The sequence below is a fragment of the Cibotium barometz genome, chromosome 4 (genome assembly GCF_041138505.1).
Source record: "Cibotium barometz isolate CiBa-2024 chromosome 4, ASM4113850v1, whole genome shotgun sequence".
NCBI lineage: Eukaryota > Viridiplantae > Streptophyta > Polypodiopsida > Cyatheales > Cibotiaceae > Cibotium > Cibotium barometz.
In genome coordinates, this window is record NC_141049.1 from 37,989,902 (window position 1) to 38,134,080 (window position 144,179).

At 43.0% G+C, this 144,179-nt stretch overlaps 4 protein-coding genes across 6 annotated transcripts in view; all 4 read right to left on the minus strand.

Moving 5' to 3' along the window:
- LOC147639224 (pentatricopeptide repeat-containing protein At2g27610-like) overlaps positions 1 to 1,024 on the minus strand; it is a 2,998-nt gene extending 1,974 nt beyond the window's left edge. Inside the window, exons 1-2 of the mRNA XM_086788550.1 lie at positions 849 to 1,024; positions 1 to 773 (exon numbers count right to left, since the gene is read on the minus strand). The exon at positions 1 to 773 is cut by the window's left edge and continues 1,974 nt beyond it. Of these exons, the coding sequence (XP_086644676.1) occupies positions 1 to 773; positions 849 to 929 (854 nt within the window). The 5' untranslated portion in view covers positions 930 to 1,024. The remainder of the gene's footprint in view (positions 774 to 848) is intronic.
- A 5,905-nt stretch (positions 1,025 to 6,929) lies between these two features.
- Positions 6,930 to 7,414, minus strand: LOC147639225 (uncharacterized). The gene has a single exon (XM_086788564.1). It carries the CDS (start codon positions 7,326 to 7,328, stop codon positions 7,050 to 7,052), a length of 279 nt encoding a protein of 92 aa, XP_086644690.1. The 5' UTR covers positions 7,329 to 7,414; the 3' UTR covers positions 6,930 to 7,049.
- Positions 7,415 to 7,541: 127 nt separating this feature from the next.
- Positions 7,542 to 12,712, minus strand: LOC147639226 (uncharacterized). The gene is made up of 4 exons (XM_086793749.1): positions 12,699 to 12,712; positions 12,480 to 12,594; positions 12,106 to 12,258; positions 7,542 to 7,664 (listed from the first exon to the last, which is right to left on the minus strand). Exons 1-4 carry the CDS (start codon positions 12,710 to 12,712, stop codon positions 7,542 to 7,544), a joined length of 405 nt encoding a protein of 134 aa, XP_086649875.1.
- A 26,282-nt stretch (positions 12,713 to 38,994) lies between these two features.
- LOC147639227 (uncharacterized) lies at positions 38,995 to 100,318 on the minus strand. Of its 3 annotated transcripts, none has more exons than XM_086788576.1 (9): positions 100,120 to 100,318; positions 81,055 to 81,197; positions 80,781 to 80,889; positions 63,947 to 64,087; positions 63,722 to 63,802; positions 45,754 to 45,864; positions 45,554 to 45,625; positions 40,091 to 40,153; positions 38,995 to 39,420 (listed from the first exon to the last, which is right to left on the minus strand). In XM_086788576.1, exons 1-9 carry the CDS (start codon positions 100,168 to 100,170, stop codon positions 39,325 to 39,327), a joined length of 867 nt encoding a protein of 288 aa, XP_086644702.1. In that variant the 5' UTR covers positions 100,171 to 100,318; the 3' UTR covers positions 38,995 to 39,324. The 3 variants fall into 3 exon arrangements, with proteins under 3 accessions (XP_086644702.1, XP_086644709.1, XP_086644715.1); XM_086788583.1 differs by lacking the exon at positions 100,120 to 100,318 and adding an exon at positions 99,148 to 99,857; XM_086788589.1 differs by lacking the exon at positions 45,754 to 45,864 and having other exon boundaries at positions 39,001 to 39,420; positions 100,120 to 100,310.
- Positions 100,319 to 144,179: the final 43,861 nt, after the last annotated feature.

Sequence of the window (144,179 nt, forward strand, 5' to 3'; positions counted from 1 at the left end):
TGCCCATGTTGGGCATATCCTGCGATTAGTGCATTCCAGGAGACTACATCCCGAACTGGAAGCTGGGCAAACACTTCTTGCGCTTTTGCAAGCGCACCACATTTGGCATACATATCCACCAACGCAGTGCCAAGCACAATATCTTTTTCCAATAAGCCCTGCCTGACAACCTCAGCATGTACCTCTTCGCCCTTCTCAACTGCTCCTATGTTGCCGCAGGCTTTCAAGATGCAAATAAAGGTGACTGTGTTTGGGGAGAGACCCTCCTCTCGCATCCGACCAAAGCAGTTCAGAGCCTCATCACCATGGCCGTGTTGGGCATATCCTCCAATTAGCGCATTCCAGGAGACTACATCACGACCTGGAAGCTCATCAAAGACTTCCTGAGCTTTTGCAAGTGCACCACATTTGGCATACATATTGAGTAGGGCATTGCCGACATAAATGTTCTTTTCAAGCAACCCCCTTTTGAGAATATCAACATGTATTCTGCTGCCTTTGCACAGGTCCTTTTGCTTGGCACAAGCCTTTAGTAAGGCCACAAGACCAGGATCCTCTTGAAACTGCTGGTAGTTGCTGTTGCTATCTCCTTGACGTGCTTTGTGGTGGATTTCCTTGGCCTTCGTCATCAGCTTATCCTTCCGCACACAGAATTCTCGTTGCAGTCCTCTTCTTCTGAGCTCCTCTTGGACCCAAGATGGATTGTCCCAGCCATCCATCCACAGCGACTCCTTTGTCATTTTGTGTTTGAAGTCTGGGGATCTTGGGCTTCTCTGTGATGCAGAAAAATACTCAGGAAAGCCAATCGGTTTTCGTGTACTCTCATGTAATTGTAAAACAGTGCTTACCTTGCTGTCCCGATTGTCCCACCATTGGGAGGGATCCCCGAAGTACTCCTTCCATAAGAAGTCCATGCCTCTACATGCCATATATGCGGAGGGAGTCCAAGCCTGAGGAGTTGTTCCTGTGAGCTCTGCAGAGGAGGAAAATGCAAATTTGTATTACCCTTATTCAAAAAAACTTACTTTTCTAAGGTTTTATTGTTTAATTTGCACCATGATACCCCTGGACCTAAATCGCCCATTTTAAGAGCCTCAAAGAACTCCACACCAGATGTTTTGCTACCCCTAGGCGATAAGTGTGGAGACACGTGTACCTAGATTGCCTATTACGAGCCCCAAAGAACTCCACACATGATGAAACCTTGCACCATGATACCCCTAGGTGTAAGTGTGGACCTAAATCGCCCATTTTAAGAGCCTCAAAGAACTCCACACCTGATGTTTTGCTACCCCTAGGCGATAAGTGTGGAGACACGTGTACCTAGATTGCCTATTACGAGCCCCAAAGAACTCCACACATGATGAAACCTTGCACGACATGGGACTCAACCTCTTAAGTATGCGGAACGTTGCCTGATCACAATGCCTCCCTTGAACATGCTCATGTGCTTGTAAGCTAAAGTGAAAACATATGCAAAAAAAAGTTGTACAAGCTTCAACCTCACAGTGGGTGAAAGAGCATGCATTGGGATCAAAGGAGGCTAAAGCTCAGTAGCTTCCCATGGCCAAGAGACCAAAGGAGGGAAAACAACCTCTTGATGCCACAAAAAATTATGGACATAAACAAACTACCAAAGCTCCAATTCCAAAGAAGTTGGAAGCTATACAAAGATATTGAACCATCAATATCCAAGGTTGTCATGGGGAAACAAGCGCAAACAAACAAAAAACCTACTATAGTGGTAAGTAGAAAGTCTGTTGTTGCCACATTGGCAAGGGCGATGACAAAGTGGCAATCTAAAGTGGATCTGACACTGATTCAGCCTCAAGTGCCTCATCCAAAAAAGAGGGTCTCATGCCATCTGTCCCACCAAAAGCTCAAGGGGCACAAAAAAAAAAAGCACACAAACTATCCTAATCTTGGTTAGAAAAGCTCAAATGGAGCATGCACAAGAATCGGTTCAAAGTGTTCACACACAACTAGAACTTGTGCTAGGATAAATGCAAGAATATGGACCCTCAACACCTTTTGAACCAATCCTTGAGCTTCTACACAAATGTACCCTCAAGAGAAACGACTAAGATACAATATCAGGGGAGGCTGGGCATGCTTTCAATGATGATGTTCCAAAACTGCAAACTTAGTTGAGATGGTGGCATACACACATGTCTCATTGGGGGGAGTTCATGAGAATGGTATGTATGGAATTGTTACAATTCTATGTGTCAATAATTTGGATTCTAATAAATTATTTCTTGTTTTGTTGGTTAGGGAATAGATGATTAGTATGCTATTCCAACAACTAATCTATCCGAGGCAATGCATGGATGGAAGTTGGTTGGTAAGAGTAAGTTAAAAAAAGAAAATTGGATTGTTTGAAGCATGTGTGGTTGATATGTCAATGGCTCTTCTACAGTTATCGAAGTGAGTGAACAACATATTGGTGGAGGTCCCACTTTCGAAGAACTAAAGAGAGTTTAATGCAAAGAATAAAAGGTACAAGAACATTGTCAATCAAATCAATAATTCCGCAGTGGAGTTGGGGGTTGCATTAGTTAGACTTCCCATCCATGGGGAGCTTGAGACAGTCAGAAAGAAAAGGAGCAAGGCAATGGTGGATGGGATTGATGCTTTGGATAGCCAGAGGCCTAAATGCATTCACGTGACAAAAAAAAATCAAGAAAAAAAGGCACCATGGGTCCAACTGCAATGGGGGCAGAAAATAACAGTAGTAGGTTGTAGAAGAGGTGGAGGCAAATGATGTGCTATGGGCAATAAGAAGATGCAAGCCATTCAGCAAGGCAAGGTGTAATTGACGTATTCCTAGAACAAATTCAAAATGCAACAAGCTTATTTCAGCTATTCCCATTGCCAAAAATTTGGGGGTTCCAGCACCTTGTTTTACAACAGGAAGGTGTGAAAGAACAACAATTTTGGTTTTGTGTAGATAATGTATGCCAGACATGATCTCCCATGTTTTATGTTATGGGGGAATGGACTGTCACACACTAGGTACTAGTTCGACTATGGAAGAGGTCTTTTTTAAAAGAAAGAGTGGATTAATTTTTAGGATGAAAAATGAGAAAACAAATGATGAAAGAATATCAAATGTGATTATATTAAAGAACAACCTCATACCACAGCTAACACTGTATCAAGGGAATGAAGGCTAAGAATTACTAGTCTCTCACATTGCAAGCTATAATAGAGAGTGTAGATGTGGGGGACAATGGTAAGAGCATAAGTTACAAACAAAGGGATCCTTGGAGAAGAATAAAACTTATGTGGTGAAGATTGCACGGTTCACTTGTGATGATTTTGTGCTTCATTCATCTTGATGTGCCAAATATATGCCTTGTAAGCATATCTACTACATTTTTTGAGTGCTTCATCAATTGAATCCAACAGAACATGCCTTCATGCATAACACCAATACACCTTTGCATTTCCTGAAGGGTGTGATAGAGAAGATGATGAATTAAACCAAAATATAGTGTCTTTCCATATGTAAACACACGTGTTCGTCTCTTGCTTTTGTTTCTAGGAAAGAGACTATGCGATCATGAATGGCTGATTTTAGGTTTTGGTGCATTTATTGATTTAACTACTTTTGGTTATAAGGCGTAACTTTTCATCCATTGTGCAATGCAAATAGATTTTCTAGTTTGTATTGTGGTGCATTTATCTATCATAGTTATTTAAGCGGAGACAATTTAATTGAAAGCTACATCAAGTTTTGTTTGATTAACCTTTTCAATCAAATGTCTAGGTTATCACACTTGTTTAATTATTTTTTCTTTAATAACTAGGTTAGCACACTTTGTACGATAAGAAGTGTATTGGAGAAAAGGGTTCTCAAACTTTCAGAAATATTTCAACTTCCATAATTGGCCTTATTCTTGAAGTGTTGTTGCTCAAAGGTGTTTTAAACGTCAAACTTCTACTATTATGATATGATAGTTTTGTGGCAAAACTATCTCGTCATGCTCTCTTGGGCAAGGTTGTTGTGTGTAAAAATGTACACACATTACCGTCTCTTGCTCGAAAGCTCATAGCTTGAAGCTCGAACTGTTGATGACCCTGCCCAAAAGTAGCGTGTAAAATAGAAAAGCATGAGAAAAATAAGGCAAGAGAGGGGAAGAAGCAAGCATGGGAAATTTGTAGTCTTAGGAGTGTGTTAGCTGAGAAAATAATGTATTATATATGCCCAATCATTAGCAAGTGATTAGAGTCAAATTAGACCAATTTTTATGTGCCTTCTCTCTCTACTATTGAAAATTTTATTTTTGATTTGTTTGAGAGCTAATCATCAACTCTAATCATCATATAAGACTCTATTTAGCTTCTACTGCATGTCTAGAGAATTGTACAACACATTTTCTTCTATTTTGATATCATATGAGTAATGGGCATGTGATAGTGTCTGGGTTCAACAAATCTTTTTATGGTATCAAAGCACAACTTGTACCTCCGTTGTGTTGAGAAATCGCATTTGTGAGAAAAAATTTACTTTTTGTGTGAGAAGAGTGAATTGAGAGGTTGAGTGATTCTTTTGGTGGTGAGAGAAGAGAGGTGAGATAAACCAATTTTTAGCTATGATCTAAGTCATTAATAGCATGATCTAAGTCATTAATTGCATGAGGAGTCTACAACTTGGAGATAAACCAATTTTTAGCTATGATCTAAGTCATTAATTGCATGAGGAGTCTACAACTTGGAGATGCAAATCTCATGGCTATGGAGAAGCTAGATAAGGAAAACTACCACACATGGCGGTACAAGATGAAGCTCTACTTGGAGTTGATGGATCTACGAGCATGGATCTACGAGCACTAGTTGAAGGAGAAGAAAACTAAGAACAAGAAGGTAATTTATCTTATTATCGTGACTCTTTCTTCTTCTAATATTTCGCATGGTGAAGGTAATGGTACGACACAAAAGTTATGGGATGGCCTCCTAAGGCTCAATCAAAGTGCTTAAAAAGCAAAAAAAATACAACTCAAGACAGAGCTTAACAATGTACAAAAGGAACAATCTCAGCATTATGGATTATGTTTCTAAAATAAAAAATTTGATTTATTCACTTACATTAATGAGTTATATAGTTGAAGAGGATGATAAGGTACATGCATGCGTACAAGGCTTTGACAAGCATGCAAAGACTACAAAGTGTTCGCTACTAGCATATAGACTAGTAGGAGGTTACCAGGAGTCTGCATACTATACAAATAGAGGGAGAAGTCAATCGAGAGGAAGAGGACAAAGAGGAAGAACTAGAAACCAAAGAGAAAGAGGAGTTCTAGGTGAAAACCAAAATGAATCTTGGTCACTAGGAAGAGCTAGAGATAGAGGATCTAAGATTAGAGGATGCAGAAGTTTTGGAGAATCACGAGGTGGCCGAGGAGCATCAAGAGGAAGAGGATATTGAGGTTATGCAAGAGGAAATGCTAGAGGATGGCAATATCAATAGATTTATGGTTGTGGTGATTATAAAATATGAAGAAGATGAGTGCATGGTGTCCTATGTACCACAACACAAAGGAAGAGCAAGGAGAATGGACACATAAATGTTGTAGAAGGTGAATACATTTTATATTCTCAATAGTAAAGTTATGAAGAGGTGGGTGGAAAGGTATGAAGAGGTGAGGAGAAATCGATATGAGGAGAGAAGAGCATTTGGGATGCGTTCGAGAGGCTTGCCATTTCCGTCGGAATTTAGAGCATTTGGGATGCATTCGAGAGGCTTGCCATTTCCGTCGGAATTTACATCACTTCCAAAATATTGTCCTATTGATTGGCTTTATGAAGAAATGGAAAAGGTCGATGAACATGGAGAGATGGTAACAGAAGAAGAATGAGAGTACGCAAGAGGATGCGAGCCTCATATGTAAGTGTGTCTCTACTTTATCTTTTTTTATTCAAGTAGAATCTCATGATATGGTTATTCAATATCATAAATATATTTCATTTGGTGTTGGTGGTAGTATAAATATTAAAAGACTAAGGTCATGTAAAAGGGTAGGAGAAGGGTGTGTGTGTGAATGGACTTATGGTCCACTAGCTCACCTATTTAAAGGTGGAGCTAGAAGGCATTTGTGTGAGAGCTAAGGCCAAGTTGTATTCATATGCAACTTAATAAACAAGATATGAGAGCTAAGGCCAAGTTGTATTCATATACAACTTAATAAACAAGATGTGTTCTTGTATTTTGTGGGTCTCTCTCCTCCACTTATCTTGATCTAACATAAGCACCATGTTTTCTCAACATGGTATCTAGATCTTGGGTAGATTAGGTCACATTTTGTGTGGTGTAGTCTAGGTTATCCACATCTCACTTCTTGTGGAGATGAACCCCCAGCCAGTGGAGGCCTTCTAGCAACCGTATCTTGGCGTATCTTGGCGTGCTCTCAACTAGGAAGTTGAAGACCATCCCCGGGTGCTCAGAATCGTATAGCTAATTGTTGGATTACACCTCTCTCAGCCGTGCCATTGCACTCTGAGCAGGTCAGCGCGCACGATTTCTGCAGCGCTGTTTGTCGTACAACAATGTGCAGCTTGTGGGCAATCTCAAGCACACAAGCTTAGGGCTTTTGAAGCCCTAAGTCTCAAGGGTCTACAGCCAAGAAATCAGCCTCAATGGCTGCTCGACGTTGTCGTGACGTGTGCGGTCTAGCCGGGAACACACTGGGTGTCTGGCTGTGAGAGTTACGTTGATTTGCATTCACTTGATTTGATTATTCAGAGAAAATAAATCCTGCCAAACCTCCTCCCTCCTCTCTCAAAGACGCATGTACAAGGGGAAAAAGGTATCTCTCTTGGCTAAACACCGAACCATCATGATCATTAAGTCTTCAATTAAAGCAAGAACATGGCCCAAATACCGTCAGCACCCATTACACATAGCTTCAAGAGCAGTCTTCCACAAACATGGGTTCCTTTTTAAAGACTCTGTAGACTAACAGCTGATTTGGGTTGTGGTCAAAACTTTACCATGAACACTTACAGTGTGTCATGATTCTTCAGGCATAGCACATCATCTATGAAGTCTACTTAGCCTCGGCATGGTAACGGTCCAATTCAGCATCCAGATCAGACCGAATCTTCTCTCTCTCTTCTTTTCCACGTCCTCTTCCACGACCTCGGCCACCTTGAATCATTTCTCCATTTCCACAAACTTGGACCTTCTGCAGCATTCCTCCACTGCCTTGGATCCCACCAATCACTCCTGGAACTCGCCCTCCTCTTCCAGCCAGTGAAGTTTCATATAAAGCATGTCCCGAAGGAGCTGGAATAGCCAAATTTGTTCCCATAATTTGAACCTTCATGGGCTTTCCATCTAATTGCACATTGTGGTATCTCTTCACAGCTGTTTCTGCATCTGCCCTCCTTGAATAGAGCACCTCTGCACTCCCCTCTGCTGCACACGCCCAAGAGCCCCCATACTTCACCTCTCAAACTTAGGCCCAGGTAGTTTCCATGAAGGCATAGAACCAGCCCAACCACTCCAATTATCAGAAAGGGAAAGTTTGAGATCACATTCAAAGAGTTTGGAACACAAGAAGACGATCCCACACGAGTCTTGCATCGTCAGGCTTGAGGTGATAATATGCAGAACCAAACGCTATTGCTATAACCCCGATGTAAAAGCACGCCCAGCCCGCCTGGGAACCGCCTTCCTCTCCTCGATTCGGCGCTCTTCCCCCGTGTATACCTGCAACAGCTGCGCACATCTGCTGCAGCGCCCACACAAATCACACAGGGTTCTCCTCATCAACGAGGCGGCCCCCTTCCCTGGTTACCTGCCGCCCCCCTCTAAGGCAATTCCCCCCCTCAGAATCACCAGCTGCGCCGACTCCATGCAATGTCTCACAACGTCCAGAAGATGCGCTGGCAGCTGCCTGAAGGTCCACGTAGCTGGCCAGATTTATCCCTTTTTTATTTTATTTTATTTATTTTTGAAGAAAAAGGCCACCATGTTCCTTTCACACCAAAGCAAAGGCAGCCTTGACTCTTTTTACCTTTTTCTGCCCATGCATCTGAGTTCATATGGGATGGTCTGTGAGCTTCTTTCACTACATGGACGTGCCACAGCACGACACCGACCCCCTCTAAACCTGCACATCCTCCGGTATGTGCCACCAAGTTGCTATATAGGCTAATCTTCATTCAAATTTATACTGATTTGCCTTCATCTTTATCAAATTTTGGCACGTTATCTTCAGCTTTTTCATCCTCTGAACCCACATTCTCATCAAGGCTTTCCTAACGGGTTGAATTTCCTGTATTGATCATCCTGCTCATAAGAAGCCTATTTTCTCTTATCTTTGATATGCCAAGTTTTGAACACCCTGGCTGCACTCTCCAGACTCCCACATTTCGTATACATATTGATAAGGGCAATCCCAACCACTGCATCTAACTCAAAGCCACTAGCCATCAAGCGAGCATGGACTAGCTTGCCTTGGGAAAGGGCAGCTATACTTGAACATGCATTCAAGGCACTGATAAGAGTAACATTATTGGGCATTTGCCTCTCCTGTTGCATTTTGTTCAAAAAGTCCTGCTTGTCCATGTCCATGTTGAGAATATCCTACAATCATAGTAGTCCATGGCACCACACCTTCTTGTCCTAAACTGTCAAACACTCTCTGAGCTTCCTCAAGAGACCCTGATCATTATAGCCAGCCATGAATACCTTCCACGAGACTGCATCCCATACCGACATTTTGTTAAACAAGCACTGCATTTCCACAAATGAACTGCACTTAGCATACATATTCAGGATAACATTGTTGACATAGAGATTTTCTCCAAGTCCCTGTTTAACAGCATCACCATGTATCCCTCGTCCCCTCTCTATCTCTCCCAAAATACCACAAGCTTTCATGCTGCAAACATATGTGACAGCATCAGGAGATGCAACACCCTTTAGTTGCATCTGTTCCAAACAATTCAGAACCTCTTCATTGAAGCCATATTGAGCATATCCTGCAATAAGTGCAGTCCAAGAAACAACATCTCGAACTGATAACTTATCAAAGACTTTCCATGACTCTGCAAATGAACCACACTTAGCGTACATATCACTCAGCATGTTTCCAACAGAAAGATCTCTTTCAAATCCCTGCTTCACAATCTCAGCATGTGACTCTGATCTTGAGCTACTCCTCACAAATTTCTCTCCTTTTCTAGGTCGTATCTCGTGTTTCCACGAACATAATGGTCCTTGAAAAGGCCCATTTACATGTAATGGTGGACCTGGCCGATTGCCCAACAAGCCTTTCTCACTGCTAGCTGGTATTTCACTTGTTCTCCATTCCCTCAGCCTGCCAATGCTCACTCCTTTGCACATCTCAGCATGATGTCCCGCCTCATTACATCTGTAGCATCTATGAGCTCCTATGTAAGTACCTGAGCTCTGTCCCCGGGATAGAGATGTTTCTGAATCTCTTGAAGATTGGTCATACTTAAAGTTTCTAAAACCAGCAACTAGACTAGCCTGTGTGCGAGGTCTGGACCCAGCAAATGTTGACTTGATATTATCCATGCTACCCAAAGCTTCACGGCTTGCCCTTGAATGGAAACCGCGTTCATCACCCTCCATTCCAATAACAGTTGCCAAACTTTCCCATCGATTAGGTGATTTTCTGGTTGAATCATTAGCCCAATAAACAGATGATTGTACGACTGCACTTTTACTTTTTGTCAGATTTTTCAGCCTATAAGGCAGCAAAGATGATGGCTGGCTATCATCTGGCTTCATAGACATAGATTTAGACAAAACACGATGTGAGCCTGAAGTGGGCTCATCAGGTGAAGGTTTGATATGATTTAAATAGTCTTTGCCTGCGTTATCAACATTCCTCTCCAATTCTGAGCCAGAATGTATAAGAGCTGTTTTGCCCACAGAGGCTCGCTTATCTCTTCCAGCAGTTAACACATCCTTCACAGATTTGTCCTGCACAGACACTAGCCAGCCAGGAGGCTTCTTCAGCATACAAGATGCTAGCACTGATTCACCTCCCTGTTTGACGATGTGATGCCCTGCCTTGTCAGCAGGTTTTACCTCACATGGGGCATTTGAAAGAATGGTCGAACCTTTGCTGATAATTATTTCCTCATAAGCCTGTAGTCCCCTCCCAGACACGTCCTTCTCTATTCCAGAACTTGATGTGTCTTTAACAAAAACACCTCCCACTGGCCCTGGCAAACAAGAAGGCCCTCTTTCCAATCCCTTTTGCACAATCTCACTGTGTATTTCTTGGCCCTTACCTAAGGTCCCATGAACATTCAATTCTACAGCATTCTGCATTGGCATTCCATTTAATCAGGATGACGCTTGGGAAATCCATATCCTTCTGATGTTTTGGGCTTTCTCTATGTCAAACCATTCATCCAGATCATCATTGCATACATTTAGCTCTGCTTTTCAAAGAGTTTCTTTCAGATATCTTGACAATCAGAGTACAAAGAAGTATCCACCTTTCCGGCATTCATGAGTTCTTGAGCATTCTATCTGTTTTGCAACTTGTAGGGAAGACCTCAAGTCAATACAAGCTCCTCACCTTCCTCAGCTATCAGAAAGGTCGAGTGTCGTAAGCCCTTGAAGTGGCAAGAATGGATCAAGTCATTGCAAGCTCCTCTCCTTCCTCAGCTGTCGAGAAGGATGAGTGTCACAAGCCCTTGTTGCCATTCTACAGTTCTAAGAGAGAACTACAAGTCTATACAAGCTCCTTGCCACCCCCTTCTCCTGAGGTGAACAAGTGTCATAAGCCCTTGTAATCCTTCTTCTTCCCTAATAGTTTTATTATGGAAGACTACAAGTCCTATAAGCTCCTGGCTCTCTCTTTTCGAGAAATGCATCAGTGTCATAGGCCCCTATAGCCTTCTTTGCTTTGTCTGCCATTATTTTTACCTCCTTTGCATCCTTGTCATGCTTTAGAAGTTCTCCAAGCAGCTAAGATATAGCTTCATTATAGTATATTTCCTTCATTTTTGTACCTGCCTTTCAGAAAGCCCTGATTGTGTATCTATTTGCTCTAATTTTCCTCAAGCATCATCTTGATTTGTATGTCATCTTGCATGTATCCATACATTCCAGATATCATATCGTTTTTCATCCAGCATTCAAATCAGATAACATTACCTTTGTTTTCCCACTTCACCCAGCCTTCTTTCGACTGCCTGTTGCTGTTGCATGTAGAGCACAAACGCCTGAAACATCTGCATGGTGTTGACGTCCGGACGAAATCCTTGCTGCTCCTGTTGATCACCCATGATTCCCCTTCTACTCTCACCCCAGCTGTTTCACGTCGGGTTCACCAAATATGTCGTGACGTGTGCGGTCTAGCCGGGAACACACTGGGTGTCTGGCTGTGAGAGTTACGTTGATTTGCATTCACTTGATTTGATTATTCAGAGAAAATAAATCCTGCCAAACCTCCTCCCTCCTCTCTCAAAGACGCATGTACAAGGGGAAAAAGGTATCTCTCTTGGCTAAACACCGAACCATCATGATCATCAAGTCTTCAATTAAAGCAAGAACATGGCCCAAATACCGTCAGCACCCATTACACATAGCTTCAAGAGCAGTCTTCCACAAACATGGGTTCCTTTTTAAAGACTCTGTAGACTAACAGCTGATTTGGGTTGTGGTCAAAACTTTACCATGAACACTTACAGTGTGTCATGATTCTTCAGGCATAGCACATCATCTATGAAGTCTGCTTAGCCTCGACATGGTAACGGTCCAATTCAGCATCCAGATCAGACCGAATCTTCTCTCTCTCTTCTTTTCCACGTCCTCTTCCACGACCTCGGCCACCTTGAATCATTTCTCCATTTCCACAAACTTGGACCTTCTGCAGCATTCCTCCACTGCCTTGGATCCCACCAATCACTCCTGGAACTCGCCCTCCTCTTCCAGCCAGTGAAGTTTCATATAAAGCATGTCCCGAAGGAGCTGGAATAGCCAAATTTGTTCCCATAATTTGAACCTTCATGGGCTTTCCATCTAATTGCACATTGTGGTATCTCTTCACAGCTGTTTCTGCATCTGCCCTCCTTGAATAGAGCACCTCTGCACTCCCCTCTGCTGCACACGCCCAAGAGCCCCCATACTTCACCTCTCAAACTTAGGCCCAGGTAGTTTCCATGAAGGCATAGCACCAGCCCAACCACTCCAATTATCAGAAAGGGAAAGTTTGAGATCACATTCAAAGAGTTTGGAACACAGGAAGACGATCCCACACGAGTCTTGCATCGTCAGGCTTGAGGTGATAATATGCAGAACCAAACGCTATTGCTATAACCTCGATGTAAAAGCACGCCCAGCCCGCCTGGGAACCGCCTTCCTCTCCTCGATTCGGCGCTCTTCCCCCGTGTATACCTGCAACAGCTGCGCACATCTGCTGCAGCGCCCACACAAATCACACAGGGTTCTCCTCATCAACGAGGCGGCCCCCTTCCCTGGTTACCTGCCGCCCCCCTCTAAGGCAATTCCCCCCCTCAGAATCACCAGCTGCGCCGACTCCATGCAATGTCTCACAACGTCCAGAAGATGCGCTGGCAGCTGCCTGAAGGTCCACGTAGCTGGCCAGATTTATCCCTTTTTTATTTTATTTTATTTATTTTTGAAGAAAAAGGCCACCATGTTCCTTTCACACCAAAGCAAAGGCAGCCTTGACTCTTTTTACCTTTTTCTGCCCATGCATCTGAGTTCATATGGGATGGTCTGTGAGCTTCTTTCACTACATGGACGTGCCACAGCACGACAACGTGCGCACTAGAAGCAAAAGACCAGGCTACTCCTGTTTTCTGCCATGAAAGCTTCTTCAAAAGCTTGATAATAGTGTTTGTAAACACTAATAGTGTTAATTAACACTAATGATGCAACTAATCCAACAAAGGGGAGCCATTTCAGAGTGTTTCTAAACACTAAGAGTATTCTTAAACACTAATGGTGAATCTAATCACCAATGCAAGTGTCATTAGATGCTAAAAATATGCTCTTAAGCACTAATAGTGTTGCTAAATACTAACGGTGATCTTAATCACCAAAGAAAGTGTTCTTTTACACTAATGAGGCTCATCTCCATCAGAATTAGTGGTTGGGCACAAACCCTAAGTGCTAAACCATAAGCTTCATCATCTTAATCTCTTTTTATGCAACATCCTTGGCTTGATTAAGGGTTGTTGCACTCTCATAAGCCATTCTCTTTCTACTTAAGCCAAAACATCACAAATTTTCTGGTTTTCTTCTTCATAAATCAGCCCATTACACTCTTGTAATCTCCCTTCAATACCCAATGTCAAAGGAAAACACCCAAATTAAGAAGTTCTCAGGAGAGGGCTTCCACACTTGGCAAGTTCTTGTCAATTACAAGATGATGTCCAAAGGTTTTGGCCATTCATCTCCGGCACTAAGGTTATTGATCAAACTAAGGCTGAAGATATTGAATATGATGAGAGGGCACAAGCCATCATCATGCTCCATCTTGATGAGGCTCTTATTCACCATGTGGACCAACTTCCAAACTGCAAAGGAGAAATGGGATGAGCTTGACAAGATCTATGGAGCTCGTGGGTAAGAATTCCAAGATCTCACTTAAAATTGAATTTTTCAGTTGGAACTCAAAGAGGGAGATGGCATTGGAGCCTTTATCTCTCATTTGAAGGGCCTTATGGCTCAACTTGCATCAGTGAATGCGAGAATGGATGAAGATGATGCAGTTAAAAGCAGTCAAGAAGGTGTACCCCACCTTAGTCACCACCCTGAAGAACATACCTAATCCCACCCTTGAAGGAGTCATTCAATCTCGTCTTGATGAAGAAAAGAGGCCAAAGGGAGGAGCTGAATCTTCAAGTGCAACCACTTCATTGAATATCGAACAAGCTTTGTCACATCAAGTGATCAAAGTAAGGTGTGTCCATTGCAAAAAGGTGGGTCATTTGGCAAATAATTGTTGGATCGAATATCCCAACAAGATGAAATGTAACAAGTGTAAACAGACGGGGCATATCACTTCTAAATGTCCTAACAAAGAGTCAGAGGCTAACTTTGCATCAGCCTCTAACTTCACTGAGAAATTGTTTTAAATCTCAATGTAACAACACCTATATTCCTAAACCTTGTACGCCTAATGTTATAAAGGCGACCTAAATATACCACCTATTCCAATTGTGTGAATGGACTTATGGTCCACTAGCTCACCTATTTAAAGGTGGAGCTAGAAGGCATTTGTGTGAGAGCTAAGGCCAAGTTGTATTCATAAGCAACTTAATAAACAAGATGTGTTCTTGTATTTTGTGGGTCTCTCTCCTCCACTTATCTTGATCTAGCATAAGCACCACGTTTTCTCAACAATAAAGTATATAATGCCATGTGGTCCAAAGGAAGGCATTTCATAGTCAATGGATAGGTACAATGAGAAATACCCAAGATTGTGGAGTTACGACAAACTTTGAGCAAGAAAGTGGAGTAATGCTTGATTATTGTGGCATGATTCAAAACATCCTAAAGGTTGGATTCAAGACATTCCAAATTTTTAAATTGGATATGAAGTGGTTCAAGGATGTGTGTGGAGGCGCTCAAGCAATTGTGATTGAAAAGGCATCCAAATGGATTTATGGCGTTCGATTCCACAAAATTTTGGCAAACCGAGAGGGACAAATTTGTGCTACCTCACCATTGTGAATGTAAGTAAATTCTAACCATAAGCTTTTATTATATCATCCTTATACATGTTTATTTTACACTCGATGTGTTTCTTCTCACGTAGATATAAATGACAAGAAATGGTGGTATGTCATACAAGTCGCTCATCATTCAAAGAGTATTTTTGAAGATAATAGGGATGTTGAAGAGCTCATGGATGAAGTGGTAGTGAAAACTAAACATGCGGAGGGTCAAGTACAAGATGAAGAATGCGAGATACCACCAACTAAGGTGTCCCTATCCAAGATAATGAGGAAGAAATAGGATCCGAACATAATGATGATGATGATGATGTTGAGTCCACTGCTAGTGGGATAGATCTTTTTTTTAATCTTGCAATGGGACATATGAATCTTGAGATAGACCAATAAATATGTATGGATTTGATGGAAGATACGATAGATGTTGAGCCAAGCTCACTCTAATTCTTTAAACAAATTCTCAAATTGCAAGTCTTGATTTAGTCCATATTTGATTGTATTATAATACATTTGGTGCTTCTTCTTTTGTGATATTGGGATCACATTTTGTGCTCTGTTTTTGTGATATTGGGATCACATTTTGTGCTTCTTCTTTTGTGATGTTAGGATATTTTGAGCCCTCGGGAATGCTCTCTAGATTGTATGGATATTTTTCCCAATATGCAGCTATACTCGTGGCTATACACGCGGTTATACATGCTGCTATAGCTATGCCTATAGCTGCATATTAGCCGCGCTCAGCTATAGCCGCGTACTAAAATTATGTACACCCGACCGGTGCACCTTCCCAGGTCCCCTCTCTCTACTCTCTCTTCTCTTCACATGGCTATGCTCCCCATCAATTGTAGTGTTTCTATCATATATTTTAATAAATAAAAGGCTTCATATACATAAGGCCATTGCATGAGACTTTTAACAATGTGTGGTGCTTGATTACTTGTCATTGAGGCTTAGGGGTTGATTGGTGTAATCACGAGGTCAATGGTATAGTTTAACTTGGGTAAATATTCACCCATTTCATCATGGTTTATCTTGGATATATATTCACCCAATTTATCTTGCATACTAACTAATAAGCCAATTTAATACTAAGATAATACCTTATCCTACCGTTTGATAGCCTTGCATTTGAAAATACCTTAGCCCACCGTTTGATAGCCTTGCATAGTCTTCCACTACTAGTCTGGTAGCCTTGCACCCTCACCGCCCATGCCAATGTTGTACATATGCATCTACCCTCCCCTCCACTACCATTCTAGGGGTCCCTCACCACCCACCCCCTCTTTCATATCCCACTAATCATCTTACGAAGGTAAATGGTGTAAACCTTTAATGACCACTACTCTATGACATTAATTAACTATTTCCTTATTCACAACAGAGATGTCTAAGAAGGGGAGGATGTGTTGAGGCTAGCAAACAACAAGCACTACAAAGTTATGAGGGCCGCAATAACTAAAGAGACACTATGAGACCCTTGTAAAGTATCATTAAGAATGTTCTATCTAGCATTTTGCATAGTGACTTTTTTCGTGACATTTTTTATGTCGCTTAGTGACATTATTTACGTGAATCCTTTATAATATAATACCATTTATTAGTGAATCCTTTATAAAATAATACCATTTAGTGAGTTGCTTTTAGAGACTCAAATTGTGTTGATAATCATGCATTATCTTATTACCACCATGATGTAGTTCTTCTCTCTCTCTCTCTCTCTCTCTCTCTCTCTCTCTCTCTCTCTCTCTCTCTCTCTCTCTCTTTGTGTGTGTGTGTGTGTGTGTGTGTGTGTGTGTGTGTGTGTGTGTATACCTCTCTCTCTCTCACACATGTACACACACATAGATTATATATCTCTCTCTCACACACACATAAAATATACAGTCTCTCTCTTTCTCACTCTCATCACACTATCATCTATGTATCATCATGTGCGGGATAGGATGTGCACGTATATGTGTGTATTTGCTATGTAGTCAGATGCTCTATACACTCAGCTCTCATTGACGATTCCTCTCCATGGAGGTTGGATTATCATTCTTATTAATTTTACATATTTAATTAGATATAAGATAAAAAAATTATTAAAGTATATATAAATATACTTTTTTCTTTTATACAAGTTTGTTAATACAAATGATAGAATGTACTTACACAATAAAATTAATCAAAAGGTATAAACGTAAGATCACACTAACTATGTGTGTATATAAAAACGATGATAAAGTATACATCTGTCCATGACTAAGTGGCCAAAATCGACAAAATACAAGTTATATTATAGCATGCTCATGTCATAGATACATGGCCATGTACAGAGATAATAATGGATGCATCATCATGACTATAAAAACTCTTCGGATCAGACTACAACCAAAATAGCCCCATCACTAATGTAATGGTCCTCCTTGTCTGAGATACAATACATGTAATCCTCCCTATCATCATCACATCCAATGTTGCGCTATCTATGACTTGTAAGGGAAGGTAATGATCCAGCCTCCTGTATGAATTATATACAAATCAAACACTTGTTATTTACTACGTATTTATTTAATTACCACATTACTAAGATCAAAGAAGAATCACATTATACATAATATTGCATTATTTGACCGCATACCTCTAGTGTATAGGCTCCACTCTCCATGCCGTGAGAGCTCTATATGTAGCCACTCGTACCTATGATGTGTCACATCTCAAATCATTAGCAGTCAGAGCATGATCATAATCTTTAGTCTGTAATTTTTTGAATAATATACTTGCTAATTTTTATAAATATGACCTTATTTTAGTACTAAATATATATAAAACGTAGGAATGAATATTGTACCTACAAATCCTGCAACCAAGGCACGTTTACCACCCTTACCAAGGTGGGTCTCCTTAGCCTCTCCTCCACCTTTCGATGCTGATGTGTTCACCTCTTTTTTCTCTTGACCTCATTTCTCATATGACTCCATGTGTTAGTACTAAGGTAAAGAGGCGATGTGCTCTTCTTCTTTCAAGCCTCCTTCCTACATTTTTCAATAGAAACAGAGTTAAACTAATATGTTAAGTAAAGAAAGTTTAAAAATGCAATTTAAGAAAAATAACTTTAAGTTAAACTAAGTAATATGAGTCACTTTAAGTTAAACTAAGTAATATGAGTCACTTTCATAATGCCATTTAATTTAGAAAAATAACTTTAAGTTAAACTAAGTAATATGAGTCACTTTCATAATGCCATTTAATTTAGATATAATGTGGTGTAATGAGAGAGCTCTCAGTCTTGTGATCTTAATTTGTGTTTGTGTGAGAGAGAAAGATGTATAGAAATAAATTATTATAATTTTTCTCCTCTTTAAACATCCAATATGTTGAAGTTGAGAGCTTATCTTAGCCTTGTCAAAAGCATGTGTTACTGGGTCTTGCCTCTTTAAGCTGCAAATGCAACTTCTATGCCTTTATTTATGGCAACCCTAACACTTCTCTATGTGCTAGGTCTTCTCAACATGTAAGATTATGCATGGTTGATTGGAATTTATGATGGTGTCACATTTTCTCTTGTATCTTGTTGAGTCGAAGCATGAAGGCATATATTTTTTAGGTGTAAGCTTGCCATGGTTGAGGCTTGTTTAATCATTTGGCTGGACAAATGTGGACTCATGCTAGTTACGGTTAGGGTTGGTGCTTGTTTACTCATTTGGGTAGATAAATGTGGGATCACGATGGTTAGGGTTAGGATTGAGTGGGAAAACCCTAATCCTACCATTTTTATATAGATACATCCCTTTAAAAATGGATGGACAACACTTGAACCAACCCATTTCTACTACTTATACAACTATGTGCTTTAAACTATAAAAAGCAGACCACCTATCCATGCTTCTACCCATGAGATCTCTCCCTCCTTTGCCCCTTTGACAAGGAGTGTTCCAGTTGACAGAGTGAGGATGCGATGGATGAGATGAGAGTAGGTTGCAAAACCAATTCAACATTTAAAAAATGTTATCGCATTAGCAAAGGCCAAAGGATTTAAATATTAAAAAAAGAAGTCACATCAGTAAAATGTGTTGCATGATAGTGGAGTAGTGGTGGTGTAATTATATCACTTTTTCTCACACATTTGAATGGCTTCCCCCTCCCTTCCTTATTATTTGAGTTTCTGTAGTTGCTTCCTCCACTATGTTTTTGCTGCTTCCTTCACTATGTTTCTGGTCTCTCTCTCCTCCCATCCTTTATTTTTTATTTTTTAATCTCTCTCTCTCTCTCTCTCTCTCTCTCTAAATGGGCTAGTGCATTTTGAATGGAAGGCTGAATGATTTGAATGGAAGGCTAAATCATTTGAATGGAAGCTAAAGTATTGTATGCATTTTAAATGGAATTCTATAGGCTGCTTCAAACTCAAACACTAGAGTCGCTAGGAGGATGCCACGATAAAAACCCTCCAGGAAATCTTCTTCGACATGGTCACAGCCAAGTGGGAAAGGTAATTATGCTAATTTCAGCCTTCGTGTATTATATGTTTTCTAATATCCAAATAATTGCAAGCTAGTATATGCATGAATTCATGTTGTTTGAAATTTAGACTTCTTATTGTATATATTATTTGTCAAATGTGTGTACATGTTTCATATTCTCTTTATTATATACAAATTATTCATTTATCTATTAGATACAGAGGGCAAATGTAAAGATGTGTGTGTATGTCATGCCATTGCTCAAATTTGTCCAAAACAACACTCTATTTTCTACTGAGATTACCTACAACTCATATAATCTTCACACATGCATTTGACAGGGTATGTAGCACATATATTAGTTGACATTTTGAGCTATACTCCATGCATGAGCTTATACACATCACAAGCTCCACTGCAGCTCCTAGCATATCTTTTTCAATCAAGGAGACCTTACTGCAATTTGTTTTTGCTCAAATCGATGTAATGGCTAGCTTCTCCACGCTTAATAGCACCACAATACATGTAATGTTCAAATGTTAAATTTAGCTCCAATCTCTCTATAGCATGCACACAGTCCATAGTACAACTCTACGTGACTTATGTTTCTAGCCATTGCTTCAAAGTAGTCTAGGCACTTCTTCAAGCTCTTCAAAGAAATATGGGCACTACGTTAAAAGAAGTATATGCACTACAAAGAAGTCTATGGAACATTGTGTCTAGTAGTCACTAGAAGTGAGTGCTTTCAAGCACCACATAGGTGTATGTCTACTATGTTGAAAGTAGTAAAAAGAGGAGACTTTGAGGATGCCTCCAAGGCACAAAAGTCTTAGGCTTGCTTTAAAGTGAAGAGGTAGTTTTAGGGGTTTTATTAAAGCACTAAAAGCAGTGTACAACCATCACTCAAATTGTTGAGAATGCTTTGAAAGTAGTAAAAATTAGTATCTTTGAGGATACCTCCAAGGAACAACAGTCTCTCTAGTTTGCTTTAAAATAAAGAAATAGTTTTAGGGCTTCTATTAGAGCATTAGAGGTAGTGTGACTCACTAAAAGTGTAGAGAGTGCTTTTGAGCACCACAAAGCCATAACTAGCTTACTTTAAAGTAAAGTGATAGTTTTAAGACTTCTCTTCAAGTGGTCCAAGAAAACTAGAAAATGCTCGTAAAATTGACTAAAAGTGTGAAAAGTTCTTTCAAGTACTACAAAACATCTTTACTTCTCTTTGAAATCAATGCAAGGCATTTCTTTGCAAACTAGGTCCAACAAATAGCAATCTCTAAATTGATTTAAGGTGAAGACATAAGTAGTACAAGAAGTGTCTAAAGTACTTGTGCAAACAACCAAGGACAAGTAAAAGACAAGATTTTTCTAAACTGTAAAATTCCTCTTTTGTGGATCCCCAAAAACTTTACAGCTTTTCAAACACTTACATCCTCTGAATCACGACCACCATAATTCATTAGCATCATGAAGGCCGATCTCTTCAAAAAAATCTCATCAATAGTTCTTGGCACCTTCACATGGATTGAAGTGTTGTGAATGTTGGATAAGATTATTGCCTCAACATCTATTGTTATGTCTTACAAGTCCTTGAAGGGAGAACACAAAAGTAGCTCTTGAAAGATTTTCTTTTGAGTATCCCCATTGTTTGCTCATTGAAACAATGTGCTGTAAACTTACATATGTTACATTTTTGCACATCTACTGTAGTGTTGTCATCATGAATCAAGCATTGCATATTTCTTGTTCTTTGTCTCGTGACTCCTTTTTTTTAGCACCCTAATATTCTCTACTACCTTATGACTTGCAATGATAGAGCCAAAGTTGCAAATGCATGTTACTACATGTGAAAATCTCCATAGCCTATGACAAGTAATGAGATCAAGAGAAACAAAATGTTAGTGCATATAGAAAGAACTCATATTAGAATAACTATTCAAAAAGGTATAAATACTGACTACTTTGCATTACTAATTAGTCTTTCTTGTGCAAGATAGAAATGCTACTAATGTTTTTTACATAAATGTGCGTGCACACACACAGAGGAAAGGGTCTATGAACCAAGAGAGAGAGAGAGAGAGAGAGAGAGAGAGAGAGAGAATACATGTGTGTAGATTAGAGAAGAGGGTGATGGAGAACTGCATGAGAAGCAAGAAGAAGATGCAAAAGTAGCTCTTGCAATAACCTATAGTACTTGGGGGAGAGAGAGAGAGAGAGAGAGAGAGAGAGAGAGAGAGCATGCACGCCTTTAGTAGTGTTAGCCCACTTTCTCCAAAGAGAGAAGGCAAGTCTAGATGATAGTTACAAGAGAGTGGGACGTTCTAATTTTGTTTTTTGAATTTAACTCCCACTTTCTCCAAAGAGAGAAAGCGGGTCTACATAATAGTTACAAGAGGGTAGGACAAGAGAGCAGTATGTTCTAATTTTGTTGTTGAAATTTAACTCCCACCTTATTTTAAATACTTTGAAGCACTAAAAAAACCAGTGTCCTCGTTGACACTACTTTTGAGACTATTCCATACTTCGTCACTCATACATAGATTTAGGCAAAAAGAGATCAGTCATTGCGTGATGGTTCTCTCTCACAAAAAGCAAGGGAAGAAAAAGCTAATCAAAGAGGGAAGCATAAAATCAAACCTACTCAAGCATGAATTCAAAAGTATACAAGCAAGCAAGAAGAGAGAAGAAGGAGAGGTTACAAGTAAACTATTGCATGTCCATTGCTTGTTATAAAAAACGGCTTATACAAATGACTGGTTTTCATACTAGGTCAACCAAACTTAAAAATGGTACGGCCTCTATTATACTAGTATTAAGCAACCATGTATATTAAGTCCATAGACTATCTGTTCTCATGCAGGTAAGATGGCAAAGCACACAGTGCCTTACAATGATAGGTCAGGTAGGTAAAACCATGTTAACCAATGGAATGCTCCCCTTTCTAATAGTGACCGCATCCTCATGCCACGCCCAAGTTGGTGATAAAGCTACTATAGATAAGTGGGAGAGAGAGAGAGAGGGAGGGAGGGAGGAATGATGGAATGCCAGGCACTACGTGGGCATTTGGCACTGCTTTGACCTTTTGGGAATCTCTACCTCGCTTAATTAGCACAGATGTAGGCCAATTTTGTGACTTTGAGGGACATGGAGAGAATGCTTAATGGAATCACCATTGATGAGTGCGAAGATCATCGTTTGGGTACGTGGGTCCAATAGCTTCAAAGACTGCGATTGGGATGCTCATGTTATTGGAGAAATGTGAGCTTGTTTGCTACATATGTGTGTGATGTTGCTAATTGTGAATGCATTGGAGTATGAGAGGTTGTGTGCTCACCTCTTCATTGTGCTTATGTTCTTGAAGAATAGGTATGAAGTGTTCAATAAGTTGTTTGGTGCTGTGCATGCATTGCAATGATCATTTTCTCTTTAGCAAAAAGCAAGCTCGGTTCTAGAGCATTAGCATTTTGTGCAGTGTGCATTTACACCCCAGAGCTTAGATAGCTTCTCGATGTTGAAGTTATTTATGTTCACACCTTTCACCTCTCTTTTCATAAAGATTGTTGAACGTTTTATTGTGAATTGGAATACATCAATGTATTGTTGTTCAGTCAATTGCAACTCTTAACAACCAATCTCCAAAGCTCATTATGTAATTGATGCATGCTCACTATGGACAACAACAAAAGCAAGAGTGGCTAGCAAGTTTGAACTTCGTTCGATGTTGGTTACTATGCGTACTTCGAGAAACAAAGCAGAAGAAAATTGCCACTATCCTATTAGAGAGAGAGTGAGAGAGAGCAGTGTGTTCGTGTGTGTTTCCAAGAGAGAGAGGAGTGTGTCCGTGCGTGTTTCCAAGAGAGAGGAGCATGTCTGTACATGTTTCCAAGAGAGAGAGAGAGAGAGAGACCTGTGTGAGTGAGAGAGTCTGTGTGTGGATATATGAGAGAAAGGGAGAGCAGGATGCCCACATGTGTGTGTGAGAGAGATGTGTATGTGTGTGAGAGATTCTAGGAGAGAGAGGGAGATGTGTATGTGTGTGAGAGATTCTAGGAGAGAGAGGGAGATGTGTATGTGTGTGAGAGATTCTAGGAGAGAGAGGGAGGAAGGGAGGGCCTCAGGACTAAGTGCCACAGGATCTTAAAGACCCTTGTCAGGTAACATCAATGGATGGCATTGATGATCAAAATCATGATGCCTTTTTTGGACTGTCCCCCAAATAAAGTAAACTAGGCCGAGTAAACTAGAAAGTAAACTAAGAATAAACTATGCCGAGTAAACTAGAAAGTAAACTAAGAAGTAAACTATGCCGAGTAAACTAGGAGTAGAAAACATATAATATAATGGCTTGAAACCTCATGGTTTTGTTGCTTGAAGGTATAGTGTAGTGTGGTAAGATGTTTTCAATGGTGACCCAAGGTCTCGAATTCAATTCCTCTTTTGCACAACCTCTTTCTCCAAAATTTTATAAGTCCCAAACCCAAATTCATCCTCATTCCATGATGTAAACTATGATTTGGTGAGTAAACTAGAAAGTAAATTATGTAGTAAACTAGAAGTAAACTACGATTTCCTAATAAACTCAGAAGTAAACTATGCCCATTTAGTAAACTAGGAAATAAACTATGATCACTTAGTAACCTAGTTTACTCGACCTAGTTTACTAGACCTAGTTTACCTTATCTGACATCCCAAAAAAGACGTTGGAATTTTTGATTAATGCCATCCATTAATGTCACTTGACAAGGGTCTTTAAGACCCCGTGTGGCACTTTGTCCTGAGGAGGGAGGGAGGGAGGGAGGGAGAAGCTTTTAAATGACAAGATAGGGACAACAATGCTAAAATGTTCAACCTTCACCAAATGCAGTCATTTAGTATAGCTTTAAGATTTTTCTTTTATCAGTTTATTGTTTTAGAGTTTTTCATGACAAACATGGGAGTCCACGTTCAATGGAGTAAAGGACTCTTATCTCATTGGCACTATGATAATAGCACACAATCTTTAAAAAAGAGGTAAATGTAATTAGTAAGAAGTTCTCAAATGTATTTATTCCTACCTCCCCACTTTTGTGTGTGTCCATGCACACGCGCCCGCATATGTGTGAAATATCAAATAAACACACATTTTATGCCTTTGGATCTAGTTTTGTATGCAACTCATCTGGCACATGCACATAGGCAATATATCCAAAAACTTTCAAAAGTAATAGAAATCACGTTTCTTTGCCCCACTGAATTTCTCCTCTGGCGTTACATCATGTATGGCTGCAGTAGGGGTCCTATTTATGATATAAACTGCCATAGAAACAGCGTCAACCCAATAACTATGCGGCATATTCTTCTATGTCATTAATGCTTGTGCTATCTCTACAATGTGCCTGTTTTTTTGCTCAGCAACTCCATTTTTCTACGGAGTGTATCTACATATAATCTGTCTCTGAATGCCATTATTCCGCAAGAAATCAAAGAACTCATTGGAGAAGTACTCTCCCCCTCTAACCTTAGGCATTTCACATGCTTTCCTGTCTACTTTTTAGCCATCACTTTGAAATTCTAAAAATGAGTGAAAACTTCACTCTTCTCCTTCATGAAATACACCCCCACTTTCCTCGTGTGATCATCAATGAATGTTCCATAATACCTGTAACCACCCATAGACGTAGTTTTCTACATGTAAATTGTCTCTGAGTGCCATTCTTTCGCAAGAAATCGAAGAACTTATTGGAGAAGTACTCTCCCCCTCTGACCTTAGGCACTTCACTCTTCTCCTTATGAAATACACCCACACTTTCCTTGTGTGATCATCAATGTATGTTACATAATACTTGTAGCCACCCATAGACATAGTTTTTGCAGGACCCTATACATTTGAATGCACCACATCTAGTACATTCGTGATCACAAATCTATCATGTGAAAACACATGCTTTGTTTGCTTTCCAAATTGACAAGCTTCACATACTTTCTACATACAACCTTAAACTTAGGCAGCCCTATCACAATTTCTTTAGTCTACATAGACTTCATTCTTTACACATTTACATGCCTAATTCTCTTATGCCAAATGTATATATCTACAACAACTCCTAAACCTTGTGTAAACATTGCAGCTTTCACTTCAAGCATATTTACATCCAGTGTAAAAAATCTTCCCACTCTATTGCCTTTGGAACCAACCTCCACTTGTCTTTAAAGTCTTCTACATACTAACCATCAGAGCTAAAGTGCACCTACAAACCCTGCTCAATTATCTGGCCAACAGAAACCAAATTCTTTGTAATATTTAGAATGTGAAGTACATGTGCGAGATACTTCACCTTACATTCTGCATAGACAATGGCACATTTCCAACATGAGAAATTGGATGAGTAGTATCATCCCTTGTTTTAACAAAACCTAGTTTTTTGGATTTTTATAATCCTTAAACCACTTGCTATGGCTGGTCATGTGGTTCGAAGTACCTAAATCCACATACCATACATCATCATTGCATGCGGATACATCATTTTCCGACACAGCACTAACCATGTGTCACATAACAAACAACCTTTCATTGTCCTCATTACTTCTGCTAAAGAATGCATAATTATTTTACTACAGTTTTTTATATCATTTTGCTTCTTATAGCAATCTACCTGTACATGCCCAGATTTGCCACAATAAAAATAACCTCGTATCATTTTGTTGCCTTTGCCAATTTCCACAACGTCTTTGATTCCCTCTACATCTGAACGGGCTTCTTCCACCTATGTTGTTGTGATTCATGGGACTGTTGTTGGTGGCCATAATTTTGATTACCTATTCGCCTACCACCTTGTCCATGGCCTCGGCCTCTACCTCATTCTCTAGATTCACTTGTGTAGAAGGCATGTTTTTCATGAGCAATAGGATTTGCCTGGAGAGGCAACGATTGGAATGGAAAGATTGACACTAGAGAAGGTCGTGGTGGCACTCTGTGAGTCTGACTTGCCTTTGTTTTGTGAAGATTGGTCTTCACCCAAACTCTTTTCTTCAACGATTAACATTGCCACCAAATCTATAAAGCTGGGAATGTTCTCCCAAGTCTCAATAGACGTCTTGAATGCCTTGTATTGTGGTCCAAGACAACGTAGACATACTTCCACCTTATCATCATCAACAACATAAATACCAATCGATGCAAGGGATTCCATAATGCCCTTGATCTTCAAGGCATAATCATTTACATACATGTTTTTCTTCTCCATAGTATGAAGCTCATTCTTCAATTGAATCTTTCGTGCCTTGGTGTTAGTTTCATACAACTTCACCAAGGTGTCTCATGCCTCCTTGGGTGACTTGGCATCCTGTGTATGTCCAATCATGGTGTCCTATATACTAATAGAAAGCCAATACATGACTTTTCTTACTCCTTGATTCTAATCCTTGTATTCTTTTACATATGCAGTAGTTGGATTAATCTCAGGTATCTCTGGAGCATCTTCATGTTCACCTTCAATGTAGTCCCAGTAGCCTTTTTCAATTAGAAAATTTGTTAATCTAAACCTCCAAGCATGGAAGTTGTTCTTGTTAAGTTTCTTTGCAACAATCTGTCATTCGACATCTTATCTGCAACACAAACTCACCAAAAACATCACTCTTGTTTATCATGCACAAACTGTTGTATTCTCTACAATGGTAGTATATTGCACCCAAAATGTCATAACCAGTGACCTCAATTTGCATACATAGGTCTAATAGCACCTATAAGACCTCTTTGCAGTACGCGCAATATCTTCACAACCAATTTTCTTTTTCCTACAATTCCAAAAAAAGAATTTTGCAGAGAATCGAAACTTACCTGCAGTGCACACGACGCGAACGCCTACGAACTGAAAAACAGAGGTCAAGACGTGGCCGAAACGTGTTTTTGGCCCAAAAACTACTGTCCAAAGGATCCAAATAATAGTATAGTTAACCCTACAGCTCTGCTCTCAATAGCTCCTCACTTGAAGTTCATTGCCAGTGCCTCCCGAAGAGCTCCCAATATAAGGGTGTAGTAGCCTACACCAAGGGGAAAGAGTAGGTGAAGCCCTTATCCTCATACCGCTTCATGTGCTTCTCTTGCTTGCTACGAAGCTTCTTAGCATGAACCAGGTTCTGATACCATGAAAAGATGCAGGGAGGAAGAGAGGTTGCGCTCTTACAAGCACAGACACACTCACACAAACCCTAGAAGAGAACACACAAGATGAGAGGCTGAAAAGTGTTCTTCTTCTTCTTCACAACAAAAGGGTTCTACCAAAAGATAAGTGAAATACAACATAAGTACTAAAGTACCATGTACATGTGGTCCATAATGTGAACGTGCTAAGTGAGTGAGCTGGCAAGATACGTATGCCATAACTCAATGAGACAGACTAGTAGATGGTGTAGTCCAACTGTACAATCACAGGCGAAGATTTATCATGTCAGCATCCTACTAGACATGCCACTGATGTAAGTGGTGGAAATGGTTACCTAGCCATATCATAAGTGTTAGCTCGTGTTGAGCTTGACATCTCAATACTCTAAACTCTAATTTTTTATAATTTTTGTCTCTTGACTTCAATAATAAAAAAACTTGTGTATTCGTGAAAACTAGCAAAAATCAAGAGTTTTATTTTTTTTGATGATTTTTTTGTTAATTAAGCTACCTAGTGCGAATGCTAACATGCTAATGTAATCCACTGCAACAAAAAAGCTAGTTAACATGCAAAAATTAAGCACCTAATCTCTATGTTTGTTACCATATTATAGTAGTGATGTGTGTGAACACACTTAGGACCGCCGGGGCACTTTTTCCCTCACTAGGAGGTTTTTTTCCCCGTGCATTGTATATACGCCCATTATCTTCTAGGGCTTGTCATCTTTCATTTTGGCACTCATAATACACTACTGTGTTGTGCTCAAGCTTCCTCATCTTCTTGAAGTTGTGTGTGCATTCCTGCAACCCTAATTCCAACAATTGGTATCAGAGCAGGCTTCCTTCTCCCGGGCAGCATCACCGGCACCTGCCGCTTCATCTCCTCCGATTGCAACGAGGTTTCACGAGCGTCTGCAGGTTAGTATATGCCGTGGGAAAGCCCGTAGGGCTCGGTCGTTTCAGAATTTTGATCTGAAGTCATTTCGCCCTCCGTTTTTGCATTCCAAGTACTGCGCAGGCAAAATCGTCCTACTGTGCAGATTTTCTGTCAAGATTAAAATCTGCAGGACAGGTGCCCATTCGTCTGTTTTGGGCTGTGCTGCATAGCACAGGTCGATTTTATACAGGTTTACCTCTTACAGACAGCATTTACATCTAGTAGTACAGTCATTGGCCATGGCTGACAACAATGATGTATTCCGCATGTTGGCTGCTGAGGATAAGTTGGATGGCACCAACTATCCATTGTGGGCATATATGATGCGACATGTATTGGTAGCAAAGGGGTTATGGAACATTGTGCAGGGTATTGATGCACGTCCTATTGTGGCTGGGAATGCTGCAAACACATCAGAAACAGGTACTGTAGATGATGGTGCAGGCACAAGTGCTGTAGCAGCTGTTCGAGAACCACCACTTTCAGCAGAGCAGATTCGTTGGGATGGTAGAGATGCGCAGGCTCATGCCTTGGTTGCGCTGTCTGTCAAACGTACCATTATCCCACATATTCGCTCCTGCAGGACTTCTAAGGATGCTTGGGATGTACTTGCCACATTGTATCAGGCAAGAAATGAGGCTCGTGTTGCTTACCTCCGAAAACAGTTGGAGAATGAGCATATGAACGAAGGTGATTCTATGGATAGCTTTTTGACAAAGATCAAGGATTTCAAAGAGCAGCTCGTTTCTGCAGATGAAATCCTGTCAGACAGTTCACTTGTGCAGACTGTTTTGAATGGTCTACCAGATTCTTATCAGGGTTTTGCTTCCACTCTTCGCTTGATGATGAAAGGCAATCCCAATGCCTTATCATTTGAGGAGTTAGTTTCTGTTTTGCTGCAAGAAGACCAGTCAAGGCAAAACAGGAATAATATGCGTGTCGCAGATCAAGCTTTCGTTGCTAGTCAGAGAAGCGGGAAAGGTAAAGCTGGCTTTTCTTCTAGTAAGCAGAAATCTGCAAATGCTGCGCAACCAAAGAAGGAAGACAAAGATGAGAAGAAGGGTGACAAACAGAAGACATTTTGCAAGTACTGTAAGGGAAATGATCATGTCATCAAAGCGTGTCCTAAGCTGGCTGCGAAAGAGGCTAAGAAGAAAGAGGCTAGTATGGCTGTTGCAGATGCCTCCCCTTCTAACAATGAATCTGCTAATGTTGTGCTAGATACAGAATGGGCATTCAATGCGCAGTGCAGTTATGACCCATCTTTGCATGACACATGTATGTCTGCAGTAGATTCAGATGTATGGTACTTTGACAGTGGTGCCACTAAGCATATCACCTCGCAGCGCAGTTTATTCACTTTCCTTGAGTCTGCTCCCACAGGGAATACTGTCACTTGTGCCAATAACTCCTCTTATCCCGTTAAAGGAGTTGGACAGTTTGTGCTGAATGTTGCAAATGGCAACACCTTTACACTTTTTGATGCATTGTATGTGCCAGGGATCAAAAAGAATCTGCTGTCAGTCTCCGCATTTGCCAAAACAGGTTTGGTTGTAAAATTTGTGGATGACAGATGTACTGTTCATGATCTCTCTTGTGGTGACATCATTGTAGCATCTGGTTCACTATGTCGAGGGCTGTATAAGCTCAATATGGATGGCAAATGTGTAGAGGATTCAGCATGTGCTATTATGGATACGCAGGCTATTTCAAATGCAAAACTGTGGCATGCACGTTTTGGTCATCTGAATTTTGCAAGTTTGCTGCGCATGCAGAAATCTGAAATGGTGTCTTCTTTGCCTAAGCTTGAGGCACCTGTCAAGCATGTTTGTGAGGGCTGCATATTGGGTAAAATGCAGCGTGCTTCCTTTCCCAAAGATGGATCAGTGAGAGCTGAACGCAGATTGCAGCTTGTTCACAGTGATGTTTGTGGACCCATGCAAACTCCATCATTTGGAAACTACCTTTACTTCGTGACTTTCATTGATGATTTTACCAGGCATGCATGGGTATATCCTTTGAAGGCAAAGTCCGAAGTGTTTTTGTGCTTCAAACAGTTTTTGGTTATGGCTGAAAATGTGTTAGAAAGTAAGATGGGCACCCTCCGTTCAGATCGAGGGGGGGAGTATATGTCTTCAGAATTTAATGCATTTCTGGCTGAGCGTGGGATAAAACACCAATGTACAGTGCCGTATACACCACAGCAAAATGGTGTGGCTGAGAGAAAAAACAGGTCTCTCATGGAAATGGCAAGATGTATGGTTAAGAGTCAAAGTCTACCACATGGTTTTTGGCTTGAGGCTGTCATGTGTGCCACTTATGTACTAAACAGGTGTCCCACCAAAGCATTACAGGTTGTCACTCCATATGAGGCTTGGCATGGGCGCAAGCCATCTGTTGGCCATTTACGTGTTTTTGGTTGCCTGGCATATGCATTAGTGCCTGTGCAACATCGCAGAAAATTGGATGACAAAGCTGTCAAATGTATTTTTGTTGGATATAGTGCTGAGAGCAAAGGCTATCGTTTGTATCATCCACAGACAAAGCGCATTTTGGTTAGCCGTGATGTTGTATTTGTGGAAGATGCAGTTCAGCCCTTGGTTTCATGTACTAAGGAGACAGATATCAGCTCACGTGATGTCTATGATACATTGTTGCCTCTTTTCAGTGGTGCACAGTCAAGTGCAATACCTCATGAGGCAGTTTTTCAGCCTATGCAGGTTTTAAATGATGGCACAGATCAGCCTATATCTGATGCAGATGTGCATGATGCACTTGAGGATGAGAGACAAGAGATTGAGGGCTCTAGGAATATGCCTAGATGGCTGGTGCAGACTTTGCGTGACAGCAAGTTGGATGCCCCTTTGTCTAGTCGCACTCGTTCTGGCTCTCATGGTGCCTCTTACGCGTCAGATTGTTATGCATTGGCTGTTTCTAGTATGTGCGATGAAAGTGATCCTGTTTCATTTGATGAGGCACAAAGTTCAGAAAATTGGATGGCTGCTATGCAAGCAGAATACGATGCTATTATGAAGAATGGTACATGGTCTTTATGTGACTTGCCCCCTGGCAAGAAGGCCATTGGCACTAAGTGGGTATACAAATTGAAGCGTAAGCCTGATGGCACAGTGGATCGCCATAAGGCTAGGCTTGTTGCAAAAGGTTATGCTCAAGAGAAGGGCATTGATTTTGATGAGACTTTTGCTCCCACATGTCGTATGACCACTGTTCGTAGCATCTGTGCATTAGCAGCTCATAATGGTTGGAATGTACATCAGCTGGACATAAAGACTGCGTTCTTAAATGGAGATTTGCATGAGGAGGTGTATGTATCGCAGCCTCGTGGTTTTGTTCAAAGAGGGCAGGAAAACAAAGTGTGCAGGTTAAAAAAGGCTTTATATGGTTTAAAGCAAGCTCCACGAGCTTGGTATGAAAAAATACATGCATATTTGACTGCACATGGGTTTCAGAATAGTCCAACAGAAAGCACTTTGTATGTTAAACGTGTGGATGGTGTACATCTAATCATTGCTCTCTATGTCGATGACATGCTGCTCACAGGACCAAATGAGAGTCATATTGCTGATTTTAAGGCTGATTTGAATGCCTCTTTTGAGATGTCAGATTTGGGGCATTTGCATCATTATTTGGGGATACAATTTAAGCAGTGTGATGGAGGTATTGCTTTGTGTCAGACAAAGTATATTGAAACATTGTTGCGGAGATTTGGCCTTGAAGACTGCAAGCCTATTGCTACTCCAATGGAGACAGGTTTGAAGTTGAGTCTTCATGATGCTGGAGATCACTTTGATGTCACACTCTATCAGACAGCTGTTGGTTGCCTCATTTATGTATGCATTACGAGGCCAGACATTCAGTTTGCAGTCTCACAGGTGAGCAGATTTATGCATAGCCCAGGCATTAAGCATTGGCAGGCAGTGAAGCGTATCTTTCGCTATTTGAGTGGTACTCGGCATCTTGGGTTGTTTTATCCCAAGGGGGGATCATTGCCGCCAGATTTACATGTTTTTTCAGATTCTGACTGGGCTGGTTGTTATGACACACGCGTGTCCACGAGTGGTTTTTGCTTCATGCTTGGAAGCTCATGCATATCATGGTTGAGCAAGAAGTAGCCTACTGTGGCCACTTCTAGTTGTGAAGCTGAGTACAGGGCAGCTTTCACAGCTACGGTTGAGTGTGTGTGGCTCAGACGCCTTATGGCTGATTTGGGTGTTGGGCAGCCATCTGCCACCACCATCTTCACTGACAGTCAGAGCGCATTGGCAGTTGCGCGGAACCCAGTGTTCCATGCTCGTACGAAGCACATTGAGGTGCACTACCATTATGTCAGGGAGAGACTCTCTGCAGGAGAGATCAGTTTGGCTTATGTGCCAACACAGGATAACCTTGCAGACCTTTTCACAAAGGCTCTGCCTCGTGAGAAGTTCGAAGCTTTTCGCAAAGCTTTGGGCTTACTCCCTTTTGTGGATTCGTCCACATAGCTAGACACTTCCCTATACATGAGTGCTAGCTCTTGTTCACCGCATCACTCCAGGGGGGATTTGTTACCATATTATAGTAGTGATGTGTGTGAACACACTTAGGACCGCCGGGGCACTTTTTCCCTCACTAGGAGGTTTTTTCCCCCGTGCATTGTATATACGCCCATTATCTTCTAGGGCTTGTCATCTTTCATTTTGGCACTCATAATACACTACTGTGTTGTGCTCAAGCTTCCTCATCTTCTTGAAGTTGTGTGTGCATTCCTGCAACCCTAATTCCAACAATGTTAACACATAAAAGAGAACAAAAAGAAAGCAAAAATCACACCATTTTCACACAAATCTCCATCAATTTTCACTCTCGTTCAAGAGTGAAAGCAATGGATAGACCATCGATTAGAGAAAAGGGCTCTAAGAATGTTAAGGCTAAGAGATAGCTTCGAGAGAACCACACAACTCTACTAACCTCAACCTGTCGTGGTGAGGATCTTTCCAATGGCCGAGTTTGTAACCCTTGAGGTCTCCAAGCTCAACACTAGTATGGGTAACTTACCATTCGCCTTATCCCATGAGCATTCACACCGTCGTATTGCACTACGAGCACTACTCTCTCCTCTGACCTCAAATCAGTCCCACACTCACTAGCATATATTAGAGAGAAGATTAGAGAGGGTTTAGCAAGAAGGAAAGCTAAATTCCACAATGGGAGAGTGTCCCTGCATTATGAGAAAAATTACCTTATATACATGGCCAGAGGTATTCACACACACTTAAATTGCAGTCGAGTAGGTGCCCACGACTTCTACATTAATTCATCTCATATTACATTGATGCATTACAGCACTAGGGAGCATATCCTAGATCACTATCACATGCTCTTGGAGCATGAAACACCATTAATTATCCCTCGGACCTTTACGGGCATCCGTCCAAAGTTTGAGATTTGGACACCATTGCTTCATGGCTTGTTTGTACATGAGTTTGGCATGTCCATCCTTGAAATTTGATGTAATGTCTAGCATATAATTCGGTGTGGCAAACCTTGCTAACCCAAAAATGGGTTAACACATACATGTACAACTTGGAGTATTGGATACCATAGTGATGTCTCTAGCATTTCGGTCATGCACTGTATACTTGTCATCAATAAATTTGACCATTAGGCTAGCCCTAGCAATAGTAGAGGCTGACATCAAGTTCTTTTTAATACCTGGCCACATAAACAAGTCTTTTAAGAGAGTGATTTTTCCACCATTTGCAATAGTGAAAACAACCATACCAACTCCTTTCACTTGATATGAGGAGTTATTTGGCCATGTGATTATGCCACCTTGAACACTGAATGCAACTAAGATATCTGCCAATATATCTTAGTAGAGGCTGACATCAAGTTCTTTTTAATACCTGGCCACATAAACAAGTCTTTTAAGAGAGTGATTTTTCCACCATTTGCAATAGTGCAAACAACCATACCAACTCCTTTCACTTGATATGAGGAGTTATTTGGCCATGTGATTATGCCACCTTGAACACTGAATGGTCATAGCCACTAATGACCTCCTTGACAAAGATTTTTTTTTTGCGTTACTAATACTTTTGCATCTACATCCATAATCATTATTGCTTGCCTCACCATGCAACAATTGTGGCCTTTGCAATCAATTAATCATGCAAAAAATTCTTAATTAAAGTGCTTGAATCATCAACAAATCCATTATTCGCATGTAAGTAATCAACATTGGCACAAAATCAGAGCACCCAAATCATTAGCTTTTCTTAAAATTACCATGCCAAATTAGATGCCAATTAAGCACACTAATTGTATAATTCGCATTTTTCAATCAAAACAACTGAAATTATCTACAAGAAGGAGATAACCTAATGTTAGTTTTTTTTTAAATTAACATGCCTAATTAGATGCCAATTTAGCACATTGATTGTACAATTAACATTTTTCAATCAAAACAAATGAAATTATTTACAATAAGGAGATGACCAACCTACACTTTCTTGTCGAGATTAGGACCACACTATAACAACAGCCTAAGCGAGGAGTCAAGTTATTTATGAATTTTAGATATTTCTTTTCATTCTTTAAAGGAAAATTTTGATGTATGTGGAAAAAAATTATTCATTTCTTCATGTTTTGAATGGAAAAATTGATGCACATGGAAAATAGGTGCTTCTCAAGTTAGAGCAACCAAATTATTAGGTTTTCCTATACTTAGCAACAATAATTGGATCTTTGTATGTGTGTCTTTCTCAAGTTTATATTAACAACTTATAAAGCTCGAATAAGCATGAATATCAAGCCTATGATTATATTCGACGTGAGGAGTCAATGGACATCGACAGAGATCTCAAAGTACATCACAAGGTAGATAATTCCAAATTCATTACCACATTTGAATTTGAGTTACACGTCATTCATCAAGTCATAGGATTTTCGTGCTCGTTTGTGTGAGTGAAATTAAAAGAAAATCATACATAAAGTATGGTGGGGAGTTGACATAGTCCTCCCTGAAATTTAATAAACATAGGAGAACGTGCCCTTCCCTCGTTTTCCAAATAGCACTTTCGATATTAAAAGTGGACCAAAACACCTTCAATGTTGAATGTGGCCATTAGTCCTACGTATTGATTCATGATACAAAACTCATTTTCAAATGTGGTAATGAATTCGTAATTTTTGAATTTGCGAGATACTTTTGAATCCCCATCGAACATAAGAACAGGCTTCAAGCTCATCAATTGCGGATGTCGGTCTAGCATTGCTTCCAAGTATGCTTAAATTCATGTTCGTTCAAGCATTTCAAATATGCTCTACACTACACGAAGTACACTACCCAAGCACTCACAAAAACACGGTAAAAGATTATTATTTTTTAAATCTTGTTTTGCAAGATTCAGAGCAGCATGGAGTGCACCTGGTTTTGAGGATGCTGATGATGTGTACGCGTGTGTGTGTGTGTGTGTGTGTGTGTGTGTGTGTGTGTGTGTGTGTGTGTGTGAGAGAGAGAGAGAGAGAGAGAGAGAGACAAAGAGTCCCTGCTTGCGTTTATGCACCAAAACATCTTGTGCATGATGTAGTAGGGAATTCTCAAGCATGGCCATAGAGGGAGTGGAGCTCATGAGAGAAGACTCGGAAAGGATCAGCAATCTAGATGAGGGAGACAAGGAAGTAACCTCGTGGCTCCTCAAAAGTTGCCAATGCCACCCACAATGGCCATGTTGGAGACCTAGACTTGGCCTTGAATCTAAATGGTATTGTAGAGGCTGTCGTCTCGTCGTCCTCGATGAAGGCCACCTCTAGCCCATGTGTCTTCGTAGCAACGTAGCCGGCCACCTCTAGCCCAATTGTCTCAACAAGGCTTGTGTGGATGCAGGGGCTTCTAGCTAGAAAGGAGTACATTGACGTCATCGTGACAAGAGTACATCCTGACTTTAGGCTTCTATAGCAAGGGGTTTGCCCTTTGTGTGCACTACGTACGCCTCGTCCGAGTGCTATTTTGGCATTAACCTCCTCCTCCTCCTGCTCCTCCTCCTCCTCTATAAGTTTGCCAATGTCTCCTACACCATCATTCCCAACAACACTAACCGGCCTCCACCATAACAAAACCACTGGCACGAAGGATAAGGCCAGAGCCCAGAGGAGGCTAGCAAGCCACCACCCTCCACAACACAACATTGGCCTCAGTTTCCCCTGGCCCACCCTAGCTTCGAAGACCAACAACACCAACCGGCCTCCACCATAACAAAACCATTCTGGCACAAAGGATAAGGCTAGCCCAGAGGAGGCTGGCCAAGCAACACCGGGGAAACACCAACAACACCGTCGCCCCTAGCTTCAACAACAACTATTGCCCCAACAAACTAACATAGTGGGTCATCACCGACAAATCAGCCCCCAACACTAACATACCCAAGACCAAGCACTCAGCACACTAAACCGCATGACCGCAAGACACCCTCGTCCCCCCCCCCTCCCCCCCCTCCCTCCCTCCCTCTGCAAGCGCGTCTCCTGCACCATCATTCCCAACATGGCCTATTTCGAGTTCCTCCCAACCAACTGAAGAAACAGTGTTGCTTCTTTACTAGTACCTCCGGTGAGGCATTTTTTACCTCTTTATACCACGCTACAAACCAGCTTTGTTACGCTTTTTTCAGCGTGCTACGTCTCGTTACTCGGCATGTTTCAACTTTATCTTTTTTTTTATTAGCGTGCTATGTGGCCTAACACTCTTGCACGCTTTTGTGCAAGGGTGTTAGGCTATCCAACGTAAAAATATCTTTATGCCTTTTAAATGGGAAAATTGATGTACGTGGAAGTCATGCTTTAAATGAGAAAAATTGATGTACGTGGGAAATATATGTTATTTTCTTCATGCTTTAAATCTATTGATGAACGACCTAGCAGTCCCCTCTAATTGCTAGGATTAAGGACAAGAAAGAGACCAGGTGCATGTGTATTACAAAGATTATATAAGGCCCATTATTGTCCATGCAAGATATGGTCATTATGGTCTAACTGTAAAACGATGTATCGTTCACATGGGCTCTCTCTCTCTCTCTCTCTCTCTCTCTCTCTCTCTATATATATATATATATATATATATATATATATATATATATATATATATCTCACACACACACACACACACACACATTTCTATCTTGCCAAGAGGTGTACACTTCAATGGAAGTAAACATAGTTACCTCAAGCCTAATGGCCTCTACTCTCATACAAAATGTATGAAACCATTGATGGGGTCAAGTATACTGTAAGAGGATTTTTTTGTCGATCTTTACCCAAATTAAGGGAAAACTGATCCTGACCCTATAGGCCCTTAGGCATTTATGGTCCATAACCTCACTTCCCTACAAAAGAGTGATAAATCCCACTCTTGTATACTATGCATAACAATTAACTATACTATCATTATTCATCATGACATGTTGAAAATGGTACTAGGACACAGTTATATCCACAAATCATATAGTAACATCTTGCCCAATTAATTTCAAACCAGCATAAAATTATCAAGTTTTGTGATATGCCCATTTAATGGGGATATTCCATATTTATTAGTGGTTTCTAGAGCCAAACCCAAACCAATTAAACATGGTTCCTTTCAAGGATGTAATGGTTCAATAATTACCATGGAGTAACTTTCTATTATGCTGGAAGAGAGCTCTTGCACATATGTCACCATTATCTTGTCACTAGATAATATGTATAGCTTTATCAAACTTGGATTACTATATTTGTGCACACCACATAGTACATACATATGGGCTCTATCTCAAATTTGTGTTAATTCTTGATGAGCTTGGTTAGCCACTTACATATATCCCATCAAGTTCCATTAATGTGAAAGCCACTTATATTATCCCTCAACGGTTATATTATTCAAATGCATGTGGGAAGCATTGTCCACCAAATGGTAAGTCCACCACTGCTCAAAGATTCTAAGAAGCATTGTGGTTAGTCCAACAATGGCGGTCAAAGATATATCTATATTTGTTGGCCAAACTTGAAACACCCATCACTTCCCTCTTGACAAATGTATGCGCTGATAGAGGCGACTGCAAACCTGCATGGTTCTTTGAGCTAATCGTGGTGCTGTATGGTCATAATGGTATTATGGGTTGTAACATAGCCATAATTGAGCATCTAATCATGCGCTAATCAGAGTCAAGCTGACTCTTTTGGTAACCTTTTCCAAGGATTAGTTTCCTTCACTTTGAGCTTTCAAATGATCTTTGGAAATTGCTTATAAAATTTTCATTAACTCGAGTCTCCTTTGCAAAACCAAGCAAGGGCATTCTCCATCAATGCAAGATTATGGTTAAGGCATTGAAGCTAACCAAAGGAAACCATTATTTAATATCACCTTTTTTTTTTACTTCTTAAGAATTCTTGCTGATTGAGTTCTTTATATGTCTTGTAACACCATGGGTATAATAACCCAGTCATTGTATGCAAGGGACATGATGGGTATAACCCACTCGTTGTATGCAAGGGACATACACCTTGATTGAGTTTTATATGTCTTGTAATACCATGGGTATAATAACCCACTCGTGGTATTCAAGGGTCATGCACCATGAATTTCCTTTTGGAAACTAATTGGCTTACCATGGTTGCCACTAGAAACAAATTACTAGGTGGAATGATCACTTGCCTGAGGTTGGATTATGGATTAATGACATGGATTGTAAACATTAATACAATACATTGACAATTTTTTGAAATGCTAGATTCATTGAGCATTAAGATGGCCATATCAACAACTGGGTAGTAGCCTGCATACCCAACAGAGGTTTTTGTAAAAACTAAAGTTTTTTGTTGGTGGATAGGTGCAGGTGAGGTGCTCCTCCTAGGTGACAAGCATTTTCTTCACATTTGAATGTAATTTTATCTACATCTTGGATTTTTTGAGGAGATATTTTGCTTTCTTTCATTAATTGGAGAAGGCTTTCTTTGAAGATAGAACAAGCTCTAGGCATAAGCTGAACCTATGTTTTCTCAAACTCTGAATTATGGCATGCAAAATACAATCTCATAAACTCATGACTTTGACGTAATATTCCCGGCATGATCTACTTCTTCTCCTTTTTCTTTTGTTTTCTTTTTGCTCTACGCTCTTTTTTTAGTCTTTCTGCTTCAGCTTTTTCTTGAGCAATCCTTTCTTCCTCCTGAAAGAAAACAAGTCATTAAATCTGGCATTATCATCTTGTAATAAATGCCTCGAGTTGCACCATAGTAGCTTCTAGAACACTTCTCATTACTTTGATGTTGAATCGTTCTTATATCTTATGGGCTCATCTGCATACTCATTTGAAACAAACAAACCTCACTTTTCATACCTGTAGAGGTAAAATGACTAAAAAGGCACAAAGAGGAAAGTAAGTTCGAGAAGAAAGAAAAAATAGAAGAATGTAAACAAGCTACATGACCTAAACTGAACTTAGAATCTAGGGTGCAGCAGAAACACGAGGTGTGGTCAGAAAATATTTACCAATAAAGTTCAGGTCATTTCCCAAACTTAACAAAAACCAAAGAATGATCTTGACTCCACAAAGCTTCAAATATCAAGTCCATCATGCATAGTATAGGCTAAGTGTTGTTAGGGAATGCTAAATCAATGGAGGGAAGATGCACTGTCCTGGAAATGAGAATAGGAAAATGGCTGAAACACATTTCAAAAACAAGCACCCCTTGAAATGGGTGTTTCAGCGTGGAGACCTGTCTTGGGTGTTTCCCATTACTATATCACCAGTGCTTCAAGACAAGTATTTTCGAAAACATCATGATTATTTGTTACTAGAGTTAATGCGTGTCAGAACATGATTGATTGATGGTTACCAATCTTCTCAATTCCTCAGCTTCTGCACGTTCTTGAGCTAGCTCCTCCTCTTCAATCCTTCTCTGCACGGTACATGTATTAAATGTTAATGAATTTGCATGTTAACAATTACTTCATTGAGGGAAACCCTAACAAGATCCCATCTTCATTAATAGTGGGAATGGAAAAGATTCTCTACTCAATAGGCATAGAGACGACTTGCATCAAATACAACAGTAGCAGTGTCACTGATTACCTACTCCTCTCAGAGCACAAATTCAATATACAAGCCTCCGAAGGATGAGAACTAAAATACAAATGAATATCCACAAATCAGCTAAGAGAACCAAGTCAAGTGAGAAACTCTGTCGACAGGCAAACACCGCCTGCCTCTGCTACAAGCCACTCAAGGGGCTAAACAGCAAGAGAAGAGGCACAGGTGCATGATGATGAGGAAAGGAATTGAGAAGCCCCTATTGCAAAGCTTGTTGGCTGCCCTGCTCGCCACCAGCCTGACATGGAAATGGGGCGCCTGCATGTGTCAAGCTGACCACACTCGCTGCACTGCCCACCTCACTTTCTAAACCCTGTTTGACATATATGTTGCCCGTTTGGCCCACCCAAGTTGCTAAACACCCCAGACCTCAACCAACCTGCAAACAAGCATAAAAATGCTCCGATTGCTTTGACCTTGGGCAGCCTGTTCCCGATGGCAGCTGCACGTCTGCTTTCTAGGTCCAGATCTCTGACATCCCCCTGATTTGCTGAGTCTGAACATTATCAAGTGAAAGGTGTGTACACATCAGGCACGTACAAAGCAAGGACTCTCAGGCAAGGGTGAAGTGTCACCAGCTGCAACTTTTTCCTTATTTTTCCTGCATGGGAAAACTGGTTCAAAGCCTTAGAAGATGCAGGATTTTCTTGACTTGTCAATTTGCATGTTGTGTTGCACATGTGAATGCCTACAGGTCTTGGGGACACAAGATAACCCAAAGGACAGGGAGAACTTAACAATCCTTGCCAGTAAGTGTGAATGGGATTTGCAGGTGGTGGGCATGTGAACAAGCCCTTATCTTATTATTTTGATGGTCTCTAAATGTGTAATAACATTAATGTATCAAAGCTTTTAATGCATCCAAGACTGATTTATTAAAGTAGGCACCGTTTTTGAGCTTGAGAGGGTAAGAAAATATGCCAGCTGGGTGGATGATTGGCCATGTGGGCTGCCTACAGGCATAAAGGAGAGGAAGATCAAATTCGACCACCTTCCCTAGGGCAAGATAAGCAAACTCTCTCTCTCTCTCTCTCTCTCTCTCTCTCCAATAGGGCCTTATGTGAAGGCTTTCCCCCTTCTTTGACCACCCCATCATCCCCATCCGTAAAGCAGGAGACCCCACCGATCTCAGCAACTACAGAACCATCATGATAGGCCATACGATGGCCAAGATCTATGGGGTAGTTTTTCAGGTTGAGATCAGTCTTTTGGCACACAGATAAGGACAGAGAGCCACAAGCTAGGCAGGCTTCAGGAGAAACTACTACTACTTTGGATCACGTCTTTACTCAGTTTCCATCGGATGTTGTATGGGGAGTGATGGCTTTCTAGGAGACTCTGATTGACAAAGTCTGGGCATGTCACATGCACCCTACACTGAGGTGCTATGTGACACACTGGCTCAGCATTCAGTATAACATTTTACATCATTAGAACCCATTTAGGAACATTTGTTGTATGCCATGGCCCCATTGTGAGCCCCAGTTTGGGACATGTCAAGCATGCGCTACGTAGGTCAGTCTCTCAGCCTAAGGTGTTAGGGTCAGTCCCTTAACCCACTTGGAGAACAAGCATATAAGTCACCTGAGGATAGGGCATGTTAAGTCAGTTCTTTAGATGGATACACAAAGCATATTAGCAGCATGGGCCAGCCATGAAGCATGCGATGCTTGTATATGGTGCCAAGCATCATAGGCAGGCCCTAATACCCCTGTGGCAGCACATAGCATCAATCGGCCAGCATTGAGGGCAGCCAACTCACACATGGGAAAAGGTGCCAGTAATTACAGCATTTACTGCCTATTTTATCAGGTCACGGGCTTTTAAAACAGGCCGACAGCAGTAGATTTCAGCCGACGGCAACATATATCTCATATATAAGTCACCCCACACTCCCTTGCATAAATCATCTCATTTCACAGAAGTTCATCAAGCAGTTAGTGAGCATGTGTGCCTTAAAGCCTTCAGGTTTACAAATCAGCCTTCAAGCACCCCGTGCTTCATCCCGTAGGCAACATAGAAGATCCTCTCATCTTCAGTCAGCATATGTATGTAGTCCGTAGTCATCATTCACATCATTGTACAAGTTCTCCAAAGTAATACAAGCAAATACTCTTGCTTGAAGAGAGGGAGGGGGGTGTTAGTGGATAATTGCGACCCAATTTGGTGTCAACTCTTATCTTCTCTTTCAACTATTCTCTCTTAAGTAAAGGGGATTGCATAAACTCACAGGTTTAAAGAAGGCTTTGTTGCGTGTCACAACAATCAACCTATTGCATGCTACATTGGTATCAGAGTTGCAGGTTGCCAAAGTGAGAGCATCCCATGGATGGTAAAACTGCGGTCAAGAAAAACTACCCAGACCTCCACAATGTTAGGAGAGGCTCCTTCAAAAAGCTTCAAAGAAGACATGGAAGGACAAATCAACAAAGAAGATACCAGCAAAGAAACGCTTCGCACTTCAATGACAACTTTGTCCAAGCAACTTGGATTGCTCAAGTTCTAAATTGAGGCTCAAGAAGAAAAACTAGAAAAAGCAAAAAAAGTCTCAGAGGAAGCTGAAAAAGCCAAGGAAGCAATCAAAGAAGATGAAAAGCCTAAAGAACTTTGAGATTGTTCCTCATCATGGAGCAATAAAGACAAAATGAAGAAGCCAATAGGCTAAAGAACGAAGGGCCGAAGAAGCCCGACGTGATGATGAATGAAGGGCCGAGGACGCCAAATGCAGAGTTGATGAAGACCAACAATGACAAACCAAGTAGCCCAAAGGCTTGAACGAGGCGCTAGGCAAATAGCAATTGGTAGCAACCGTGTGGGCAAATATGTTGTCAATTCTCCCTCAATGGCACAACAAGGCCCGAGTTCCTCCACCGCCCCAACCACCACCGTTATTCGAGCTCAACCAAATTTTAGTAAATATGATGGTAAAGAGATCATGCCGCAATTATTTAGTTTATTCATCAATTTGTGGTGTATTTTCCTTTGGCTAAGCTTTCAAATCCTCAAGACACAGTCCACCTAGAAGCACCTCACCTCTCAAGTGGAAGAGTTACCTGGTGGCAACATTGGTCCAAGCTACATGTAGACCCGCCGACCACCACAGGGGCTCCTTAGTATGGTACACCTTTGTGTCCGACCGCAAAAAAAGATTCCTTCCTCCCCAATACATGACCAACCTTGAGAATAAGTTTTACAAATTCTCCCAAAATGGGTCTCTAGTACCGACATTCTCTCACAGAGTTATCATGTCAGCACAGTAGTTGGGGATATCCGAGGAGGACAAGTTGAAACAGTTCATTAGGGGGTTGGATACAAACATTAGGTTCACCGTACGTTACTTTGAGCCACGGTCATATGACAAGGCTCTTACTCTGGCTCAGAATCACGAGATGATGCTAAACAAAGGTAAGCCCAAGTAGATCCAACCTGGCTACAAACCCCAACAACAGTCATCCACCACCTAGCAGTCATCATCCTAGTCGGGGAATGGAGCTCATAATAACAAGGATACAAAGAAAGATTCCCATAGCACCTCAAGAGACAAGAAAAATAAGGAATACAAGCCTAAGAAGACTGAGGAGAAGGCCAAGGAGGGTATCACTGGTGGGTATTTCCAAGCAGATGAGCAATGCAGTACAAGGCGGAGAACCGATGTTTCTTCTGCCACAGCATGGGGCATGGTAAGAAAGATTGTACCAAGTGGCAAGCTAGACAAGCCACCAAAACATATGCCTCCACAGTAGCAACTGCTAAAGCTTCATTCACACCTACACCATCGGCCACTAATGTCGTACAACTCTTACCCGCTTTAAACTCAATACCAATAGTGTATTTGATGATGCACAGGAGGGAGAGATTGAGGGGAAAAAAGAAGTCCTAATCCATGCTTATGGAACAGCGAATGGACAACAGTTAATTGTCCTCTTTGATATGGGCAACTCTGAGAATGCCATTTCTCCTCAATTGGCTAAAAAGATTAGTTGTACACTTCTATCCCATCATTTGGACGTAGATGGGTTCACACCTCTCCACGCTCATATTTTCCACAAGACTCAGCAATTTGAATGCAAGGTTCAAAAGGCCACATTTCAACGGGACTTCATTGTCTCACCTCTTTTGGGGTGTGATATGATTCTCGGCATTCAATGGTTTAGGGAGTATGCACCTATTCCTTATTGGAGGCACGACACTTTCAATTGTTGGTGTTCCTAAGCTTGTCCTGATTCGCAAGGATAGGAGCATTCCTAGCATTTCACTCATTTCCCATATCCAAGCCCGAAGAGCCATTAGAAAAGGAGCCAAATGTGCTTTGGTATGTGTCCGTAGCCACGACTCTGTTATTCAACGAGTAACACCTATCATTAGGAGGAGAGGAAGGTATTCCTTCTTATGACCCTGTCACAGGGAAAGCTTGAGACGCAAGCCAAAGGGTCGCACAACGGGTCGAAGCCATGCTGCCACCTCGCAAAGAAGGCCTGGGCCATACGCAGTGAGATGGGGCTCAGCTACATGACTCTGTCCGAAGCTGCAGGCCTGTAACAAATCCCTAAACTATCCACACCACTGGGCAGCTACCCACAATCTTGCATACCAAGGTGGAGGCTTCCAAAGAAGCGACAGTCTTGGAGACCCTCTTCTGAAAAGGAGAGGCAACGGACGGCAGCCTCAGTCAGGGATGACAGAGCGGCTGCTGCCGTGGAGTCCTAGGGGTTCTAGACCAAAAGTTGCCGAAAGTTGCCTAAAGAATCAAGATAGAGGACAGTCCTTGCTCCCACTGTGGGTAACAAATTGAGTCTCAGGATCTGAGCAAACCGTGTTTCTATTAGATGAATCTCATGTGTTGTAACTGTGGAAACTCAACAGCCAAGTATGTGCGTGTCCATTTCATGGAGTCACAAGAAGAATCAATGCATTTCTACCTGTATCTTTTGTGTGTGCATTGAAGTCCCTACAAGTAGTGTATCTCCCTTGCAGGAAAATTCGTTGATTGGGAGTATCAACACTTCAAAAACAAAGAATCATACTTTTACACATGTGTAAAAGTATGACTTTCTTAGAACTAGTTAACAATTTGCATGTGTAAATATGTGCATGTCTTTACAGTTGTATTATTTTATTTACCTGTATGTTTATGTGTACCAGCAGACACATATTCATTTGCTTCAACACAATTAATGCGTGAGAGAAGGAGAGGGAGAGGGAGAGAAACCTCTTCTGCTAAAATCGCCTCCCTTTTAGCTTGGTCTCTTTCTTCTTGTTCTCTTTTTTCAGCTTCCACTGCCTGTTTGAAAGACAAAGGCTTGTCAAGTTTATGCCTAGCTATATGGTTCAAAAGACAAGTTCCTTGGAAGAATGGTGAGGGATTTTGTGTTCCAAAAAACAAAGCAATTTAATAATTGATGATGCTACTTGTAATTGCTGTTGTTTAATCTCCTCCTCTTTTTTCTTCTTTTCAGCCTTGTCCCTTTCACACAACCTTAATGCTTCCCTTGATGTATCATCTATCACAATTGCTTTGACCTTACAAGATACACAATTTTATCAAGATAGTTTTATTGTAGCACATGAGCAAAAAAACGGCATAGTAGCATACTTTGATACATAAACTCAAAACACATTTAATTTTTAGAGAGCATGGGCTACAGACCCTAAAACCTTTTCTTTAGTGCTTTGAATTGTTTCTTGGATGCGCAGTCTGCCTTGCCTACAAACAAGTTACAGAAATGAATTTTCTTTTCTTCAAGAAGTATGCCCCATAATTCCTACACTTGGCCCTCATTGGTCAGGATTTCCTGATTCAGCCAGGACTCCTTCAAGTCTGACCAAACATTTATAGATATGTCTTCTCCATGTAGCATGGGGCCAGATCTGTGCGTCCCTCTGAAGCCACTCCACCCCCCCCCCACCCCCACGCTTCCTGCACCCCCCATCGCGTGCTCAGCACTCCTCCCCCTAACTCTCGCGTCCCCTGCCCCCCCCCGCCCCCCATCTACCCCCCTTGTTCCGCTTCCTGCATCTGCCCCCACACACTACGCTCCCCCCCACCCCCCCCCCTCCCTGCCCCACTTCCGGCCAGCTGCGTCCCTTGCCGCCTGCCCCTTCCTCTGCACCTGCAGCCCCCGCCCCCCGGCTCTTTCTTCCCGTTTCCTCGCCCCCCTCCTCGTGCTTGCTTTTCCCTCCCTCTTCCCACAGGAAGTCTCTTCAGTTTCTTTGGGGTGTTTTCTCTTTTTTCGACAAGCCTCGGCATTTTCTTATCCCTCAGGTGGACTCTATGGCAGCCACTCCGTCAACCCCGACCGAGGCCGCCGTTGCTTGTTTATCTTTTTTCCAAAGCGGACCTTCAAGTCCTCGCCACGACTATTGCGGCACTAGAGGTCTCCACCCTTGTTTGCAAAATTCTTGGTAGTCGCCCCGTGCGCGGACAACTTAGGGATATTTTACAGGCAAGCCTCATTGGCACGCCTACAAAGATCACAGACATCCACCCTTTGGGGCATGGCTACTACTAGGTGGAGTTCGACTCGTCAGCGGCGTCAGACCGAGTCATGTAGCTGAGCCCCCTTGCATTGCGTACGGCACAGGCCTTCTTTGCGCGGTGACAACACGGCTTCACCCCTGCGTCCGACCCACTTGCTAGCATTTCGGGCTTCCCAGTGACAGTTTGCTTCCCACGCCTTAGGAAGGAATACGTTCCGCTTCTACGGTGATTAGTGGTGCCAACGGGAGAGTGATGGAATCCTCGCCCCACATCTGCCTCAGCCCTTGCACGGGCAATCGGGATTCCATCTGCCTCAGCCCTTGCATGGGCAGTCGGGATTCCATCCCTCCACATCTGTGTTGCCTCGCCGGATTCAATGCCACACGTTATATCTATCCCATGCCTCCAGGGGGACCCCATCCTTCAACGAGTGGAGTATTCAAGCCTTCCAAGCCAATATTTCATTTGCAGGTAAATGGGCCATCTAGCCAGAGCTTGCCCTTAACATCGGTCAAGGAGACCGTCACCAGCGGTCCCCACCCCCCCCCACCCCCACCCCCGGGCCCCCCAACCAATCCCATTCAGATCCTCACAAAGGGGTAGAGAGAGCGGCAGATTCCCAAACAACGGAGCACCAAGTTCCGGCCACGGACGACACAGCTCTCAGAGAGTGGCGGACGGTTGGCCTGCGCCCACCAGGGCTGAGCGCTGTCGGCGTGCGCACCAGGCTAGCAGAGCACAAGAGGATTCGGTTCTGTCAGAGAACCGTTATGAGCAGTTATCACAGCACCTACCAGTTGGCGACGGGCCCCCTCTTGTCACTGAGCGGGCCCCTCCGACCCCTCTCCGATTTGGCGCCCAATTCCCCGTCGCGAGCCCTCCTCCGACTCTCAGCGTCTAGTGAGGCCGATTGACCCCACTAAGCCCCCAGTGAGCCTCTTCCAGCAACCTTCCTCTCCGATGGATCTCTCCCAACAACAGCCCTCTCCACCCCCCCAACCCCTCTGCCTCCTCCACCACCCCCTCCCCCTCCTCCTGCCTTGCCCCCATCTTTTCCCACAACAGTTTCTTCAGCCCCGTCCTCCGCATCCAAGCCCACCCTCCCCCCTGCCTCCGCCTCTCCAAAGCACTCTCGTCGCCCCCCAACAGCCCCCCGACCCGAAGTGAAGGCAGCCGGCAAGTTCCATTTGCCGATTGATTCACCATTTCTCTGAGCCGGTTGAGATGACCATCACCACCTCCCCAGTGAGGGCTATCCCGCCAAAGTCCCCAAGTGGGCCCCCCAAGATCTTAGGGTGGCAGGGGTAGGAGACAGTAGCACCTCTTCGGATATGCATGGTTTTCCACCACTCCAAACCCTCTACACCAGAGAATGGCATGATGATCTTCTCTTTCCCTTTGAGTGCAGCTCCAAGGACTGATTGGGACTCTGTTACGACCCTGTGTTTTTCTCTGGACAACCAACAGGTGCGCACGGGCACAGGATGGACTGTGAACGGCATCAGTTTGGATATGAAAAGGAAACCCATATGTGGCCAGCCCAAGTGTGAAAGGGGACAAAAGGGAGTTTTGAGTTTATAAGGTTTTAAAACCTTAGAAGGCTTAAAATATTATTATATTTATAAGCATGTGTTTTTTATTTTTGCTTTTGGCGTTTTTGAGAAAGCGAATCGCCTCTTTATAAAGCCAAGGGTGGCGGAGCTAAAGGAGAGCAGGTCGCCGTGTGGAGTCGTCAAGTGGTACAGGCGGGCGATGCTGCGCACATGGGCTACAGCCAAGCGGGCTGCAGCCAGCAAAAGGGGCGCCAGATGGGCTACGCGTGTGGGCTACAGCCAGGTGGGAGACTTCCGGCCACCAGGCGGGCAGCAACGGGCAGCCAGGCGGGCATCATGCAATTGCAGCCAGTCGGGCAGCCAGGCGGGTGTCAGGCAGTTGCAGCCAGTCGGGCAGATTGCAGGCGAGAAACAGAGGGGAGGTGCTGCTGGACAGAGACAGCCGACCACTGTATAACCTCTCTTTCATCATAAGGGGCCGGTGTGTTTTCTCTTTTGTGTACCATGGAAGTACGAGAGACTTTGAACAAGAGAACAAGCTATAGATGCACGGGACAATGTTCATGGGAGAGATGGTGTGATTTCTCTTTGTGTCGAGCTTATATGTGCTCAAGGACTTGCTTATATGTTCTCTATTTTTCTCTCGCTTGGTGCTATGGAAAACAACCCTGGGTTTTTGGCACCGTGATTGGATGGTGCATATGTGGATTTTTCTCATGGAAATAGGACATTGGTTTTTGAGAGGAAACAGGACTTTAGTATCGAGGAAACAGGCCTATGGTTTATGGAATACAGGTCTTTAGTTTTTCGGATACAGGTCTTTGGTTTCATTTGGAAAACATGTCTTTGGATTCATGTGAACAGGTTATAGTTTTCTCGAGGTTACATGCAAGCTGTGACTATAGGGAAGGACATGGTTTGGTACAGCCCTACTACTATTTGGGAAAGGGTTTGAGAGATCCATGGTAGTGATGGAGAAGACCTTTTCAAGCAGGGAGGTGTTGTACAGGTGTGCCTTCTCTATGGAATGCTTTGCTGTAATAACGAGAGTTCTTATTTGGAAGTCCTGGGTGAAACTATAAGGGATCCTATTGGTAGAGGATTTTACAAGTTGTACTTTGTACTCAAATTTTGATCAAGTAAAGAAATACCGCAAGGGGCGCCACTGCGTTTTGGGGCCAATCGGTGTCCTTGTACTATTTGCAAGAGCACTCTAGCTCCCCCTGTTTGTTTCCTTTTCCAGGTCCCCATGGGTGATGAAGTGTTTTGTGTGCGAGTGTTTGTTTCACCGCCCGTCAGATTTCTGAAGGCCGGTTTCAGACTCAGAGTCAATGATTGCTGCCATCCAAGGTCAGGCAGTTGAGCTATCTCATCGTCTTCACGATCTTCACATCACCGACGTACACACACATCTATGGCCATTGACTAGGATGGAGCTTGGAGGCTCAACCCACAGGGACCAAGACGCCTGGAGGTGCTGCTCTTTGTTTTCATGCATGCTTCTGTCGCAGTACCTCTCCCCCCCTCCTACAGGTACCTCCATTGTGATCGATGGAGTCCGGAGTACGCATACTCTCGCGCTCGAGAGGAGTGGCATCACATGGAGGACAGGATCCATGCCCACTTGGCACACCTTCGCCCCAAGACGGATTGTGCTTATTCCCCATCTAAACCCTTGCCCAAGACTCTTCGAGTGGAGGGCAGTTCCGCTAGTTCTGCCTCACACAGAGATTGATATGCAGATAGTCTCGTGGAACATACAGGGTTTAGGGGGGGCCTTAATGCTTACACAAACGAGGCGTCCTCAGAGGAGAGCCCTAGTGGGGGGACCTATTGACATTCTTTTCCTTCAGGAGCATCATCTCTCAAAGGGGCGTACCTGCCGATGCGGGAAGATTTTACCAAGCAAGATTCATACTTTTTGGTCTCCATCCTTCGGCCCTTCAGGGACACAGGGAGGAGTTTGCATCTCTCTCAATGAGCAGCTTCTGTCGGCCGTGATAGGCTCAAGAGTCATTATCCCGGGGCGTGCCCAGTGGGTCACCATTTTGATTGGAGAGGATAGCGTTGGCTTCCTCAATGTTTATGCCCTGAACACCGCTGTAGGTAGAGCCCTCTTTTGGAGCACAGTTCAGCAAGCCCTTCCCCAGGCTGACTTTTGGTGCATGGGTGGCGACTTCAACATGATAGAGGCAGCAAAGGACAGACTTGGAGGAGGTATGGCCATACTCTCAGAAGCAGAGTACTCTGCCTGGGAGGAGCTGATACTGGTACTTGGGAGACAGGACCCTTGGCATCGGCCAGAGTTTGGGCGCAGCCCTGGAAGCCTCAGCTTCTCAAGATCAGATAGGAAGATCACCGGCCCCAACCTTTCTAGACTTGACAGGTTCTACGTTGATGAGTTGGCTTGCAGCCGTGGGGGCATGATTGGTATCTTGGCATGCACTTCTTTTTCAGATCACACCCCGGTTATTCTGTCCCTAGAGGACCCCTTGAGGCATGTCAACTCTAGGATTCCGCACAACCTTATTCAAGACTCTGAGACCTGCGGCAGGATAGAGCAGATTTGGGCGGGACAGGACTTTACCTCAGGCTCTACTGCGTGCACACTGGATGTTGGCCTAGGGGAGATCAACGGTTTCTTGCAAGAGGCAAGCCAGGGCAGATTGGAGGGATTTCGGGAGAAGGAATGGAGCCCGAGGAGGGGCCGAGCCTCCTTATAGCCGCTTAAGTAGCGTTCCCCAGATAGCCCATGGATTGAGAGTCAGCTTGCTACCGCCCGCACGGAGATTAGATCCATTGAGGAGAGGAGGGTGGAGTACAGATACCATGCCAGAGCTTCATTCTAGACCCACGCTGGGGACAGAGTCACAGGAGACTTCTTCAAGATAGCCGGCCCCATAGGAGGAGAGATGGTATTCACAGGCTGCGTGGCTAGGATGGAGCTATTGTTTCTGACCCCCCCCATGTGAGAGCCATCGCCACTGATTTCTTCCGTTCTCTTCTCACAAGTGCCCCATTATTCCCACAAGTGATGGATACGCCAGGCGACCCATGAGAGGTGGTTCCCCCCTCTCTTCGGTCCTTCTTACTCACTCCATTCACAACAAAGGAGTTGATGGAGGGGGACGGACGGGCTTCCAATCTCTTTCTTTCATCACTGGGACCTCATGGAAGGCGGCCTTCGAGCTACCTTCAATGACATTATGCTCACAAGTGCCATGCCAGAGAGGCTCTCAGAGAGCTTGATTCACTTGATACCCAAGGAGGGTGGTGACAGATTGGAGATCCGGCAGTGGAGACCCATCACTCTTCTAGGGACCGCCTATAAGATCTTGGCCAAGGCCATTAGCAAGAGATTTCAACCCTTTCTCCCATACTTGATTCATGACACTCAAATCGGCTTTGTTCAAGATCGGAGCATTCTGGACAACATTTTCACCTTCTGGGAGGCAACAACTTCAGCCAGGATGCGGCAACAGGACCTTGTAGTGCTACTCCTAGACTTTGAGAAAGCTTATGATAGGGTGGATTGGAGCTTTCTCGAGAGCACGATGAGCCGGATGGGATTCCCCATGGAATGGATTCGTGGAGTCTCTAGACTTTACTCGGCATCACACAGCCAGGTTCTCATTCAAGGAGCCCATGGCGACAGATTCCCCCTTTCCCGCTCAGTTTGGCAGGGCTGTCCTTTGGCACCTTACCTCTTCCTATTCGTCATCAAGGCCATGAGCAGTTTTCTCTTGGCCCATGAGACCGGGCTTCAGGGATTGTGTCTTCCCCTCCGCAAGCAAGAGGAGTTGCTTGACTCGGATTTTGCAGACGACACAACAGCCTTCCTTTTAGCTGATGTGGGGAAGCTCCAGAGATTTGTGGAGGCGATCAAGAGTTTCTACCGCGCATCAGGAGCACATATCAACTGGCACAAGTCGTGTGGTTTTTGGGTAGGCTCAACACCCGCCCCGACTTGGCGCCCAGTTGAGGCTTTTCAGTGGATCTCAAGGGGCACTTAGACAGATCGCTCCGGCAGCCTCAAAGGAGTGGCTTCAACAGTCTCTGATCTGGAACCCCTTGGTCCGTTTACCCAATGGCCACATGTTGGGGGCCCGACCACATGTATCATGGGGTGCCTTGAGTATGGGGGCAGCCAAGTCTCCTGGAGATTGGATCGCGCACAGACAGTTACCCTAGGAGGTGCGAGAGAGACGCCTGACAGGGCTCCGGGGTAGAGACAGGCTCAGCATCGACATCGACTTAGCTATCCCTCAAGAGTGGCTGACTCCTATCCCAAACCCGACCCCCCCACCAGTGTGGCTAGGAGTGTTTACCAAACATGATATTCGCGTGGCGGTCCACAATGCAGACAAGGACAGTGGTCTGCTCACTTTTTTTATTGGATCCCATGGCAGACTTGAGAGATCTGAGCTTCCCATAGAGGACTTCAGGGGCTGCACCTTGCAGAAAGTGAGGATGATTGGCTTTCGGGCACAGGAGTGGCACATAGACCCACCATCGGCCAAGGTGGCTAGGGAGAGATTCTGGTGACTATGGACATGGAAGTGCCGACCTCTCACGTGCCTACAGTGAGACCCAGGGGAGTGGACTTGGCATGACCCCGCTGATCAGGAGGAGACTCTCGATGCCCCCTTCTTTGCATATACTGTGCGGCTAGGCCGCAGGATCCAGCTGCCAAAGATTGATGGCACCCCGACAGCAACAGCACATTGGCAATCACAGGGTCTCTCACCGCATTTCCTTTCAAATTTCTAGAAGAGGCTATGGGACAGTTTCCAGCCTAAAAAGATCACCCTCTTTCTTTGGCTGATGGCACACAGGAGCTTGGCGGTTGGCACTTGGCTGGCAATTGGAGGTAGGCCAGCAGCTTGCCCGGGGTGCGGCCACCCTCAAGAGTCTCAGCGACACTGTCTTTGGGAGTGCTCGAAGGCTCAGAAGATGTGGCAGTTGATTCTCCGCATCTTCACTATGGACAAGGCCTTGACCCGGATCATTACATGGGGCACTGTCGCTTGGGCCACAGAGGTTGTGGTGGTAAGGGCTTACGAGGAGGATGGGGGAGGGCTAGCCCTTCAGGTCTCTCACCATAGTATTTTGGCAATACCAATCATAGCCCCACCTATAGATCACTGGCGACCAGGCTCATGCCAGAGATGGAAGATATGCAGCAACATTGCGAGCTAGATGCAACGAGGCCATTGAGGGTACCCACACTCTACCTGTTGAGTCCATCAGGAGCATTTGGGTCAACATTATTCATACCCTCCACGGTCAGTAGGGGAAGTTACAAGGAGGTTCCGACTGCATGCGGAAGCGGCAAGAAGCTTTCTTGAGACTCTTGAGGCTTGGCCCTTTCCTCACAGATCGAGGTGGTGACCCCTCTTGGCATTACAGACCACCTATGTGGTTGCGCCCCCCGCCCCCCCCCCCCCCCCCCCCCCCAACAACCTCTCTCTCTCTCTATATATATATATATATGAGATAGCCTTCTCCTCACAAAGCGGCCAACTGGAGGAGAAGTGTCTCTTCCCTTCTGATCATTTGATTCCCGCCCCATACATGAGACAAGTTCGTAGTATCTAGCCCATTGTGGCTGTTTTTTTCATTCACTAATAGAAGGATCTTTTTCCCCCCAAAAAAAAAAAGATGTCTTCTCTTGCTTCATCATATCTCCCCGACTTTCTTCCTAGTCTGCTTTAGAAAATTATGAAATCACTACACCCAGTCTTTCCACCAATCATGCACCTTGCACTTCGCTACCTGATGATTTGTCATTGTACAACTCTCTTTTATTTTTTAAGTGGTTTCCAAACATGTTGTTAAGAAAGCACTAGGCAGCATCGTTTATTTCCTAGTCTGAATTGTGGTTCCCAGATTATTCTAGTTTGTGTTGTTTTCATTGTGTCAATTCTTCAAAATGTAAGGTTCCTCGTCCATTACCGTTTTGGGTTTCATTCATGGTCACAAAAAACATTTTGTTTGTTTCGTCGTTTCAAAACGTTTTGTTTCATCTCTTTGGAAGAAACGGACAGGTTTCGAAGTGACACTTGTTATATAAGCATGCTTGTAACTAATACGAGTCACATTTAAGTCTATAACATAGGAAGAGAAACATTCAAGACAAATTCTCCACAAAATATGCAGGAAGTCCCATACTTGCTAATCCTCCCAAATAATGTTGATTAGGAGATTTGTGGGGAAGCATGATGGAAGAGGGGTTGGGATTTGCAATGGAGGTGAAAATTTTGGGAAGAGGAAGGAATTGGGCTCCTAGTAAAGAATTTCAGCAATTAAGTGTGCAATTACTTGAAATTCTCTCTACCTTCACCCTTCGCCTCCTCATGCAGCCCGCCTTGTTGTGTGGCGTCGCCTCGCTTGCCCCCCCTCACCCCCCCCTCCCCCTCCTCCTTTCTGATCAGGTGTTTATAGCTTTCGGAGTTTTTTTTATCTGTGGCAAGTTTCAACATCTTCTGGTCTTGAATCCCCAGGAGGACTCCATGGTAGCTGCTCCGTCATCCCCAACCAAGGTTGCCATCCCTTGCCTCTCCTTTTCAGAAGAGGATCTCCAACTCCTCGCTACGACAATCACCTCTTTGGAAGCCTCCACCTTGGTATGCAAGATTGTGCGTAGCCTCTCGCCGCACAGACAGTCCAGGGATCTGCAGGCAAGCCTTCTCGGCACACCTACAAAGATCACTGACATTCGTCCCTTGGGATGTGGATACCATCAGGTTGAGTTCAATTCGCCTATAGCTTCAAACAAAGTCATGCAGCTGAGCCTCGTCATACTACGTACGGCATAGGCTTTCTTTGCAAGGTGGCAACACGGCTTTGACCCGACGTCAGACCCTTTGGCTGGCATCTCAAGATTTCCTGTAACAATTGTTGTGTAGGAGGACTTGCACCTGCACAACCACACACACATACGCAGAGAACACTGAGAGCAAGATGGGGGTGTGCTGGAAAAACTCACGTAATAGAAGAATAGAAGTGAGTACAAGTGTGTGTACTAAAGTACACTAGTCCAAAGGCTAAAAGCCCAACACACAAGAGTGTGTTCAAACCGAGAAAAAACCCGTGCCAACACAGGGTAAAAAGTGCTCGTGTGTAAGACTGTTCACACCAAGACTTCTCAGAGGCCAAAGGTTAACAAACCCCCCCTAAAGTGAATGGTGTGAACATAAAGGCTCTTAGACAGATCACCCTGAAAATGGTAGTAAGCCTAAAGCTTCAAACTTCTCCTTGGAAAGGGGTTGGTAAACCCATCTGCCACATTGGCCTATGAAGACACATAAGTCAAGACTATAGATCTCTCCTGAATGGAGCATGTCCCCGACATAATTATAAAGCATCTCGATGTGCTTTGTCCGTGCATGAAAAAACGGATTCTGCGCCACTGCCAATGCACTCTGGCTCTCAGTGAAAATGGTGGTAGAAGACGGTTGTCTAATACCGAGATCTGCCAATACACAGCAGAGCCATACACACTCCACAATAGCTATGAATGCTGCCCTGTACTCAACCTCACAACTCGAAGTGGCGCTTCCTCCTAAGCCATGAAATGCATGAAATTCCAAGAAGGAAACAATTACCACTGGTTGACACCCTAGTGTCATAACATCCTGCCTAGTCACTATCAGTGTAAGCGGTCAAGCATAAAGAAGACGCATTGCCATAAAACAATGCAAAGTTATGCGTGTTTTAAGGTAACGAAAGCAAGATGGGTAGAACATAGGTGAATAAGGCATCCCATAACTTGCTCATAAGTGGCAACATCAAATGGCTCAAAAGAGTCCTCAAGTGATTCCATACCAGGTTTGCAATCTATCATTTGGAACCTTTCTAAGAGCTGCTCAATGCATCTCCGTGCTGAGATAGCATGATGCCCCCCTCAACTGGTATAAATTGAATACCCAAATAGTAATGCAAAAGTCCCGTGTCTATAACATCAAATGCATGATGTAATTCAGCTATGGAAGCTGAAATTTTCCCCTCATCAAGGCCACTAATGAGTAAATCATCCATATAAAGGTTCAAGATTATGAAATCATCCCCTTGTCTACGAACATAAAGGGTACTCGAAATAGGACTATTCTGAAAAAATATGAGAGATCAAGTACACATGAATCTTTTGATACCAAGCACGAGAGGCATGTTTAAGGCCATAAAGTGCTTTTACGCAATCTGCATACTTAATGATATGGACCTTTCTAAACAATGCCAAGGCTACGATTGGTGTTCCATTGGGTCTGGTACCTCGTGTACTTGCCTGGAACATGTCTATTTTAAAATAGTTCTTTTCTTTGATATAATTTTTGGTCTTTTGGCTGAAAAGACCAACACTTTCTCCTACCCAACACTATATCCAAGCTTGCTAGTGTGTTTTCCAAGCTTCCAAGAGTGATTCCAAGCTGTATTCACTCTCCTATACATTCCCAATGTCACTTTCTCCTACCCAACACCATATCCAAGCTTGCTAGTGTGTTTTCCAAGCTTCCAAGAGTGATTCCAAGCCGTATTCACTCTCCTATACACTCCCAATGTCTGAAATTCAACAAAATAGTCCTTTTCTTTGCTATAATTTTTGATCTTTTGGCTGAAAACCCTAATTTCAGCCTTCCTTTCTCAAGTTGAACCATAGGGGAAGCTTTCCCAAGGTTTCGTGCGTCCACTTGAAGACTTTTATCGTGAAGGATCATGACATATTGAAGATTTCAACACTCCAGACGCTTCCATCACGAAGACTTCCGCTGACATCGACTCTACTTGCAATTGGTAAGCTTTAGTGCTCAATTATGGAAGCAAGTAGCAAGAGGGAGGAGTAGGACTCCATGTTCACATACCCTCTGTAGTGTTCTCTTCTCCTACGTGCTCTCTTGCAGATTGATTCTACCATGTGTGGGTGGAACAATAGAGAGACGATGGTAGGAAACATGGACACTTGGAGAGGATAATGTGAGTTGAAGATCTTCACCACCAACAACCATATTGTTTGCAATACTGTATTCATATGCGTTAGTATGGAAATCTGGTTAGAAATGCCCATGACATTATGTACTTAATTCTCCCAAGATTAATATACACTATTTGAGGGAGGGCCGGCCGTTCCGGCTCATTGTGCGTCTCTTGTCAATTCAGCAAATTACATCTTATATTGTGCTTGTTGTGTTGTCTATCATATCTTTGTATTTAAGTGTATTAATTAGCATTGTGTTCAACCAAACATTCCACGCCGACTATGGGAACTACATTGGTATCAAACCATACATTCTCTTTTACTTCCATCGTGAAAGACAATCACCACAAACACTAGCTAGACACTTAGAACGCTATGGACCACCATATAGTGAAGAACAAACTCATGTGGTGCATACCAGGGAACAAGAACATGTGGGACAGTCATCCCATGGTAAAGAGAAAATACAAGAAGGAGAGTCCATAGCCTTAAGGACTGAACTTACTCGTATGCAGGCTCTTCTTTATGCACAAGAAGAAGAATTGAAGCTCTACCGCCAAGATCCATTGTTACATGATCGATTGAAGGCGAAGAAAACTGAATCATTTATGGATCATGCCATGGTAATGATAGCTCAAGCATTGCACATGCAACCGAGGGATGCAGCACGTGCATACTTGGCCCGTATTGAGGATGCCTATGGAGAAAACACGACCATACCACATGTCTTGGTATCCCCATAGGCAGTTGAACAAGAGCACATGTCTAAGAGGATGAACCCTCATACAATTAGAGAGGAACCATCGGCAACTTCACGCCTTGCAAGTGTACCTCATGTAGCCCGTGAAGAGTGCAATGTTTATGGCAGTGGTCAAAATGTATGTCAAATGCCATTGCCACCTGAAAATGTGCATGCACAACACATGCAACATGGACTGCAATTTTCTATGAGGTAAGCATGTTTATGAAAGGTATTGCTGCTCATTGGTGGCTTACAGAAAAGCTCTCCTCAAATCCTATTAGATCATGGGAAGAGATCAAGGAGTGGTTTTATACCCAATTCTTGCCTCCCAATGCATTAAATTAAATAACAATGAAGTGGGATTGGGTGAAACAGAATGAGGGAGAAACGATGAATGCATATATGCACGAGTTTTGGAAAGTGCTTTTGGAAGTGTCTCCACTAATGTATGTTCCAAAGGCGGAAAGAAAGAGAAGGTTTCAATCAGGATTACAACCCGTGTACAAAGCGGGACTACAAATGTATCTTGGTCACACCTTATAGTTACTAATCACAACCCCCACTGCCACTGAGCAAGTTGAGTCGATCCAACATCAATCCAAGTCAAAGAGAGGACTGTCCAAAACCTACAAAATAGTAAACAACCACCTAAAAATGACCAAAACCAAGATAAAAATGGTCCAAAGGCTAAAAATAAGTCTACCAAGAAGCGTCCCTTCAAAGTGAAAGACTATGGTCTCATTACTAAGCAGAAGAGCAGTATATAAGCAAGGAGAAATGCTTTACTTGTGGCAACATTGAGCATATTGCAAAAGCATGCCCAAACAAGCTTGATAATGTGAATGCACCAAAGCCCAATGTGCATATGGTTCCCAATGTGCAGGAAAATACTTCACATGATAGCAAAGTATGTAAAGCTTAGGGATAGCTTAAGGATCAGCCCGCTTTGTTCATACTTGATGATTGTGCAACTCAGAACTTCATATCTACACAAATGGCAGTTGTTTTGGCTGCAAACACATTTATGGTGTATGGGTGGGGATTTTAACATGCTAGAGTCGATAGAAGACAGACTCGGAGATGGCATGGCTATAGTATCAAGTACAGAGTACTCGGCATGGGAGGAGTTGATTTTGGCACTCAGGAGACAGGACCCTTGGCATCTTCCAGAGTTTGGATGCAATCCCGAGAGTCTGTGTTTCTCCAGATCCAACAGGAGGCATACTAGCCTGAACCTATCCAGATTAGATCGGTTCTATGTAGATGAGTGGGCTTGTGGTCATGGTGGCATGATTGGTGTTTCCGCTGGCACTACTTTTTCTGACCACGCACCGGTTATTCTCTCCCTAGATAACCCCTAGAGGCAGGATAGACATGTGAGTACCCGGATTCCAGATAGCCTCATCCAAGATCCTGAGATTTGCAACAAGATAGAGGGGATTTGGAAGACGCTAGATTTTCACTCAGGAGCAACCGCACGCACCTTGGATGTAGGCAGTCTATTACAAGACGCAAAGCAAAGCAGATTGGCTGGCTTTCGAGAGCAAGAGAGGAGCATTCGTAGGAGTCTTGCTAGCCTATGGATTGAGAGTCAACTGTGGCTACCGCACGTACAGAGCTCACATGCATGCGGGAGGAGTACAGATACCATGCCAGAGCCTCTTTTTGGATACAGGTGGGAGATAAGGTCACTAGAGATTTCTTTGGGATTGCAGGCCCACACAGGCAAAGAGAGTATCCACAAGTTGCGAGGCCAAGATGGATCCATTGTTACAAAACCCCCTCATGTGAGAGCCATCGCCACAGATTTCTTCAGCACTCCTCTCACAAGTGCCCCCATTTCCTCACACGTGTTGGATGCGCAAGCAGGTTTGGCAGCATATGAGAGAGGTGGTCCCACATGCTCTCCGGACTTTCCTCCTAACCCCCTTCACATCTGAGCAGTTGGCAAAGGCTGACGGCATTACCTAGGGGAAAATGCCCGCCGGGAGAGGACGGGCTTCCAGTCTCCTTATTTATGTGTTACTAGGATCTCATGGAAGGCGGCCTCAGGGCTGCCTTAACAACATAATGGTTAGAGGAGCCATGCTATAGAGGTTGTCTGAGGGTTTAATCCACTTGATGTCCCCCAAGGAGGGTGGTGACGGACTGGAGATTCATTAGTGGAGACCCATCACCCTCCTAGGGACTGCCTACAGAATTCTAGCCAAGGCCATCAGCCGCCACAGAGACTGTAACCCTTTCTCCTTGACTCAATTCATGGTAAACATACGCGTTTCGTTCAAGATCTAGACAACATCTTCACCTTCTGGGAGGCAACCACGTCAGCCAAGATGCGTCAACAGAATCTGATTGTTCTCCTTCGTGATTTCGAGAAAGTCTATGACAGAGTAGATTGGGGCTTTCTAGAGGGGACGATGTGCAAGATGGGTTTCCCACCACAAGGGTGGGTCCAAGGTGTATCGGGACTCTACTCAGCTTCACACAACCAAGTTCTTATTCACGGAGCTGGAGGTGACAGATTTCCGCTCTCTCGCTCAACCCCGCAGGGGTGCCCTTTTGTCAAATCTCCACGGATCTCCTCGTGATCGTTCCTAGTACGAGACTCGAATCCTGCAAACAAACGAACAAACAAACAACAAGGGGGTGCATGCCTAACTCACCTCCCAACCATGACAGTCGTGGGCAAGCCCACAGACTTGGTTGTCCCCACCGAGCCACGAGCTGAACTAACTAGGATGACGTACCGACCAATCTCCTCCTCGCGACGTCCCATACCGCCACGAAGCTGCCCTCGCGGGCCTCGAGATTGCTGCCGGCCTCGGTTGCATATAGCATGTGCACGTCTGCACTAGATCCAGGCTCCAAGACCATAGAGCTCTCACAAACTCGCGAGACTCTCTATGTCCCAATAACAAACCTTGGCCACCTTTTTATAGGCCCTTGGCCGGTCATCGAGCGTCCACACTTGGACGCCCACCCGTCCATACTTGGGTGCCCGCCCGTTAGTTTATCCCTAACTCAACTCGTCAATCAGCCTGCCTAGTTCCAAGCTTCCCCAAGCCTCGAAACTAGTCTTGCGTGCGTGTAGCACACGGTAGATACACACTGTGCACATGACATACTCCCCTTCCTCTAAGAGCTCACTCCTGAGCTCACTAAAAAGCCAGGGTAATCTCTCTGAAGAGTAGTCAATGTCTCCAATGTAGCGTCCTCCTCAACACGATCCTTCCACTTGATCTTGTATTCCGTGATAAGTGTATTACGTAATCTTCTTTCACGAAATCCAAGAATCTTTTCAGGTTCGTGCGGAACAAATGTCATGTCCTCGACATCTATAATTTCTTGAGGATTAACTAACTGATCTGCTCCACCCAGTACTTCCTTAAGTCTACTGACATGAAATACATGATGAACTTTCACATGAGAAGGCAAATCCAATTCATATGCAACTGAACCAATCCGTCGTGTAATACGAAGTGGTCCACAATATCTAGGGGATAATTTCGGAGATCTACCTGTCCGTAAAGTCTCAGAATCTTTCGGAACTCGCAAATACACCATCGTTCCTTCAGAGAACTCTCTGGGTGAACGATGTCTATTAGAATAAAACCTGTCTCGGTCTTGAGCACTTCTAATAGATTCCTTCGCAACTTGTAACATTTCCTGCATATCTTGCAGGAAATGTTACAAGTTCCTTCAGAGAACTCTCTGGGTGAACGATGTCTATTAGAATAAAACCTGTCTCAATCTTGAGCACTTCTAATAGATTCCTTCGCAACTTGTAACATTTCCTGCATATCTTGCAAAAAATTACGTGCTGCATCATGCTGAAGTCCTGAGAATCCTACTGTAACAGGTGATCTTGGTTGAAAACCATACATAAGCATGAAAGGACTAAACCCTGTACTCGTATACTTAGTACTGTTATATGCAAATTCTAACATAGGAAGATAATCCTCCCATTAACTCTGTCTTTTGGATACATATGCTCGAAGCATATCCTCCAAAATCTGATTCACTCTTTCAGTCTGGCCATCAGATTGAGGATGATCAGAGGAACTCAAATTCAAAGTTGTTTCCAACTTCTCAAAAACAAGTTTCCAAAAATCACTCGTAAACTTAGAGTCCCTATCACTGACTATGTCCTGCGGCGGTAACCCATACAATCTAAATAATTGCTCAATAAACTGCCGTGCTAATTGCATAGCTGTAATAGTCTTCCGGGTCAGTAAAAATCTAGCCATTTTTGTCAAGCGATCTACCACAACCCAAATAGAATCGTGGCCTTGATGTGTTCTTGGCAATCCGGTAATAAAATCCATGGAAATACTCTCCCATTTATTACCTGGGATTTACAAAGGATGCAACAACCTAGCCTGTCTAAAGCGTTCAGCTTTATTTGCCTGACAAATTTGACACTTGAGAACATAATCTTCTACATACCCTTTCATCTTTGGCCGATAAAAAGTGTGTGTCACTAATAATAGTGTCCTGTGTACCCCAGGGTGTCCAGCAGAAGGGGCATCGTGACACTCCTTAAGAATCTTAGATCTAATGTCCGGGATCTGTGGTACACAAATTTTGTCATTACGGAATAGTAAACCATTCCGAATGATTCACTGGCCTCCTGCTGCAGCCTGAATAGTAGACTGCTCAGTCATTGAGTCTTGGTCAATCAATGAGCTCCCGTCCTGGATCTTCTGCCAAAATGGACCAAAATAACTATCAGTCTTGCAAAGCCCTCTCAATGACTAAAATAAGTCACTAGAAATCTCGGTGAACGACAAAGTATTCACCTCTCTAATTCGACTAAGCGCATCTGCAACATTATTCATGGACACTTTCCGATAACGGATCTCACAATCAAAATCTTGCATTAACTCCGCCCAACGAGCTTTCCTTCCTCTCAAATCATCCGCATCACACACATACTTGATTGACTGATGATCAGTCAATACCACAAACTTGGAGCCATTTGGGCACTAATGTTCAAATAAAAAATCCAGGAAGGACTTCTGGGCACTAATGTTCAAATATCCACAATGAAGACATGTCCCTTTGAGGAAAACATCTAGGGTTGAATGCCTTATGCTTGAACCCGCTTTAGCATGTACTCATTTGCATGAACTAATGGAGGAGATTAAGACCCATCCACAGGCTTGTTACCTTAACATTACACCAAACAAGGTTTTTCCCAAGAAAACAATCAATCAAGAACACTTCTCTGAAGCTCTAAGAAGACAAATCTTTGGCTTATATTTGCTACTTCCTTAAAAACTTCTTGTTAATCAACTTAAAGTATGCTGCAGTTTGAGCACCTATTGGCCAAGGCCAAGGTGCCCACAGTGCTCAATGAACTTACACTGCCTAAAAGCAATCATTTATAGAGGCTTGAGAACCTGCTGATGCTTTGTTTACAAACCATGAACGCAAAAGTAGTTAGAAGTATGGTATCTTTCAAAAATCAGTATGGTAGTTAGAAGAAGTATGGTATCTTTCAAAATTTATATTAGAAGAAGTATGTTAGTGCTGATTATGGCCATATCAAATCTTTAACAATTCCCTTAAGAGAAGAATTGAATTGCATTGTGAGACTTTAGGAGAAGGTGAATTGTTTCATAAGCACTAACCATTTTTTCAATCTCAGGGTTCAAACTCAAAAGCAGTGCATTGTTTCCAAACATGTTCTTGCTAGTAACTGAAGCCCCCTCCTGTCTTTCATACAAATACAAAGAAGATCTTGTAAGCCTTTGAAGGTTGTGCATCCCTACAAAATGATAAATTTTCTCATATACCTCCTTGGTGACAATGTTTTTTCCTGTAAGCCTTCGTCTGAAAAAAAAGACCACCTATACCTGAAGTAAGATACTGACAACTTCGATGTGACCTTCAGCACAAGCTAACTGGAGGGGTGTATTTCCATACTCTCCTTTAGCATCCATCTTAGCTCCTTTGCTCAGTAAATAAATAACCATATCCTTATCTCCATAATAGGCCTGCATATTATTTCCATGAAGTTTCAGATAGCCCTTAATTTAATTCTTTTTGTGAATTATTTAAATGAAGTTTTAGATAGCCCTTAATTTATTCTGTTTGTGAATTATTTCCATGAAGTTTCAGATAGCTCTTAGTTTGTTCTGTTTGTGAATTATTTTGCATGTTGAGCATCAATAAGCTTGAGATTCAAATGTAGATTGCTTGTGCATGCTTGAGAATCCAAGGAGGATGAATATACATGTACGTTGTCGTGCATGTGCATGCTTGAGAATCCAAGGAGGATGAATACACATGTACATTGTCGTGCATGGCCAAAGGTATTCAAACATAATAGGCCTGCATATTATTTCCATGAAGTTTCTATTGGAAATAGCCCCACAACTACAAGCACTCCATAAGCACATTAACCAACAAGATAACTCAAGAAGACACAAGATGTAGTCCACAAAGAACTAGGCACATAGCCCTTTTATTCAAGTGCTAATACAAGAGTTAAACAGTGGTTACAAGGAGCTAAGTGTGGCCTCCCAATTTATAGGGAGAGAATGAAGAAGGTGCCTACTTCCATGACATCACCCATGATGTATAGTGCCCCTTGAGAGCATCTAAGGCCACCTCCAAGACCTCTTCAAATAGGGTGCCCACATGACCCATGCCATGTGACACCCATGCCACCTAGACACCTATTTCTGACTAGCTTATCTAGTCCCTTTTACTCCTTGTAATAGCACCCACCACAAAGGTTAAAGATAATCCTAAAGCTAAACCATTTATTCCAATACTCCCTCTTGGTTTAGCTTCACCACGCAGGGTAGGCTCTTACCAAGTTCAAGTTCTTTGAAAACACACAAAATCATAAAAATGCCCACTGGCTAGAAATATTTACAATATTTATTCAACCCTTTGCTAAAAAGCATAGTCTGAATCAATAATGACCTTGTTGGCCTCTTCCTTGCCCTTGTCCTTAATCTCCTTCAGCTTTTCTATCATTAGCCTTTTTTTGAAAGCAATCTTTGATCATATGACCTTTCTTCTTGCAGTAGAAGCAAGGTTTACGTCCCTCCTTTTTCTTCTCTTCCTTGGACATCATGGCAGATTCTGTAACTGGTACCTCCACACTTGAGGACTCAATGCCATCAGTTGAAACTCCAAGTCGAGCTTCTTCCATGACCAAATGAGATGCTGCACTAACAAGGGTTAAATTTGGTTGGTTGGTTGGCAATAACACCAACCACATTATCAAACTTTGGGTGCATTGAAGAAAGCAACACAAAGACAGCCTCTTCCTCCGTGATGATCACCCCTACCCCTGAAAGTTGATTCATAAGACTTCTTAACCACAATCTTGAAGCAGCATTAGTTTGACCGAAGATACCTTTAAGCCTAGTCCATGCTTCATTAGCTGAAGCAGCACTTGCTACCTGTGATATTTGAGTGTCATCTAATCCTTTGACAAGGAAAGCCAGAGCTTTCATGTCAAGTGCTTCCCAGACCTTTTGTGCCTCTACATCCCTGGTTGGTTTCTTATATCACCCTTTGTTATGGTCCAATGGTCCTTCTCTATCATGGCCATTTGCATTTTTATGGACAATGTGTGATACTTTGTACCATCAAACCTATCACCCTTTTCAAAGAAGTCCTTTCCCATCACTAAGATTTTGAAGAGCAAGATTAAGCAGAATCAAACAACTTTGGCTATTTAGAAACAACTGAAAGATTAATACAAGTCAAATGATAAAACCAATGTTTTAGAATTCGTCACCACAACCATAGAGCTCCATATTAGAAGCTAAAAATTCTCCAAGTCCTTAGCTAGGGCAGCCTCGTAATACCAGGGCTTCTCTTCTGTCGCTTCCTTGTCTGATTCTCCCTTCCCAGTCGATTGCTCCCTTTTTGAATTTTGATTTTTAGGTTGTCTAACCCAAAGTGTATCAATATGCCTTGTCCTTTTTCTGGCAGTTTGTTTTACTCTAAAAGTCTACTCCCTTTTTCTGGATGTTACCTCCTCTATGCTTTGAGCTGCAAAGTACTCCCTCTGGACCCGTGCTTGAGTATTTTGAAACTCAACGGATGAGTTTGAAGAAACTTCTACCACCCCTTGTACTCTTGATTCCTTGGTATCTGAAGAAATTTCTATTATGTTCATCTCATCATACCTAGTAAGAACCTTTTACAAGTGATTTTCTCCTCAATAATGAGTGTACACAACCTTTGCTCCAAAATTGGACCCTTTCATAACTACACCATGATTGACCCACCCACCAAAAGTAGTAACTGAAAACAGGCTGTGGATATAGTATATTATTTGGAAAACCTTTCAAATAGAGTTGCCAATTTAAGCTTTCCTTTTAAATAACTCCAGCTCACGGGCCTTTTTTTAGTAGGCTGATTCACGTGCACCAAATGCGCCTGCGCTCCTCCACCGCCAGGGCTTCCTTGTCAGCAGTCGGCTGCTACGCTGCTTTGAGAACCAGGGCTTCTTCAGCAGTCGGACGCCCGCTTCCAAGCTTGTGCATCTCGGCTGTCTCCTCAACGTCATGCAACAGTATCTTAGACTACATCTCGGACTGCAGCTCTGCTGCAACTCTCAGTCGCTTCTCTCAGTTGCCTTTGATTGTAACTCTCAGTCACTGTCCAACTGCAACTCTAAGTCGCCTCTCCAACCTCTCTCAGTCGACTTTGACTCTGTACTGCTGCAACTCTGAGTCGCCTCTCCAGCTTCTCTCAGTCGCCTTTGACTCTGTACTGCTGCAACTCTGAGTCACCTCTCCAGCTTCTCTCAGTCGCCTTTGACTCTGTCCTGCTGCAACTCTGAGTCGCCTCTCCAGCCTCGCCTTTGACTCTGTCTTTATATGGCCACGAAGGTGATGGAGATCCACAGCACACCAACTAATGCACCCAGTCAGCCACAATGCTTGGACATAATCAGCAGCTTTCTCTCTATCAATCAGAGCACTCTGTCAGCCACCATGCTTAGCATAACCAGCAACTACTCATCCTTAACCAGTTGAAGAGGAAACCAAAGATTTTTGGATCTCTCACGTCAGTGAAATCCCACAATCTTGTAACTCATTCTCTCTCTCTCTCTCTCTCTCTCTCTCTCTCTCTCTCTCTCTCTCTCTAGCAATCAGAGAATATCAAATGCCTCACATAAAAACTCATCCAGCATGATGCAAATGCCTCACATAGAAGCCTCATCTAGCATGATGGGTACTCTTACAAAAAGATTAATGTATTATTAGCACTACTCCCTCTTTCTCTCAACAAGGTAAAGACATGAATCTTAATGAGAACTTAAAACATTTCAAGTAGCCCCACACACACATGGGATACTTCTTTCATGAGGATAAGTCCCATTGAAAACATGAATTAGGAACTTAACACAAAGTTAATTCCTACCCAAACATGCATCACAAAGAGCTCAACCACAAGCTATATATGCTCTACTTGACCAATAGCTAGAACAAAACCTCACATAGAGAGAGTTGCCATGACTCTGATACCATATTGGAAATAGCCCCACAACTACAAGCATCCATAAGCACATTAAGCAACAAGATAACTCAAGAAGACACAAGATGTAGTCCACAAAGAACTAGGCACATAGCCCTTTTATTCAAGTGCTAATACAAGAGTTAAACAGTGGTTACAAGGAGCTAAGTGTGGCCTCCCAATTTATAGGGAGAGGATGAAGGTGCCTACTTCCATGACATCACCCATGATGTATAGTGCCCCTCGAGAGAATCTAAGGCCACCTCCAAGACCTCTTCAAATAGGGTGCCCACATGACCCATGCCATGTGACACCCATGCCACCTAGACACCTATTTCTGACTAACTTATCTAGTCCCTTTTACTCCTTGTAAAAGCACCCACCACAAAGGTTAAAGATAATCCTAAAGCTAAACCATTTATTCCAATAATTTCAGATAGCCCTTAATTTATTATGTTTGTGAATTATTTTGCATGTTGAGCATCAATAAGCTTGAGATTCAATGTAGATTGCTTGCTGCACGTATGCTCACCCACATGCCCGCGTGCATACGCGCACACATTAGAGAGAGAAGTCAAATGATATTTGTGACAAGAATTGGAGGCATCTATCAGGTAAAAGACAAATGATACAAAGATCTAGAACCATCCCCAAATAAGAGGAGGAATTTGCCTAAAACAAGGAGTACCCTTGTAGTATGACCATCGCTTAGCTCAACCACACAAGAAGTTGATAATGCCAAAAGCATAATCTCCTAACAAGATCTTCACTATGAAATTAGCCCCCAAAACATAGTGCTCCCATATCTTAAGAGCAACCATGAGCTACTCTCATGCAATCTCCGCATGCATCTCAACCACAAAAGGGTTTTGAAGATCACGATTTCTCTCTTGGACACACGGTAGCCAAGAGCATCTTTCATTATGCATAACAATGTCGGGACTTTCACTCCCTTCAATTAATGCCTCTAGGCATCCCCTTAGGCCTTTCTAATTCACATTGGCCTCCCCAAGCATTAGCTAAGCTCTATAGACTCCCAATTATGCGCTCGTCGCTATGGGAATTGTTACATCATGACCGGCCTAGAGTTAGATTAACCCAAGGTTAGGGACGTGTGCTAACCCAATATTAAGGTTAGGGTTATCCAAGGCTTATCTGACTTAGAACCATAGGGGATTAGGGATAGACCGACATACTTGAGAAACCCTAACAAGGGTTTCATAGACCCCATGTCATACGCATCACATGACCGCAATAGATTGTGGCTAGTGACTCACCATCCATGTAAGGACCACATACTTGGAAACCCTAGTAGGGTTAGTTAGCCTGCATTAAATCAGAGTTAGATAAACCCTAGTTGGATCCAAGATCAACAATCATTTTGCAGTTGTGGCTCATGGCTCACCACCCACCGATTGTCGCGAGTCAGCTAGGCCCCAACAGCTCGCTCTAGGTCCCATACCACTAGACCACCTACCTGCATGCTGCTACTTTGGCCTAGAGGCCCAACTTGTTCCGTGGAGCTCCTCCACTACAAGGGATCCTCAATAATCCTCATAAATGACCCTTAAGACACTTATATAGTAATAGCATACTATTATTGGCCTATAGCTCTATTACTAGCTTTTTACCATATATAGCCCTTGGCTTAATTCTAAATGACTCTAAGTCAATCCATACCAAGGTGGTAAGGTACGTAGTGTACGGCACGCTATCAGTACGTACGGAACATACTTCTGTACGGAACAAATTTTAAGGTACGTAAACAGTACGTACCATTTGTAAACAGTCCTAGAAACCTGAATATTTTGTAGACATAGCAACCAAAATACTTAAAATAAAGACTAAACCTCATTACTTAAAGTTTAAATCAATTATCAGTTACCAAGCCCATTACACAATACCTCATGTTAACAGTCATAGTGATATAAGCAAGAACCATGAAAGTCCACAAGTGCAAAAAGCAAAACAATGAAACACTACAGTTGTCTAGACTCTAGAGTCTAGACGCAAGAGTCTCAAATCTCATCATCAGATGAAGATGATGAGTCTTCTGCTGAAGAGAGCATGCCTCCATCATTGATACCATTGCCCTCTTCATCGAACTTTGGCTCAGCAGCAACAAGCTCCAGTGCATCCTCGTCATGTGCCTCGAGAATCTGAGTGTGAATGAGTTCGACAGCCTCATTTGCACGCCTCTGCTGGGTGCGACGAACTGGAAGCTTTCCCCTGCGAATGCTCTCTCGTCTCGCAAAGCCTGGGTCTGGAGCTGCCTGGCGTAGAGGAATGCTGAGAGATTGTGCACGTGAGCGGGTCACACAACGATCCACGCTCTCAAGCTCTCTATGTAAAGCTCTCAAAATCTCCTCTTGCTCATCTCTAATCTACCGATCCACAAGCTCCGGGCTGGGTTCATCTACCATTTTGAGTAGTGTTGGATCAACCTGTTTAAACATGCCACAAATTGCATATTGGATATTCATTGAACTAGAAAAAAAATTCTACTTCTAAGTTCTTCTTGAGTCCAAATTTCAATTTATACATTCGGTGACCCCAAAGCATGGTAGCTTCGCACGACCCTCATGTTAGCTCTGCAATACACCAACTTCGCTAATTGAGAAGTACTAAATCATCATCCAGGATCCGCCTCTGCAAGTATTTTGTACGCTCATCCTCTGAATGATGCATCTGTCGCCACCTTGGATCCACAACTGTTGATGATAGTGAATCTCTTATCTTGTAGAGCCTATCCAAGACCAAGAATATGTAGGCAAACCTGGTCTTGGAGGGTCTCACCATATCCAAAGGGCTATGGCTCCGAAAGATGGCAACAGCCTAATGCTTCTTGCGGAAGAAGGTGGTGATCTTTACAGCATCTGCAACAATGGGCTGCACCCAAACAAGCTTCCCAATGTCTTCCATAAGTAAATCAAGACAATGGGCAGCACATGGAGTCCACACTATATGTGGAAACTCTGCCTCGACCATTTGACCCATTGCCTTGCAGTTAGAGGCGTTGTCGGTCACCACCTGCACAACATTGTCCTCCTCAACCTCAAGGATAGCCTGTCGAATGTGGCCATAAATGAACTCCCCTATGATCCTGTCGCCTGCTCTCCCTGCATCCACGGCACGCAAGAAATAGGTGCCCAAGCAAGATGACACAAGGATATTGATTATGTGCCTCTTGCGAATGTCTGCCCACCCATCTAAAATAATAGTGCATCCAAACTCCTGCCAACCTGCTTTCACAGGAGTGAGCGCCTTGTCTATCAAGGCCTTTTGCTCATCACGCATCTTCGTATACTCAAGACCTGTCCACGTCTCAGTAGGCCCTACCTGCGCAATTGCTTTCACCATTCTTTTCCATTGGTCTGTCCTTAACACATTGAAGGATATATTACACTCAATAAGAGTACGACAAATCTCCATTTCTGCCACCCTTTGCCGCTCCTTTACCCAAGCTTGTGATGAGATACAAGAACGTAGAGTGGATTGCTTTGATGCCTCCCCTGTACCTCTCGCATCTTGTGGCAGGAGGTCCTCATCATCGGCAATACGTGCCCTCTTCCTGCTTGTGGTGGATTGGGCTGAAGCCGAAAGACTTTCACCCTCATCTACTGTACCTGAACCTGTAACATCTCCAATAAAAGCATCATGGAGAGCATCTTGCGTACTTTCACCACCTCTAACACTACTTGCACCACCCATTGCAGGACAATTCTCCGCAATCAATTGGTCCCTCACAGCTTGCGGTATTTTATCACATGGACCACATTGATTGGTGCACCCGATACCTGTCATGTGCTTGATGACGCGAGTTATGGTGCTAGTGTACTGCTCCCCGCAATACTTGCATGCCCATAGCCGAGTACCTGACCCTTGCTGAGAAGGGGTGTTAACAACCCTCAGGACATTGGTGTGGATTGCCCAGTTCGGGTTAGTCTTGCGCGGCATGATGAAGTCTGGGCGTGAGAGAGAGCGAAGAAGAGCGAAGAAGTTTGCTCTGCAGAGTTTTGCAGGTACACACAGGGGACACGATTTTGCAAGTACACACAAATGCCCAAATTTTGGTCGCTTATCTACAATCGCATGGTCGCCACACGCACCTCGCCACACGCCACACAATTTTTTATTTTTTTTAAATGTTTCCGTATGGATCCGTACAGTACCATACCGTATGGCTGTACCGTACTGTACGGATCCGTACGTGCATACGGCAGCAACCTTGATCCATACCTCATCTTGCTAGCCCTTAGCCTTGTGGACGGATCCTGATGGCTCCCATGCCTGGCTAAGCCCTAACCCTAATCTTGGGTTAGCTTATCCCATAGCCTAGGGTTACCAGTTTGGGAGGTAGCATTATCTCCCCCTTATTTTAGATTCACGTCCTCGTGAATCCCTACTAGGAGACAAACAAAATGTAACCCTACCTCAAATTCGCAGATTCCTTCCTAGCATCCACATAAATTCCCTAGCCCTTACCTAAGCTAGTGGATCTGAGCTACGAGAATCGCATAATTCCTATAAGGTAACCAACTCTAGCACCAATCCACTGAATAGTTTAGCCCTCACAACAAATCATGCGTCAGTGTGTGTCGACAATCTCAAGCTGACTCTGTGCTACAAAGTTATAAATATGTACCATAGAAGGGAGTACAACTGTACAGTTAAGAGCCAACCAAATCAACTCATACAACCAAAACTAGTCATGCTGACTCTGTTGCCTTATGCACAGGTCTATGCACCATACCACTGCATGTCTTACCTCCGCTTAAGTGGCACATGTACCCATATGCAAGAGAAGTCCATAGCACAACCCAATATATGGAAAAACAACTTATGGTTGTCTCTCAACATGTGTGAAAAAGCACCAACCTCTCAATAGATTCTATCACTCACCACGTCTTTCGGCCAAAAACACTCTCTTACACCAGAGCTAACCCTAGTTACCAAGAGGTTCTTGTTTTGTGTTAAAAGAGTTTTGTCCGGAAAAAAAGCTTAAAGCAATCGATCTCTTAGCTGCTATGTTAGGAAAAAATTCCAACCACCACTTCTGGTACAGCTAAGACATGCCAATCCTCTTTCCACATTCTGATCTCCACACTGCCAACAGAATCTGTTCAAACACAGAATCTGCTCTCAAGAAGGTTTCATATGGACGCCACATACACAGACGGGAAAGGTTGTCTGAGACCTTCATGAAGCAAGGGAAATCCTCCATCCTACCTCTCAGCATGCGGTTCATAGAAGAAGTTTTCCAGTTGAAGTAACTTGATTGCAGAGAATCGTAATTCTCCCAAGTCACATTCAAACTCTGGTCTTAACAATAGGTTCAACACTATGCATGAACCTAATTGTTAAAGAAGCGATACAGTCTATCCTAATCAACCCTCCAAAATCCCTTTCATCTTATTACAACTGGCCCTAGTTAACGAGAGGCCCCACACTCCAATTAGACGAAAGGTTCAAGGTAAAGATACACAAAGCGGTCTCTTTGGAATCTGTTTTTTGTTGTTCATGACTAGATTTGCTCCATTTACATTGTTTTATGGACTCTAGTCTAGATCACCTATGGCCATAGAGCTATGCAAGAAGAAGAGTCAACAAGTTGGTAGCATAGCATGGTAGCGTAGTCTACAAATATTTAGTAGCATAGTCAACAAATGGTCGGTAGCGTAATCTACAAACTTGAGTTGCCAGAGAGCTCTCAAGTATACCTAGTTTTTCATGTCAATGGCATGTGAAAACAATGTGTCACCAAGACAATGTAGTTTGTCTTAAAGTTGTAGTTGAGTCCTTGGAGTTACCGCACTTCCACATGAACCAAGGAGAATTCAAAGACCCGAACACGAGATGTACTGTGTAGCAATGAGAAATTGTTAAGTGAAAGGATAGGTCAGAAAAGGTCTCAAGTGAGAACAACTATATATGCTTACCAACAACTTTCCCCAATTTGTTTTCACGGACAAAAACTCTTTAGAAGGGGGAAGTAATGTCACGTAGCTTGTAACTACACGTGGGAGCTCAACCGGACACGGAGTCCACACGCCGGAGCGCGTGTGGTGAGTGTGTCCGGGATTCAGGGGTGAGGCACCCAGGTTGGAGGACCGTGGGCAGCCGGGCTACCGTGGGCAGGCAAGCCACTATATAAGCCCGACAATGTGGACACTTATCCATTCTCCTCTATGGCTGAGTGGTGACGAGAGCTCCTTGCCCTCTTGTGCTATGGCGACGATTACGATGATGTAACAGGTGTCCTGCTCTCATACCACAAATCCTGAATTTCACCATCCCACCCCCACCCATTTTGGCCGACCATGCATATCTCTCATTTACAATCTCTTGCCCTGTTTTGACTCAACCCTACACCTCCCGCCACCACCTACACCCGCATCCTCTTTCTCCATGAGCTTAATCATGTATATGAGGACCACCTATTCCATCGAATCCACCTATTCCGTCGAATCCCCACCCTAGATCTATCACTACCTCTCTATGACATCACAGCCCAACACTCCTCTAGCATCCATAACTCTGCCATGCCAGGTTCCCCCACACTACACACTCTAAGGCTAGCCTACCAGTGGGTTCCCAAACTCGGGTGGTACGACAATGAGTGTTGGAGCACCAGATTGCGCCTCTTACTTGAAAGGGAACAATGAGGCACTGATGGTTTTCTCTTGATCATACGTGAATACATCATAACATGTAGCCTCCCCACCCTCCTCCAATCCTCTCCACCAAGATGAGGACCCCAAAAAGGTGCCCCATACATCATTGCCAGTGTCACTAAGGTGTGAAAAAGGAATGTTTTGGTGTACGGTTCCTGGAAGTGGGCTAAAAGCACTGTCGTTCAAGTCTCGCAAGACCTACAAATCCCCTAGCAAATATGGCATGTACTGCTGGTCTCATCCGATACCGTGGCCTATGAAAGTGACCCCAAGATATACATCAGAGGGCACAATCTCCACTGTCTCCCCTACATATGTGAATCTCATGTCTCTCAGTCCTGCCGGTGAGGTATTGAAGACTATGACCTAGGTTTTTCCAAGGTTAACAGTGACCTCCCTCTACTCGCAAAAGCTTGCAATGCCTCCAGGTGCTTCTGCAGCCAGCTAGACATCAGCACAATGTCATCTGCATAGAGTAGGATTGGCACCAACATGTCTCCAAGTATAGCCTCAGCCCCTTGAATCTGTCAATTAACTCTGAAATATCATCTATGTATATGCCAAACAAAGTCAGGCATCATTGTTCGTGATCACACTAGACATATCTCCAAGTGCCCTCACCCTCCCTGTCACTCACTCATATAGTGCCATCACTCCCCCAGATGATCTGCTCTCAAAATCACAACTCCTGTAATCGTTAAGTCCACAAAGCAACAGAAAATCTTGCTCTTTCTCGCCTTGGCTCCTCGATCATGGTTCTTAGTGTGAAAATGTGATCCACAAAGAGAGAGAGAGAGAGAGAGAGAGAGAGAAAGAAAGATAGATATATTAAGCATCTACTAAAGACCCAATGGGCCTATGAGACCAAAGTGGTACAATAATGTCCATGGCATATCTCATCATGGAATGGAAAATAAAACAAAATGAAAACATAAATATAGCTATCTCACTGGGGTGATACAAAACTGTCCATGGAAACTCATCATGGAATACTAAGAACACAAAAACATGGGAGCGACATCAGCTCCGAGTAGATGGTATACCACTCTCCAAAATGTCAAGCCGAGAGGTCTCCCTCAGCTATGTCACGTGGAAAGGTAGCTCGATGGCGGTGGAGCATGTCCTGGATCTAGAGCTGATGAGGTGATCGTGGCCGATGGGGGGGTCGAGGGGGCACACTGGAGTGCAGAGGCTCAGTCCGAGGTAACTCCTCTCGGGCGAGGTAGGTCTAGAGCAGCTCGTGGAGGGTCCACAAGATCCATTATATCGGTGTCCTCCACCTCCTAGGTCCGAAAGAAACTGGTGATGGTTGGCTGCCGACGGAGGGGGCGGCTGGGGCCTGTGTCTCAAGAAGGTGTCCCTGTGTCTGTGAAGCTCAAGCAGGAAGAGGCCCAGGCAACGCTGGTCCTGGAAGTCAATGATCCTGGAGAGTGGACCGAATCCCTCACGAAATAGACAGTGAAACCTCCCGCGGATCTCATAGTATACTAGGCAGCAGCATATGTAATGCTCCTCCATCTCAAACTCTGTGTGGCATAGTCGGCAGATCCTCTCCTCTCTAGGTGTCCATACAAGCTTCCCGGCTTTAAAGATGCCCTCAGCTCTACTCTGAGGTGGTGGGAGGAAACCCATATCTGGCCAATCACAATCCGCATGGCATGGGACATGTGAACACTCAAGTAGCCTGGCTGCTGGATGAATCCATCCTCAGTGAGTGTGAGGAAGTGGTGTTTGTAAAAGTGCATCTTTGTGGGGAGCTCCGCGGGTGTGATCCATGTGCAATGTGTGTAGAGGCTAAGAAGATCTGACCGGATAACCCAGTTGGTCTCCTCGTGAGACAGCCGGAAAAAAGGGGAGTCCAAACTGTACTGAAGGGGGGGTAGGCGGTCCATGCAGAGCCCATATACTGAGAACCAAGTGGAAACTAGTGCATACCATACTCCAGAGTGCCCCTCAAGTGCTAGCTGTCTGGAGGACTCCAAGGCAAGCCTCGGGTACCTGTGGGGATCCATCTGACTGATGCGATGAAGGTACGTGACTATCTGGAAGAGTGCCTCCACTACCATCGGGGCTGCAGCAAACTCTGCCTGGATAATCTGGTGTGGGACCGATGTTTTGCTACGGATCATACGGGAGAACATCATGACCTGGGGCCTCTCAACTCGCTGCCAATCCTCATCGGATAAATCTAGCCCCCAGAAAGCTGCTCCATACATCAAGGCTGGTGTGACGAGGGTGTCAAAAAGCCAGCCCTTCGTCCTGGGCTCTTAGAAATGTGCCTGGAAGCACTGCCGCTCAAGTAAGCTCAAGGCTCCATATCCCCGCGTCACTCTAGCATGTGATGCGGGAAGCATGGTAAAGCATGGGCCACTGAAAGTGACACCAAGGTAGACATAGGATGAGACAATCTCCACAGGATCCCCTCTATATGTGAAGCTCAATCTAGATGTGATGGGGCGAGAGGTATTGAAGACCATTACCTTGGTTTTACCAAGGTTAACAAAGAGGTCCTGCTGAGTGCAAAAGTCATGTAAGGCATCCAACTGTCTCTGAAGCCCTTCGGCTGAGTCTGAGAGGAGGACGATGTCATCTGCATAAAGTAGTATGGGGATCAATATGCCTGCCAGTGTGGGACCAGCCCCGCCTAAAGCCCAATGGTGCTGGAAATCTCCTGTGATGTACCTCCTGGGGCTCTCATTCGTCCGGTGACGGACTCATAGAGGGCGATGATGCTCCAAACCATGTCAGATGGGACTCCGATCTCCTGTAGAGGGTGTAAGAGGCAGGCTCAGGGTACAGTATCAAAAGCTTTGCGGAAATCCACAAAGCAGCAGTAAATCCTCTGGTGTCGTGCTCTACCCTCCTCGATGATGGCACGGAGGGTGAAGATGTGGTCAAGGGTAGAGTAGCTCCTCTGAAAGCCAGCTTGTCCTGAGGCTCTGCATCCCTGGCTCTCTGCAAATGAACTGAGCTCCGCCTCTAGCACTGATGCATAGAGTTTGGGCAATGTGTGGCCAAACTCTATAGAGGGCGGTGACGGACTCATAGAGGGCGATGATGCTCCAAACCATGTCAAATGGGACTCCGATCTCCTGTAGACGGTGTAAGAGGCGGGCTCGGGGTACAGTATCAAAAGCTTTGTGGAAATCCACAAAGCAACAGTAAATCCTCTGGTGTCGTGCTCTACCCTCCTCGATGATGGCATGGTCAAGGGTAGAGTAGCTCCTCCGAAAGCCAGCCTGTCGTCCTAAGGCTCTGCATCCCTTGCTCTCTGCAAATGAACTGAGCTCCGCCTCTAGCATTGATGCATAGAGTTTGGCCAATGTGTGGCCAATCATGATCGTCCCGTAGTTATTAGGATCAAGTGGATCTCCGGCTTTGAGGATGGGGGTGATGGTGTTGGTGGACCAAGAGGGTGGATTAGAGCCATCATCACCCGCCACAGGAGACGACTGCCCCGCCACTTTAGTTTCTCTATCTTACAACACCCCATGAGAGAGAAAGAAAGAAAGAAAGAAAGATTTTATTAACGTCTTCCAAAAGACCGAACTCGGCCTATGAAACAAATCGGAGTACCTGTATGGGGTATCCTCTGTCATCCCAACAAAATGAAGAAGTACTGAACAAAAAAAGAAGCTGAATCTGGGTGTGCAGGAGATGGAGCTCTACTACTAGGAGAATGCAAAGCTATATGCATGGAGTATACAATCATGATATGCAACCTAGCTAGCTCCATCCTGTACCATACTGGGGGTATAAAATGGTATACGTCAGTGAAGGGGGTGTCCACAGCTCCGTGAAGAACATGCCTGGGTGTGCTCTGAAGCGAGCCAGTCGCTCTACACCCTCTCTGTGAAACTGAGCTCTGATCTCTGTCATCTCTCTCTGGTATAGGCGTGGTGTCCGAAAGCCAGGTGTCCTCTGTCTCCTGCGGGCTCTAAGTGTCTCTGCTCTCTGGAGAGTAATTCCCTGCCGTGTAGGGGCTGGGAGGGAGAGAGAGAGAGAGAGAGAGAGAGAGTTGTATTAACTTCTTCAAAAAGCCAAAATGACCTATGAGACCAAAATGTTACATCATGTCCATGGAATACATCATCATAGTACTGAAAGTAAAACTAAAAGAAAATATCCACGAAAAAAACGAAGAGCCTCAAGCTCTCACATTAGCCAAGAATATCCGGCATAGGGCGCTCCAACATGGTACCCAATGTAGTGAGGCTAACAAGGCGGGAGAAAGTCCTGCGGTGGTGGGAAATGATGGCTATGATCCTCCTGAGGTAACATGAGAGAGAAAGAAAGAAAGAAGTAAGACAAAAAGGACTAAAAAAGTCTTAAAACAGTCTTTAACAACTATGAAAGGAAAATACTCCTACTGAGGTACAACAAACGTGTATAATATCTACAACTAGCATAAGACTGGTGTAATCTGCTCATCTCGTATCTCTCATGGGGTGTTGTAAGATAGAGAAACTAAAGTGGCAGGGCAGTCGTTTCCTGTGGCGGGTATGATGGCTCTAATCCACCGGTGATGAAGTGGCCGTGGACGAGGTCCTCGTAAGCGTGGGCATCTCGCTCGACAAAGTGCTATGGCTCTGTCAAGGGTGACTCCTCCTGAAGGACGTCTGGCTCGCCGAGGGGGTAGTGGAGGCCCTGGTCATATCTACCGGGGTGGTCTTGGCCCTGAAAAAATCTGTCATGGCTCGCTGGCGGGTTGGATCTTGGTGTACTGACCTGGCTCGTAGGAGAGCCTCTCGATGGCATCTGAGCTCCAATAAGAAAAGCCCCAAACACCTTTGATCCTCAACCTCCATCACATGTCGTAATGGTCCAAAACCCTCTCGAAAGAGACACCAGTATCTCCCTTGTATCTCATAGTACACAGTACATCGGCATATGTAGTGCTCCTCTGACTCCACTTCCTGGTGACATAGCTAACAAATGCGGTCTTCTGGCTTCATCCCCTCATATCTGCCAGTCTCTACCCTCAGCTGATGTGATGAAGTGTGGCTCTGTCCAATGGCACTGCGAATGCCATGTGAGAGATGGGTGTCCATGTATGTAGACCGTGTCACAAAGCCATCTGGGGAGAGATGTAGAAAATGGTCCCGATAGTGGGCCATCTTCGTGCCTAGAGGTAGGGGGGGCTGGACCATGTCCTTTCTGTATCTAGCCTCACGATGTCCATCTGGGGAGAGATGTAGAAAATGGTCCCGATAGTGGGCCATCTTCGTGCCTAGAGGTAGGGGGGGCTGGATCATGTCCTTTCTGTATCTAGCCTCACGATGTCCATCCTGATCACCCTATTCTGCTCAGAGCGACTAAGGTCCAAGAAGGGGCAGTCCAGGCTGTAATCAAATGGAGGGAGTGTATCAATCGTCATGCCATGTTATCTCAGCCAGGTACACATCTAGGCGTACCAACATCGTGTATCGCTGTTTGCTGCTAACTGCCTGGAAGAGGTAAGTGCTAGGTGTGGGTATCTTTGTCTGGGAAGCTCCCATATCCTCTGCAAAAATGTCACTAACTGGAACAGGGCTTCGGTAACCACCACTGGTGCGGCTCCTATCTCTGCTCTGACAATCTCATGAGGTACCGATGGTTTGCTCCAAATCATGTGTGCAATCATAGTCACCAGTGGTTTCTCTAGTACCTGCCATCCATCATAGAAATCTCTCTCTGGTCCAACCTGGTTGACAAGCGGCTCCCTCCTTGTGTGGTAGAGGCTGGGTCCCCGTATGGGTGAGCCATATAAGAGTGTGGGTGTGACCAATGTGTCAAACAACCAGAGTTTGGTGCACGGCTCCTGAAACTGAATGTAGGCACATTGTCTCTCTAGTGCCCCTAGGGCTGCATATCCACATGCCAATCTAGCCTCTGTTGCCTGCCTCATAGAGAACTGTGGTCCACTGAATGTGACTCCTAGGTACACATATGATCTGGTGTACTCAACTAATTCACCTCTAAAAGTGAACTGATGGTCGGATTTAGTCACCCAGGTCTGTGCGGTATTGAAGACCATAATCTTAGTCTTCCCAAGGTTCACTATGAGGTCCCTATCTGCACAAAACGACTGCAAAGCATCCAAATGCTATTGCAAACCCTCCGGGGAGTCTGCAATAAGTACAATGCCATCGGCATATAGCAGTATGGGTATCCAAACCCTTGCCAGACTGGCCCCCTGCCCCCCCATCCTGTCAATGTAGTCGGATATCTCATCAATGTAAAGTCCAAAGAGGGTGGGTGACAATGGGCATCCCTGCTTCACCCCAATGGTGCTAGTCACTGTATCCGACATGCCTCCGGGAGTCCGTACTCTGCCTATCACCGCCTCATATAATGCATAAATGCCCCACTGCATCTCCTCGCTCGGGAACACCAATGTCATGCAATCTCCTCATGAGTCTGGCACGTGGCACTGTGTCAAAGGTTTTGCGGAAGTCCACAAAGCAGCAAAATATCCTCTTCCCCCTTGTAAGAGAAGGAGAGAGAGAGAGAGAGAGAGAGAGAGAGAGAGAGAGAGAGAGCATACGGCCCAATGTAATGGAGTGTCTCCTGATGCATTTGGAATGTTAACATCTGCTCCAAAAGATAAAAGAAGGGTGACCGTATCAAATTTTCTTTCTTTTACTGCAATGATCCTGCCAAAAAATTAGAAAAAATTCTTAGACTGTATGCCTTTAGTCTTGGAGCCGGCTTGCATCATCAACTTTGACAAACAATAAGGGAAGAAACAAAAAAGTAGTTGGCATCACTTCTCAAAAAAGTAACGGCTTATATAGTTGATTGCTATAAGTCCTCCTTACAATGGAGTATCTAACGTGATTGGATTAGGTAGATTTACGTCCTGTCCGTGTTGTATAGAAAGCTTTATTTCATCAGCATTCCCTTGTTCTAATGCTTCCCAAACTGCTTTAGGTTTGAAATTTTCTTCATTGTCATCAAGATCCTGTTTTACATCAGCAAGTTCAAGCCATAATTAACTTACTTTGGTTTGTTGCTAGATATCAAAATCAAAAGCCAAAACCACTCAGCAGGCTCACAAGTTGGCAAGGAAATTGTGATCACCAATGCAGTTATGGCCCTACATGTGTAGGAAAGTTGCAACTGATAATTTACTATACTTAAGTTAAAGCACACGTGCCCACTCTATTTAATGCTCTTTGAATATTGCCATTAGTGAGCCATAGGAAGGTCCATACTAGCATGGAGATAATATCTGCTTGTACCCTGGCCAGCAGGCCACATTACTGTCCCGCACTTTTCATAATGGCAAAGACGCTTCTATGCACCAAAGATATTTGTGACAAAAGAGAATTGCAAGTTAAACTAAGGCTACGATCCTCAACAGCAACATAGTTGACATGCGTTTCATGAAACGCATTTCAGAAAAGTTTTATACCTTCCCAGACGTTCATAAACATTTCGTACAAGAGGGGAAGGGAGATACAAGGTCCAAAAAATACCAAAATATTCATTATATATTGCTGTACAGCTTCAACAAAATGTAGAGCATTTACAAACTTCATGAAATACACTTGAAAACATGCATGGATCTATATGGGATGTGAAGTCCTGACTCTTGAGTCCTAAACCCTGAGTTCTGACAGGCAGCAGGCTAGCTGATTCAAACTTCAAAGTTCAAACTTTTTACTTTTCAATCATAGTACCTTGAAAGTTAAACTTTTAACCATTGACATGGCAGGATAAGACCCTAAAAAAAGTTGAAATTTTGAGTCTGGCAAAAGAACATTTAATACTTTTACGAAACATGGTGTACCCTGGCCAGGTGATTTCAAAATGGGAGGAGCATCATGTCAGGCCTATGCACTGACTACAGCCAATAAAGGAAGGAGGGTCGACTGTTCACACATCACTCACGTGAACAATATCAAGTACAAGTTGGCAATGGTTGGTTCTACGATTGAATCTACACAGATGGCCATTGTATCACGTGAGTGCAGTTTAGAGTCCATATCATTGTGACTGATGAAGGTTTGTCAAGCATCACCTCCATCACTCCGAAGGGGTGTTTGTTGGGTTTTTCGGAGTCAGTCGGTGTGAACACCCTCTTCGGGTGTGAACAACCCTTATTAGGTTTTGGTCAAAAGATAAGGCTTAATGCCTATAAAAGCATGTACTTGGGTGGTTTTAATAACATGGAGTATCATTTGAGTTGTGCAATCTCTCTCTTGAGCTTTGTCACATCTCTCTCTATGCACATGACATTGTGTTGATGTCTAGAACCAAAGAGGGCCTGCAGAAGCACCTAGAGGCATTGCAAGCTTTTTGTGAGCAGAGGGACCTCACCGTTAACCTTCAAAAAACTAAGGTCATGATCTTCAATACCTCACCAGCGGGACTGAGAGACATGAGAACCGCATATGTAGGGGAGACTGGAGATTGTGCATGTTACATGCGTGGAAGTTGTGTCTTCTTTCAGCCCTAAACACTGAGATAGGAACATCCTCATGCACAACAGGAACAAAGACAAAACGAGAAGAGAGAGAGAGAGGGCTGTGTATTCACTATATTCATATGGTACAAAAAGATAGTACAAAACCTGTGGCCTTTGGCTTTCAAAGGAAGAAACATAAACGCCTATCTATGACCTTCCCCCATCTGGGGGGTAGATGAATAACAAACATGCCTTGCTTAGCCTTTTATAGGTTCCCATCATGCATAGGACCTGGCCGACTTGCTGTCTGCCAGCAGCAAAGGACTCACCTGACTTGATCCAAGTCATCTGTCGGCCAGCAACAACGGATACAAGCCAACGCCATCCCTTGGAGTAGCTCCATAAAAGCCTTCCTTGGCAGCCCCAAATGGCTATATCGCTCTCATGAAACCCTTTCCTTGGGTTTGCTTGACACTAACCAGCTTCTAGGGGTCTTAACACATGCTGAGTTACTCTCCTTGGACCTGTTCACTTCTTTTGGGATACCAACAGCACTTAGCATAGCCAATCCCAATGTTACATGCATGGAAGCTGTGTGTCTTCTTTTCAGCCTAAACACTAAGATACGAAGATCCTGATGTAAAACACCAACAAGACAAAGAGAGTAGGGAGAGAGATGGCTGTGTATTCAGTAAATTCATATGGTACAAAAAGATAGTACAAAACATGTGGCCTTTGGCCTTCCAAAAGAGCAAACATAAAAGTGTCACATGCAGAAGCTTTGGGGATCTTCTTTCAGCCCTAAACACCTTCCTCGAACATGCTGATGCAAAACGCAAGCAAGAGATGGAGAGAAGAGAGAGAGAACTAAGTTTCAGTATATTCAATACAGTACAAAAAGGTGTACAATCTAAGGAATGGATACCTAACACACTATCTGGCTGAGCCTTATATAGGCCTTGGGACAAACCCCATAAGATGGCCGACTACTGACGGCCAGCAGCAAAATACAATAAAATGCTAGCTGCTGCCCACAGCGCCTACAGCCCCTCTGAGCCTGCTGCCGACCTGGTCTTGCATCCACAATATGCCCTTTCTAGTGTCCTCTTTGCACTGCTCGTGCCCTATTCTATCTGTTTTTCCTGCTACCCTTTAAGGATTAGCAATGGAATGAGCATGTCCATGCGCATGCACATGACATCCCCTTTTGCTAAACTCGACGACAAGATTCGAACTTCTGACCCTGGATGTGTAACTATTTGGCCCTCCTAGCTCTATTTCACATGATGAAAATCCATGCGTGGACAACAAACAGGTGGAAGAAGACATGAGGTCCATAAGGTTTGATTAAGAAAAAGCACCATTCTTGGTCAAAAAGCAAGAAAAAGCAAAAAGCCAAACAAGGTTGACCTAGAGCCAAGGGCACCATTGGAAAGAGGAGACTAAGCCGGACCAAAAAGCTAAGAGGCACTTTCTCAAAAAGCATCTCCAAGGCCAAAAAACAAGGCCCTGAAGTTAGAAAAGCAAAGTTTAAGAACTTTGACAAAGTGGAAAGCAATGCGAAAAAGACAAGCAAAAGCTTGGTTAAAAAAGCAGAGCCCTCTTCAAGTATAAAAAGGCTTGAACCTCTCTTGTAGCATCATGAAGGAGATCGTTCAGTGTATGTGTGGGAATCATTATGATCATGGAGAGCTTCTTCTTCGCCATCAACACCTTCTCCAACTTGCTTTTCAAATGGACGGTTAGCCCTAGACTTGTATGGGCATATGCATGGGCGATACGGACGCATGTACGGATCTGTACGGACATGTACGAAACTGTATAGACATGTACGAACAGAAATTTCAAAAATCTTGAAAATTTCAAAAACCCTAGAAACTCCTTTTTGGATGTTTTTATCGCCTGAAAACCATTCAAACAAGTTTTATATCAGTTTTCTTGCGAGAAAGAGCTTTTCTATGGTTTTCTTCCTGGACAAGGCTATAGGAGTTATGGAGATTACTCATGGGATGAGCGAGTGTTTCTTGGACTTGGACATGGAGAACTTGGGCATAGAGCTTGGACATGGAACATGAAGCTTGGACATATAGCTTAGGCATGAAGCTTGGACTGAACATGGAACACAGAGCTTAGACATGGAGCTTGGATTTTGGACTGGGATTTGGACTTGGATTTGGATTCATTAGACTTGGGATCCATTGGATTTGGATATTGGATCTAGTACTAGTGTAACACGTGGAAGCTCTGAGGGTCTTCTTTCAGCCCTAAACACCACTGGAAACATGCTGATGCAAAACGCAAACATAGAGGAGAGTAGAGAGAGAGAGAAATGCTGGAAATTCAGTATATTCTTATGGTACAAAAAGGTACCTAACTCTACAGCCCTAGGCTGCCTTCTTACAAAAGGTGAAACATCACCAAAATTGTCCTACTCTAAGGACCCTAAGGACCCATTCCATAAAAGGAATGAATGAATACATTGAGGAGCACCCTTGCCTTATATAGTCTCTTGGACTTCATGGAGAGCTGGCCGACTGCTGGTCGGCCAGCCCGACTGGTCATAATTCCACATTATTTGAAGCGCTTGCAGTCGACAACAACCCCTGGTACAGCCGATTTCAACTGGTTCAGCCGACAGCCTCTTCCAACACAGCCGAGCGACAGGTCTTTACAAGTCATCCATGCTTTGCTCATTGGCCTCTTCTGCACTCTGTGCTCCAAGTCCTAGCTCTAATGCTCTTTTTCTGGCTGCCTCTTCTGGACTAGCATCTGAGAATGTCCATGGCATTTTATGCACTGACATCCCCCTCTGCTAAACTTGATGACGAGATTCCAACCTGTTCTTGGATGACTGTCATCATCCCACTCTATTCTCGGAGTCCCTCTGTCATCCATCCAACTCTGGCAACCCTTTTCACTGAAAACCCGGCCCGGTCTCCAAAACCACTCTGACTCTGAATAATATCTATGCATATGTTCCCTCCAATCCCCAATCCATTCCTGCCCTAACTCTGAACACTGTCTTGGTCTTCATTTCCTGAGAAATGAGTCTGGCACTCTCACATCACTCCTTGGAGGATAATCCTCCCTTGGGACCGTTGCCCGAGAACCTATCTGGCTCACAGGACTACCATCCCCTCTGGCTTTGTGTAATACCACCAACAAACCTCCTAGGAGCCCTTCCTGTTCCTGTGTTCCTTGCCTTGGGCTTCGTATCCGTGTACTTTCTTGTACCTTGGACCTGTACACCTTCATATGGGACTATATCAATGTTTAGCTTTGCTGAGCCTGATGCTTTGATACCAATGTAACACGCGGAAGCTCTAGGTACAAAAAGGTACCTAACTCTGCAGCCCTAGGTTGCCTTCTTACAAAAGGTGAAACATCACCAAAACTGTCCTACTCTAAGGACCCATTCCTCAAAGGAAGGAATGAATATATTGAGGAGCACCCTTGCCTTATATAGTCTCTTGGACTTCATGGAGAGCTGGGCGACTACTTGTCGGCCAGCCCAACTGGTCATAATTCCACATTATCTGAAGCGCTTGCAGCCGACAGCAACCCCTGGTACAGCCGATAGACCTTCTACAACCGACAGCCTCTTCCAAGGCAGCCGACAAGTCTTTACAAGTCATCCATGCTTTGCTCATTGGCCTCTTCTGCACTCTGTGCTCCAAGTCCTAGCTCTAATGCTCTTTTTCTGGTGAGAGATACTTGTGGGTCATCCCCGTGGTGTGCTCGACATCAGAGATCTTGTGCGTTGACATCGACATCGACTTGGATATCCTACATCGACATATTTGTTTGTTTTGTATTCATTGATTGTATTGATCCTGGCCAGCGTGCCCATGGATTGTTCTTGAATAAATTCTTGAAAGGAGGCGGGGCCTGTTCCCTGCTCAATGTGGTGTACTGTGCAAGATCTCCATTCCCTTTTCTCTCTCCCCTCTCTCTCTTTATATTTTTATCTCTTGGACACGTGGTTGAGTCTCACTGCACGCCCGCAGGGCTTACAGTGGTATCAGAGCAATCGTCAAGAAACTTTCTTGGGGTGACAGAGCCATGTTGAGAGCAGAGGGACACCAAGGGCCTCATGAAGGGAATAACCAAGAGGCCGACCCAGGACTACAGGATGGGAACCATGGTCATCAGAATAGTACCATGACTTTCGGCAGTTCATACTATTTCTCAAAGACGAAGGAGTCCTAGCTTGGAGAGCCAAGAAGGAAAAGGACCAAAGAAGGGCTCAAATGCAATTAGGCTTATCTGGGAAAAGGTGGAAGATGGAGTAGTTACATCATGTGGAAGCGTTGATGGAGTGGTAGGGGTTGTACCTAAGTGGTGTGGGCTGCTTTAGGGTGATGTCACGTGCATCCCGCACTTGGATGCCACGTAGACATATCTGTGCAAAAGGTGCAGGACTTGAGATGGTAAACTGGTCCCATGTGAGCCCAGTCCGAGACGAGTCAGCCAGGGATCCATCTCAGTCGTCCGAGGTCAGGTGTGCATTGTCCTACACAGGAGTCCAAGGTCAGGTGTGCACTGTCTTGTACATGAAACAGTGCTAGTCCGCGCTGTGAGTCTCCCTCTGGAATGATGTCAATGATTCTGTGTATCTGGTATGGTACCGGATGCCAGATCATTGTGTAGATAGTTAGGGTTTTCTTTTAGGAATAGGGGCCAACCCATAGGGCTACCCCAAGTCTTAGTGTGGGCATGGGGATAGTGTGAAACCAACCCCATGAGGGCCACGAAGGCCCTGGCTGAACCCACCAGCCATGGAGGGGCTGTAGGACAGCCCCAGGGGCATGCCACGGGCAGCCGACAGTACATGAAGCATTTATATGGCTGTAGGGCAGGTATGGGGCAGCCCATACAGGCTGCCCAGCCCCAGTGTACTTGCAAAATCAGTGCCCAGCCCTTGTGTTTCAGGCGCATGATGCCCAGCCAACTAGGGAAAGAAGCACAGTTTTTAATGTGAATTTTTCAGCATTAAATGCTGAATATTCAGTCGTGGGACAATTTATTGCTGGCCGCTTGGATATGATGCTGGCCGACTGTTGTTGGGAAGAAGTATAAATAGGTGAGCCATAGATCATTTGTGTTATCTCGCAATTCACCAAGAGCCTAAGCTAATCAAAGGGCTAGGACAGCCAAGGATAAGCTAACGCAGAAGGGGCGAAGGACTGCACATCAAGGGCAGAGTTATCTCAGCCAAGAAAGGTCAAGTTTTCTATATTTTCTTTCAGATTTCCATCATTCTAATAAAGCAAATACACCATTCGTGGTGGGGGCCCTACAGAGGGTATTCAGGACCCAATACTGTGTCCTCTCTCTCTCTCTCTCTCTCTCTCTCTCTCTCTCTCTCTCTCTCTCTCTCTCTCTCTCTCTCTCTCTCTCTCTCTCTCTCTCTCTCTCTCTCTCTCTCTATTTTTCTGCACATCTACATTCAGTTTTGTGCGTTAATTCCGTCGCGACAAGTGTACTGATTTCTGAGCATTGAAGGTACCGATCTCCCCGAAGCTTCCGCATGTTACAGGTGAGTAGGGACTGATTTACAGCAAGGGAGTTGTGTGTAGAATGAGAGGAAAAGGGTTGTATATATAGGAAAAGAGAGCTTCAAGGCTTAAGAGGGAATGTAAGGTTAAAAAAGACAAGTGTCCAGCCACATGTTAGAAGGTGGGACAAGTGGAGGGACACTTGGAAACTCAAGTGACAAGTGTTGGGACACTTGTCCATTCTTCTAGAACACTTGGAGCTCAAGTGACAAGTGTTGGGACACTTGTCCATTCTTCTAGAACTTTCTGTGGTGAGGTATCAACTGCCAAAAAAGTAGAAACCTCCAAATTTAGCAAGCACAATTAGGATGCAAAAATTACTAAATATAGTAAGTGATTCCTAAATTTTAGAAAATCTCTATTTTTTAGGGTTAGCCTTATTAGGGCAAACCGAGGTCCCTATTTTTTAGGGCCCGGTCCTAGATTTTAGGGACACCCAATATGGGAGTCAAATGAAAGCTCTTTCCATCCACATTCACAAAACAGTAATGGTTTTTCAATCTGATGCATCTAACTCATGTAAAATGAAAATCAAGTAATCACTCTAACATAGACTTTAATTGGTCATGCCATCTTATCGATTGTAACTGTCTGTTCTGACAGATCTAGCCCACATTCCCAGGCATCAATCCTTTGTGTGTGCAAGCTTGACCCTGGTATGCTTGAGTTCCGGCCATAGGCGCCCAATCAAGTCATATAGGTGGAAGTGTGCACTATCCATGTTCTAGCCCAGTGCGTGGACCCACCATGACCTATGGCCACTCACCAGTAGCCTACTCCTATGAACTAAATTCAAAGGAAAACATGAAAAACATAGAAGAAAGTATAATTATTACAAAGGATACAAAGAATTCTTTCTTTCATTTTGTGTTGAGTCATGACAGAATGCCCTCTCACATCACTGGTTCAAGCTGCATGCCCTCTCACAACATCATCAGAATTCCCTTCACGGGATGGCCTGCGAGGTTGCCGTGTGAAAACCCACTTGCCCTCATCATCGGAAACAACATCGCCACGACTTTTCAAATAAGCAACAACCAACTCTCGAGGTTTGTCAATTCCCATCTGTTGGACAATTGCATCAAAAGTGACCACATCAGCCTTAACCATAGTAGCCAGGAGTTTCATAAAAAAGGTTTTTGAAACGCGTTTCGAAACATTTCGAAACGTTTCATTGCCCGACCCAAAAGTAAGAAACGGGAGGGGTACCTGGGGGGGAGGGGGGGGAGACCCAACAATAGGGACCCTCAACAATAGTTGCAAGGCTGTAGCGAACACGCACGCACGCTCTCTCTCTCTCTGTGAAACTCGCACGTAAGCTCTCTCTCTCTGTGAAACTCGCACGTAAGCTCTCTCTCTCTGAAACGCATGCACAAGGTTGAAAAAGGCCCAAATTTTGAGCCGTACGTTTTCAAACGGCAAAAATCCCCAATTTTGACATTAAAAAAAAATAAGCATAAAAAACTCGTTTCAAATTGAACGAAACGTTTCGAAACGTTTCGTACTTCAGTGGGGATGCGAAACGCGTTTCATTGCTACTATGGCCTTAACCTCAAACTTTGATTCAATAACCCTTTGTACATCCGGGTCCCTTTGCAAGGCACGGAGCTCTTTAAGCTCATTCATCAAAGCATCAAGATTCAACTGATCCTCAACCCAAGCAGATAACAGTGGATCGTTATCTGGCAAAGCCCCAACTTGGTCCCTGTCTCTATCCTCTTCCCGCATGCAGCGAATACGGGTGAGAGTCTGATAGAGTCCTCCACTGAATGATCTGACTGGCTGGCCATGATGTATTTACCAAATCTTCATAAAGAAGAGAATTTCCGTGCCCCGAAATCGCTCTCTACCAGCTTTCCAAGTATGATACTGAATAGACTACAAGGGTGCAACACTGCCCCTACAGAGACAGGAGGACCAAAGTCTTTCCACACGCTCACTGTTGCTTAAATCAAAAGTAACCTCTTTCGAGGCATGACAGTAAGACGAGGACTACCTCAGAATCCCAACCTTCTCTCACAAATAATGACTCCTTACAACCATATCCAGTATCATATATGGCACAAGCTTTGTAGAAAGCCAAGCTCTGAGACCAATGTAACGGAAGGGCAACTGTAACACGAAAATCTTATCAATCATGAAAACTGATCAAACACATAAGCATGCCAAAAAAGAGAGAACAACTTCGCACAGTACATCACACTAGGGGTCAAAAGATGGGCTAACGCACCCCCCCCCCCTCCTCTCTTTATGGTTAGATTACCAAAAAGGAGTTCGCTTCAAATACAACTTTGCAGGTGCCCATAGATTCTCCACTGGCTTGCACTTGTTTCCTCTAGTACAATATGAAAACAAAAGCAAAGCATATGCTGAATTTGATGTCCCTTCTCAGCACAAGAGAGCATTCCCAGCATAAAGCACATGCAAGACAACCATGGACAGTCCATAGCATTCCCACATCTGCCCAGGACAGCCCTGCATCTCCATCTTCCACCTGTTTGGCTCACAGAGCAAGTCGGCCATCCTTGAAGGGCTGTTTACAGCAGTCAATCAACTCTCAGAAGACACAGATGCAGTCGGCTAGCAACATTTCACAAGCCTGAAGGTCTCCGATCAATAGAGGATGTCTCCCACACAAATTGGCCAACCCTTCTCCTCCTCCTCTAGATGCCCTGGCCAGCAACTTATTAAGGCTGCATACAGTCAGCCAAAGATTCTCCACTGGCTAGCACCTGTTTCCTCTAGTACAATATGAAAACAAAAGCAAAGCACATGCTGAATGTGATGTCCCTTCTCAACACAAGAGAGCATTCCCGGCATAAAGCACATGCAAGACAACCATGGACAGCCCATAGCACTCCCACATCAGCCCAGGACAGCCCTACATCGCCATCTTCCACCTGTTTGGCTCATAGAGCAAGTCGGCCAGCCTTGAAGGGCTGTTTACAGCAGTCAATCAGCTCTCAGAAGCCACAGATGCAATCAGCCAGCAGCAGTTCACAATCCTGAAGGTCTTGGATCAGTAGAGGATGTCTCCCACACAAATTGGCCAGCCCTTCTCCTCCTCCAGATGCCCTGGCCAGCAGCTTATTAAGGCTGTATACAGTCGGCCATAGATTCTCCACTGGCTAGCACCTGTTTCCTCCAGTACAATATGAAAACAAAAGCAAAGCATATGCTGAACTTGATCAGCACAAGAGAGCATTCCCGGCATAAGGCACATGCAAGACAACCATGGACAGCCCATAGCACTCCCACATCAGCCCAGGACAGCCCTGCACCTCCATCTTCTGGCTCACAGAGCAAGTCGGCCAGCCTTGAAGGGCTGTTTACAGCAATAAAAAAAGCCTGAAGGTCTCCGAGCAATAGGCTACTGTGGAGGCAAAGGCTTTGGCGGCTTGTGCAGCCTACCACTTGGTACAATCTTTCTTACCGTGCCCCACAGGGTGGCAGAAGAAACATATGTTCTCCCCCTTATACCGCGTTTGCTCTTCTGGTTGGAGATAACGAGCAAGGGTGCCCTCCTTGGCCTTTTCCTCATGTGTTTTCTTAGGCACGAAGTTTTTATCCTTCTTGCCCTCTGAAGGGCTCTGGGATTCTTTTTTAGTGTCTTTGCTATGCTAAGCCCCCTTCCCCCCTAAGACGATGACTATCGGGTTGTGGATGATTGTTGTTGGGGTTTGGAGCTAGTTTGGGGTTGCTTGGGCTTACCTCTATTCAACATCATTTCATGATTCTGAGCAAGAGTGAGAGCCCTATCATAAGATTGTGGCTCAAAATTCCGTATAGTAAACCTAATATTGGTAGCCAAACCTCTAATGAATTGTTTCAATTTATCCTCTGTAACATGCAACGAAAGTATTCGTAATTTGAAGATCTTGTCACACAAATGCTCACACCGTCTTCTGTATCTTGAGTCTCACGAGTTTAGCAATCCACTTTAAGACTTCAAACTTTAAGAGATTTGAGAGAGAGAGAGAGAGAGAGAGAGAGAGAGAGAGATAGAAACTGTACATCGTATGGGGTCCCGAATTACCCACTGAAGGGTTTCCTATCCTGTTACCGGAATAGTATTTGCTATATTACTTTGAAGAGACTGACTTTGGGCTGATGATAAGCCAAACGCAAGATCTCTAAGGACCAAGAGTCGGGCTGACATGTACACGGCTGTAGAAGCACCAATGATGACCAATCTTGAGCCTATGCACTCTTCCCAATGGATGAAGGAAGGCTGCAAATCTGAGGCTGAGAGAAGAGGCTGATTGGGACTGTTCTAGACTATGTATGAATGCTGAGTTTTACCTTCACCAAGTGGCTGTAGCAAAACGATGCATATGAGGATGCTGAAAGACAAGGGGTTCTGTAGACTCAATGCTGTAGATGCTCCGTTTTACTAAAGGAAGGCTGAATTGCTGAAGCGTTGATGCTCCTATATGCTAATGAGGAAAACGCTGAAGACTGATGTGCTGAATTTTGCAATCGTTTATGCTCCTTGTGTTGAAGGCTCCAAGCGTTTGAGTTCTTCAAGGCTGATTATGATATGAATGATGAATGGATGATATGCTCAGCTATTTATATGGACAAATGCTGGTCGGCTGGCTACGAAGCTGGCCAACTGCATCTGTCTTGAATAAAATAGATAAATGATTTTAAAAATGCCCAATAAATGCTGTAAATTATGGAAATAATACTGGATAAATTCTAATGAATGCTAGATGTTATCTGAAGGCTTTTGCAATGGCCTAAATGCAATGGATGAATGCTATGCATTATGCAGAGTGCTTTCTAATGCAGACCCTAAGGCTTCTACTGACTCTACATGCATGAATGCATCTCTTCAAGTGGGTTAAGGGACTTGGACTAATTGACTGACTGTCTAAGGCTGAGAAATGACCTACGTAGCTCGTGCCTGACTTATCCTGGACTGAGGATTACAATGGGGTCACGGCGTACGACAAATATCATCCTAAAAGGTACTAATAATGTACAATGTTGCACTGATGATGATGAGTCATCTTGTCACCATGCACTACAGTGCAGAGTGCATGTGACATTCCCTCCTGCTTAGCATGGCGGCAGGTTTATGGCTTCCAAGTAGTCCGCCAACAACTCGGGGTCCTCTTGAAAAAACTCCTCGTCTAGCCAAAAGGCTTCGTGGATACCTCAATCTCGAAACTTCGTATAGAACTGACATATCCATCAACCAGAACCATGCTTCCAACAATGAAGAAGGATCTGCTCAAGCTCGATGACTTCTGCTTCGTCTACCGTGTCTGGCTGCTGTTCATCTGAAACATCAAAAACTTCTGATCCAACATATGGTTTTAGCCAAGAAACATGGAGAACATCATGCATTGTCCAATTGTTAGGCAACTTTAACTTCATGGAGCCATCACTTATCCTTTTAACTATCGGGAAAGGTCCAAAACTACGGAATGAAAGCTTGGGACAACATTTGCTCACTTGTTTCAATCCCTGTTTCATGATGTGCAGATAGACCCAATCCCCTTCCAACCCAACCTTCTTTGTATATGGAACCTTAACTTTTTGACAAATCTTGAAGGCTTGAACATCTGAATATACATCATGTCTCATTTTTGGCCAATAAAAGGACCGTTCTAATTTCTCAAGGGTACTGTTGATACCTCTAGTCCTCCAACTAAGGAGTCATGGGCATCATGGAGAAAAGCTAATCGCTTTTCCCGAATGACACAAAGACCGTTCTTGAAGAATAACCAACCGTTCTGCACTGAATAATGGCCAGGCTTAGAAGTGAGGGCCAAATTATACTGAGTACCAAACTCAAGGGAGTCGATATACTGATCTTTCATGCTATCTAAGTCCTTCCTCGTGATTTCGAGAATGGTAGACTCTTGCACTGTCTGGATACTAGCCTTTCGACTAAGAACATCTGCAACTGGGTTATGCTTACCAAGGATGTACTCGATCATTCCTCCAAACTGTTGGAAGAATTGACTCTACCTGGCTTGCCGATCACTCCATTGGGACCTTGGCATGGTTTGAAGCCACTTAAGTGCTTGGTGGTCTGTTTTGACTGTGAAGACCTGTCCATAAAGGAAAGGCTTCCAATGTTTGTGATCACACCCAAAAGCTCTTTGTCATAAACCGAATAATTCTTTTCGACGACATCCAACTTTCGACTATAGTAGGCCACGGGTCTATTGTCCTGTTGGAAAACTGCACCTATGGCTACATTGCTTGCGTCGGTAATGACCTCGAAAGGTTCATCCCAAGATACTAACTTCAAAACAGGTGCTTCTGAGACAGCTTTCTGGAGTGCACGAAATGCATCAAGCGCCTTGCTTGTGACTGAGACTTTTTGTCGACGAGTCTTCACCCCCTTGAGCAAGTCGGTCAGAGGTGTTGCAAGGTTGGAAAACTGGTGAACATGGGTGTTGTAGGCTTGACAAAGACCTACGAAAGAACGGATCTCTTGGGCGGGCTGGGAGATGTCCCAATCCAAGATCTCTTGAACCTTTGAGGAGTCCAATCGAATCCCATCAGAACCAATGATATAGCCCAGATATTGAACCTCTTTAACGCCGAAGATAGACTTTTTAGCGTTTATGTAGAGCCCATTATCTCGCAAAAGTTGCAAGACTTTCTCCACATCTTTCTCATGCTGCTCCGCAGTGGCTGAGAATACAAGTATGCCATCAAGAAACATGAAGACACACTTACCAATGAGGACTGCGAAAATCCTGGACATCATTTTATTGAAGGTTGCGGTTGCATTTGTAATACGAACTCGTAGTGACCACGCTCTGTCTGAAAAGCTATTTTTGGAATGTCAACTTCGAAAATGCAGACCTGATGGTAACCACTCTTGAGGTCAATCTTAGTGAAAAAAAATTGCGCCGTCTAAACGCTCCAAAATGTACACAATCCTTGGCATAGGAAACTTATTCTTAATGGTGAGTTTATTCAATGCCCTATAGTCTACACAAAGGCGTGCAGACTTGTCCTTCTTTTGGACGAATAGGATGGGTGCACCAAATGGTGAGAAAGAAGGCCGAACGAATCCGGCTCGGAGGAGCTCAGATAATTGTCTTTCTAGCTCGCCCTCTAAAGTCTTGGAAAGACGATAGGGAAACCTGCTAGGAGGTTCTAATCCAAGGACCAAATCGATATGATGGTCCTCAAGACGTGATGGAGGCAGACTGGGCGGAAGATCGTCCCTAAGCATAATGTCCTGATGTCTGGACAAGAGGTCTACTAACTATGGGACTGAAGATGAGATAGGTGCTACCGATGAGGTAGAGGCTGTCTGAGCACGTACACAAAGTAGTGCCCCTTTCGCTCCATTGCGAATAGCTCGTCGGGCCTGGAGGTGCGAAATCAATGGGATGCCAAGAATGCTTCTATCCCCACGAATCATGACGGGCTCAGGAAAACCTTTACAGATAGTAAAAGTGTCTTGCTCCCAATCGGGAATAGGCTCGTATTGACAAAACCACTGGATTCCTAAGATCGTGTCACACCCCAAAAGAGGCAAGACAATGAAATCTCGTTGGAATGAGGCCTTCTGAACTTCAAAGGCAAACTACTATGCCTTCTGAGATATGTGGGTGCAGAGACCAGGTGTGAACCCGTCCACATCCAAGTGATATGGTACTAATGTGCAGTTCATTTTGTTAGCCAACTGGGGAGAGATGGCATCCTCAGAACTACTCATGTTAAACAGGACTACAAACTGTCGGCCCTTGGCAAAGCCATAAGCTCGGATGAGGCTTTTCTGTGGAGCATCGCTCTCACCCTCCTCCTTAGCATCAAATACCACGGATGGCATAGGATGCATAGAAGGTAAAAGCTGAACTGCATTGGTGGTCGTAGACGGGGCTGGAGGAGTTGGAGATGCTGTGGCAACTGTGGCAGAAGGTGCTTTGGAGGCTTGCTCCACTTGCCATTTATGGCAATCCTTCTTACCATGCCCTATGATATGATAGAAAAAGCATCTATTTTTTGACTGGTATTTCCTTTGCTCCTCTAGAGGAAGATAACCTCTAGTGATACCTGCTTTAGCCTTTTCCTTAGGGGTTTTCTTAGGCTGAGATTCTTTATCCTTCTTACCTCTGGAACCAGAGCTATCACTGTCGTCTTTCTTAGCATCTTAAGAAGATGCATTACCTTTTCCTGGCTACGCAGCAGATTGCTGTTGTTGGGATTTGGTACTGGACTGTGATGACTGCTTGGGCTTGCCTCTGTTCATCTTCATTTCTTTATTTTGAGCGAGAGTCAAAGCCCGGTCATATGTACTAGGTTCAAAGTTGCAAAGTGTGAACCGGATGTTGGGATCTAATCCACGAATGAATTGATCCATCTTGGCCTGCTCAAATAACCCTAATTGTTGTGCTAAAGTGATAACCTTTCCGGAAAACTGAAGCACTAGAGACCCATTCTGTCTGAGTCCATAGAACTCATCTGCCAAGCCGGTCATATACTAGGGCAAGAGGAATCCGGTCTTAAGGTCATGAACAAATGTATCCAAGCTAGAAGTTGTGACACCTGTGGTCTGGTCTATATGAAGACTAGACCAATGCTGCCACCAAGTGGCTGCCTCACCCGTAAGGTGGGGAGCCGCTACGTGGACTCTATCCCGAGGATCTGTAATCCTAGCTAATGGAAAATGAGCAGTAAATTAATGAATAAATTGATTAACTGCTAAATGATCACACTTACCATCATACTTACTAAAATTCGGTTGACTTCGAATGACGGTAGTCGATGTCGCGGGCTGCTAGTTGGTGGCACCTGAGGCTAGGGAAACTGAAGAGAGGTGCTGGTATCTAAGATGCATGGCCTCCTTTTCCCTTTGGTGCTCGAGTAACATATGTTCTCAATCGAGCTCTCGTTGGTACTCCCAAGCGGCAAGTTCTAACGCCAACCTTCTTCAATCCTACGTTGGACTTCCTCATAGTCCCGTCTATCTGCTTTTTCTTGCTGCTTTCTTGCTTCAGCTTCTGCTTTTTCTTCTCCGTCTAGCCTCGTCTTCTCTTCTTTGTTGTTCCATCTGAAAGAAGAGGGAGATGTAGTCGGGGGTTACTGCAGGCGGAGGAGGACGTGCTGTTGTTGCCTTCAAGAGTTGGAGACGCTCCATGAGAAGCTGGTTCTGAGCTCTGAGTAGAGCTATGGTGTCTGTTGTAGTCGGAAGAGCAAGGTCTCCTCCCGGGGAGATGTCTTCCGGCTAATGGGTACTCTCCTTTGTCGACATGATGTTGAAGTCGGTGGTCGTGCCGGAACACAATCTAACCATCCAAGGATGCCCCTCACGCTAGAATACGGTGTGTGTGGACAAGCTGAATCTGATACTAATGTAGCATGCGGCGGAAGTATTCGTAATTTGAGGATCCTATCACACAAATGCTCACACCATCTTCTGTATCTAGAGTTTCGCGAGTTTAGCAATCCACTTTAAGACTTCAAACTTTAAGAGATGAGAGAGAGAGAGAGAGAGAGAGAGAGAGAGAGAGAGAGAGAGAGAAACTGTACACCGTATAGAGTCCCGAATTATCCACTGAAGGGCCCCCTATCCCATTACCGGAATAGTATTTGCTTTATTACTTTGAAGAACCTGACTTTGGGTTGCTGACTTTGGGCTGACGATAAGCCAAACGCAAGATCTCTAAGGACCAAGAGTCGGGCTAAACTATACACAGCTATAGAAGCACCAATGATAACCAATCTTGAGCCTATGCACTCTTCCCAATGGATGGAGGAAGGCTGCAAATCTGAGGCTGAGAGAAGGGGCTGATTGGGACTGTTCTAGACTATGTATGAATGCTGAAAATGAGTATGAATGCTGAGTTTTACCTTCACCAAGTGGCTGTAGCAAAACGATGCATATGAGGATGCTGAAAACACAAGGGGTTCTGTAGGCTGAATGCTATAGATGCTGCATTTTACTGAAGAAAGACTGAATTGCTCAAGCATTGATGCCTATATGCTGATGAGGAAAACGCTGAAGGTTGATGTGCTGAATTCTGCAATCACTTATGCTCCTTGTGCTGAAGACTCCAAGCGTTTGAGTTCTTCAAGGCTGATTATGATATGAACGATGAATGGATGATATGCTCAGCTATTTATATGGACAAATGATGCTAGTCAACTGGCTATAGAGCTGGCCGACTACATCTATCCTAAATAAAATAGATAAATGATGTAAAAATTTCCAATAAATGCTGTAAATTATGGGAATAATACTAGATAAATTCTAATGAATGCTAGATGTTATCTGAAGGCTTTTGCAATGGTCTAAATGCAGTGGATGAATGCTATGCATTATGCAGAGTGCTTTCTAATGCAAACCCTAAGGCTTCTACTGACTCTACATGCATGAATGCATCTCTTCAAGTGGGTTAAAGGACTTGGACTGACTACCTGACTGTCTAAGGCTGAGGAATGACCCACGTAGCTTGTGTGCCTGACTTATCCTGGACTGAGGATTACAATGGGGTCACGGCGTACGAGAAATATCATCCTAAAAGGTACTAATAATGTACAATGTTGCACTGATGATGATGAGCCATCTTGTCACCATGCACTACAATGCAGAGTGCATGTGACATCCTCCTCGGATATACTTAACTGTTGTACGGACGTGATTACTTTACTAGAGTATGTCAACACGGGTGACCCATTTTGGGAGAGCTTGTAAAACTCATCCTCAAGGTTGGTCATGTACTGTGGAGGGAGAAACCGTTTCTTTAGGTCGGACACAAAGGTGTTCCATACATACTGTGGAGCCCTTGTGAACGGGTCTACATGTAGACTCGACCAATGCTGCCACCAGCAAGTGACCACTTCGCTGGAAAGGTAAGGTGCCGCTAGATGGACTCGATCTTGTGGATCTGAAAGCTTAGCCAATGGAAACTATGCTACAAACTGATGAATGAATTGTAATACTACAGCATGATCACACTTACCATCATACTTCCTGAAGTTCAGTTGAGCCCCAGGAAGCTCGCACAATAGATCCATGGGAGCCCAAGGAAGACAAAAGTTGCATTCCTCTAGCAAAGTGTCAGCGGTATGGGAAGAAGAATAGTTTCCTCAAGTTGCGTTCCTCTTTGCTGTTGAGACCTGGATCTGCTTAAGATAGAGTTGGGTCTGGGCTGAAACACTAGCAAAAATCCTCCTCTCTCAAGCTGAAGCACATGCAGATCCAGGCCTCAAGAGCAACAAAGATCACCAGCGACCCACAAGGAGAAAGCATCTAGATCATCTAGAGCCTAGCAGGCAGCACACCCAAAAACACAACCAGCCCAGGTGAGCACAGTCAAGCCTCCAAGCCTAGAACTCACCTAGGAAAGGATTGATGGGCAGCCTTGTGAAGAGACTGGGTGAGGGTGGTTGGCTCTAGTATTAAAAGTGGGTAGTGTTTCAATGTCAAACAAGAGTGTGGAGAGACTAGCATTATAGGTAGGATCTAGGTCGTGCTAAAGTGATAATGGTGGTAAGTGAGAATTGGGAGTGGAAGTTATAAAAGAATGTTGTCAGTTTGTTATGTGGGAAGGATAAGTAGGGAAGCATGCCACAGATGGAATCATAGACAAGGCACTCCAACAAGGTAAGGGGCTCGATCTCTTGTACCCAAAGGGGTCACATCTGGCAGGTCCTATGTGACTCAGATCCCCCGTGCCAACGTCTATGCCAACCTTCCGTCTCGCATCAGAGGTGATGAGAGCCTCTGTGTGTGTGTGTGTGTGTGTGTGTGTGTGTGTGTGTGTGAGAGAGAGAGAGAGAGAGAGAGAGAGAGAGTTCATAGGTTTAAAGCCAGCTGAAAGCTCGATTAAAGTCTACAGCTTTATTTGATATTAATGATTGCTCAACTGTGCTTGTCCCATTATTTCAAATCACCTTGAGACAAATAAGGAGACAATTCAACAAAGGTTCACCTCATTTTGATCCAAAATAGAAGATTCAAAAATAACATCCTCCGTAGGCATTTTTTGCTGGAAAAAAAAAAGAGAGAAAGTCAAGGGAATCTAGCAAAAAATAGCTTCTATACAACTCATGTTATCTTTGCCAATAAGTAAAGATTTACGCAATAAGCATAAGAATCCTCCTCTCTTAATACCAGTTGAGTCACAATTGTAGGGGTAAAATATGGAAGTCGTGTGTTGATTATTATGTCCTCATCTGTTGTGCTGAGGCCACAAGTTTGGCGACAAGTCGTGTGTTGATTATTATGTCCTCATCTGTTGTGCTGAGGCCACAAGTTTGGCGACAAGCCAACCTTTGCCGTATTATGAATTAAGTACAAGACTCCCAAAACAACGATGAATTCTATCAGAGCACCTCACAAGCTGAACCTGGCATTTTCTTGTCAATTTAACTTATGCTATGTCATGTGTATATGCCTAGTAAGGTAGCTCTACCCAACGTCAGACCACCAAAGCACCCTCATTGATCATTTGATGATTAAAAAAGTGCATCAGTTTGATGGAGGCTCTCATGATACCTGTGATTTCCATAGTCCATTCTCCCAGCCCTTTTACCCTGTCTCTATATGAGCTTTCCTGCACTTGCTGCCCCCTTCCATACCCTCCTCTCGTACAGTCTGAAGGAGGTTTCTTGAGTCCAGTTTCAGCATTTCAAGCACATACAAGATAGCTATCCGGACTAATGCTTGTGAAAACAATCATGAGATTGCATTAGCCAGTCATCAACTCAACCTGCACTCAGGTATCACAGTAGAGGTTGCATCATCTTGAGGAGACGTGGATGACAACCAGAATTGATGGGTCATCTAACCCATTCTTGACAACAATCTATCCCCCAACTCATTATGTTCAGACGCAGAGCCCCAATCCTCGCTTCTCCAATCTTAGACTGGATCACAAAAACCGATATCTGGCAGAGCCGGGTGAGTGCGGTGCTTCTGAAGGAGCCTTTGCTGCCATGAGACCTAGTATAAGTGCTAAATGGAAAGCTTCTGAAATCTAGACTTGCACAAGAATTTAGTATGGCAGTCAACTAATAAGAAGTCACAAGGAAGGGCATTGATTAGAGCAATGTACTTAGCATCACAATATGTACGGTTCTCAAGTGTACTTAGAACATCACATGTACATGCAGAGATGAGTTTAAAGAAGAATTTGGCAGAAGAACTCTGCTTACCTTAATTGAGTTTCTCCATTAATGACGATTTTTGCCAAAACAAACGAAGATTAATCTTTTCGGCTGATATCGACCACTGTGCGATTGATGGTAGATAGAGCTTTGTCTGGAGGTTCAAAACCCTCTTACTCGTGCTCGCTCGGAAATTCAAAATCCTAAAACCTTCTACGAAGGCGCGAAGAGCCATGTTTCGCTACATATCTGCACAAAAAAGTAATATATATAGAGTCCTATGTGTGTAATTTGCCCTTTAAAATTCACTAATGAGTACATGGTTTATTTTTTATTTTTTTTTAAGTTTGAAAAGGAATTCTACCTTTGAAAAATAAAATAGGTTGGTTTGCATCCTATACGATCTTAAATAAAGTTTGGGGACTAATTAACTATTTTTATTACAACCCAGATATGTTGGTTACAACACACACCCATCATCCGGCAAGCTACAAGGACATCTCCACTGTAGCTAGAGCGATTTGAACCCACAACCTTGGGAAATAACACAATTGTTCTATCCACAGAACTACTGCCGTGTTGACTCAAATATAACACAATAAAATCTCAAAACTTGCACATGCATTTGCGATTCACGCTCCTTGAAGCCTTAAATCACATTATCACATCAAATCCACCTACAATATCTAGATAAACCAAGAGATAGTTTACCATTTAATTATGAATAAAGATGAATTAGGGATTTGGATTAATGTTGGCGAAAGCTATGGATAAAGATGAAGTTAGAAATGAGAAAGAATACATGTTTTCCATATAAGAGACGAGAATATGAACAATTGAAGTGCTTGACTACTTGTAATGATGATGGCATAGGTGTATTATCAACTAGTACACCATCTCATGCTAAAGCAAGACCATCATCCACTCTATTACATCAAGCCCTATAATTCCTTTAATAATCACATGCTCTCCTCATTGGTAGCTTTTCAAGTGGATGAATGGTGCTTTTGACTATGTAGAGCCTATTGGCTTTGGGATCCCATCCTCATCAATGGTTGAGGATTAACTTAAGTAAAGCTAAACAATGCTACTAAAATTCATCAAGACTACTCACTTCCTTGCTCACTCACCTTGGTGCAAGCACACAAGGTGTAAATGTTTTAATGCTCATGATAGCATGTATTCCAAGATACAATAAATAGGCACTTGAGTGCAAATAGTTAAAAATAAGATTCACGCATTTAACTAATTTCTCCACCAAAGGGCCGCATGAGTAACCAAATGGATGGGACACATCATTGCTTCCTTAGATTCCATTAGGACATAATGAAATCTCAAAACTTGCAAACATCATATGTATATGATTCACACTATTTGAATCCTTAGTTCACATCAGATCCATTTGCAATATTCAAAAATAAACCATAAAAGTTGTAGTTTTATCCCAAGAGAAAGTTGACCATTTAAAAATATTAGGTATAACAAACACTCTTGAAAGAGCTTGAACCACTTAATTGTTGAGATATCAAACTCAACTAGTGCGAATATGAATGATACCCTCGCACTTATGTCACTAGCATGGTTGGTGAGATTATGTTTGATATGCTGCTAGTGGTTTACAGGCTGTATGATAGCCACTTTAGTTACTAGATTATGTCATAGTTATAATGCCAGCTCATATAGTGTATAGTTACTAGAGTTATGGCATAGTTATAATGCCACCTCATATAGTGAGGTTCCTTTTGGACCTTATATGTTTTATTAGTAGAGTACTTTCCCTTGTGGACCTTGTATGTTTTAGTAGTAGAGTACTTTCTCTTATAGTATGTACTATTATCTTCATGTTATGGTTATAGAGAACTGAAGAAGCAATAAAAAATGCATCTCTCTTACGTGCTTGTCTACTCTTGTGTGTGCGTATGTGTAGAAGTTTGCTTGCACAAGGATCTGAAGCTCACCATCTTCCCTGCATTCTTTTCCTAGTATTAGAGTGCTAGTTCACATAACAAACTCAAGAGGCACGCAAATGAAGTGGTGACATGGGTAAGGTTAACTTTTCATCTTTCTATTTGATTCACAAACTATTATGCACAATGGTTGGTTGATTTGAAATGCCTAGTAGTTGGTTGATTTGAAGGGCCTACAAAGATTTTGGGATCTTCACATATATGGTAAATGTATATTAATGTGACCGGTTCACATAAAGTGGCTGAAACATAACATGTTTACAGTACCACTAATAATTATGTGTGTATCTGTTAGACATATTATGTGTACAGTACCACTCATAATTGTGTGTGTATCTGTTAGACATATTATTGGAGATTGCAAGATTATTGTAACTATAGAAGTTACTGCGAGTTCTATTCGGCCAACAGAATTGACAGTCTATCCCATCTTATGAGTGAGAAGCTGGATAAGAAAACAAACTTCTTGCTATTACTGTGACAAACTAGGGCATATAGCAAAGAACTAATATAAAAAGAAGAATGACATAAGAAGTAGGGGTTGCCAATAAATGGAACTATGCATCCTCAAGTAGGCATGCTAAAGATATTAGTGAGCAATTTTTTGTGATACAACATATGCTTAGTTCCTCGACTGCAAATGCACCGAATTCAAAAGATGTATGGTATGTTGATTCAAGTGCCTCTAGCCACATGACTAGCCATGGTGTGTGGTTCAAAGAATTAAGGGATTTAGAAAAACCAAGTTACATAGAAACATGTGATGATATATGGGCCAAGTTACGTAAAAACATGTGATGATACAGCATAACCCATTACACATGTTATGTAGAAACATGCGATGATATAGTGGACCCTATTGCGCATGTGTTGGGAAGTCCCTTTTACTATATAGGATGGCAAAATGATGTCTCTTATTGTTGATGTGCTTCATGTGCCGAACATAATAAAGAACTTGGTTTATATTGGTTGAGCAAGGTCTACAAGTCATGGGGATGCTATATGCAAGGTTTTAACCCTCATGGATGCTATATAGAAGATTTTAATAATAACCAGTGCCGCTTAGTTATAAAGGGAAATAGAGTTGGCAGAATTGGATGTAGGCATGCCTGGAAAGAGGGTTGCAATGTGTGCACATAATATAGATGTGTTTGAAGACATTGATATTTGGCATAAATGTAGTGGACAAATCAGTATTCAATGGTGGCTGAAGAATATGCATGCCCATAGTATTATTATAGGTTTTCCAAAGTTCAAAGTGGATGGAATGTACAGAGTATGTGAAGCATGCCGATTAGGCAAGCAAGCTAAGCATGCATTTTTGCATAATATATTTCACGAAAGAGAAAAGTGAAGTGACTACTCACTTTAAAGCTTCAAAGCTATGGTAGAGAAAGACAAAGGCATGCACATAAAATGCCTAAGGTTAGATGGTGGGAGATAATATTTCTCTAATGAATTCAATGACTATTTGAACGAGCATGGTATAAAGAAGCAATTTATATGTAGGTGGATTGTAGAAAGGAAAAACGTGCATATTATAAAATTTGCTTGTGCATTAATGATGGATGCCTCATATTAGTATAGTAAATATTGTTTATATTATGAACAAGATGCCTATTATTGCAGCAACTCATGGCATGATGCCTAAACAAAAGTTTTTTGGTAAAAAACAAGATTTGGCACTCTTGAAAGTGTTTAGGTGCATTGCTTATATTCATGTACTAAAGTAATTTGGATCCCAAGGGAAGAAATGTATATTATTCCCTCGAGCATAAAGATTATAGATGTTATAACCCCACTATGTGTATGAGATGCGAGTAAGCAGGGATGTTGTGTTTGATAAGATAAGTACGCTAGTGAAGGATTCAATAGAGGCTAAAACAAACAATCATACAGGTGCCTTAAATGCTGAGCAACAATCACAAGCACTTAGTTGGGGACTAGGAAAGTCCTGTAGCAAAATGGGTCTATTATAAGACCTTGATCAGGTAGGTTGAGGCAGAATGCTAGGCATTCTGATATGCTAGAGGTGCTAAAAATTTAGCAAGTTCACATGTAATATACAAGGGAAAAGAAAAGGTGAATTGGCCTTTTATAATGCCTAATGTTTCAACTAGTCAGACCTTTGTTGATGGAGATAGTGGCTGAGAATAGAGCCGTGATGAGGAGTTTGGGACCCCTGTTATTGTTACACCTCCAGTATAAAGAGCCAACGCAGTGTTGAGAACACTTGGCACACCTCTATAGCTAGATGTCTAGTGGGCTAAGATATGATGGGCATACAGCCTATCAGTATGCATATATAGTTAAAGCTATACAAGAGGTAGCGCCACATATGTTTTGAGGAGACACTTGGAAATAAGCATGTAATCTTATCTTCATATTATGGTTGTAGGGAAGTGAAGAAGAAAGAAAAAAAATGTTATATTATTGGCCCTCTATGGTCTATTGGGGACGCCCATCCGACCATTGTGCCATGCTTGCAATTAGTATCGTGAGTGATGTCATATTAAATACTACATTGTAAGTGTGGTTGGCATATGCTTTACAGGTCTATGCTATGTATGCTGTGATTAGGTGATGCCATGTGTGTTGAGTGTTTGGACTTTACATCCACACATATTTTCAGCCATTGCTACAAAGTGTCGAAAGCATGTAAACACATCTGCTTTTTACTTTCAAGGGGTAAGCCCAAGTAAACCTGGAGTAGTCATCAATGAATGTGACGAAGTAAAGATGCCCCCCTATGGATGGTGTCCGCATCGGACCACATACATCACTATGTATGAGCTGTAATTTACTTTCAGCTCTAACAGCTCCATCTTTGGGGAATGGTTTTCGTTGCATCTTTCCCAAAATACACCCCTCACATACATGTCTTGGTGGAGACTCAAGAGACGGCATATTATCAACCATATGATGCTTCTGTAAAAGCATCAAACTCTGAAAATTTACATGCCCAAAATGAGCATGCCATAGCTCTACATCATGCATAGCAGGAGTGTGGGCAGCCACTGTATTTGCATCATAAGTGCACTTGTCATAGCTGTCCGGCTTATACAAGCCTTTGTATCGTGTTCCAGAAGTGACTATTTCATAACCCTTTGATGGGTCTTTTACCAAACACTTCCCATCTTCAAATTCAACCTTTAAACCTTGGTCATTTATGGCTGAGACGGAGAGCAGATTTTTCTTTATCCCTGGAACATACAATATATTTTTCATACATATATTGGCACCATTGGCTGCAATAAGTATGACATTACCAATTCCCTTTACTGGATATGTGGTATGATCTGCACATGATACAGTGCGGCCATTGGCTCGAAGCACCACTATCAAAATACCATGATGCATTTTGTCTGTTAGATGCAATGCAAGACATATCAGTGTCTGAAGCACTTTTGGTGTGTCACTAGTGCATGTGACCAAAAAAGTGTACTCTTCCTGGATTACATTAGCTGATTGCTGTGCTTTGTCATCAGAAGAGTCTGCTACTGCATTGCCTGCTTCTTTCCTTTTCTCTTTTGCAATCCGCTTCCTACATTCACTGATGTAGTGTCCAGGCTTATGGCAGTAGTGACATTTTTCCTTCTTTTTGGGCTTGTTTGCATCCCCTTTTTCAGACTTTTCACCACCCGAAGAGGGCTGTCCACCATGACCAGCCTTGCTAGACTGTTGTCCCCCATGCCTAAAGCTCTTTGCTTTACCCTTATCCTTGGCTATAAATGCCTTGTCTCCACCATGGTTGCTCGATAAGTTTGCTCTTGTTTGCTCTTCCTGCAAGAGTAAACCCACGAGCTCTTCAAAAGTGACAAGATCACCACCTCCTCTCATTGAGAGGTTGAGAGAGGTGTGAAAGCCCAAGTAGGAAAGCGGTAAAGAATGAAGAGTGTTGGTGACCATCTGTCTGTCTGGGATAACCTCATCAATGTTGAGAAATTGTTCCTGCAAATCTTTCACTTTGGTGAGATGATCTGCCATGGAGTCACCCTCATCCATAGAAAGAAGATCCAATTGCCTCTTCAAGTAGGCAACTCTTGCCTCGTTGCGTACCTGATACATTGCTTCCATGTGTCCCATGCAAGCTTAGATGTCTTGCATGAACGAATGTGCGGAATAATAGTCCTTTTCACTGAAAGGGCTATCAATGACATGGCCTGTGCATCTCTAGAGTCCCATCTCTTCTGCTCTTGTGTGGGAGCAGGTTCTACTTCAGGAGCTCTTTGAGCACCTCCCCTTTGAGGCGTGGCTGGCTGTATGGTAAGTGGGCGTGTGTCATCACCACACACGATGCCCCAAAGCCCTTTGGCTACTACCAGCAAATTACGGATCATGAACCTCCAGAGGGAGTAGTTAGATCCATCCAGCTTGTCCTCCTGGGTGAGCACACCAAATACATCTGTAGCATTCTGTGCCATGTCAACAAAATATATCTGCAAGCAAACCAAGCACCAATGTGCACTGCCAGGCAACCAAATGTCCTGTGCAAATGTATGCCTGCAAACCAAAGCAAGTGTAAACCTGCACCAAATTGTCCAATTACACACAATGTGTATACATACACGACAAATCGCAGCTGTAATGCCCAATTACATGCTCCAATCTGAAAATCCCCAATTTTTATGCACTCCAATCGCTTCAATGTGCATCTAATTGGCCAATTTTCACAAAAGCCCCAAATTTTTGCAAATGAAAGAGGTTCAATTTACTGATTTTGACCTCAATTTCAAAAACCCCCAAATTGCAATTTTCAATTTTGCCTCAAATTGAGAAATCCCCCAATTTGCACCTGTAATTTTTTCTTTGAATTTGACTTGCACAACAGAAGTGTCTGCAAAATCTACATGACCTGCACTGGAATGGCTGCAAAATCTGTATTTGTATTTGACCAAAAATGTGTGCAGAGAAATACCTTCAGGCAAGGGCAACAGGCTTGGAGCAAATAGTCGAATAGAGCTAACGAGCGTTGGAGGGAGCCAGCAGGGCGGCGGATGGCTGTGGTGGGCAGCCGACGGGGAGCTGGAGCTTGAGCGCACCGAGCTGATGGGATAGGCTGAGGCGACACCCGTGGGCTAGCTGCGCACGCGTAGCTGCACTAGAGCCCGCACCAGAGCCCGGCGGCAGCAGCGGAACACAGAACGGGCAGCAACCGTCGAGTCGTCGTCATCGTTGCAGTAGGGCAGGTGTCAGGCCAGTTGGTAGACGGAGGCAGGCGCTCAGAGAGGCCTGGAAACGGGCTGGCCGCGTGCGGAGGTCGGAGCAGATGGCAGAATGGAGCAGACGAGCACGGCTCTAGAGTGGAAGCCGCAGGCAAGTCGGAACAGGCGGGAGCCGTCACCTGGGCACGAGTCGCTGGCGGGAGCGAACGGACGGTCGGAACGTAACGTCGAAGGCGGGTGCAACGGAGCAGAGAGGCGACGCCGGACGTGGTCCACCGGAACGGCGAGACGAGACGGCGTTGGGCGACGGCGGCTGTGATGGAATAGAACACCGACGTGGCTCTGGGCGGCCGGATGGGAGCGCTGACGGGAGGAGGCAGCGATGTCACCGTCGGCTGTCTGCAAAGGCGGTGCTGCCCACGAGCTGGGCGGTGGTGGTGGGCTCCCCACTAGTGTCGCTCGTTTGTGGCGGCCGAACGGTGGAGCAACGACGGAATCCACGGACGGACGGCGACGGAAAAACACAGCGTTGATGGAATTTCGCAGGCTTTCTCCCAGCAGAGCAGACTTTCAGGGCCAGCTCCCAGCTCTGATACCAAATGTTGGGTGTTGGACTCACACACTCATACACACAAACCTGCACATTAGGGTTAGGTGCACGGTAGAGAAGCTCACACACAGAAATGAGAGAGAGAGAGAGAGAGAGAGAGAGAGAGAGAGAGAGAGAGAGAGAGCCAAAAGTGTGGTATCCACAAAATGCAAGTCAACCCTTGTATGTGTGCCACATCCATATAATATAGAAGAACAAAATATTATATGTTAGAGTGTCCTTTCACACTTGATGTCCAAGGGGAAAAACCACATGGGAAAAAGCGCCCTTGGTTAAGCCCTGCTCACACATAGCACTACCATAAGTGAGCATATGCCTACAATGTGTACACATGCTAGTGTTGTTGATTGCCTTACCTAACATGTTGACTTGTTGAGTATAGGTGATGAGTACGAGGATGCCGAATAAGGCGTCATACTTGTGCGAGGGTCACCGAACGAGGTGTCACACAGGCATGAGTGTGCAAGGGTCACCGAACGAGGTGTCACACATGCATGAGTGTGCAAGGGTCACCGAACGAGGTGTTACACGCGCGAGGGTCAGAACGAGGTGTCGCGTAGGTTTTGTCATGTGCATGGGCATTTAGATCGCCTCAACATTTATGAGTTATACTTCATTATTTTCGGTTGGCCGTGTGCCATTTATTTGTACTCAAATATTTATGCACCCCGATGGGTGTAGTGCGTATGAACTAGAGGTCACTATTATTTTTGGTACACACTAGATGTGTGTGAACATCATCTAGAAGGATTGGTTATTTTTGTAAAGGTAAAGAGTCCTATTTTTGGCAAAAGCTTCACGATTGGCTCAAGAGCTATTTTTGGTAATACATGATTAAATACTCATGTCGTGCAAGGAGCCAGCACGCATGAGGGGGAGATTTAACCCAATCCTTGTTGATGGTGATGTTTATTTTTTGCGCACAGTTTTCAAGTCTATGGTTTATCTTCCATGCTTATTTCCATGTCTATGTTTAATATGTTTGAATCTCTTATTTGTTGGAGTTGAATATTTATTCGTGAGATTATTGTGTGCAATTTTGGTACTTTGATTCTCTTTTGTGTGGCAAGTTTCTGACAGTGGTATCAGAGCCAACCACTCTCAAAGAGAAGGCATGAAGGCATAAATCTCGTGGAGAAATTGGAAAAAAGCATAAATCAAAGGGAAAATGCATAAATCAAAGGGCAAAGACATAAATCCAAAGACAAAGGCCATATCCCAAGGATTAAGGCTTGTATGGTTTCAAAAACCACTTTGAAGCCTTGCAAAACCACGCCTAGAAGAAGGAAGGCGGTTTTCTACAGCTCTTCATCTTTCTCAGATCCAACCGCACAGATGGAATCTCCATGCCGAGAAACCCTAAGACCCACTTTCAACCTCTGAAGTGCTTTAACAACAACAACGATTTGCATAATCGATGGGGTCGACTGCTTTCTTTCTCTCCCACGCTGTGCGCTGCGCCGTTTTTGTGAAGGGGATTAGCTTCAAAGCATAATTAATCTCAAGGTCTAATCATATAAAGTCTATTTACACCATTCAAATCTCAAGTCTATCAAATTTTTCTAGTTTCAAACCTTCCAAAGCTTTTCAAGCCAAACCAAGGGAGCACATGCACATGGAGGCCCAGGGCCAATTTTCTGAAGGCCTGCAGAAAATTTCAAAATTGCAAAAATTTCAGAGGTGCAAAAAATTATTGAAAAATTACAGTAAGATTTCAAACAACTTCTACTATTTTGGGAAAAAAATTTCCAAATTGCTTTCGGACACTCCGGGAGAATTATTAATGCTTAACTTGATACTTTACGAGCTAAGTATCAATTTCTCATCATTTTTCTTTTATTTTGAATATATATATATATATATATTATTGCTTTCTCGAAATGTTTTTCAAATTTCCATTTTGCAGCTCAAGCTGACAAGATATTTTTTTATTATTATTAAAATTTAATTGAAATTCATATTTAAAATTATTTCTTGAGCTAAATTAAGTTTAAAATTTTATAGAAAATTCATGTGGAAATAGTTGAAATTATTTTTGCTAACTTTGCTTGCTTGTTTGAGATACTCACATTTTACAGCCCGACAAATTATGAGATAAGTCCTTCTCTTCTCATACTTTGAACAATTTATTTTTCTATATTTTCCAAATAATTTAATTTTTGCAGCTCAACTTCGATAAGTCAAAAGCCAAGTTTTTCATCACTCGTACTCTTGATTAGCTATGAAAATTATTGCATGTATATTTTGTGTTCTCTAATTAATTATTTTGTAGCTCGGTAAATCAAATTCATGTGAGCTAAGTTCTTAAACCATCTCTTTGTATATTTTTAAATTTTGTGATGGGAAATAATATTCAAAAAATTCTCAAAGATTGAATACCTTGGTCACATTGTTTCTGCTGATGGTATTCGTGTGGACCCCAAAAAGATAGAGACTATAGTGACTTGGCCAAGACCCAAAGATATTCATGAACTCCGATCATTTCTTGGTTTGTGTAGTTATTAATAGATGTTTTTGTGAAAATTTTTGCTTACATTTCTCATTATCTGACTTTTCTTTTAAAGAAAACAAACAAGTATGTGTGGACTGATAAACATGAAAAATCTTTTAATGCTTTAAAAGAAGCACTCACTAAAGCACCAGTTCTGCAATTTACAAACTTTGCTAGACCTTTCTTTATTGTTGTAACTGATGCTAGTGGTACAGGCATAGGGGCAGTATTAATGCAAGATGGCCACCCCATAGCATTTGAGAGTAGGAAACTCAAACCCCCCGAGTGCGAGTACATCACTTATGACAAAGAATTGACTGGTGTAGTCCATGCCCTAAAGATTTGGAAACACTATTTGATGGGATCAGAATTCATCATTAAAACATGCCAGCAAAGTATCAAGCACTTGCTTACCCAGCCTTTGATATCTAACCGACACATCAAATGGGCTGCTTTTATTCAGAGTTTTCAGCCTACTATTCTCTACCAGCCTGGAAAAGAGAATGTAGTCGTCGCGCTGATGCCCTTAGTCGACGGCCTAGTGATCATCACATCACGGGCTGTAGATAGCTCGACTTTTGATGATATGAAAGACTCTTATGACCAAGACCTAGACTTTTCAGGCACTTGGACCAAAATGAGAGATAATGGGTGGACTCCCCACTCAGATTACTCTTATCATGATGGGTATCTCTTTTTTCAGAGGAGACTATGCATCACGAGACCTTTTAGACAGTTTGTTATGGAGGAGTTGCACCAACCTCCATATGCAAGGCATAGAGGAGTATCCTCTACTTTACAGACCATTTCCCGAGACTTTTATTGGCCATCTATGAAGAAAGATGTAGCCAAGTTTGTGGCCGAATGCATTACTTGCCAGAAGATTAAAAGCTATAAGGGGAAAACTCAAGGATTACTTATGCCACTCCCAATTCCCAATGAACCATGGGAGCAGATTTCAATGGACTTTATAACTGGTTTTTTGCTTACTGCTAATCAGAATGACATGATTTGGACAGTAGTTGATAGATTTAGCAAACAGGCTCATTTCATTGCATGTAAAAAGAAACTGACTGCTCATCAAGCTGCTCATTTATTTTTAAAGCATATATTTGTGCATCATGGTTTGCCTAAAGTCATTGTGTCAGATAGAGATTCTAAATTTTGTAGCGATTTTTGGAGAACATTGTTTGATAATTTAGGCACAAAATTAGATTTCTCTGCTTTTCACCCTAAATCCAATGGCCAGACTGAAGAGACCAATAGCATTATCCTAGACCTTCTTAGAACCTATGTTTCATCACAGCCTAGGCAATGGGATAAATATTTACATATTCTCCAATTTGCCTACAATAACACTCCTCACTCTGCCACCACTGAGATAGTGTATGGAAAGACCCTTCCCACTTCGATGACTCGTCTTTCCCGCACTATAGAAGCTGCTAATGAATTTACTAGAGACTTTAGCTCTATTCATGACCAAGTTAAAGAGGCTATTAGGAAGGCTCAGGAAAAGTATGTAAAGCAAGCCAATAAGAAAAGGAAACCCATGATTTTTGAAAAAGGAGACCATGTAATTTTGAGGATAAAAAAGAGGAGACTTAAGAGTGTAGAAAAGAATCCTGTGTCAAACTAGCACCTAGATTCTACGGTCCTTTCAAGATAGTAGACAAAATCAATTACTTGGCTTATAGACTAGATCTTCCATCCCATTGGAGGATTCATAACTCTTTTTATATTAGTCTATTGAGACCCTTTAAAGGACCAATCCCTACTCATCCTATTTATGAAGAACCTCCAGAGCTAGTTGATGATGAAGAGAAATTAATACCTGATGAAATTATTGACCATGAGTAGACTACTAAAAGAACTGGCATTGTTTATAACAAATATCTTTTGACCTTCAAGAACCATCCGCCGAGAGAAGATACTTGTTGGATGCCCGAGTGGTTTTTCCGCACATGCCCTGACTTAATCCACTCCTATCAAACACGCAACTGAGGTCAGTTTGCTAACCTGAGAAAGAGGGATGTTACATTATTGGCCCTCTATGGTTTATTGAGGACGCCCATCCGACCATTGTGCCATGCTTGCAATTAGTATCGTGAGTGATGTCATATTAAATACTACATTGTAAGTGTGATTGGCATATGCTTTGCGGGTCTATGCTATGTATGTTGTGATTGGGTGATGCCATGTTTACGCATGTGAGTGTTGTTGATATTGGTGTTTGATTGCCTCACCTAACATGTTGACTTGTTGAGTATAGGTGATGAGTACGAGGATGCCTAATGAGGCGTCGTACTTGTGCGAGGATCACCGAACGAGGTGTCGTGCGGGTTTTGTCATGTGCATGGGCGTTTACATCGCCTCGACATTTATGAGTTATACTTCATTATTTTTGGTTGGCCATGTGCCATTTATTTTTACTTGAATATTTATGCACCCCGATGTGCACGGGTGTAGTGCGTGTGAACTAGACGTTCACTATTATTTTTGGTACACACTAGATGTGTGTGAACATCCTCTAGAAGGATTGGTTATTTTTGTAAAGGTAAAGAGTCCTATTTTTGTCAAAAGCTTCACGATTGGATCAAGAGCTATTTTTGGTAATACATGATTAAATACTTATGTCGTGCAAGGAGCCAGCATGCATGAGGGGGAGATTTAACCCAATCCTCGTTGATGGTGATGTGTATTTTGCGCATAGTTTTCAAGTCTATGGTTTATCTTCCATGCTTATTTCCATGTCTATGTTTAATATGTTTGAATCTCTTATTTGTTTGGAGTTGAATATTTATTCGTGGTTATTGTGTGCAATTTTGGTACTTTGATTCTCTTTTGTGTGGCAAGTTCCTGAACAAAAAATTATCCATCCATCTCTCTCTTGTGTGCTTGTATACTCTTGTGTACTTGTTTACTCTTTATGAGCTTGTCTACTCGTGTGTGAGTGAGTGAGTGTGTGTGTGTGTGAAGAAATTTACTTTTTTGGTAATGCAAGATTTTTATTTGTACCAAAAGTAGTGTCCTTACGGATGAGAGGTGGAAGTAAGACTCGATCACGAGACCTTACCCAAACAGACACATGCTTCATCAATTGCTCTACCGCACTGCTGGTATTTTTATTTACTTATTTATTATTATTTTTTTGTGCAGTGTGGTATTTTTATTTACTTATTTATTTATTTATTTTTGTGGTCGTCGTGTTCTAATCTGCTATTGCCACGTGCAAATCTGCTCTTCTTCTCCTGTGCAGGCTTTCACGCCGTCGTCTTGGCTTGCTACGCCTATGAACAGAGGCCACCCTTGTGGTCTGTTGACGCTAGATCAATGGTGGTTCTTTCCTTTGCTTACGGACGATGTGGCAAAAGCTGGTCGTGGTAGCACTCCCTGCTGAGAATGCATGGAGGTGCGTCAGATTCTTGCTTCGAAGGCCTGGTAATGGACAGAGTCGCACACGAGGGTGCGTCAGATTCTTGCTTCGAAGGCCTCCTCTTCACTTCAATAATGGACAGAGTTGCACACGAGGGTGTGGTTGTAGGCGGAGGAAGCTCTTCTTCTTCTATTGTTTTTACCGGCACACTCACGAGCATATGCCCTCTCTTTCTCTCTTTCTCTCTCTCAAATGTACATATGCTAACCCTAAAAGATAGAACACTAAGCTAGAAATAAAAAATTATGATCTGGCTATAGCTCTATTTCTCTCCTACCCATCGGGTCCTCGGACTACCAGCGGCACTCTCTCCTCAATTGTATCATTTTCTCTGTGGTTTGGATATACGATGATGTGTTTGGAAGAACCTACCTTTATAGCCTCGTTGGAAGCACACCACCGTTAGGAGAAAAATTCCAGCAGCACCAAAACCCAACACAAACACCAAAAGAAGGCACCAATACACCAAGTTGACGTTTCACAATTGAACACCTCAACTCTCTCCCAACCACCCTATCCTTCTAAGTCAGCTCTGATCTTCAAAATCACTGATCATTCACTTAAGAACCTCTCCTTACCTCAACTGACATCCAGCTGACTAAGAACACTCACAGTTGCCACAGAACTGTTTGATTCTACCTCCGAAATCCTCTACTTATCCCCAATCAGACAAATGTTCTCGAGGATTCTCTATGGTCCTCCAGCTTCAGCTTACATCTAATCCCCACTTTTCAAAAGCCCCATATGATACAATAGTTTTCCTTAACTCATGATGCAACACCTTCTTGCCTTGTTTATGATAGGGCTCACAACTTCTGCACCAGTGATAAACATCTTTTCTCAAGCTGGGCCATACATAACCTGCAATCAAGTCTTCCTCAGTGTCAACTTCAGGGTAAAATTCGCTCCACATACCCCTTCATGGTAGGAGGCCATAATGACAAAGATCTCCTCCCTATTTAGAACTTCACATGTTGAATCTGTACCTCTTGAAATCTCTGTAGCATCCTCCTTATTTGAAAACACCATTCTTTCAACTTGGGGTTCTTGGCTTTCCAGACAGCTTGAAGTTGCGTGATGAATAACCTATCTCCCTTGCTGAGTGACAAGCCTAATTATTGCTTTCTTAATGTACTATTGAAGTCCATACTCTAAGGTAGCATACTCAGCTTCATTGTTGGTCTGCACTTGCAATTTAATCCCTTCTTGAAATACTACTTTACCTTCTAGATCCAACCACACAGCTTGAAGTTGCGTGATGAATAAGCTATCTCCCTTGACAAGGCTAATTATTGCTTTCTTAATGTACTGTTGAAGTCCATAGAAGTCCATACTCTAAGGTAGCATACTCAGCTTCATTGTTGGTCTGCACTTGTAATTTAATTCCTTCTTGAAATACTACTTTACCTTCTAGATCCAACAAGACTATACCTCCACTGGCCACTCCTGAACTTCTCTTAAAAGCCCCATAAAAAATTAGAGTGAAAGCTCTGGCAATCCTGCTTCAAGGTCCTTCCATCTGGCCACTCCTGAACTTCTCTGAAAAGCCCCATAAAAAATTAGAGTGAAAGCATCTGGCAATCCTACTTCAAGGTCCTTCCATCTGGGCACCTTCTTCAATGTCTCTTCCTTCAACACCATAGGATTTTGTCTGTATGTCAGAATATCAGAGCCAATCTAGCTCTTGTGCTATCTTCCACCATACAAGTGAACTAAAACTCTTACAACTCAATCAACCACTTAGATAATCTCTTGGAAGGAATGTTAGACTGAATCAAATGGGGAAGTAGAGAGTAATGGGTCAGTATAGTGAAAGGCTTTGGGAGTAGATAAGCCCTAAATTTCCTAAAAGCAAACACCACAGCCACCATCACTAGCTCTGCTTCAGAATATGCACAATCTAATTTTCATCAATTGGATAAGTATTATGCACCCAAGACTACAAATTACCGACGCGAAAAACTTCACGTGAAAGTGCAGGAAGTTGTTCACGACGTGAACCATTTTCTTGCAATTTCATGTCGCAAGTCGCTCACAAAATCAGCGTTGGGATTTTAGCCAAAAATCACGGGATTACATTCTAAAAATAGAAACCCTTATCCTGACACCTCTGACACGATTCAGTCCACCAAAATTGGATCACGTGAAAATGCAGTAGACTTTCACGATGTGAACCATTTTCGAAGTAGTTCACGACGTGAAACACTTTTTGTTTTCACAACGTGAACTTAATCCTGTTGTTTCATGAGAAGACCAAAACCAATGAATTGACAAAACTAAGAGTGTGAGGGTCGGATAAAGAAGGAATTTAATCTTAAGGAGAAAGATTGGATCACGTGAAAGTGCAGTAGACTTTCATGACGTTAACCATTTTCGAAGTAGTTCACAACGTGAAACACTTTTTGTTTTCACGACGTGAACTTAATCTTGCTGTTTTACAAGAAGACCAAAACCAACGAATTGACAAAACTAAGGCTGTGAGGGTCGGATAAAGAAGGAATTTAATCTTAAGGAGAAAGATTGGATCACGTGAAAGTGCGGTAGACTTTCACAATGTGAAACACTTTCGAAGTAGTTCACGATGTGAAACACTTTCGATGTAGTTCACGACGTGAAACACTTTTGAAGAGAACCATACTTTCATGGCGTGAGCTAAGTCCTACTATTTCACGATGTGAAATATTCTCTGCTAATTCATGCCTCCTGAAGAGAGTGAGAGAGCCAGGAATTGAATCAATTTGGGTTGGATACTATCTTATCAAATCATACATACATGCACTTAAGATCTGGAAAACTCATCGGAGACAACCTTACGCCTGCCGATAGTGCATCAAATCATCCAGGAACTTCCTATTTTAAAGAAGTGTGGGATCGGGATAGTCTGCAAGCACACACTTAAGTGTCTTGAGAAACTTGACCACCGCAGAAACCAGTAGTGAGGAATCCATGGAAGAAGGGCTGCGATACACTCGGTTTAGGGAAGGTGACAATCCACACTCTCCAACAACTAAGTCCAATGGGATCATTGATATAGCCCAAGGATTTTTTGGTCTCCAAACTAGTCATAATGAAGAAGCGCAATTTGCAGGCATGGGTCCATCAACTAGCACTAGACTCGCAGTCCAAGACAAGAAGGGCCATTCTAGATGTTGAATTCTAGGCTGCCAAATACTGGCACCCCTCGAATTAGACGAGATATGGAAAGTGCAGTGAGGATGGGTCAAATATTCTTTCCCACCACCAAGGAAATGGAATTGGACTTCCAACGAAGTGAGGTGGAGCGACAACTCCGAGAATTGAGCTTAAGAAAACAAGAGCTGAGAGAAAGGAGACAGATAATGTTAACCATTTCCAATCACGAGGAAAGGAATCTGAAATTGCTACAGGTAGAGGCAATGGGGATATTCTGAACCTGGAACCCATCAATGAGGAATCCAGAATGGAGGAAGGGGTTACAACCAAAGAAGAAGAGGGTAACATAGCCAACTTGGCTGTAGAAGTTGAGGACATGCTGTATACCAAATGAGGAATCCAGAATGGAGGAAGGGGTTACAACCAAAGAAGAAGAGGGTAACATAGCCAACTTGGCTGTAGAAGTTGAGGACATGCTGTATACAAAGAAGGACATGCTGTATACCAAGAATTGAGCTTAAGAAAACAAGAGCTGAGAGAAAGGAGACAGATAATGTTAACCATCTCCAATCACGAGGAAAGGAATCTGAAATTGCTACCAGGTAGAGGCGATGGGGATATTCTGAACCTGGAACCCATCAATGAGGAATCCAGAATGGAGGAAGGGGTTACAACCAAAGAAGAAGAGGGTAACATAGCCAACTTGGCTGTAGAAGTTGAGGACATGCTGTATACCAAGAAGGACATAGAGCTAATGGAGGAAGGGGTTACAACCAAAGAAGAAGAGGGTGACATAGCCAACTTGGCTGTAGAAGTTGAGGACATGCTGTATACCAAGAAGGACATAGAGCTAATGATCAATCACCCTACATTCTTACAAGATATGGAGCTCTTAATTACACAAAGATGCACAGAGGCTACTCTTGGGGAATCCCACCAGGATACCACAATCGGACAAGTCCACGAACCTGAGATACCAAGAAGAGCCAATATGGGTAGGGGACGAGGTCTAGGAAGGGGGGGAGCAATTCCCCAGAGACCTAGAAACGATCCAACCATGGACCTTAATGGAGCCACAAGGATAGACTTGTTGAATATTGTAGCTGAGATGGGTAGGGGGATGGTCATGGAGTTGGGTTCTACTTTAGAACCTCGACCTTCCCAGATGAAACCCCATATCATCTCAAAACTTGTCCAAAAATTCTCTGGGGATGGAGATCCTATCCAGCATCATGTAGAGATTTTTGAATCTACATGTGAAACCTATGGACCAGTCAGTGATGTAACCATGATACATGCTTTTTCGCTAACCTTAGAAGGAAAAGCTCATCAGTGGTGGTTCAGAATCCTTAAGCCAAGGTTAACTTCCCTAGGTAAAAAAATATTTTTCTGCCCAGCTTTGCACATAGTGGTGATAGGTGGAGCCCTGTGGCCCAACTACATAACATCAAACAGAAGGAAGATGAGTTTATGAGAGACTATGTTTCTCGCCTGAAACACTTGAATTCAAGATGAAAAATTCGGGAAAGATTGACAGACAATCAATTGTTGCCTTGTTTCAGGAGAGGGGTTAGAGACCATAAAATGCATGATTACATGGTACTAGCTCGGCCAGCTACCCTTGATGCATGTTGCAAATTGGCAATCGAATACAAAGATAACATGTTAGAATTGCCACAACCTGAGGATGTTAGAACATCGGCAGCAACCACGACTTCGCATGTCTCCAGACATCAAGAAATTGGAGCTCGAAGCAAACAAGTCGGACATATGATTGTGGATAAGCTCAGCAATGCTATATTGGAGAAATTAAAGGTAAGGGAAGGAAGAGAGATGTCGGGCCATCGGCATAGTCACCTTTACCCTCGCAGGGAACTGGTGTGGTGCTCCATGTGCAGACTAAACCATACCACCACTGAATGTCTGCAAGGGCAAGACCATTACTATATTGTGCACATTGTGTAAAATTGGGCAATCATGACACATCATCGTGTAGAATTCCAAGGTTTCAAAATATAGCACAAATGCGAACAAATAGAGCCCCACTGGCTTTGCCGGTACTGCCTGTGCAACCCAACCTTTCTTACTTACCTAAGGGGATGTTCTGTGTACCGCCTGTGCAAACCACTTCCACTGCTATACAACCCAACCTTTCTTACTTACCTAAGGGGATGTTTCGAGTACAAGACGCTTTGCCCTTGCCACCACCAATTCTACCGCCACACAACCACCATAGGCCAAGATCAATCAAGTAGTGATTGAAGAGCCATTGGAAGATATTGAACTGATACGGGAACTAGAAATTAGTGGGGAATACTATGAGATGTCACGCCAGAGTATTATGTCCTACAGAATAACAAGCCAGTACCTGTGTTTCAAACCACTGTACAGTGGAAGGGCAAGGAAATCAACTCAAATCTGAGAAGAGGACCTTTATAATGCTATGGCTGTGGTGGGCCACATCGAGTAGCCAAATGTCCAAATAAGAATATGACTTATACACACCAACCACAACAAGTAGTGACCACACCCAATGACCAGTGCTCACTTGCACTAAGTGTGGAATTGATCATCTGATCAAAGATGGTCCCTACCGAGCAAGTGGTGACCACTGTTGAGAGAAGTAATCGCGGTGTTGTGTGCACCCTAGTAGAGGTGCAAGATATTGCGTGTTGTGTGTATGTGGGAAAGCACTCTAGAAGTGCAAGATATTGTGGTGAGATGGAATGCCACATGTAATATTGTATGGTGTGTGAGTGTTGACCAAAAGAGTGGAAAAGGGAGTGCCACATGGATGATGACATGTAAAGTGGGATAAGGCTTGAGAGCCTATATCATTGTATGGTTCATTGTGATATGCAATACAAGGGAATAGTGTTAAATGTGCAATCTCCCTCTCTCTCTAGTCATGAAGTTTTTAGTGTGGTTTAATCCACCTTAATTCTTATGCTTAATCTATGTCCTTCACCATGATCAATCCCATTTCTAGAATCTTAACATGGTATCAGAGCCAAATGGGCTCTTGGTTATGGTGATTATTATGTATATTAGTTTGTGTGTTTCTTTGATTAAGCATTATTTTCAGCTTATTATGAAAAAAAAATATGCACACTCATATTATCATTTGGATTTACATTTGTGAGGATTTGAGAGGAGATTTGTATTTGTGAGGATTTGAGAGGAGATTTGCAACAAGGAGGTTGCATAGAAGCTGCCCAAGAGAGTTGCAAATGGAGTTTTGCAACATGGAGAGCTCTCATCATCAAGGAAGCTGAAAATGGAGATTTCAGCATTATGAAGGCTATGGAGTCTTCATCATCGTCAAGAAGAAGCTGCCAAGAGAAGATATGCTGCTGATTATGCCTCAAGAAGGTTGGTTTTGTGAAGTTTTGCCTCAAAGTTTTGTGTTTGAGCATAGAAAAATGCTCAATGTTGAAGGGTTGGTGGTTGTTGGGATATGTGGATCCCATGGCTCTTGCATTTGGGCAAAGAGCATGTTTTAAGGTGCATGTTTTGCTTGGCTGAAGCAAGTAAGGTTTGAGACTCAAGATGGAGTCCATGTGTGTGCATCAAGAGTGGGATGCACTCATTTGTGGTGGAGACAATGGAAGAGTCTTCACAAAGTTTTTTGCACCTTGGTTTCTTGTGAGAAACCACTTTGAAGAAGGCACCCTTGAAGTTTGTATGTAAGAAAAAGAATAGAGAGTGCAAGTTCATTTGGGAACTTGCAAGGCCATGTTGATGGCTATGGGAGAAACCTCAATGAGAGAGGTTTAGAAGAGGCAAATAGACTAAAACAAGAAGGAGATGTATTTGCAGAGCTTGTTCAAGAGAACAAAGATATCAAGGCAGATTTTACGTAGCAAAGGTGCAGAGGCAAAAGACTTACTGCAGGAAGAATAAGAGGCAGGCGGAGATCCGTGGGGCAGAGCTGCAAGAAAAAGTGTTGCCAAGACCATAATAAGGAAAAGAAGCTTGAAAGCTTCAAACTGTGGATATGGCGGCGGAGAGATTGAAGTAGCAGCGGGGGTTGCTGAGGAGGCGACTGAACTGCCCATGACACAAAAGCAAAAATGCTACAACGACAGTTAGTAGCAATGCAGTGTATGGAGGAGCAGGAGAGAGATGCAGAGCCCGCGAGTAGGTGCCGCTTGCTGATGACCTGGGGGGCTCCCCCCTCATCGTTGTTGGTGGCAAAGGCTGATTGAGGGGACGTAGAAGGGTGAGCCTGCGGGGCGAAGGTAGGCAGCGCGCATACGTGAAGACGCTGCAATGTAGAGAAAAGCTCGTTGCTTGAGCTGGCTATGGCGAGCTTGAGATGAAGACCACCCATGGTCATCTCGTCATCGCCATTGCTAGTCCACCTCCACAGTCACCAAGCCAGAGGTTAGCATAGGTTAGCAGCTGTAAAATAGGATGAGAGGACATCGTCAACTACACTGCTTGTGGACAGTCAAGGTCGACATGAAATCTTGGAAGCAGCAGATCGTTTGAGAGCAAAGCGTGGAGGAAGAAAACCATGTGATGTGGAGCCCATTACACAGAAGGCGTGAGTAGGCATTTAGCTGGCAGTGCATATAGGGGTGCAGCATGTCAGACGGCAGCAAAGACTCCAAAGCCCTCGCCTAGAGAAAAGAGGCGGTGATCTTAGTAAAGGCTGCCTGGCCGTGTTGAAGTGAGAAAAGTGATAAAAGACGAAGCGCAGAGCAATGTTGGACCACATGCTTCAAAGGATAAGGGGTTAATTTAAAATAAAATAAAAACCCTTAGAAAAGGATTTATAGTGTGGTGTGAAAAGGCCAAATTTAAGCCCCAAGCTGTATTCACATGCAGTTATTTGGGATGGTTTTGAAATTTTATTTTTTTCACCCATGAATGAGAAGGGTAATCGTACCCGAGCTTGAAGCTCAAAACGAGGATTTTTTTTGTAATCACCCAATGGTATGAGGGTCGCCCTGCCCGAGCTCACCTAGAAGCTTAAAATGGTTGTTGTGATGTGTGCATGAGCGATGCACGTGTGAGATGCATGCGCATGGGTTGGTTCCCACTTGAACTTCTATGTTCAAATCGGACTCAGTGGTTCCGCTGTGAGCGATGAGTCGGCTCAAAATGGTGTCTAAGATGGTAGACACGGGCACACATGTTTGGTTGATGGACACTCCAATGTATCATTGAGGGGGAGTGTTGAGAGATAGCAATTGCGTTTGTGCAATGCTACATTGTATGGATGATGGATGATGGGTGAGTTGTGGAACACCTCGATTAAGAGGGGGTGTTGAGAGAAGTAACCGCGGTGTTGTGTGCACCCTAGAGGTGCAAGATATTGTGTGTTGTGTGTATGTGGGAAAGCACTCTAGAAGTGCAAGATATTGTGGTGAGATGGAATGCCACATGTAATATTGTATGGTGTGTGAGTGTTGACCAAAAGAGTGGAAAAGGGAGTGCCACATGGATGATGACATGTAAAGTGGGATAAGGCTTGAGAGCCTATATCATTGTATGGTTCATTGTGATATGCAATACAAGGGAATAGTGTTGAGTGTGCAATCTCCCTCTCTCTCTAGTCATGGAGTTTTTAGTGTGGTTTAATCCACCTTAATTCTTATGCTTAATCTATGTCCTTCACCATGATCAATCCCATTTCTAGAATCTTAACAACCACACCCAATGACATGCCACCCACTGACATGCTAGTGCTCACTTGCACTAAGTGTGGAATTGATCATCTGATCAAAGATGGTCCCTACCGAGCAAGTGGTGACCACACCCAATGACATGCCAGTGCTCACTTGCACTAAGTGTGGAATTGATCATCTGATCAAAGATGGTCCCTACCGAGCAAGTGGTTTAGCTTCTACTGCTAATCAGGCCTCCATTCGTACCATTAGTGTACAGTCTGGGAAGGTCACATGCTCAATGTTGTAACATGAGCTCAAGCTCAATTGGGTGACAAAGGGAGGAACTGGACGGATGCTACTATTTCCAAATCTGGTCATAGGAGAAGAGTGAAGAAATTAGGAAAGGGGGACAGACGGGGTTACAATCCAAGATGGATTCGAAGAAGACACAATTGATACCGGATCCACACAATCAAAGGAAGAGGGGGGTCAAGGGATCAATCTGGAAGGGTTAGACTGGGGAAAACAAGGAGAATATCCAGCAACCCCAAAGGGGGTTGGTGAATATCCTAATGCTGACGAAGAAATAAGAAAGTTAGAAGATGCCAAGGCCCTAGTTGAAAAATACCAACAAATTTATAAAACTAAGCCTAGGGCCAGTCGAGTACTTAAGGGATACCATCTCTCCATTGGATGTACCACCCTCTGCAGCAATAGGGCCTTGAACCTACCCACCCTGATTTCGAAAGAAACTGAAGCAGACTCCCAAACAAACACAATGACTAGAATGTTTGAGGAAAATGAGTTGGGGGGATCCATTCATTCTTTCCCCGTGGAAGAATACGAGACACCTCGATGGGAAGAACACTCTATATCTAGGGAACCCAAGGATTAGGAAGCCTAGCAGCTGTGTTATCCATGCCTGTCCAGATTCCCTTGGGTCAGTTATTACGCAATTCACCCACCCTATGGACAGATGTAAAAGAATGGGTCAAAGGAGGTCTAAAGCCAGCAGGAGAATATGGATGAGGCTCTGCCACCCTTGGTAGAAAGATCCTTGAGGCATACAAAGGAAACACGAGTGGTTAAGATACCAATTAACCAACTGGGATGCTACTATGAGAGTGATGACACGAACGCTACCATTCCGATTCATCATAATGGATACCAAGCATTAGCCATCCTGGATGGTGGGGCAAGTGTTAGCATCATTACCAAACATTGCTGGGAAAATTGGGGTAAGTTGGATCTAAAAAGAGCAGATCTAATTGTTAAGATGGCTGATGGCACATCTTCAAGACCCATTGGGCTCTTGGAAAATGTGAAGTTCAGACTCTTTACGTTTCAATATCGTCATACATTTATGGTCATGGACTTCCTATGGCAACCTGATACATATGACATAATATTGGGACGACCTTTCATGAGGGAATCCAAATTGGTGCATGATTGGGCTGTGGATCATGTTTATGTACGCAGGGACTCACAAACATTAAAGATTGATCTAAGAGCATGGAAGGCACACCCCATGGAAGGGAAATGGAAACCAAAGATGAGGAGGATATGAAGATGTATGCATCACTACCTCCCCCAGATTTCTGTGAGAATTGGATGCATGTGTTGATGTGATGCAACCTAAGGGAACCCAGTATTTGGAATCTGGAATCATCCCTACGACTTCTATCTGCATGGTTGATTGGCAAACCATGGATGGGGAGTCAATGGAGAAGACATCAAGGACAAAAGGTACCGTGGTGCGAATTCAAACTAGTAGTCAACGCATCAGGCGATGGCGGAAACAAAAATGGTACCTAGCCCGACGAAATGTATTGTTGCGAAGCAAACCAACGGATGCCCAATGGTTGAGATACTTTGAGGCTACAAGGGTACATGATGAATTCTCTAAGGATTGGGGCAAAGAGTTGAGTAAAATATCATTGGTGGAAGGGAGGAATCTAGAGAAAATCACCCTTAAGGAAACCGATACACCCAAACTTACAAAAATGGGATGCAAAAAATGCAACAAAGCCTTGGTAGAGGCAGAACATGAGGCCAAGGAAATCATGGAAAAAACAAAACAAAACAATGAGGAGAAAACGGATGTACTCTCAGTGCCTAACCATTTTAAGAACTATACAATTGATGATCGAAGAGTGGTCTGGTTATTTAACAGCCACTAGGGTAAAAGAGGAAGGACTGTTGACATCATACGATGGCCTGGTAGAAGTCAAGGAGGTTGATATTGTGGAATCAGGGGAAGAAGCAAGGCCCGTATATATTGCCAAAGGATTGACCTCTGCAAAATAAGTAGAGCTTATTGCTCTTCTCAAGGAATACAAGGATTTTTTCGCCTGGAACTATAAGGAAATGAAAGGGGTACCGCCTGAGGTGGTACAACATATGATTCCAATTATAGAAGGATCATGGCCTACCAGGTAGAAACCATACCAGATGAATATAAGTATGCAGTAATTGTAAAGGAGGAAATTGATAAGCTCATTGCTACTGACTTTATCTATGAGATCGAATATACGGATTGGTTATCACCCATTGTGATAGTGCCTAAAAAGAATGGAAAATTGAGAGTATGTGTCGATCTTAAGAAAGTAAACGCAGCCACTCGAAGGGACCATTACCCATTATCGTATACCGAACATGTCCTGGAAAGAGTGGCTGGAAAGGAAGCATACAACTTCTTGGATGGGTTTTCAGGGTATAATCAAGTGTCCATAGCACCAAAAGACCAACATAAGACGGCCTTCAATACCATGTGGGGAACATTCACTTATTACAAGGTCATGCCGTTCGGTCTTACAAATGCCCCGGTAACCTTCCAAAGATTGATTTGCACAGCTTTTAAGGACTACTTGAAAAAGTGGTTGGAAGTGTTTATTGATGATCTATGTGCACATTCTCGATGGTGGGAAGATCATTTGAACTGTTTGAGGAAGGTGTTTGAACGTTGCCGATTATATCGGATATCATTAAACCCTTTGAAGTGCCAGTTCTGGGTCAAGCATGGTGTGATACTAGGACACATAGTCTCAAAAAATGGCATATCCACTGATGATAGCAAGGTCAAGCTGATCTTGGAACTACCACCGCCCACCAACTACAAAGGTGTGCAAAGGTTTATGGGTCATGTGGGTTATTATCGATGCTTCATTATATTTTATGCGGAGATAGCTAGACCCTTGTATAAACTATTTTGCGGCCTTCCACGTACACATCGATGCATCAAATTTTGCAATTGGTTGCGTGCTAGCCCAACCTGGTGAATTCAAGTTGGACTATCCAGTTTGCTTTGCTAGTCATCAATTGAATGATGCAAAGGTGAACTATACCACTACCAAAAGAGAAGGATTGGCCATGGTCTATGCAGTCAAGAAATATCGACATTATCTCTTGGCTAACAAAGATATATTTTTTGGGACCATCAAGCTTTGTTATATCTGGCTACTATTGTTGTTGGAATTTGACTTTACTGCTGCTGTCATGGTAAGAAAGGGAAAACAACATGTGTTGGCCGACCACCTGTCCAGAGTTCCAAATGGAGAACCAGCAAACTGGTGTCGACGATGACCTCCGTGATGCTTGTCTATTCAAATTGGATATGATATCAGAGTGGAGCGAAGAGATTTCAAAGTATTTGGCTTATGGCTTCCCTCAGAATATACCCTTAAATAAGGTTAAGATGCGAAGGCTTATCAAGCTTGCAACACCATATCAATTGATTGCCAGTGAGTTGTATAGACTGGGCAAAGACAATGTGCTCAGACGATGCGTAAGGGAGGATGAAGTCATGACCATACTAGAAGAGTCTCATTTCGAGATAGCAGGCGGGCATTTTGTCGAAGAAATTACAGCCCAGAAGGTGCTCCAATCTGGACTCTGGTGGCCCACGTTATTCGGGGACGCCAATGAGTTTGTCAAAAGATGTGAGGAATGCCAGCGTTTCGCGATCCCACAAAAAAGAGACAAGATGCCACTAACCCCCATCATTTTCAGGCAACCATTTGAGAAATGGGGAATAGATTTTGTGGGACCTATAAGTCCGGTGGCTCATCCATCACAAGTCTGCTACATAATCATAGCCACACAGATTATTTCACTACGTGGGCGGAGGCCAGAACTTCAAAGAAATCGGATGCACGAACAACTGTGAAATTTGTATATGAGTAAATCATATCACGATTCGGATGCCCATTGGAACTGGTGAGTGACCGCGGCTCACATTTCATTAATGAGGTGATTAATCAATTGCTTGCAGGATTCTTGGTAATCCATCATAAATCGTCACCATACTACCCTTAAGCAAATGGTTAGGCAGAAAGTACCAATAAGATTTTGTGTACCATCCTAACGAAAACTATGGAAGCAAGTCGAACAGATTGGGAGCATAAGCTTACAGCAGCTCTTTGGGCCTACCGCACATCCTATAAGGTGGTAATAGGATATACTCCTTTCCGTCTAGCTTATGGTGTTGAAGAGGTTATGCCCATGGAGTACTTATTCCCCAGCTTAAGAATTGCTATACAAGAACGTGTAATTGAAAATGCATTAGTTGAAAGGCTAATTGACTTGGAAAAACTGGATGAAACCCAATTGATAGCATCACATGGACTCATGGTTGAAAAGTTACGCAGAAAACATTGGTGTGATAGAAACCTCAAGCAAAAAGAGTTAAAAATAGGGGACCTTGTCCTCATGTGTGGTGTGGGAAGTGCCAGGAAAAAGAAACTGAAATACCACAGTCTGGGACCATTCCGCGTATCAAAAATCACACCTCAAGGGTCTGTTCGAATAGAGACAATTGACGCCATCCAAATGGAGGGCTATGTTAATGGGAGTAAACAAAAAAAAAACTTTGGACCATTAACCCAACAGATGCTCTTCCAAGAACACCTCTTAAAAAAACAGAAGCAATTAGCAAAAGAAAAGATCCAGCAAGCGCAAGACGAGGCTAAAGCTAGTAGGCAAGCAAAAACTAAAATGCAGAAGGACCTGATTCATGTCAATATGGCATTGCAACAAGTGTTGAATTGATAGATACGGGATCAAGCCACAACTTAATCTCATATGATACTTGGATAGCCTTAGGCAAATCAAACCTGGAACACACGGATGCAAAAGTTCATAGTGTGCACTTAATAACCACAAAGGCCATTGGGTATTTAAATGTTAACATATCCATCAGTAATAATCCCTTGGTTGGAAAGGTGTTTGTAATGTGTGCAAGTACAATGGAAGAGGAAATGATCTTAGGACGATCCTGGATCTGTGCCAACAAGTGCAATATCCAATGGGAAGACAGAACAACATCGCTAACCATCGGTACAAAAGTACTATCTATACCATTATGGACCTTGGCAAATCAGGGCAAACAAATTGCTGCAGAAGCGGTACTTCAGAAACCAGAATCTACACCCACCAGGTTCAAATTGCCTACACAAAGCCCAACATACAAGAGTACATACAAATGGGTACCTACCAAAGGGACAACCTGAGAGGAAGAAACCAATGAATGATGAACGTTCTTATAAGAGAACCTAGTCAACCATTGGCACCACCTACAAAGTGGCAGAAGGTCAAGAACTTGCAGAAGCCTCATGACTACTGTCAATAGTGGATCCGAAAGGACCTACTGCAAGCACAATGCTACTATCAAGGCAATACAACAATATGAATACCTAAAAGAAAATCGATGACACACACCACAACAGGTTTGGATCAATATACAAAAGAAGGTAAGAGCTTTCAGCATCAACTCCCCAAAAGGACAAACCCCCCACCTGCACTTGTGTGACTCAAGCAAATTCAGCAACCTGAGTTGAGAATGACTCAAGCAACAACAATACCCACAGTAAATAAAGAATTGAACAATATGTGTGAAGGAAAAAACAAAGGTGTCCCCAGTATAAGCAATACACAACCAGACACCGCAACAAAAATATTTAATTGGGTGGAAGGAACACTAAAAATCTCCCAACAATTAGAATTAAAAAAATCTCATCAAACAATGCCTAAAAATACCAGAGAAAACCTTTGGTTTCCATGGTAAAATTAAAAGAAAAGGAAAATCAATGCATCATCATGTGCAATTGGGTGTGTTTAAGCACAAAAATTCAATTTATAAACTTCACGTGAAACAACAGAAAAATACTTCACGATGTGAAGTAGTGAAGTACCCAAAATGTTTCACGACGTGAACTATTTTTTATGTTTCATGCTGTGAAGAATCCCAAAATGTTTCACGACGTGAACCATTTTAGTGTTTCATGCCGTGAAAAAGTACAAGAAGTTCATACCGTGAAACGATAAAAATGCAGAACCAATCACAAAATGACATGTGGATTGATCATTTAACGCGTAGCTACCCTGTCCGCTGACGGCTACGTTATAAAAGCGATTGTTTTCTTGATTTCGTCACTTTCACTTGTGATTACGCATTCTCGTCCATTGATTCCTTGTGCGCTTTCGACTCTTTGCTCCCGACATTGCCTTCCCGACTTCTCAAGGTGGGAGCTATACCCTTCCTTTCCTTCCTTTTTAATCTTTTGTTTTTGTTGTTGTTTCTTTTGAATGTATAAAGTTTTTGGGACGAGTGTTTAAAGTATATCTCTTTTGATTACCGATTCATGGTCTGATAAACAAATGAAAATGTAAAGTGCAAATCCACCTTCCATGAAAAAATTGCATGAAAACATAAGGTATAGAGAACAAATAAAAACAAGCTTCATTGTCATGTAAATATGTAAAAGTTTACAAATTCACATCCCCAAGTCTGCAACTTCACGGGAGAACTTCACGGGGGAACTTCACGGGAGATCTTCACGGAAGACCTTCACAAGAGAACTTCACGTCCCCAAGACGGGAGACCTTCACGGGAGACCTTCACAAGAGAACTTCACGTCCCCAAGTCCGCAACTTCACTCACGGGAGACCTTCACGAGGAAACTTCACAGGAGACCTTCACGGGAGAACTTCATGGGAGTACTTCATGTCCCCAAGTCTACAACTTCACGGGAGAACTTCACGGGAGACCTTCACGGGGGAACTTCACGGGAGACCTTACGGGAGAACTTCATGTCCCAGACCTTCACGGGAGAATTTCACATGCCAGAACTTCACGGGAGACCTTCACGGGGAAACTTCATGGGAGACCTTCACGGGAGACCTTCATGGGAGAACTTCACGTCCCAGACCTTCACGGGAGAACTTCACGGGAGACCTTCACACAAGAGACCTTCACACAGGAGACCTTCACCTCCCCGAGTATGCAACTTCACGAAAACCTTTCACACCTTCAAATTCATACATTTTACTTGTGAGACCCCACCCCCTTCGAGATGCCCCCTCCGAAGGCCCTGGAGGTGGAAGCAACGTTAGCCTCTCACGCGAGGCAAGGATCCACACTTGGGGCCTCGCCCATGGATATCCGGACAAGAGACTAGCGTGGCGGTTCCTCTGAAACCGAACCCGAAAAACTTTCCTCGCCCAGAAGGCACAGGCGGTTCCACCGAAAAAATCATCTAACGGGAGAATTGATCTAACGAGTCAAAGTCTTAACTAACCAAACTGATCCGACCGAACCCGAAAGTCACATGGTCAGATCAAAGAAGAGACTTGCACTTGGTCCATAGAATCGCCGTTTTTTTTCTCCTGACGAGGCACAACCACCACCGTTGATTCCCTCCCACAGAACAAGGGTCTTAATCTAACTAACGTAACTTAATCGTAACTATTTGTATCGCAGAGGAATTCCCCGATCCAACCCATGGGTTAGCCAACTGCCCAACCACTGTATTGGTGGGATTCTTTTATAAAAATTTGGTTATGTTTTGCCCGGGTACTGAGACAAAAAGAGTTCCCAGGCCCCCTAGCTTCAAGCAAAATTTAAGGTAGGCATACCACTTACACACCCAATATGAAATTGTCATTATAACAGATTCGACTCTCTTTAAAACAATCTTTCAATGAAATCATAATATTATTGATCATAATCCTCCAAAATATTGAGTCCATTGTTTTACAAAATATATCATCTTGACTCTCCGTGTGTTGAAGACCAGCTGGTCAACCAACGAGATCCAATATCAAAATTCAGTCCACAAAAGTCATTTTTTTCAGTTCATCCGTATCTTCCTCGACGTACGCATGGGTTTCCTAGCAAATGCGAGCCCGTGTATCACTTGGTCAAAACTCTCTAGGATCGAGAATATCGGGTTTTTAAAAAAATACTCTCCTTCCATTAATCTAAATTTGGATAAATATCAATTTTGTGATTTATCCACCTAAAATATCTAAGAATATTCTTTCTACCAATTTAATCATCAACCCTAAGTTTCTGGGTGGAATTATGGTGAAAATTCCTCTTTTGTCACCAAAATTTAATTTAAACCTTTCTCTATTTAAAATACCATAAAAATTCTTCTTTTAAATTAAATACAAATATCCATTTTTTTGAATATGCTTAAAATCTCTCTTTTTGCATTTAAATGATTGAATTCCAAATGTCATGGGAATTTCTCTTTTATCATTTAAAAATTACTTATGCATAAAATAAATTTATCTAAAATTTCTTCTTTTTAAATTAAATAAAAATATCTATTATTTTAAATATGCCAAAAACTCCTCTTTTACTATTTAATTACTTGGATCCAAATTTAGATTAATGGAAGGAGAGTATTTTTTTTTAAAAAAAATACTCTCCTTCCATTAATCGGGCAAGTAGTTTACTAGCCGTCCCTCTCGTAGTCGTGGTCTAACCAACATTATTCGGTTTACTTCTAACTTTGATTCCTACGGATTTTCTTCAGATAAAAATCTACTGAACTTCTAACCATAAGGAAAATTCCAACTTTATGAATTTCATTCCTTCCTAACCATAATAGATTAAGAAATGGTTCTATATGAGAATATCGGGTTTTTATAAAAATACTCTCCTTGCATTAATCTAAATTTGGGTAAATATCAATTTGGTGATTTATCCACCTAAAATATCTAAGAATATTCTTTCTACCAATTTAATTATTAACCCTAAGTTTCTAGGTGGAATTATGGTGAAAATTCCTCTTTTGTCACCAAAATTTAATTTAAACCTTTCTCTAATTAAAATACCATAAAAATTCTTCTTTTAAATTAAATACAAATATCCATTTTTTGAATATGCTTAAAATCCCTCTTTTTGCATTTAAATGATTGAATTTAAAATGTCATGGGAATTCCTCTTTTATCAATTGCTTATGCATAAAATAAATTTATCTAAAATTTCTCATTTACTATTTAATTACTTGGATCTCAATTATCATGGGAATTCCATCTCTAGATTATCCAAAAACTCCATGGCATTCTCGTTTACTCTCCCATGGAAGGTGGGAAAAGAAGTAGCCATTTGGAAAAAATTCAAGAAGATGAGGGATCAAGAAAATAAAGAAAGAAAACTTGCTATAGAGCTTAGGAAACGTGGATATTAGGACATCAAAACAAATATAAATACATCAAATGTGAGCTCATAATTATGAAGGGGTAAAATGAATGGTTCTTGGGATGCATTGATCTCAGCCCCTCAAAGAGCAATGCAAGGCGTTGTTGGAAAATAGCTTTGTGGCTTAGAACCACATGAATTGACAAGGTTGGAATAGGTTGATAAGGATGATTTGGCCTAATTGGCAAATTAGGGTGGTGGTTTATCCTCCTAAGACAAACCTAAGTGATATGAAAATTGTAAAGTAAAGGGGCTTGGAGAATAATCCTCAGTGGGGGAACCAATTTATGAGGGTGATTTTCTTGAAAGGTGGCCTCTATCACCTCCCAAAAGAGACACACTCACAAAGACAAAAAAGAAGAGAGCTCTTGATCCTAAACCAACTCAGTGGAAGAACAAAAAAGGAAGCATCCATGCCATAAATATACAACCCATAAATGGAAAATGAGACTTGAAACATATGGAATAGACCAAAGATTACTTATTAGTTCTCAAAGTACATGGAGAGAGAGAGAGAGTAACTTAGTCACACATGGATTTCACACACCTAGGGTGATGTTGGCAAGAGCCACATGATGTGGTGAGCATAGAAAGGAAAACCAAAGACTTTGGTGAAGGTATGGGTGATGGGGAAAGAAGAGACTAGCATGATCTTGAGGACTAAGAGAAAGCTTATTCTTTGATGGTGATAGATGGCTCCTTTTAAAGGTGGTGATAGATGGCTCCTTTTAAAGGTGGAGAGGGACTCCCTTAGCAAGGATTTAAGTGGTGTGAAAATGGTTCGATGAAGAGTTTGTAATTGACCAGGTCTCAACTGCTGCTAGGTCCAATTCAAAAGATATTACAATTTTCTTTTGAGCCAAGATTTTCAAAGGCTATTTTAAATAGGTTTGGGGTGAAATCATTACAAAGGGGTGAATGTAATTGTGGGTAAGAGAATGAGTGAGGAAGAGGTTTGGATAAACTGTCCAGAATTTTTGCAGTCCACCGTTTTGGCTGTAACTTTTTCTCTGTAGCTCGAATTGGGGAACTTCCAAAACCAAAATTGAAGTTCGCCGCGTGCTCTGTAAATTTGACCTTTGGTGTCATACATAGTATGAACCAAATAGTCTCATCCCCAAATTTTGAGTGGAAGATGGTCAAAATTTGAATTTAAAAATGTATACCCTGAAAAAAGTCCTTTTGGTGGGTCTCCCATGTCTCCAAGACTTTTTGCCAAGCCATCTTGGGAAGAAAAAGTGTACATATATGTATATAATATCAAATGGAATCTTGAATTATTTAGGCATAATGCTCACCTCCTCCCCTTTGGTGATGTAAGACTTGTGCACATGTGGAAAATTCCAATAAATGCCAAGTCTTTGGGCCCTCTTTGTAGATTATAATACTATCCCAATTCAAAAATAATTCAAGCCATTATTCCCACCCTCCTTGACTTGGATTGCCAAACCTATTCTACTAGGCTTATTACTCACCTTATATGGTGAAATCTAAAAAAATCCCACATGCCTTACATATGACCAAGATATATATATAAGAAAATAATAATAGGATTTTTTACATTTGGAATAGGCTATAGTTTTTAAATGTGAACAATGCTTATATAATTAAATAAATGCAAGATGGGGTCCAAGAAATGGTGAAGAAGAACTACCTTGGATAAATCCTCAAAATGACAAGGTGCTCCCATGAAGATGATGAAAATGCAGTAGTGGTTTGAAATATATTGTGAGAGGTTGTGCATCTACTCTCAAGCCCTTTTTAAAAATAAAAAAGTGAATGGATAACGTAAATGAACTAGTGCATGTAATGTGTAAAGTTTTTTAACATTTTTTAAGAAGTGATCTCTAGGGAAGGTGCTAAACAGTGATCTAGAGGGTGTGCAAGAATGCGATTGTTTTGGAAAAAGTGCAAATTAGTGTGTGAGAGGGTGAATTTACAAATATGTGGGTACAAATAGTGGTTTCAAATAAATATGGCCACCACAAGAGAATTGAGCCTAAACGATAACAGTATGCATGAACATTGTTATTACAAACAATTTAGATCAAGCTAGATTAATGTTAATGTCAATAGAAGAACTACTTCTATCAATCCCAATGAGATACAAGAACTAGTGTGTGAAAGCACATCATGGAGGTAACCTAAACTATACTCTTGACTTGTTTAGCTATGTCCTAAGTAGAAGAAGATGTGATGCTCCTATAATCTACCATCGTTCTCATAAATTACTTCAAATACTAGAGTTTAATATTTGGGTGGTTGCAACATGAGGTTATCTAGTTTCACTTAGTGGGCGCCCTTGGCTTTAGCTTAAAAACAAGGATTTTTTCAAGAAGAATAGCCAATCTCTCCTACTTAGCCAAGGAGTTTCACTTCAAGGTCTCCTTATGAAACATCATATGCAAAGTTGGGCACCTAAAACTATAATCTGATCAAATATCCAATAATTGCAAATCCCCTTTTCTTTGGGAACCAAAATTGTATACAGGCCTTGTCGGAGATTTAGACAGCTACACTGAATGTGAGATTTAGACAGCTACACAGCTACACTGAATGTGAGATTTAGACAGCTACACAACTACACTGAATGTGAGATTTAGACAGCTACACAGCTACACTGAATGTGAGATTTAGACAGCTACAAAGCTACACTGAATGTGAGTAAATTGCCTATAACTTTTACATTATTACTCATATGATGTTCCCACTTTGCATATCACAAATTCAAATAACATAGAGCTTAACTTGATTTATCGAGTAATTTTTGATGTGTTCTCTATATTATTTAAAAGGCATTAGAATTGTTTAAAAACGTACTATTTTGTCCTCCCACCACATCTACCATTAAAAATGCTCAATTTGTATGGATCTAGTGATGATTAGATTGGGAAAGATTAGCAGAATGTGGGTATAAGGTAGAATTACAAATCTAACGGTTGGATTTTTGTAGATTTACTTTGGATTTGTTATGACTGTAAGAGGCCCATTAAATCAATTGTAATTTAATTCTAAAAAATCAAATATTGAATCTTTAAATCTAAAAACTCTAGGGATCAATATACTTGTTGCCATGAATTTATTAAAAAAAGTTTGGCGTAGTTTGAGTATGGGAAGGTCCATTTTCAATCCTCCCAAGTGAAAATTCCCATATTGTGTCCACTCTCCCCTTTTCAAGTCTAAAACCAATCCTAGTTAGGTTTAGAAATCTAGGCTTGGTAAACTTCAAAGCCTAGATATCATTCCATGTGTGAGGCTTGGGTATGCACAAATCTTATATATGCATGCCACTTTATGTCCACATCAGCTTTGAGAGTGTAAGGTTCTCCCCTTCCAAACTAGGGGAAACACTTAAGATAGTCCACTAAGTCTTAACTTGGAGAAAATTTCCTATTCATCGACACATTGACCATGTAGAGATTCAAGGATATGATTCATAGGTAAGACCTAGTCCTATCCTGCAAGGGGAGCGTGATCTTCTAAAAATCAAATCACCCATAGGGTAATTGATCATAAATTGGGCAACTACTAGACTTGATTTCTAGAGACAACACTTTTTTCCTCATCCATGCAAGGCACAGCCGCTGGCCTAGTCTTCTAGAATAGAGTTGCCCAAGAACCTATTTATCTAGCGTAGGGCTTTCACTTAATTTGTTGGAAAGCTACCCGACTAATCGGGTCCACCCGTCCAAAGAAAGAGGGTGATCTTTCGAGGTCGAAAACTATCCCAGAGCCTCTTCCAAAAATCTGAGAGAAACCGCTGCTAGAGGCCCTGTGTGACTGGCGAGTGTACTGCTGCTCTACCGAGGTGCCCTCAACCTCGGGCATCTGAATCTTGTGGCCTAGCCGCGTGATGTATGCGAAGAACGGGGTATCCAAAGTCTTCTCCGGTCAATCACGCCAGGTCCACTCCACCGGTCCCACTGGTGGAGGTGTGTGAGGGGCCGGCTCTCCCAAATCCATAATCGCCATTCCATTCTCCCACTTTCCACCCTACTTATGCGTCAATTTATTTTCTAATTAATCCTACCACACTGTTTGACATAAATAAACATGTTCCTTAATTAAGGCCCTTTTCACAAGGTTTGTTAAAACAGCCTTTTTCCACAATACAATAATGCCAAAGACAAGATTTATAAAAAAAGTTTATACATAAATCAATTTCATACAAGCCAAACCGGCTCTCTTATTCTTTTCCTTTATATCGCCGATGATCTAGAATTCGGCCTTCCAGCCTCTACATGCTGGGCAAAACCCTATGGGACCATACACCTCCGTCGACTGCTGTTGAGGACTCAAGCCACGGCCTGTCGCCCTCTCAGGCTCCATCGCTCGATCCTCCCGCCCCTCAGAGGGATGTCTGCACACTAGGGTGGGCTTATTCACCGCACTAGCCTGGGCCCTCGGAACTAGACATCATCATAATCTCTCGCCTCAATTGGCGAACCTTATTCTCCCACCAATGGTATGAAAGATACCTTGGGCCATTCCCGGGCTTTGCTAATGATGCTACCCGGCTACACAAGCACGGAACGGAGTTAGCGTCGAAGCCAAGAAAAACTTGCACTCTTTAAAGATAACAATTTCAATACAATTCATTGAATACAGCATCACTCAATTCGTAGCTTCATACAATTTTATGTCATTATTTTAAAAGGAAAAGATACACATTCATTAACACTAATATTAAAAAAAAAAACTCTTCTTTAAAAGATAACCAAGCTAACCTGGCCACCATTTCCTTGAGGAGCTTGTAACGGGAGGGTTGGGGCCGCATTGGGAGCATCTTCTCTAATCTCATTGTTGCGCGCTCCTCCTGAGGTAATATTTTGACGTTTCTGGGATGGGGCCATCTTGGACGTCGTCTTGTAGAGCTCGCTGTCGTGGTCGAAACGCTCCAATCAGATCTCAATTCTGCGACCGTTTGCTCACCGTATGAGCAAAAGACCACAGCGTATGAACCCTCTCTTAGGCTAAAACCTCTTACTAAAGTCCACGCAAATGGGGGGGATTGTGAGATGTCCTTAACACAAAAACATTTTCTGAAAGGGAGAAGGGCTGCTGTAAGTCTCTTCACACGGCGGGGGGGTGGGGGAAAAAGAGTTAAGGACACTGCCTTCTAGCAAGAGGAGGGGGATAGAGAAAAATTACCTTATCTGAAAAGTGGCAAATGAGGGGGGAATAGAGGAAAATTGCCTTATCTAAAAAGTGGCAAATGAGGGGGTGCGGAGAGGGGTGGTTGTACTATAGCAAGTACACTGCACAGGGACAGACGGCGACGCATCAGAGCATAGGCTACGCAGAAATGCGTGCTGCCCAGGGGGTTTATATAACTGTGGGGGTACGAGTATGGGTGTTGCGCAAAGCAAGGACGAAAGGACGGTGTACCAGCAAAGGCTGTAGATCAGTGGCCTGCATGGCTCAGGGGGGGAAAGGTACGGTGTCGGTTAACATGGAAAGGAGTGGTACGCATGTACAGGGGCAGCATGGGTGTCCACGTAGCGGTGGGTGTGGACCACCCAGTGAGCGGCCGTCCTTTGGTTTTTGTACGGCCATCGTACGGCACCCTGTTAAGTGTGTATGGTCCAAATTTTTTGGGGGGGGAGTCCCCAAATTTGGGGCGCCAGCCATGCCGACCGGACTGCCTCGGGGGGGGGGGGGGTGAATTTTTTTTTGGTCCGGGATGTTCTCTTGGTTGTTGGGGTGCAGACTGTTCATCAATCGGACGCCCGGTCGTGCATTTATTAAGGTTTAAAGGTTGTCACTTTTTAATTAAAAATAACCAAAATTTGCGTATAAGCTTGATCCGGTGTCCGTTTTGGATGCTGTAAAATCCTATAATAGGGTAAAATCGTGCGCAGATTCTAAAATTTGAAGATTCTAATAAGTAGAAATGACTCATTTAATAAAATCATTGATTTTTATACCATAAAAACTCATAAATTCATCTATTACATGGACATTTCTTTATTAGTGAAGATGGGTATGTTACATCCTTTCCCCCTTAAAGAAATCAAGATGTCCTCATCTCGTCATGAATTGGGGATAATCCTTTAAGAGTGTAGCTTCATCTTCCCAAGTTGGATCCTCTTCAGGGTAATCTTTCCACTGTACTAGATGTTCTACAAGAGTTCTATTTCAGAGTTGCCTTTCCCTAGAATCTATGATCCTACTGTGGGCTGTAATTCAAGGACTCCTTGAGTAGGGATTACAACTTGTTCATCATCAAGAATATGATCGAGACTGGATACATAAGGTTTTAACAAACTTACATGAAATACATTGTGGACTTTGATATGGGCTGGGAGTTGGAGTTTATAGGCACTTTAACACCTAGACACTTGATAACTGTATAGGGACCACAATTCCTAGGGCTGAGCTTCTTATATTTCCCAAGTGATAGAGAACTTCGCTTGGGCCGCACTCGTAGAAGAACTTTGTCTCCTTCCTTGAAGATCCTTTCAGACCTCTTGGTGTCAGCATAATGCTTTTGTCGATCTTGGGCAGCTTTAATATCCTTTTGGATTGCCTTGGTTTGTTCCTCCATCTCTTCGAGTATTTTCCTGGATGCCTCAACTCTTATGGTCGGATTAGAGAAATTTAGAGGAGATAAGCATTCTTGCCCATAGAGTGCTTTGAATGGTGACATTCCTATGCTTTGATGATAAGATGTATTGTAGGCAAATTCTACCAGAGGAAGGTATTGAATCCACCTTCTTGGTTCTCGTCCACAATATGCTCTTCTGAGAATGTCTTCAATTACTTGATTGACTCTCTCAGTCTGTCCATCGGTCTCTGGATGATAAGATGTGCTAAAGCAAAGTTGAGTTTCCAGGGCTTGAAATAAGGTCTGCCAGAACTTTGAAGTGAAGTCAAAATCCCGATCACTCACTATCCTTTTTGGGAGACCATGAAGATTGAGGACTTCCTTGATAAATATTCGAGCAACATCAAAAGCTTTGAAGGTCTTTTTTGTTGGTATAAGGTGAGCTACTTTGGTAAGTAAGTCCACTACTACCAGAATGGAGTCATATCCTCCTTGTACAATGGGGAGACTTGTGACAAAATCTATACTAATGCACTCCCACTTCATTTGGGGAATATCCAAGGGTTGAAGTTTCAGAGGCATCTTGACCCTTTCAGCTTTGATCCTTTGGCATGAGAGACATTGCTTCAAGTACGGAAGGACATCATTTTTCAAGCCTGCCCAATGAAAGCTCCTTCTTACAGCATTTAATGGTTTAGCATAGCCTAGGTGTCCTGCAATAGGACTATCATGAGCTTCATGGAGGATTAGTTTCTTTAAAGCAGGATCCTTAGGGATACATAGCCTGTGATTGAAGTAGAGGCTTTCTTCATGAGTGGAGTATCCCTTGATTAGATTCTTCTCTTTCTCTGAATTTCCCCCTTCTTCTACTAACTTCATCATCCTCTGATAATCCGGATCATGAGATGAGACTTCTTCCACCTTGACCAGTATGGGATTATTTGGCATTGAAATTGCACTTAAGAAAGATTTGTGTGGCTAAGTGCATCTGCTACCACATTATCTTTCCCAGGGCGGAATTTGATGTCAAAGTCATATTCTCGTAGAATTTCAATCCATCTCCTTTGCCACATGTTGAGGCTGGGTGAAGATCCACTTTAGACTTTTATGGTCAGTTACAACCTGGAATTTACCCCCCAAGAGATAATGTCTCCATAATTTGAGGCAATGAACAACTGCTAAGAGCTCCAAATCATGGGTGGCATAATTTGCTTCATATTGCTTCAGCTTGCGGCGGGAAGTATAAGCGACTGGTCTTCCTTCTTGGCCTAAGCACCACCAAGTGCTAGACTACTGGCATCAGTATAACCACTTCAAATTCCTTGGTGAAATCAGGAAGTTTCAGGACTAGGACAGAAGTAATAATGACCTTGAGCTGATCAAAACTATTTTGATAGATTGGCAGCCACACTATTTTTTTGCAATCCTTCTTAAGAAGATCCGTCAAAGGTGCAACTAGTAAGGCATAATCTTTGATAAAAATCCTATACCATCCCGTGATTCCCAAAAACCCACGAACTTCACGAACTGATTTAGGGGGTGGCCACTCCAGAATATCTTTGTGACCTTGGTGGGGTCTACTAAAATGCCATCTTTGGAGACGATGAACCCAAGATACTCAATTTGATGAGTAAAGAAGGTACATTTGCTCTTCTTGGCATAGAGTTTGTGTATGCGTAACAATTGTAGAACTCTACGCACATGCTCCTCATGTTCTTCCATTGATTTGGAGTAGATTAAGATGTCATAAGAAAAAACAAGCATAAATTCATCCAAGTAAGGACGGAATATATCTTGCAGGTGGTTGAAGGTTGCAAGAGCATTGGTTAACCCGAATGACATTACAATAAACTCATAATGGCCATAACGGGTATTGAAGGCTGTCTTGGGTATATCTACTTCCTTGACTTTGATCTGATAGTAACCAGACCTCAAATCTATTTTTGAGAAGACTTTGGCCCCATGAAGCCTGTCAAGAAGTTCGTCGATGCAAGGGATAGGATACTTATTCTTGACAGTGACTTGATTTAGCCCTCGATAATCTATGTAGAGGCGGAGAGTTCCGTCCTTCTTTTTTTGGAAAAGGACAGGTGCCCCCCAAACAAGAAGAGCTACTGAGGCGTACGAATCCTTGCTCAATGAGTTGGGAAAGTTGCTCTTTAAGTTCAATGGCTTCAGGAAGGGACATTTTATAGGGTGTTTTTGAGACGGGTTGAGCTCCTCCAGGGATCACCTCGATTTCATGATCGACTTCTCGAGGAGGCGGTAGCCCTGTAAGCTCGTCAGGGAAGATGTTAGAGAATTCTTGGAGCCAAGAGGGTTCTGTCTCCTTAGTAGGTTCAATGGCTTTGTTGAGCTTGACTAAGAAAACTCGCTGACCCTTACGTGTTCCCTTGAGAAGATGTTTTGCCTTGACTACCCTAGATTTAGGTTTTCATGTTATCCCCTGAACGGATATTACTTGACCATGCTCATTTTCAAAAGTGATACTCCCCTGGTTATCAAGACTCTAAAGTAGCCCATGAGTTCGCTCATTACCCAGCTCAAAATCAAGGTTTCCTATATAGAGTGGCGAGATACTACTTCTTTCCCACTAGCTAACTCTACAGTCATTCTTCTAGCTATTTTTTGACCCAAGTTTAATTTTTGCAAACACCTAGGAGAAAGAAATGAATGGGTACTGCCACAATCAATCAAAAGCTGGAATGGCTTATCGTGATGAGTGGCTGGGGTTTGGATTACACCAAATTGTTTATTCGGACCTTGGTGTTCTACTGCCGCATAGATGGTGGCACGCTCTTCTTCAGCCATTTCCAAGGTCGGTTCTTCACTTATAATACAGGCGGTCCTAGCAACTGCTCCTCCGCGGCCTCTGCCACATCCACCGCCTCTTGCACCACCTTGGTGGATAGGGGTTCCACCGCCTTGATTTCCTCTGCCACCTTGGGGAAATGATGTTGCCATCTTTGGACAGTTGGTCCTAAAGTGTCCTCGGCTCATTACACTCAAAACACAGAGGGATCTCTTTGGAAGAAGTAGCATACGAGCGGGGGACAAAAGAGTTGCTTTGTCGCCCTCTGTTGTAGTAGGGGAAATTCTGTTGGGGTTTCTTGTAGGGTTGATCTTTAGGATTTGCCTCAGGGTAAGATCTCTTTTGAGGCTTAGGTTTGTCAGTCCTCATTTCTTTCACAAGGGGCTTTGCTCGTATGAGAGCATCCTGTAATGTGCTTGGCCTCATTGCTTCAAGGCAGGAATCTAAGGGTTCATTTAAACCTTGGCAGAAACGAGCCACTTGCTGGGAAGTAGTCATAGCTAGGGCATACTTTCGAAGAGTGATAAATTTGGAATAGTAGTTCTCAAGAGTTAAGCTGCACTGCCTAAGACTAAAAAACTCATTCATCTTTATGGATTCATTGGATGGGGGAAGATATCTTTCCTTCATGGCCTGCTTGATGTCTTCCCATGTTTGAGAATGCTCGGTGACTCCCTTGTCACGGCACCACTGTTTCCACCAGAGTTTAGCATCTCCAATGAGGCGAAACCGTGTAAGCATAGATTGATTTGCTACTCCAGTACCGGTGGCAGAGAAATAATCGTCCATCACTTCAATCCAGACTTCAGCATCCTTCACAATCTTTGAACCTTCTCCTTTAAAGGAGGGAGGTTGCATTTGCTTGAGCAGGAGATTCTTCTCCTGGATATCAGTGTAAAGCGCATTGGGAAGTGGAGGGTGATCGTCCTGGCCATCATTGTAAAAATAATTTTAAGATTACAAGATTCATACTTGCACAACACTTATTTTGGAGAGTAAAACATTGAAATCATTTTATTTCCAAATATTTACAAGATCTGAGACTAATATAATTAGTCTTATTTGCCATCAAGGGAAATTCCTAAGCTTGACTATGACATAAGGGTAGAGCGGTCCACATAGGTGAAATATGGGGGTTCTGCTGTAGTTTCCAAGACTCTAAAAACTGATGGTAAGGGTGGTAGACTCTGGATTGGGGTAGGTCCCAACACAGCTACTCTGCAGGTAAGACCTGCATCACTTGGTACACCCAGCGATCCTAAGGTATGCGAATCGCATCTATAGTCACAGAGGTGTCGGCCCTGGGGGTACCGACGAACCAAAATAAACTTCAATTTTTCAATCCAATGAATCCGCTTTAGGTCGGTGGTAAGGTTCCCAATTCGATCTGCTCGGATGATGAAGAAATATCTTGACCCACGACTCCAAAAACCCCATCCTCTTTCAATACGAGAGAAATGGGGGAGGGACATCTTCTCTAGTATCTGCACCATGGTGTCACGAAACTCGAAATTTGAGGAGTGACTAGCAGTCTCGAAGATGCATTGAAAACTAGAAACTTCGAGTAGGCATCTTCCTCTTCCTGCAATCATTCAAACATCAATTCAACTTGTTTTTTTAG

Bases quoted from the DNA above. Each gene is read 5' to 3' on its own strand.
- LOC147639225 (XM_086788564.1), bottom strand. From the start codon at position 7,328: ATGAAGGTTCAAATTATGGGAACAAATTTGGCTATTCCAGCTCCTTCG.
- LOC147639226 (XM_086793749.1), bottom strand. The intron at 12,259-12,479 runs GTAACCAGGGAA...TGACGATGCAAG, and splicing joins GCCTTAGAGGGGGGCGGCAG to ACTCGTGTGGGATCGTCTTC. The intron at 7,665-12,105 runs GTGTGCAGCAGA...GGCGGTTCCCAG, and splicing joins AAGTATGGGGGCTCTTGGGC to GCGGGCTGGGCGTGCTTTTA.
- LOC147639227 (XM_086788576.1), bottom strand. From the start codon at position 100,170: ATGCCTACGGAGGATGTTATTTTTGAATCTTCTATTTTGGATCAAAAT. The intron at 80,890-81,054 runs GTAAGGAGGACT...ATTTTTTGGCAG, and splicing joins ATCACGTTAGATACTCCATT to GATCATTGCAGTAAAAGAAA. The intron at 39,421-40,090 runs GTAACCATCAAT...GTTTTCTTTCAG, and splicing joins CTGAGGAATTGAGAAGATTG to GAGGAAGAAAGGATTGCTCA.